Below are 126,230 nucleotides of genomic sequence, written 5' to 3' on the forward strand. Positions count from 1 at the left end.
GTCAATGTCGGATCCCAACTAACGAAACATATCAAATTACTATGTATTTTATGTGTTGTAATTGGTTCGCATGTATTAATTGGGTTTCAATGATAAAATGTCCAAAAGGGGGCGCGTGTGTGTTTAGTTTTCATGCAAATTCCCATATAGTGTCGCGCTTCGGAAAGATAGACGCGACGTAAAAACGGAGAATTTTATTTCAAAACGAATTTCAACACAAAACAAACAAACGGCAAAATAAATTGCAACAATCAAAATCCAAATGCGCAAATGTGATCATGCTGATTCTAATGAATTCGGCATAAGATCATATCCAGCCCAACCACTTACGTGTATTCTTTGTGTGTGTGTGTTTGTAAATTCAATGAGCTTGGCGCTAAACGAATGCCTTTAGAACTTTTCTTAATAGATAAATATCAAATTAATTTATTTCAATCGTTTGATAATCTGGCGAAAGAACGAAATCGCTTCAACTAGTTTCTTGTTTTTGGCATGTGTTTATTAGAAATTAGCATGAATCAAAATTCAATTTGAAAGAAATCTTTCCCTCTGCGTCTCCCATAAAATGATCGTAACATTTATCGTAAACAAAAGGTTGTTCCTTGTGTTCATTCGAGAGTTGTTTTTACAAAAAAAAAGAAGAATTAAATGTTCATTGTTGTGGTTCGTCGACAATGAACAAGACACGCGAACGAGTTTTCAATCACGGGCCTACTTTCCTTTGACTCGAGCAAAAAAAAAAAAAAAAAAAACTTTATTCAACCGATTAGACTGTTAATTCCGCTAATTGATCCATAAACGATTCTCTCATTTCGTTCTAATTCTCATGAAGTCTGTGATTATTTTTATTAAATGTGTTGATTTTTGCAGCTCTCGTTTTCACCGACGACACCAGGATGGTCGCATTTCCGGCTCGTTGCATTGCTGTCAACGATCCTGATCTTGTCCGGCTTTATGTTCATCGTCTGTGTCGGTGTTGGATTTTTCGGCGGACTCAATACATTTGCCTTCATGGCGGCTGAGGTAAGTTTCACTTTGGTGATTTCAAGTTTCGCATTTTAATTGGCTGTGGTATAAATGGAGCTCTCTCTCCTGCTGTGTGCGTATGTGAATATTTTTAGAAAAAAATCAATTTAGTTCTTTGCTATAGGCATTCGATGCGATTGTTGGTTTTTGTTGTAATTCATAAATGGGACAACACGATCTGTGACGCAGATCCATTTGAAAATATCTACTGAAATATCGGATTGCGTGCGATAACAGAGCATAACTGAAATAGAATTTTTTTTTTTGCTGAGCCAATGATACTTCTGCACGCGTTTAAAATATGCCCACCGTTTTAACGATTTTGAATTCACGAAAATTCTTTATAATTCCATTCGCATTTCGATGATTTGACAGAAAAACAAATGTAGTCGAATCTGGGAGAAGGGAAAGAATTATGTTTAAATTCCAGTATATTCGAGGAAAATTTATTTTTCATGTTGTTCCATTCGATGGAGATGCTAAACATCATGTATCTGAGCATAAACAAAAATTTACGCTGGAAATAATGACGAACGAATACAATCTCGACCGGTTTAATTACCTCATTGAAAATGTAGGAAACACAAATGTTTTTTTCTCTTCTTCTTCTTCTTCTTTATTGTACACAAGGTGATCTTTCAAACTATAAACATATTGCCAGTACTTCAAAAATTCGAAGCGTTAAAGACAACAACTTTCAATTGTGTGATAACGCATTTGTTTCCATTCGACATCGTCGTCGTCGACAACCACTGTTGTCACCGTCAACACACTGCAAAAGTAAAGAATGGTTTTAAATTTGAATCACCATGTTTGGAATTGTCTCCTTGTTAGCGATGTCAACGCATACAAAAACGACATGAAAATTCAAATTTCCATTACAAAATCACACATCTGCATGCTTATAATCTGTTTTTGTTTTCGGCCGCTCTGTCCCACAGCATTGCCTATGTATATCATCGGCCTTTTTGAATATATTCTTTTATGCATGCAAGTGAAAAGTACAATGCAATGCTATAATTCAAGGCTGGACAAAATATAAGGCGCACACAATGAAAGACAACAACGGCCGCAGCTAATTATACGGTGAATGGAGTTATCGAGAATGTATTATCCCTAAAAAAATGTTTTTTTTTTCGAGTAGATGAATTCATCGTTCCACTTTTTTTCTTGTCAACTAGTTCAGCAACTGCACTCACATTTTGCTTTGTAAGTCTTCTTCGGGTGCTACTCTGAAAAATGAACACAAAAACACATGAAATTCATACTGATATCCATTTATTTATATATTTTCGGTTTGTTGTTGGTATACCAACTAAAACTATAGTTTTCGTTTCTGAATATCTTTCGAATAAACCGATAAAGCCGTTCCGATCGAACTTTTTTTTCTTCACAATTTTGTCATTGCCCTTTCACAAGATTCACAACATCCAATTAGACCGAATGTCAACAGATTGAAAATAAAAATGGTGTAAACTTGAAAAAAGAAAGAAAAAAACAGATCATTTGTATAAATTCGCTTATCGGAATTTCGGCAACATTGACATTCGTCCAAATAACCTCATTTATTGGTGTCGATCGTCATTTCATAGAGAAATGAAGAAGAAATGTGTAGAAAAAAACCGCTTTCTATTCTTCCATCGTCATCTTCGCGACACTGACAAATGACCAACTGAACTTGTGGCTTCGAAAGTGTGCGATAAATGTGTCGAGAGAGAAAATGAATAGAATAATAAAAAATGAAGAAAAAAAACAACAACAACAACAACAACAAACCGCAGCGTAAAAACGACCAAAGCTATTAAATACAAAATCATATGTTTTATTCTGCAGAAAAAGAGATTTTTTATCGTTTTCTTTCACATTTTCTACTTTCAGTGTGTTATGTTGACTATCAGGACACTGCACGTTCTCATTCGATATGGTATATTTTTGTATGACATGCGCCAAAGTACCGTTTCATCTGAAGGTATGTGTAGTTTTGCTCACATTAATTTCTTATTGACTTTACAGCAATTTATTAAACTGTTCATTTTTTGGTATTTCAATTGTTGATCAGGTGTTTCATGGGATAAACGTGGACCAGTTGCCTATTACGTTGAATTGGGCTTCGAAGTCAGCACATTGCTTATCGATCTCTTGCATCATATCCATATGCTGATTTGGAGCAATATTTTCCTCTCAATGGCCAGCCTAGTAATCGTCATGCAACTACGCTATTTGATCCATGAAATTCAACGTAAAGTGAAAAAGCATCGTAACTATTTGTGGGTGTTGAATCACATGGAAAAGACTTATCCATTGGCAACTGCCGAAGATCTGTCACACAACTCCGATAATTGTGCCATTTGTTGGGAGAAAATGGATACTGCTCGCAAACTTCCATGTTCACATTTATTTCACAAGTAAGTAAAGCCGACGGTCACATCAAACCCTAATCAAATTTCCATAGAATAAATTAACAACGAGATTTCGATTGGTTTTCCAGTTCATGTTTACAATCGTGGTTAGAACAAGACACGAGCTGTCCAACGTGTCGATTGGGATTGAGTGTTCAGAATGCGGCCAGCATCCATCCAGATATTGAGCGGATCATCGACGAACAAGAAAACACAACCAGAGCCAACAACCACTTCTTTCATTTCAATGGTAATTTGCCCGTTCAAAATTCAACCTTTTGAATTATTGCAAGAGAAAAAACTAATTTTTTTCTTCATTTATTTATTTTCGTTGAAGGTTCGCGCTATGTTTCGTGGTTGCCAAATTTCTCCGTTGAGGTCACACACATAAATAACGTGTTGAGAGCAAATCCAGTGATGCCATCAAATGGCATTACCACGCATACATCACAGCTGCGAAATATGGCTCGTCAAGTGCAGCAAATGTTTCCGCGTTACCCATTGTCAACCATTATCTCCGATCTGCAATTGTCGCGATCGATGGAAATTACCATTGACAATATTCTCGAAGGTCGACTCCTTGTGCCAGGCGGTCGATTCGATTTCGAAGAAGACAGTCCATTCGGTGACTTTACAACCACCACAAATGACCAACCACACACCGACGAATTGTCTCGGCATTCATCCGAAACGGATTCAACTAGCAATAATAGTAGTAGTAATAGCACAACAAATTCAATTTCTAGTACGAATAGTTCCTTAAATCTGGCCGACATCGGCTATGAAATAGAACGAAGTACAAATATATTCGGAAATCACAATGATCTTCTGCGAGACGAAAGGTAAGCACATTTTGGAGGAAATATACGTTTCGGAATCAAAAAATAACAACAACCCATTCTTCTCCAGTGGCAATGAGGAATTATCGTTGGGCGATCGATTTTCAAAGAGTCACTCCGAACGTGAGAAAATTCTGCAGCAGCGTAAAGAATCAATGTTAGCTCTAGCTCGAAAAAGGTATGCATTTTTTCGTTCCAATTCAATATGCCTGCAACTCAATCTGAAATGATAATTGTAACCTTATCTCTTTTCTCTCTTTGGTCCACAGATATTTAGAGAAAAACAAAAAGGAACTGAGTGCTGAACCAAGCAATCGAAATGAAAATGTCTTAGCTTAATGAGAGTGATCTTGGGAACATGACGAAAAGCGTATGGGTTTTCATTGGTTTATTCTGTTCACGAATAGAACTGCAATTTTACTGTTGCTCTGTTTGTGGTAAATTAATCAATTGGATCTGGATCAACCAACCAACACATCAATAAATGCGTCATCGGTAGTAAGCAAATAAGCAACTTTACCATGAGCTTTCAAATGGATGACAATCGCTTTGAATGTCAACACATTTTTTTCTAAGAGACTTGAACGAAAGCTACAATTTAAATTTAATTAAATATTTGCACTCAAATGAACTCTAAGGATGGCAAAGACAACAAGAAAAAAAAGAAACATTGAGTCAATGCTGGCCGAATGGCACGGAATTGAACATTTAACGGTGTAATGGTTTCATTCGAATATGCAACGGCACGTTAAATCGATAGATCCATTCATTTATGTAAAAGATATACGAAAACGGAAAATATTATTGATATGTATGTTGAACCAAAATTTGCTATTGGTGATATTTCGATTGAGAACAAGAAAAACAACACGGTGCTACAGACCGAATTGCTGATGTTAGTATACAATTTTATAAAATTGAATGCAGACAACCGATCAAATGTTGCCTAAATGTTTCTGTTCCTACTATTATTATTTTTTCCATCGAATTCTGACTAAACGCGTGCTTCTGTTGTTCACAACAGAACGCACACAGAGCGTCACATTAATTTTAATTTGATAAATCGATGTTAGTCAATGCAACAACAATAATAACGACTATTGCTATGTATAAACGATGACAGACAGGCAAACAAGAATATTGTACTTAAAACAAGAACCAGCCAATTGAGAATTTTACCAATCTTAGAATTTAGTCGTTGTTAATTTGAAAACAAATATGAAACCGTTCTAGTTGCTATTGATCCCATATCCAAAACGGAAAAAAATCTGACTTATTTCATTGAACATCATAATAATCAGAACGTTCATTTGGCATTGATAACTCAATATGTTGCTGAGACGAGTCATATTTGAGTAGATTGAAGCGAAAATGTAATACGGAAAAATTGCGCGGAAAAATGTCAAATGAAAAGGAGATAGCTATATAGTTCATTATAGATTATTATACAGTATACTATATAGATATCCCTTTTCCGCTCATTCATCATCGACATTTTTCCGCGCAACTTTTCTGTATTACATTTTCGCTCCAAACTACTCATTTGGTCGTTGAATTGAAAGAAAGGGGAAATTTAAAAAAAAAAACGAACATCGAATCGTTATGTGATTGAATATTTAATTTTAGTCGAGTAGTAAAAACAATTTCTTCCCCTTTTCTCCTCTCCCCGTCGCACTGCTCGCTTGTAAAGTCACTTTGTTTTTAGTTAAAAAGAGAATATTTTACCTATGACTATATGGGGAAAATAAAATCAGAGATTTGTTTTTGTTCGTTCCAACGACCGATGTCTGCTGAAGATCTTCGAGAAAATCCAATTGATTGATGTATTTTCATTCATATTGTTCACACATATTTATCATTTTGAGATATTTTTATTGTGCATAGCCATTTAAGTGATTATATTTATAAAGTAATTCAATAATTTAAAAAAAAACCTGAAAAATAAACAAACTGAAAAAAAAAAAATCAATAAAAATGTTAGTCAACAAATTGTGATTCTTGGTGGTTTTTTTTCTTTATTTTTGAATTTTCTGTCATCTTTAACGTGAAAAATGGTATACGATCAAAGTGTAACTGTTCGAAAGTGAAGTTCAAAAATTGAATATCACGCAATCTACTACGCGTAGCTGTCAAAAATGAAGAGCTTTGGATGCATACTAATACAGATACAGGCGCTTGTCTTTCATCCATTTTGAAATTTCGGCATTTGCGTCAATGTTTGTGTCTGTACGACGACGACGACGACGTTCATCTCTTTTGTCATGTAAGCCAATGCGTTTTCCATACCATCACATCACATCATTTCCGAAGTCATAGTAAAATTTTCAAAATGCCATGGTAAAATTGGTTTCTCTCTTATAAAATCGAAGACATTTCAGCAGATACGTTAATTTCTGCTTAATTGAATGTGCAACATGTCAAATATCTTCAGAATTCCGGCCGATATCGCACACGATACATAAACTTTTGTTATGAGTACTGAGAGAGCTCGGTAGCGCGATAGCAACAACTCCGTAACATTCGACACAACTGTCATTACGTTTGTGGACGCGTGCATGCGTATTGGTGTATTGGTTTGCGATGCTTCGTTTGCTATACCGTTTCGTACGTTCGTTTGGTTGCCTGCTTTGCTTGCTTGCTTGCTTGTACGCTGCCTGCCTGCCTGCCTGCCTGCCTGCCATGGGTTTGTGTGATAAAAATGATATGTCGTGCGAAGTGCAAGTCTAGACACAATTTTTCTTTTTCACCACAAGACCATAACCGTCAATCAGTCAGTCTTTGAACAATACTCAAAGCGTTCGCACGTTCCCATTTGAAATATCCCTTTTCTTTATCCTGGTTTTTTCGACACTCCAAAAACACACATATATTCATATTACAACACTACATGCGATTCCAATCAAATCCACACACATATATTGCACATCATATAGATATATTTTCTGAAGCCAGTTAAACTGAATTATCATCTTTTCTGTGAATCAATTACTCTATAATCCAATTTAATCCCATTAAAACAGTGTTAATCAGTTTTTTTTTAGTTCTTTGCGATTCGGGTTTGTTTTTGTTTTTGCTGTGCGTTCGTCCTTTAACTCATACATATTTAGAACATAGGTAAATAACAAAACTTTTTTTTTTTGTTAACTCGAACAATTTTTTTTTGACGTGCCAAAATAATCATTTCGACGAAATTTGAAAACAAAACACGACTTTTACATCGAAGCGAAAAAAATTTTCGCTCCTGGCCGTGATTATCCGTTGCGTTGGATGATGAGCTAGTTTTTCTTTTCGTTTGCTTGGATGAACATCATCTTAAAATGTGACAGTGAACAGGAAACATTGTGTGTTTGAAGTGTTAAGTACGCGAGAGAGAAAGAAAGAAAAAGAAAAGATTTCACGATCCTGTTTGTTTCTTTGTCGGCATGTTCATTTTCGATATAAGAAAAAATTGTGTGCTGCTAACCTGGACCGTTTAATTGAGAATTTAAACGAATTGTGAGTTTTTTTGTGCTTTTATTTTTCTTTCGCTCTGTTTTTAATTGTTGCTTCGTGCCGTTCGTTGCTTTTGCTTTGATGTATTCATCGAATATAGGATACAATGCAGCTTTGATTATATATTTGTGGTTTGGGTTTAAATATACAGGACTCGGACTACATGTCATTTCGATTTACATTGTGAGTTGACAACAACAACAACAACAACGACAACAACGACACTGAATCGCACATCTCTAATTTGATTAAAAGAATGCGACAAATCATTTGGACTAAAGAGTGAAAATGTGCCAAAGAATTCAAAATGCAAATAGCTCAAACGAGTAAAAGTAAAGTAGTTGCATAAGGACAGTCATGTATATTCAGTGTTGTTCAGCACCGATTCAGGAGCCAAACGAGATAGAATATATATACGCATCGAACAAAATAAACATACTGCATCAGCTAAAGTGCATATATATTTTTTCTTCTTCTAGAAATGACATCAGCTTCATTTGTTGTAATGTTTGTTGTTCATTTCTTTTGCTCTCTCTCTCTCTTTCTCTGTTCCTCACACAAACATACACACACCGAGTGGCCACTGCGATCAAGAATGTTCTGAGAAATGAGACAAAGTTATCTGAAACAGCAATATCGTAAATGGTGCTCAACAATGACACTAAAAAGCATTTGCATCATTTTGATTGCGGTCGACAACTTTTGAGTGATTTTGCAGCACAGGACTGTAATATAATGTCTGAGTACGTGATTTTTTTTTTCTTAGCTCTGCTCTCGACTCGACTATCCTTCCACATTTCTTTTCTTATCCTCAGACAACGCACATCCATCGGTATATTTAGTCGCTATTCCGTTTGAAGCGTTCGAAGCTAGTGTCGCGTGCGTGTGTATATGATATGTATATAGATTGCTTCTCAATTCCGCATCGTCTCGATGCCCCATTTGACTGAAGAAGTTGAGCGCATTCAGCACAAAAGTTTCGATTTTTGGAATTAACATCACTAGATGTATTGACATAACATGCAGTTCAAGCGATGCTTTCACACTCTTTGCCATTAATACCGCGAACTCTTTACTTTTATTTTTCGTTTTCTTCTCGAGGATATTTTGATCATTTTGCCATCGAAGAAAAAGTTGCTGTGCAAGAGTTTGTTGGTAGCCAAAAAAACCACGTGATGTTTGAACGGAATTAAAATAAATTGCGAACAATGATTCTATTGCAACAATTTTCGGGCGAATATTTTTGATAATACGATTTGTTGCATGCCCGCCTTAAGCAAGAGAATGTATGATTATCCGTCCAAGTGGTAAAATAAAGAGTTAAACTTTCAATAAATCTTTATTTAGAATTTAAGCTGGTCTATCTCATGACCATGTACGTCAAAACTTTGATCCGAATTTATTATCACTTTTTTTGTGTAATCGGGCAACGACGAAATAAAAAGTGTTCTGTATGGAAATGCTAACTGTTTAGTAAACAAAATGTCAAATCATAGTAGGTGTAGTACGTTTGCGGTGTTTGATAATACCAACAAATTCGATGAATTGTCACAAACAAGTTTCCATTCACTAGGTAAATATTTGATGACATTTCATACATGCGCGGAATTCTTTCGAGATAGAAAGAGAGCAAGAGAAAAAAAACATCATTCTATGAACTTTTGTCAGCAAACAAACACCACTGCTCCCCTGGGAATGTGCTAAATGAACAATATTCTAGAATGAACCCGAGAAAAAAAAATAAGTCAGAAAGGAAAGGATCACAAAACGTATTTATTCAAGAACCAAGTCCAGTGCGGTTTTTTGGTCAAATGCAACATGGACATCTGTCAAACAAAGTAGAAAAGCAAATATTATGAAATACTATCTCGCCACCAATAGATTAAATGTAACAACAATTGGCTTGTTGACTTCAAATTTGACACATTCGCGTATATACACAAAATCTAATCGAGTTTTTGCATGTTTTTATTGCACCGAAAAAAAAACCATCACGGGCCGTATTGACTTATTTAGTTTGTGTATAAATTGGGATTTGGAACGCATTTCATTACGTGCAAAATGAATTATTTCGTTAAATTGTTTGCATGTTTATTGGTCAATTATTCATTTTATGGCGGTAGCAACCCGGTTTCCACAAAAGTACCATTCCAACACATTTTATTAATGGAATTGCATGTCTTCTTCGGTTGTTGCTTATTTTCGTTCCTTCAATGTGGAACAGGATTCATAAATAGCTTCCCATGATTTCAAATTAGGGAAATTTGTCTAGGATTTTTTTTTCTCGGTTCGCCCCGTTCTTTGTGTTTTATTTTTTATTTTATTTTCGTAATTCAGTCATAGATACGGTCGGGTTCCCTTGCATTTCTCGTTCTCACCTCCGCGATTGCTCTCACGCATTGTAACGGGAGTGAATGGAACACCAAACAAAACCGAATCGAAAGAAGAAAAAGAAGGAAAAATAAACACAGTTATGTTTTCATCTTTCGGTTGGCGAGATGAGTGTGTGCCCGTTGTTTGTTTTTTGGTTAAATGAACGCTGTTGCGCTGCGCTTTTGTTGCCATTTCTCTCTTACTCACGCTCATTCTCTCTACGCTCGAAAACTGACAACCGTTGTCCTTGTGTGTACGCTGTGGGCTGTATGGTGTTGTAGCGATTTGTTGTATTTTCTTTAATATTAACTTTTTTCCCGGCTTTCATACACATTTTATCTACAAAATATGATAATGCGATAAACAATGTGTTTCGATGCTCTTAAATGAAGGTGTTTTGTATTCAAAAAACAACCATAAAAAAGACGTTTTTGGTCCCTCAAAATAAACTATATAACGTAAAAAACGACATACACGAAACTACAGCATCAACATACCGAATGAGCAGTGCAAAGCAGAGAGCGCACAAGATGAAAAAAAAGCAAGCAAGCAAGAAAGCAAACAGAAGAAAACGACAACGACGACGACAACAGCATGAAGTGAAGAAGAAGAAACACTCATATAGACAACAATGAACGGCAAGTGAGCACCAACACGGAATACCAAAGCAAGCGCGCACGATAACAGCACTGCTGAAAGATCTCAAAATATTCCGGTTACAGCGAACAGCAGCAGCGGCAATGATGGTACAATGAACAAAGCACACAACGAAGGAACAGAGAACATCTACGGCATCACAGAGTATCAGTAGCTTAAGCAAAAATCACATTCTCACATATAAATTTGTGTGTATCAGTTGGCGGTGGTGTTTGGTATGCAGAGAGGTTTTTTTTCCCTCATGCACCCCAACGTGTACAGGTTTAGTACATCCTTGGTTTGATGTCGCAAAATAATAAAAACGACCAAGAACTCTCAATATTACTAAATGCATGGGATTTCGGTCGAACTATGAGATTGCGCTTATTTTCTTCTTCTTCTTCTACGGTCTATACTTCTTTTGTTCCGACGCAAAGCGATTATTTCACTTCGTTTAGCGAAGAAAAAAACGAACGAATCAACACATTGAACGTCTGTAAAAATGCTCGTTTACCTCTTGTTTTGTGTGCTTGTATTGCCCGGCTTGACAATTCCAGCAGCATATTCAACCGCGTGATAAATACCAATTCCAATTGTGTAGAAAACACCCACCACATTCGTTCGATTAAAGTCGAATTGATTCGATTCAGCATTTTGAAATGCAGTATTCCTAAAACATTTGAAGCATTCGACTTCATTCTGGATTGATTATGAAATCCTGCAAGCGGCGGATGTGCATAGAAGAAAATGTGCCGAGAAAGAAAAACCTTCGAGCTGTTCGACTTAATAAATAAATTTATAAAATATAGATGAAAGAAAGAGAGAAAAAAAAAATTCGGCGCACAAAATCATATTAAAAACACATGGCACATGTACAAGCGGATAAATATCTGTGTATATTACACATTCAGCGTGAGTGAGAGTGTTCATCAGAGTTACAGACGCGACATTTGTTGATGTTGTTCTCCTTCTATCAAACACCACACACCACCACCATAACTATATCACGTATGAAGTATGGATGATATCACTGCACCAAAATTCTCTCTATATATCGTACCCAAACTTAGTGTGTCGCAGTGTCTATTTTAATCAGAATCACAACTGCACTCACACAGAATGTGTGCCGAGGTGGGAGATGGAGGCGGCACACAGCTTCCGAAAGATTATCGCAAATGTGTGCACATTGAGCCACCCCATATTGGTGTTGTTATCATGAAAAAAAAAAAAACTCACACACAGGTGCTTCGAGATGTTGTGATTGTGTAAAGCGGCGTGCGGTGGTCCTGTTAAAATAGACACTGTTACCAATATTACAGTTCGAGCACACAATATGATGACAAATTCGAGAAAAGAAATTTCTACATTTTGTAGTACAATCAGGTCGTTCTATCTGCCAATATTTATGATTGAATTTCGGTATTGTATGCCGTATGTTGTCGTGATGCTTGGGTCGGTCGGTCGGTCGGTATGTACTGTACACACACATATGACGATATAAGCTATATATGTCGATTCGAAACAAATATCGAAACTAGCTATTCGGTTTGAAGCGATGAATCGACACAATCAACACAATCGACACCATCCATACATGTTCAGCTTCTTCGTCATCCATATTACATGTGAATTTGGATGTTCAGAGCGTATATATTTTATTCTGCATGTGTCCATATTTTGGCGATATGATTGCGAGCTCAAACTAAAACGGTAACCATATTATGCGCCATAATATCAAAATAATATAAAAAATTTATCAATACACACACACACACACAGTCATGCACACGTATATATGCACATACAATCACGAGTGGATCAGGATCTCTCGTCGTACCGAGAAATGGCAACAAAGAATGAATCGAGAAGCGAGACCATCAGCAATGGCAAGTGGAAGAGAAAAAGGAGCAAAGAAGAAGAAGAAGAAGCACGAGAGAGAGAGAGAGAGAGAGAGAGAGAAAGAATAGAAAAAACTGGAATGCCAAGAAACCAAGAGTGGAAAAATGTTGTTAAGCGAAAGAGCAAAGACGACGAAAATGTCAGTTGGGCAGCATGCTTTTTAATATTCTGCTTACAGACAATTTCGCAATCATTCTGTATTGGTTATCCGTATCATACCGAATTTAATCTTGGCCAACACACAAAGAACATACCAAACAATCGTTTTCGGCGATTCAAGAAGGTGTGTACTTTGTATATATGCACATACAAATGCGAAGCGCATAGCATGAGATGAAAAACAGCAGTGCAAGACATAGCACAATAATAATCAAAAGCCCAACCGAGATGCTAACTATGTAGATAGACGAAAAGAGTGCGAGTGAGTGAGAGAGAGAGAGAGAGTGCGGCATGCGATGTGCGACAAAATCCGAACAGGAGACAATGTAGCAGTGGTTTCAGGACGCGTTGCATTGTTTACCAAAAACAAAAATTCGAATCGTCGTGAATACATATTATACACATCTGTACGAAGCAGTTTTCGGTGCGATTCGATTCAGTTTTGGGATGACATTCGCATTAAATCCAGTCGAGAAAAAAAACGTGTTTGTGTGTGCGCGTTGTCCGTTTCGAAATGAATCTTATTCCAATGATCTACGCGTTCGATATTGCGAACGTGTAGGAAGCAACAGAGAAAAAAAAACACCCGAGCGAATCACATCAAAAATCGACGAAGGAACCATAAGCAAGGATGCTATGCATTAATATGTTTCATCTTGCATGACCCCAATCAAAGTAGAAAATAACAACGGCCTACATGTGCGTAAACACATTAACCGATCAACAACGATGCCAAACTGCTCGAGCACATTGATGAAATAGACAAACTTCTCTACTTGCTCGCTCGCTCGCTCACTCTTCGCCCAGTTACTTCGAATCTTATTAGAGTTTACGACTTAGCGAAAAAAATTCTTTGCGTTTTGTCGCCACCGTTTTCGCCTTTTCCTCCAATTACTGGATTCGGTTGATCCGCTCGGCTCAAATGCCGCATCAGATTTGTTTTGCTGCTTACTGCAACATTTCCATCAGAAAAATCGTTGTTACGGCTGTTGTGTGTGTGTGTGTCGGTTTTTTTCTTCTTCATCATCATCTTCTTCTGCTGCTGCTTGATACTTTTTCAACTTGATACAAGTGCGTTTAAATGAGATTCAAAGTAATGATAGAAGTTTTTCAAGCGAATATCATGCAGCAGTCATTTCACTTCCCTTAACTTCGGTTTTCCGAACAAACTTTTCTTCGGCATGTTTCGCGCGCGCGGCAACCAACATTCGCCCGAAAGTAAATGAACTACGTATTTATGAAATGTATTCGACGGAAAATTGTTGTAATTCAACTGTAATTACTATTTGTTTATGCAGTCGTTGATCACGACATCCAAAGTGGAAACAAATAAATTCTTTTCACCTTTTCAAAGTCTCTAGGGTTTGTTTCCCTCTGTTTCTGGTGTTCGTTACTGTTGTTCATTACTGTTGTTCCTTCTCTTCGTTCTCGCGTTGTCGCGCGTGCAAATAACGCCATCCAGCGCATCTCTGAGTGTAACGGCATCAAAATTTAATCGCGCATCCCAACACCGAATTTTTGATGAGAACGAATCCAAAATTGAAGTATAAGATTGCGAGAAAAAAAGGGGAATTTTTTCAACATAAGCGAATACAAAGATGCGTCGTATTGTGTGAGTAGCTCCTTATGCACATGACTGTGTAACAACGACTAAGTGACAAAGAAGACCAACATTGCATTGTCTCGGCAAACTTGACTATTCGCTACATTTATGCCAATCTGCGTCACTAGTTGATTTTCGTGCGGTTTTTTTTTCTGGAGCAAATAATGTCATTACCTAACGGAAATGCAAAGCGTTGAAATGAAAAGTGTGGCTTGTGCAAAAGTCAACCACAATGCACACACACACACACACTGAATCTCCCAAATTAATATTCAAACACATCAAAATCATCAATCCTTTTCCGCATCCGAATCAAAATGGCAAAATTGTCGGTAGCCGCCTGTCGTCCCCTTTGTCGTCGCACACAAGCCGAAAACCAAATTGAACTTGCAGCTAAGAAGTATTGGAGCAGCAAAAGATGGAAATCAAGATGAAAACTATGTGTTTGAGAGTGTGTATCATTTTCGCCAACAGAAAATGATATAGGATACATAACATTGTAATGCTAAGTTGTGCATTCGTGTTGCGTTCATTGGTATGTGAACCGTGGCTTGCTATTCTTGTCGTGTACGACGACGAGTCTCCCCGGTAGATAAATGCTCACTCTCTCTCTCTCTCTCTCTCTCTCTCTCGCATGTTGTGCCGATTTGAAGCTAGTGCCAGAGTATCAACAGAACAGAAAAAAAAATTCAGGAACGAGACACTCTGAATTCGCATCGCATCGCAAGCGTTGTACTGTGAAGATGATGTAAATACATATAATTTTAATTCGGTTGTACCTCCGTGTCGTTCTCACACTCTCACTAGCTCTCGCTCACTCCGTATATATTTATATATCCGATATGTATATACACATATATCGGGGAGCAAGAAGCAAGTAGAAAGTTTGTCTCTTTTGCTATTGTTGTAGCTGTCGAAGTTTTACGTTTTATTCTATCTTTTATTTGATGTTATTGTTCTTTTTTTTTCTTTTCGGTCTCGAACGTTTCTCTCGATGCCTCGATGCTCTCTGTCTCTCAGTTCGGTGTTTGTTTCACCGTGAATGGTATGTGTGTGTGTGAGTGTGTGTGCGCAATTTCCGAGTTTAGTTATCCTTACAACATATTGTCAGTCGTTGGGTATGCTACGGTCTTTCTCTCACTTCTTCTGGCACCATGATTTTTTTCTCGTTCATTCTAGTCGCCCGTCGATGTTCTCATGTGCGCTTTTTTTATATTCTTCATCGACCAAAAAAAAAGAACGAAGAGTGAGAGCGAGAGAACGGCAGTGGAAAAAAAGGAAGAAGAGAAAAAAAACACCGAAAAGAGCAATGGAAAAAATTGTGTTGCCCAACTAAAACACACATATTCATTTTAACGTAGCGAATGGAATAGTAAGAATTCGTTCTGGCTAACCATGAGCAATATGCAATATGTATAGCCAGCCACATATACGCACACACACACACACACACACACACACACACAAACAGTACAATTGGAAGTGAAATCGCGCGCACGGATGTGTGAAAGAAAATTGCAATAAAACCCAAATGTTACCTTAATATAGAGGAAAAACAACATTCTCTCCATACACTCGTTCCGAGGCGCACACACACAGCATTCACATTCACGCAAAGTGTCTTTTAGCTATTGGAGGGCTCGACTCATTCCACACATCTACGGCAAAACGGGCTATATTTGGCCAACTATAATTTTATAACTGTAAAGAGACAGACACTGTGTGGGAGCAAGCGAGAGAGCGAGAGAGCGAGACACAGAAGCGAGAAAACCGAGCAAAATACAATAAGTGAAGATTCAAAAAGAGCAAACAAAACAAAAGGACCCAGGATCATAGCGCACAGCAAATGGCGGCATATAAATACATTGCTTAAGCTTATGCAAACAGCAGACTCACACTTCTTTGCTTCGTGATCATAAAAAAAAGAAAAAGAGAGCACACAAAAAAAGAGCAGATACAGCAGCAGCAGCAGCAATAGCGGCGCAAAATAGTAGCAATAGGAGTAACATCGGCAACAGCCTTAACAGCATTGCAAGCAACAAAAACGATATAATTTGCTTGCATACATATTTATGTATAAATAAATATTAATATTTCTCCGTGTTTTCTTCATCGCTATTGTTTTTGTTACGGTTTTTCCCATTCATTTGGTTGTGCTCAATGCTCTCTCTCACACTCTGCCGTACTGTTCGTATGCAGGGTTTTCAACTCAATACTGTGTTAGGGTAGGTAGATGTTACTGTTGCTCTTATTGTTGTTGTGTGTTCCGTGTGTGCGCGCCTCATGGTTGTTGCTTATTTTTTCTGTTTGTTTCGTCTTCGATCTCCGTCCAAATTACCAGAAAAATACAGTTATTCCGGTGGTTTTAGTAGCTTTGCCAATCAAAACACAATTCATCTGTTTCTGTCTCTCGTACACACGCTTTCGACTTTCTTATTAGAAAATCCACTTTATGTAGCAACATTCTCGCCACCTATTTCGTACAAGCATTGATATATATATATACATATTTTTCCCTTTTCGACAACTATGAGTGTGCGAACCGAAAAGCGCAACACCTTGCCGGATTTTGGCCTTCCGAAATAAGCGAGAGAATGAGACAGAGAAACAGATCGACAGAGTGAGAGAAGAAAAATTATTCAATGAGCACACTCATTGCTGAACGAAGTGATCCCTTTCATAATGGCATCGCTTCTTACACGCGAGTGAAGAAGAGAAATTTGTATACAAATGAAAAATTTATTGACTTTCGCTAACGAGCATTTCGTTCTTTATATTTTGGCGACCCGTTTCTTTTCAGATTTCGATTTGATCCAACAACACACACTTGACATGCACACATCGATATTCATAAACTTTTTTTTAGCCATACGTGAATTCACTGTTTATTAAGCTCCTGTTTCATGCTATCTTTATGACTAATTCCAGCAAATTGGTAGATACGTTATAAACTGATAAAAAAAAGCAAAACACATTAAATGAAGATAAGATTATTTCGATTGTCAATTTCATTTCACTTTTAATGAATTCGCACAATTCAATCCGAATGAGAAACGAAGTGGCTTTTGATTTCATTTCACAGACGATAGAGAAAATAAAAATCCGTTCAGATTTCTTCCGTTTGGTTTATAACTTAGTTGTCAGCTATATATTGTGCCCTCGTTGATGTTTCATTTACCCAACGAGTACGTATATAGTAGATCAAACATCATTTTTCTTCTTTTTTTTCGTTAATAGGATTACTTTGTACCATCGCAATTGCTTTTGTCAAATGGATGAGGTGTTTCATTTTTCGTTATTGTTGTTGCTGTTGTTGTTATCATATACAAATCGAATCCATTGTTGATGTGAATTTTTTCAACACTGAACAATTACAAACAAATGACAGAAAAGCGCCAAAGTAGAATCATCAAGTGACAAGGCAACACGGGAGGAAACGTGCTGTACTGTATGTGTCAATTGTTCGTGTTTGTCTGTGTTATAATTCGAATTTATGGCATTCGCCACTGTTTCGTGTGCGACACAATATTGACCCAAAGTAAATTAATACTTTGTGCAGTGAACTAAAGTGTTGCGTGTGAATTACGGCAAATACAACTTTAATTACACTTAATTAGTAAATCAATTAAAATTTTGCAATGAAAACTTCTCGATTTATTTTCATTTTGTTTTGACATTCGTTTCGACAGTCTCTCTCTCTCTCTCTCTCTCTCTCTTGCACACACACTCACACAGACGAAACTAGACTTTTATGATGTGAATTATTTACATTTTCTGTTCTGTTCATCTTTTCGTTACAGCCATTTCAACGGAGTGCGGTGAAGAGAATCAAAAGAGAAGAACGAAGAAAATCGTGACGGCAAAAATTGAAACGATGCTTCCAAATATATTTACCAATACATTTGAAACGATGAAATTATGGTAATATTGCCATTTCAGTGACATTATTGCACTCGGAATTGTAGCAACGATAGAGAAGAAGAAGAAGAAGCAGAAAAAAAACAAACAGCACCGAGGAGTATAAAACTTCCTTTTCAGCGAACGAAATAACAACAACAAAATCAAACAAAAAGTCCAAAGTATTTAAGCAATTGGAAAGAAGAGCGTTGCGAGCGCAGCGAACATCGAATTAAGGCAAACGCAAACCAGCAACAATACAAAATGCAAGAGAACAGCATTCCTGCATCGCCGAACGCAAATATTATCGATCAAGCACAGTTTGAAGCCGACAAACGGGCTGTATACAAGTGAGTAAATACAATTTGTTTTATTCGTCTATTCGATTTTCCTTTTGTTTCATTTCCCATTCTTCGACGTTTAAACGAAGTTTTCCCGTTTTTTTGTTGTTGTCAATTTCAAGTGGCATGTAGTTTTGGTTTGTTTTTTCTTTCGGCTGTTTTTCCCCTTTGCTTTATTCGACCGAAACATTCTACAAATGGCAGGTTCTTCTTTCGCTGTTCGCTTTTCCATCAATTGTTTCGTTTTTTATTTTCGGTGTGCGTGGGGATAAATCCGTCATCGTTGCCGTTGCAATTAACATTTTTCGGCAATAAAACTACGGAACCATGGATTATTCGCACATAATGTTATTTATTGCCTAGCGACATTATGTCACATGCTCACAACGATTATATGAATCGAATGATCATTGCATTTTCGGCTTGCCAAACTGCAACATTAGGAATTAAAAATATTTCTCTCTCTCTCTCGTCCGCTCGTTTCCTTTGCTCGTCGGTTGCGGTTTTGTGACAATGATGGCGATATGCAGTTTCTCTCTTGCTTGATCTCCGAAAAAAAATGTAATTGTGTTTCGTTTAATGTGTTCGATGTGACGAACTCCGTTCTATAAAACCATTACAATGTTTGTGGAGAAGAGATTGAACTTTTACGCTTTTCCTTCTCGTTGTCGCTCGCTCGCATTCGAGCAGTCTCACTCCTTTTCGTCGTGCATTCTTGCTTACGCTCTCCTCCTTTTTTTCCTGTTTGTTGTTTTATTTATTTGGTTTGTCTGCCGTTTTCCACATACCATATTCACTCTCACACTCGCACACCGAGCAGCATTCACAAAATATGTATCAATTGTGCATAGCAATAGAAATTTTTGCGCGCTCCGAATTGAATTACAAAACATGAAAATACATAAAAATCATGCAAATATCGCAAACCAAACCAAAATGACAACGCAAAATACGACAACCAAACGACAAAAACATTCCCCACCAGCAACATTCGAAATGGGAAAGTGTTCATTCAGTCTGTCTTTGTTCCGCTCTCGGTCTCTCTCTATCTCTTTCCTTCTCTCCCTTTCTCTCTCTCTCTCCGTTTGATATTTGATGATATTTTCGAGACATGCATGACAAAATTCTACATATTAAACGTGCGTTGGTTTTTCTTCTCCTTGTTTTTTTTGGCGCTATTTTCGTGACGCGTGCACAATAATATTCGCCCCTTTTGTGTGTGTATGTGTGTGTGTGTGTGTGTGTGTGAAAAATATAGTATATTCGAAGCGATGCAAGACTTTGAACGATGGTAAACGAGAGAATTGTGAGGCAAACACACAGAGAAAAAGCGACGAGATTCAGTGCTTTTATGCAAAACTCGGAACCAATAAACAGATGTGAGCGGCTAAAACCGTTTCAAAACAAGCAACCAGAACAACAACAACAATACCACCGACGATAACAACAAAGAGAAAAAGTACGAAAATGCTGCTCGCTTTCAGATCAACGCTAAGCAGCAAGAAAATGTTCTTGTTATTGGCATGATATCTGTGTGCTCGTGTGCAGTGTCAATGGCAACAGCCACAATGGCAGCAACACTCGATGTGGCAAGAGTGAAAATTTATACATAGTTAAATTCACATAAATGCCAAATATATTTCCCGTTTTCGTTTGTTCGATTTCAACGTGCGGTAGAATGAGAGAGAGAGAGAGAGAGAGAGAGAGAGAGAGCGAGAGAGCATCAGCCACACCAAGTATGTGTGTGTGCACACATTTGATAGGGCACGTAAGAGCCCATCGCTCTTTGAAAATTTTATCGTGTCAACCGCATAATTCTCATACATTTTCATTTTTGTGTGCATGGAATGTAAACAAAAGACGTGAACCCGATGAGCATCAGAATAAAAACGATAAAGATTCGAAAGAGACTCATCATCAACTTGGTTCGAAGAAAGTCATTCGAATATGTGTGGACGATGAAATGTGCGAGAGACATCGCATATTGAGGTTGTTCGCATCCATGAAACCACTAGCTCAAATTTATGAGGTGAAATGCCCTCAATTTGTTTTTGCCAGCGAACAACCGAAAGAGTGGGAGAGAGCGAGAGAGAGAGAGAGAGAGAGAGAGAGAGAGAGAGAGAGAGAGAGGAAGAGGACAAAAAATTGGATTCGCACGCCCTTTGAACGGATTTTATCAGTTCGAGTGCTTCTTAATCTTTCCAAATGAATGATTAAAGTCCATATCGAAATCAATTCGTTCGATATCAATTACTTCTTGATTTTTTTTTCAAATTTATAGACGAACATCGACGACAATTCATACACACTCGCACTCTGGCTCCATGTGAGCGAGCACAAATGCATGGAATACCGATAAACAAAAACACCAGAGTGAAAAAATAGGATCTTGTTGACGATTTTTATTGGACGCTTGCGAGCGAAACACAAAACAAATTGAAGGAGAAGAGCACGAAAAAAGCAGCAGCACCAACAACAACAAGATTCTGCAATAAATGACGCGTATGCTATATTATCATTCTGAACGATCCTTATGATTCGTACATCACATATGAGCGCGCAAACATTCACGCATGCACTTGAATGATTTATCCAGCTAATATGCTGCCACATCGCAGTGCACGAGTATGGCACATGTATGTCTTTGCCCAAAGATGATTCAATGAACAACCGATGAAGAAACGAACGGAACGAAGAAAAAAACACTCTCGTCATATCGTTTTAATCACGCATGATGCATAATTCGAATAACATGAGCTTTTCTCGTTCCTTCTCCCTCCCTCTCTCTCTCTCTCTCTCTCTCTCTCTCTCCACTTAAGCTGCGACCGATTATCCCACTGAAAATATGCGACACAAGAGCGCAAAAAAGCGGCAGGCACAAACATACATGCACGATGTATGTAATAAATATGCTACATATGCATGGGCCACCACACATTGGATACGGGATATTCTTGAGTGGAAGAAAGCCGATGTTGTTATTGATATTTAAGCAGGAGAATGCGAATTCATATGCATTGAATGGCCCAAAATGAAATGAACAGAAAAAGCACACCAGCTAAACGAAAGAGGAAAAAAAGAAGCATTTGAAGCATGTGAATTAATGGCAATCACACAATGTTCGGCGTGTTAGAGCCATGCACAAGGAAAAATTCGTGATGAAATATAAAATTGGGAGTCATATCTTTGTGCGTTCCTTCGAACGATGCACATACAACATCGGTTGTGCGATGCAGCGAGAGCAGGCAAGCAAGCGGAGCACACAAGTGGTCCAAACGTTTATTAAATGAATGACTGTAAATCATATGGAATCCCATTAAGTGAAGTTTGTGGCCATCAGTTTTGTGTGAGTGTGAGAAAATTAACTGAGTTCATTACGCGCGCGTTTGCATCGACAAACAAGCATATGATGTTCGTGTGTGATGCTGTATGTTGACAGTAATGCTTTATTCACGACAGCATTGAATGTAATCGGGTCGCTTCTGGATGGAATGAGTTTGGAACGCAGCATTGCATTCGATTTTCTCTCTTTCTCTCTCTCGGTGTCTCTACATATATAAATGGATAACCCTCTCGTCTTTCATTCTCTGACTTTCTATGTGGCCGACGATCGAATGGGATTTTGTGTCTCATTTGTTTGAGTTTTTTTCTTCTGCTTCGTCGTGCTAGAGATTCAAATGCTACATAATTTTTTTGTGTATTTTCAAAAACGATTTTCGATGAAAACCTAAGAATGTGTGTTTGTGTGTGTTTTTTTCTTTTTTTCTGCACATGTTGCGACGATCGATGGACTATGCATCTATCTAAAATCATCGATGTGGCGCAAACACACAGACACACACAGGACACATATTCGAACATTCGAAACAATGTTTGCCAATAAAAATAAATGGTTCGATATGCATCCATATCCTTTTCAAATTCGAACAAAGAACATCGTCGAATGGCTTATTCCCTATTTGACGACTACTTCTGTTCGTTCGTTCGTATGGTTCCATCGCCACAATATTTTGCGCTCCCATACTTAGTTTTATTTATTTGATTTTTTTTTTTTTTCCCTGTTCGTTCGGTGTTTTCTTCATTTCTGATGGTTTTTACTTGTTTATTTTCGTTGTTGTTATGTCGTTTTGTTAGGCATCCGCTATTTTCTCTACTGGCATTGATGCTTGAGAAATGTGAACAAGCCACGCAAGGCTACATTCCAAAGGCGTCGTCGACGACATCTTCATCGAGCCCAAATGGAACATCAAATGGTGAATCGGATTCGTTTACGAAAGACATTCAAGCATTTATCCAAATGCTGGAGAAAGAAAATCGGCCACTCTTAACAAATAATGCTGAACTCGATGGATTGGTGAGTGTTAGGCAATGCTATGCGCTTTGCCCTCTATTCCTTCTTCTCTCTCTCTCTCTCTCTCTCTCTCTCTCTCTCTCTCTCTCTCGCGCTATGTTCTCGTCAAATTAATTAAGAACGAACTGCGCACAACTAAATACGCTGAATAATTAATGGGAATGCCTTTTTCCTCGTTTATTATATTTTTAAGATGATAAAAGCATTACAAGTGCTTCGAATCCATTTGCTCGAACTTGAAAAGGTTTGTACATAGGCATAGACTATCAAGTTGATTTTTCGTTTTCCCATCGACACATTTTTTCGACTGTATTTACATTTTATATCTTTTTATGTCGCTTGTTTTGTGCCCATCATCGTCTCGTCGCCGTTGTCGAAATGGTAAAACACACGCTTTCAACAATAACAAAAATGCATTGATAACAACAACAAAAAAAGGTTCAAGAATTATGCCGAGATTTCTGCACTCGATATATAGCGTGCTTAAGAGGAAAAATGCAATCGGAAAATCTGCTGCGATCTGACTATCCACTTGAGCACAACAATAATTTGTCAAATTCAAACAGCCCCGTCAACACTCCAGATCACGTAAGCGCTTGTAACTCGCAACACTTCACCCATACTCGCACATCATTTTACATTCAATTCCAAATGCCAAATGCCAAATGTTCAATCATCGTACGGTTTTTGTACTTTTTTCTGTTTTCAGGAGAGTTTAAGCGGACAGCAATCGAATTTTTTTGGAACGAATGATTTTTTAGGTGGAAGTAAACTAAATGACTTTAGCAGTATTCAAGGTAAGCGATAAGTTTGCCAATTCAAGCGTCAACGGCGCTGTGCATCCCAAATGCATTGCATTCAATCATTGTTGTTTGCTTTCGTTTTAATCTATCTCTCTCTGTCTCACTACCGAATAGGATTTTTACCGTCTCATGCGAATAATTCGATTACAACCGATCACAATACATTTACCAATGAATTAAACAATATGTCAAATGCTACAATTCCTACATCGTTAGTTGGCAATATGAATGCTGACGGTGGACACTCACCAAATCACAATTCGATGATTTCATCACAGATACTAGGCTCAACACCGCTCAGTCAAATCGGATGTCCATTGCCAATAGATCCATATGCAAGTAAGTGGAATTTATTTGTGCCGTTGCTTCCTTCTTTTCTGCTTTCGTCTGTGCCCGTGTCGATTTTTCTCGACACGTGCTTTTTCGCCTGTTTTTTTTTTGCTCCATCGTCTCGCAAATGCTACAGCGTAAACCATTTTGATGTTTATTGTCGTTTAGCAGACCAATTGTCACCGTGCAATAGCTCCGACGAAGGCGACTCGGAAATTGATTCGATTAACGATGATCTGAGTTCAAATGTTTCCAATACATCGGGCTCAAAGCGACAAAAGCGTGGAATTTTGCCAAAGCAAGCGACCAGCGTCATGAGAGCTTGGCTCTTTCAACATTTAGTGGTAAGATCTTATTCAGCGACTTTGATTGTTTGTCTTTTCCCTTTCTCCGTGTTCATTCTTTCATGGGTTTTTAAGCTACTTTGTATTTCTTTCCATGTTCTATTCTTTTTTCGTCGTCTTGATATGTGTTTTCTGGCAAACAGCACCCGTATCCAACCGAAGACGAGAAACGAGCTATCGCCGCTCAAACGAATCTGACATTGTTGCAGGTTTGATACCGGTTCATTCACATTACCATTCCGTTGTGCATTAAAACAAAACCATTCCAATTTCTTTTCTCGTCCACATTTACAGGTTAACAATTGGTTCATAAATGCCCGGCGAAGGATTTTGCAGCCGATGCTCGAGCATGCCAACGATTCAAATCAACACAATCCAGGTACGCCAATTCAACTCGAAAGTTAAACACTGTGGTTACAATTTTGCCTGTTTCTGTTCTTTTTCGCTAAATTTTTATTACGCAAATTTTGTAATAAAACAAAATGTTATGCAACATAAATAACGAACAAAAAAAAACCACAACCACCACTACCATCATCACCATCAAAACTTTGTGAATTACCCTACTGAATCACATCGATGCGCTTCGATCGAAAAAAAAACGCAAACACACAATCAATAGAGGCGAACTCGGGTAATGAGACACAGAAAAAATCAACATCACCATATTCGTCGGCAGCAAACAACACAACAACGACACAATCATTAAACGATCGTGGTACCGAAAATACGAATCCAAACATGCTGTGCACCGACAATGAACGGCTTTTAATGCTACAAAGATTCGCAAGCAACAATTACTGCAGCAGTGATGAGAGCGAAGATAGTTTTGGCACGGAAAGCAAGCAAAATCAATGAAGTGGCCAAAAGCAGTGAACCAAAAACGGCGCATATAACATTTAATATGATTTCATTTTCGGTTCTCCTTTATTTCGTTATTTTCCATTGAAAGTACAGATAAATCCCGTGTATCATCTCCACTTGTATTGTTTTTTACATTGAAGGGCGTTGCACGCACCTCAACATTCACAATACAAACTCAATGCGAGTGGAGACGCCTTATGAAAAATGGCACAGATTGCTAGTGCTAAGGTTTATCTGTACTTTGTGTTTTTCATAGAACAGCAAAAGCATCTAGGTTTATTTCACTCTGCAGTTAGGAATGATTGTTTTCTTTTTATCCATGGTGTTATTCAATTGTTCAATTGATTGTTTAAGGCTCATTAATTTGATGACTTTGCTTGCCCATTCATTCCAAAATGTAATTTTTCAGTGGTGCCATATTTGAATCAGGAATTTAAATAAGAATTTTTTTCTTTGTTCAATTCTGTTCTGTATTTTTTCTTAAATTTGAACGAAATCAGGTTAACTATAGTACTAAAAATTCCTACTTACATAAATACTCGTATTTAGTTTGGAAATGGTGGAAAAAAAACACAAACAAATTTATCTTTTGGTTCTCTCAAAGACAAAAAAAATAGAATTAAACAATGAAAAGAAAAGAGATTAACATAGAAAAATGTGCCAGAACTATGAAACTACTGATATGTATACAGTAAGTCTTAAGTGAAACAGTCAGAAATATGGAGAAAAAAATCCACGTCGAATGGGATAGTAAAGAAACTTTGTGAAGCAACAAAAAAAAGACATTGATAATGAAAGTATACTAAAAAAGCAAGTCCTCGATTCGAGATGAACTGAAATTTGCCAAGTTCAGCCGGACACAACTGTACATATTTTGCACTTAATTCTTTTCTAGAGATAAAAATTCACTCATGTATACCAAGTTTATTAACTTTACAAGTCAAAATAGTTTTATCTCTTCCTCGCAAATAAACAAAACAAAACAACAACAACAAGAAAAAACTTTGCTTTTTTTACTCTGGTGCCAAATAAATTATAAATAACGTTGTCGTTAGTTAAGCTAAAAATACAAAGATAAACTATGTCATTGACATGATAATTCAACTAAACTAAAACTTGATATACTAATACCTTTTTTAGTACAATTTCGTCGACAAGTTCCAATCGATTCCAATTGTGACCAGTCAAACCATGTATACGTAAATGATACCTCATTTTTTTCTTTCTGTTTTACCAATTTTTTTGAGACAAAAAAACAGATTTGTTTCACAAAGACAAATCAAAATGTACTTGCAAGTTTCACAGAAAAATGTGAAAAACTACCATTGTTCCCATTTGAAAATGTTGCTAGAATAAGGAAATTACCTTTTATTGTCCCAATCAAACAAGTTTTCTTAAATCTACAACGCTCAAATAGCTGGCAAACCGAATTGAAATTGATTCAATTCAAATTTCAGACAAAAGAAAATCTTACAAGCAAAAAACCATTCTAAACATATTTAAAATGAAAAGAGAAAAGAAGAAGATTCAATGTGAATAAAAATGCTTTGATATTGCGATTCAACTCAACTTGAGCTATCATCACATGATGATGCGAAAAGAAAGAAAAAATATATACGTAAATTATTCCATCCCATCTTTATATGAAATCATATATCAATGTATATTATTTTAATTAAAATTACCTATATTTTATATTTAAGAGCCCCATTAATTAAGAGGAGGTCGAATTAATTCGTAGGCTATCATGAAACTATGAAAAAACACAAAAATTTCTAAAACCGAAAGGAAATTATGTGAACTGTGTGTGTGTGTGAACAACTGGAAATGAAACCATTCAAACAACTAAGAGAAGAGATGTGAACAAAAGCCGAGCAAAAAATAAAATAAAATAAAACAAAACGCAAACCAATGTATACGTATTCGAGTAAACCATTTTTATGACAAGAAAACAAGGAAAAAAAAGATGAGAATATTTTAGACCGTTAAAATGTTACCTATTTCATAATTTAACCGCTACTTTAAATAAAGGCAAACAAATAATGGCTGATCCAGTTGCATTGTATACGCAATAAAACTCCTTTTTTTATTTAAATCCTGTGTATTTGAACGTAGATTCTTAAGTTAAAACCACATGCTGATATATCATAGATACCCGATGGTCGTTGAATATAAGATTTTGGCCATTTTTTTAAAGAAGAAAAAGAAGAATAAAAAATGTATTCCCATTGCTATTTGAAGAAGAAGAAAAAAAAATCGTCGTATCAATATTGATCAATTTATCAAGAGATCGAATCAAAATCGATTTTGAACCATAAAACTCCGAATTAAACTACCAAAATTGTTAAACGAGTAAACCCGATTCGGGATAATGATATTTTACTTGCATAATTCGATGATTGTTCATCATGAATGATGACAAAACAAGCAGGAATTGTTTCTTCCAAAAATGTTCTCCGCACCTTTTATCAATACAGACGACCGACGACACAAGCACATTAACAGCAATACATTTTAATCAAGCAAAAGTATTTTATATGCGGAAATATTTTAAACAAAAAAACACAGCATAATTTAGATTAGCCAGAGATGATTGGATTGGATACTATATTCAAAACAGCTACACTATCCGATTCGAATGACTTATGATAGACGCCCCCTTATGATGATGATGATGATGATGAAAATATCGATCATAAATCGACAAAAGAAAGACAAGAGAAAATAAAATCGATTTAAGACACTTAGCTGGAAGTGGCACAACTACTAATTAGAAAATAGAAAGCGACAAACATAAGAAACAAAACTACCGCATCTCATCTCTATCGATTATGTTTATGCATATGGCCTGTGATAGTAGATTTTATTTCATTTGTAATGTTTAAACGTAAAATGTACTTTTATTTTGTATCTGTCTTCAGAAACGATGACGTTCGTGAACAAATTCAACCCAGAAAACAAAATACTATATCTCAAATGTACACATTTCTGTGTAATAAAACACTTACTTTCGCTTCCCCTGTAAATACGTATACAACTACTATCTTCAGTGAGAGACTATTCAAGCACTTAACACATCCCAAAAATGAATTCTGCATCGCTTCACAAATCAGTTGAATCCTTTTTTATTTTTCATTTTTTCTTCCAATAAATTTTGTGCTTTCCTTTCAAAGAAAATGAACAAAAAATATATAAATGTCTTTCTAAACTAAATGCTGTTCCTGTCCATAAAATAATTTAAGTTAATGCTTCTTCATCTTTCTCTCTCTCCCTGAATTCCAACATTACTTATCAACATGATTTCATTGTGAATTATTACACTATTTTTGTAACGTCAATGCATCGATTTCAAGCTTGAAATGAGAGCATCAGCTATTTTGTTTAAGTTAACGGAATTACCGAAACAAATTATTATTATTGATGATGATGATACTGACAAGGAAAAGAAACAGAAAAGAAAATACAGATGATAAATAAGAAGATAACTAAACATTTTACAATTCATATGCCAAATGTCTGCAACTATTGTAACAGAGAATAATGTTCTTTTTTCGTTTCGTTTTGTTTTTATTTTACTTTGGATGATGATTCGATTACGATTATATGCAGTAAGCACAAAATGAAAGTATACTATTTACCGAATAAATTCTACATCTAAACATTCTATAAATAAAGAAAAAGGAAAACTCATTTAACGGAAAACAAAACAACAAGTGTCTTCGTTATTTCGTTTATTTTCTTGCTTTTTCTTTTCATTTTTCTGTCTTCATTCATTTTCAGTTTCGGTTTTGTTGATTGAATTTTGGTCGACTGTCCGCATTGAATCTGGTTTGAGATTCGCTATGAATGCTCTGCTTTTCAATTGATGAGTTTCTTCTTTGATTTCGGTGTGGAAATTGTACGCAATTGAACGCGGCGCGGAGTTTTCGAGTTTTTCGTATCGGGAGTGCTGCTTTGTTCATTGGACGATGATGATGTGGATGATGGTTCAGGAGCTGGAGTATTTGTTATCGCCTTGCCGGGTGTGTCGGTTTGCTTTGTTATTGATTCGCTAATCGTTTCGGTTTTGATCAACGTCAATTCACTTTCACCCTCATACACCAAGTGCATATCTTCGGTTTCATCTTCGATCACGATTGGTGCATCGTCTTTCTTGGGTTTTTGTTTCGACTCTTTTTCTTCCGTGGTTTTTACGGTGTCAATTGGAATTGGCCAAGCGTCCAAAGCTTCGTCTTGATCGGCCGCTGATTTCTCTACAACCGCTGGCGAGGATGGCAAAATGTTACGTGGTTGCCGTCGAATTGCAATCAATTTTGGCTTCTTTGCACTGAGCGCTGCCGATTCAGTGTCGGATGATTTTGGCGTTGCAGTGGCGGACGATGGTGTTGATGGATTAGTACGTGGCGCACGTCGTATGGCAATTGGTGTCGCTTGTTTCTCCTTATACTCTGGCGATTCAAATGTTTCGGCCGAAGCAATGATCGTCTCTGGAATTTGGATTTTCGGCTTTACGATCAATTGCGCATTTTCTTTCGTTGAGATCGATGTCGTGGGTGTTGATGCTTCTGTTTTGTCGGACTTTTGCATTTTTGGTGATGTTTTATTCTTGCCATCATTGCTGGTGCGCTTTCTCTTCGTTTGATTCTCTTTGTCGTCGGTATCGACCAGATTGATCGATTTCTCGTATACCTCACCCAGTTCACCGTCTTCGAAGGAAATCAATGTACAAAATCCATCAAAACTGGACGCGATCAAAATTCGACCATCGTTCGACCATGTGACATCGGTCAACCTGGCGTAATGAATATCCGAAATCGATCCGAACGGTATCCGTTGCTGTGTGTCATACAGATAGACGGAATCTTTCGAAACGACTGCGTAAATCATTCTGTAGGGTAAATCGATCATCGGTGGATTGTTCTCATTGTGTGGCCGCAATTTGAATATGGTCGGACAGAATCGAACCGCTAGTGTGAAGTGTTTCTTCGATGGTATAATAACGGCCGGCTCTTTTGAATATCGAGTAAAAATGTAAGTTACGTTCTGCAGCTTGTTTTGTTTGTCGGCTTTCTCGGGTTTCTCGGGCTTTTCCGGTTTTTCAACCGCTTCATCTTTTCCATTGGAAGCATCCTCTTTGTTCTCATTTTGTTTTTCTGCTTCCTCTTTGTTTTCAGTACTCGAAGTAATTATGTCCGTACAACCAGACGGCACAACCCTATGGATAAATGTTTTGAAAATTAGTGCTCATTGTTTTGTGTTCGTTGATAAACAAACATACAGTAAGTTGCCATCGGGTGAGTAGCACAATCGTCGATAGAATGTTGGAAGTGTGTCGTCATGGAAGAGCCGAATGTTTTTATTGAACAGCGGTGATGACGGACCGACTGGATATGTTGCCTTATTTATGCGACGAAGAACTTTACCGGTTTTCGAGTCAAAAAACCGCAATGTTCTGAAATAAAAATTCATCTCATAAATGATCATCAAATATTTCGAGAATTGTAAACAAACTACACACCGATCTGATGAAATCGTTGCTAAATACTTGTCCTTTGGATCCCAAGCGACGCCCTGCACAAAGTTTTTGTGTTCGTTCAAAAGGAGTTTACTTTTTCCTTTCATCACATCCCACACCATGGCCGTGCAACCAACTTCTCCCGATGCCAAATACAATGAGTCCAATGACCAAGACAAATCAAGAACGTCATCCAAATGGCCACGCAACGTTTTGAAAATGTTCCATGTTTCTCTGTTTGCTTCACTGCTGTCATCTTTTCAATCACAATGAACAAATGAATCGGTTTCAATCACTTTTTGGAACAAACAACACTCAGACCACTAAACTTTTTCTTGTTATGAATACTCACCGAACAGACCGGGATCATTTTCACCTTTCAATTTCCAAATGAAAATTGCTTCTTCATCCGCTGACGCCAAATATTGTCCAGACGGTGACCAGCGCACAGCCATCACCGATTTCTGATGTCTTGCCAAATCAGATGCCAGTTCCAATTTTGGCAAACCTTCGTCATTCTCGGAAATGTACCAAATCTATTGGATTCAATTATGTTTTTTTGATGAATTATATTCGAAACACTCTCCCGTCCGGAGCTAAAGTTATTGTATCTAGCTAATGATGCGTCAATTTAGTACAAACCAAAACATGTGTGTCCAAACCACCAGATGCCAAACGAATCTTATTATCACCTTCCAATACTTTCGGTTGAATATCTACACTCAACACTGGATCACGATTATGCCAGGAAATTTCTGGTATCACGCACTTCATGGTCAAGAATATATATATTTTAATAACAAACAAAATTCAATTGCAAAATTCAACTCTTTCTCTTCTCGTTTTTCTGTTTCCAACCAAGCAGTCAACGAAGTACAGCCAAATTATAATATATAAAAACGTCTAAATCGCGCCAAAACAAAATGTCAAATCAACTTGATTCGCCCGACACACAACTTACGCGTGGCGCCCTCTGCTCTCATGGGAACATCGCAAAATACTACACATGCATTCACATGCGAATAAATGTAGAGGGAAACAAGTAATTCAAATCGATGTAAAACGTTATGAAATTCAATTTATTAAGGAATGAAGAAAAAAACCTGGTTTTTTGTTGTCAATTGATTTATTTAATTTTAAAATAGACTTTTGTGAATGAAATGAGCACTTAAACTATTACTTTTATTACATAAGATGATTGTGTTTTGTTGGATGATGTGATAAGGAGATTTTAAGGTCTCGATTCGAAAGTTTCCGTAGTTCAATAGCTGAGTGTTTTAATTGAATGCCACAATCTGGACTGGCATTTTGAGGTAACAATGCTTCTCGCTCAAATAACGTTGAAAGCGCGTCCAACAGTTCAACAAATCCCAATGAAAGTGCCGCTCTTCTGATGCAGTTGAGCTCCTACAAAAATGTTCGAAATGTTGGCATTTTAATCAAATATTGAGTCAATCTCTTCATGATTTGAAAATTAATTTGAATTATTTCTGATTTTCACAACTAATTTCATTGAAAATTTCTCTATAGAATAGGTTTGATGGGAAATTGGGAATTTTCTCCCGGTAACGCTCCGTTAGCCGTGGCAAAGAATCGAAAGTCGCTCAACCATGGGATATTGTCGTTGCCTACGAAAACATGATTTCATTACCAAGAGTGAGCGTTTTTCATTCAACTTAAAAACAACGTGTCTGGCAGACACTAACTGCTGTTTACCTGGTGGTAAAATCGTTAAGATGATATTTGATTTTCGTTTGCTGTCTGAATATGAGTGCAGAAAACCAAACCAGTCATCGTTGAGAACAACAACTGCCGCTAGATTTTCAAATTTCAAGGCACCGTGTAGCAGCACACAAGCAGACTCATCGGTGGATTTATTATGGTCGGATCGGTCATCCTCTTCTGATTTTGAATAAAACGACTTGATGTCGTTCTCCAATTTTTCGGCATCGGTCGTTCCTTGTGGCCGAGCTGTGGTTAAATTCTCATTCGGCAGTATTAGATGACGACTCACCGACATTGGCGAACCAATATCGGCTAAATTGAGAAACCCACACACGGTTATAGTTCGTGATATCATTTTTGGTGGTTCTCTCTCATCATCGTACGGCTGGAATGTGACAAAGAAAGTCGTTTACTTGATATTCGCCATATCTTTCATTGAAATTTGTTGGAAAAAAAATTCCGTCGAATTTTCAAGTAAAGCTTACCATTGGCGATGGCCAAATGACAATTGGTGATTCGAGCTTATGGTATTCGCCACAATTCAGAATGGCTTCAAATGGTTTATAGTTAATTTCGCACATTTCGTCAATGAGCCGCGTGATAATTTCATTCTTCCATTGTGATGTGGTTGGAAAGGCTGCTGCGTCTCCATTGTATGTACTCTTAATGACTTTACTGGCTTCGGATTCAACGTGAGCAACAAACAGTTGTCCCTTCTGACCGCTTACATCCAGAAGCTGCTGGTACAGTTCGATTGCCGTTTGAAAGTATGGCTCAGCTGTTGAGCCCAGACAAATGAAGCTCAATTTGCTCAGACCTGAAAATGGAATCCAACTCTCGCTGGACGTTTCGTTTTGCAGAAACTGTGGCTTTGGCATATTGGTCGATGATGTCGGCGCCGCTTTTGATGCATTCTGCGCTATCAATGTGGATATTGTGCTATGCAGAGATGTCGTTCCAAGGCCAACGCCACAATGTGTGAATGCCACTATCTTTTGAGAAGAAAAATGGACATGGATTTTCGACGAAATTTAGTTTTTCAGAGCTATTCCAACATACCTGATTATAGTTCTGGGAGCCCCAACTCGATAGAAGCATAGCACCAGCTGATCGAAGCATATTTTCGAGGCACACCTTGTCGTAGTGCTCAACATTGAACAAAGCCTGTCGGATTGCATCGTAGTCTCGTGTGAAATCAACCAGAACGTCGTACTTCGATGAAAAAACCACCTGAACGGAAGAGGAAAATGCCATTCAATTATAATTCAACAACACTGCGTCGATATAAATCGATTAAAGAGGGACAAAGAATCAGAAATAAAAACACATAGAAGAATTTCTAACACAAAACAAGTTGTTGTTTTTTTTTTCTTGTATTTTATTCAAAATATTCAGTTAAATTGATTTGTTTTCGTTTGATTTTGTTTAAATACATTGGCGCTAGTTTAGATGTTAAGAGAATTGAAAACGGTTTTATATTTTAAAATTTTCTGTTGTTGTTTTGCTTTTTGTTGTTTTTTTTTATTTAAATTGAGAAACAATTTATTTTTAAAGAAATTCGACTAAGGATCGCAATTGGTTGACACTATTTGGCAGCTTGTTGTGCTTCACGTTTTGCGTTAACCAGATCAACGAGTTCTTTGACACGTCGTAGGCAATCCTTTTTCGATCGATTTGGTATGCATTCAGCGATACGATCCCAACGATCCGGTGTTGACACGGGATATGTTTTCATAGCCTGCTCAAGCAGTGCTTGTTCGTCTTTGCCCCATGCGGTTGTATTGGCTGCTGTTGGGGCTGGAGCCGATGTTGGAGCTGGTGCTGGTGTTCCGTTTGATGTGGCTGGCTTTTCACTCTTCTCATTCTTTTCGCTCTTCTCAGCGTGACCGTTCAGCTTTGTTGTGTCGGCTGGTTTCTTTGATGTTGTGCCATTGGTTTCCGGTTTCTTACCTTTTTTAGTCACACCAGCATCATTCTCATTGTTTACACTGATTTCAGCATTGTCAACGATTTTCAGCTCTTTCTTCGTCTTCTCAAATGATTCGAATGCGTTATTGTTTGCTTGCGTTTTGAGACTATTGTGTGCGAAATCGCTACTCTGCAAATCCTTGGCTTTATTCAGGACATCACGTGCGGCAAATTTTCGATTCGATAAATTGGTGCAGTGTTGATTCAAATAGTTGGCAATGACTTCCCATCGTTGCACCGTTCCAGCCGGAAATAGATTTACGGCTTTAATAAGAACTTGCATATTCTCCGGGCTCCACATTGCACTTTTATCAACCGCCTTTACGGCCGTATTCTGTTTCGCTTGTTGGGCTTGTTGTGCGGCTGCAACTGTTTTACTAGCCCCAAATACGGCTAGCCGTTCTTCCTCCAATTTCTCTTCGGTTTGTTTCAACATTTTGATGAAACAATTCCGGCCGCCACTTGTCAATTCTTTATTGAAACTTTGCAATTCTAGATGTTTTAGCATTTCGCATATCTTTTCCACGCCTTCCATGTTTTTGATTCGTTCTTTGTCACTAGTTGAATAATAATTGTTTTCTTTGGCCATGTCGCGCAAACTTTTTCGCTCTTTCTTCAATGCACGCTTTTGTTGTTCCTTTTCCAAACGAATCTGTTCGATACGCTTTTGTTCGACCTGTTCGGCTTTCTCTTTGGCCAATTGTGCCTCTTTGAGAATGCGTTCCTCTTCGGCCTTTTGTGCCTGTACCGCGCTCATGCGTGCACGTTTTGCCGCCTGTTTCTTCTCTTTCTCCTCATTTTTAATACGAACGATGCGAGGATCATTGTTATAGGCTAAATCGACTAATGCTCGAATACGTGACATTTCCTCCTTTTTTCGCTTAATTCGAACGGCCTTGTTTTGCTTATCGATCCAACGACGCTCTTCACGATCTTGCCCCTTGTCCTTGTCTTCTTCATCCAAGTAGCTATACTCACGCCACGATTCAAAACTATACCAGAAATTATAAAAGTTGTCCACATGTTGTCTATTGGCATTTTCATCTCCTAAACAAAGGCAAAGCAATAAATGAAGAAAACATTTGTTAAAAACTGAAACAATCCAAGTGGTCTGTCTTCAAATTTTTCACCTATTTCTGGAACTTTCTTCTTTTCGCTCCATCGTGCATTTAGGCCGAAATACTTGGAAAAAGTCTCGAAGAAATTCTTATTAATTTCACTTTGTGTTGGCAATGAGTCATCAAACAATGGATCGACCGAATCGTATGAACGTCTTTTGGTTGGATTTCCTTATGAACGAAAGAAAAGAGTTGAAAATAAAAATGAATGTTTTAATTGAAATGATCGCCCGTTCGTTTGGCATTTAGCACATTTGGGGTTGAGCACGTATTTCTCTTAGCACTGTTGATATTTACCTAGAGTCTCATATGCTTTTGTTATACATGTGAAGTAATCGCTGTCGCTGTTCACGTTTTCGCCTTGTGCTTTTCTTTTGTCGGGATGATGTTTCAGAACGATTTTCCTATAGGCTCGCTTGATATCGTCATCACTGGCATTGTATCTGAAAGAAGGTATCATACAATTGCCGCATGAAATAAAGTACTGGTTGATTGGCAAAATTCATTACAATGCTGTTGATTAAACACAAGTCAATTTATTTTAATCGCGCCGAGAACATACCTTAGATTTTTCAATCCTAATACGTGATAGTGATCTTGATCCTTCCATTCCTTTGGATCCAAGCTTTTCAAGTAGTCAACATCGATTTCGAATTCGGTTTCGTTGGCCGAAATTTCGTCTGTGGAACTGGCGCTCGATAGGATCCCATCGACACCGTGTCGAATTTTGTGTATATATTTCATAAAATGTGGTCCAGCGCATTGGATTCGTTGTTGATTTAATGGTCGGCATATTGCCACTGTGTATGTTGGATTTTCGGAGCTCATTTTTGTTTCATTCGCACTTTTTGTGTGTTTGACTATATCGAAATTGTTTCGCAAAACGTTTTTCTGTTCCGTGTAAACTCGGTCGAATTTATTGCAATTTTCACAATTTTTTTTAGCTCACTGACGCACTTCCTATCTATTTTACACTGTTACGGGATTGTCTCAGGTACGAATATCGTGTAAATTTCGTTTGTCGTCTTTTTCTTTATTTTTTCGATTTCGTTTTGCGATCGAGAGAGCTACAGCTGTCTTTTAATTATAATCAATTTCAGTATTGCAATGACACTACGCTGCTAAGCTAACCTCAAACACGTGGTATAGCTCAACATGAATGTATTACTCCTATACCGAACACACAATGCGATGTGTGTGCCAAAAAAAGTGTATTTGACAATATAGCGAAAATCGATGGAATTTTTGCGATTTGAATGCTACTTCGGGTATTTCGTGTAGGTTCGCACACTCTTCGTTTTTTGCACTTTGTAATTGCAAATAATTGGTTGATAAATGGTTTTGCAGCAGATAATATAAAACCGTTAAACATAAAAAAATATATCACATAATTTATTTTTTCTATTTCTTTCTACAATCGAATGGCAATCGTACACGAACAATACCGTAGCCAAAATAGCGCGCGGGTTCTATGCGCTTTTGTTACATTGATTTCGACAAAATGACTGAATAAAGCACACACTTGACACTATAACCATTCAATTTATCAAACGTTTGTGTATCGCCATCTATCGGACTTCTTAACATTTACACTCAATTGACATAGAATTGAGATTTAGTTTAGGATTATAATTATATCAATATATTTTGCACTTTTGTTCTTAAAAAACAAAAATTAATGATTTTCATGATTTAAATCGATTGATCGATCAATTTAGATCAATTTTTCAACGGAGTTACGTCCATTTGTTCTTGCAATGATTTAGACAAATCATCAGAAACAGTGTACATAACATTATGTCAACACTTTGAAAGAATTTCCAATGTAAACATAATGAAATGCATATATTTTATAGAATAATACACTTTTCAGCTGAACTTTCTGGTACTTTTGTTCCATAATCACGGAGAAAAAGACCGTAAATCGCTTATGTTATTGTTAAGAATGTTGCGGTTTTATGGATAAGAACCTCATATTGGTGACTGACTAGCTGTATTACAGCGATACTTACCAAAGCGACATGCTCCAGTTTGGAATTCTTTGTGAGATAATTCAAAAATTCATTAATTCCCTGGACGGCCAATTGATTATACGTAATGTGTTCATCGTTTGTGCCATTTGTACCATTTGTTGTAACCGGTAAAGTCCTTGTCATCGACAATGATACGTCCAATGCAATGATTGTCGGCATTTTCCCGTTCTCTCACTCGAACCAAAAACAAAATCTCACGTTATTTGTCAAATGCTGCAACCACCGATCGATTCAATAAATTCAACGAGAAAATAAAAATCCAATCACAATTCGCGATTCGAAACAAAAACAAAATTCTATCGGCTTTTTCAAGTGTACATCAATGCCACACACAACATACAAAATAACTTTCGAACAAACACGAATATTGACGCAAAGCGAAATGTCATGTCAATGCTTTCGGTTTGTTTTTTTGTGATAGTTGTATTTGCGGTACGGATTAGACAATCGGCCTCGACAACTGCTACCACCCGAAAAACTTGCAATTTATTCTTATCTGAAGGGTTGGCATACAAATAAAGTTGTTCCATTGAGAGATAGATATATATCGAGAGAGTGTACAACAGCTGTCAATTGTCGTAGGGATTTTCGTCGAATGTTGTTTTTGATTGCGCTTTGCAATCAACACGCATAGAAATTCCGACAAAATTGCACTCGCGTTTGCTGTGTGGCTAAACTTCAATTCGAATTGCAAGACAACGAGTGAATTTGATTGTGGTTTAAATGTGTGATTGAAAATCGGTGTAGCCAGCAAAAATGTGGGATTCATCAATGTTTCTTAGCACATTAACACCGAAATTTTATGTTGCCCTCACCGGAACTTCTAGTCTTATATCTGGTTTGATACTCATATTTGAATGGTGGTATTTTAGGAAGTATGGCACCTCATTTATCGGTAAGTTAATCAATTTTTCAATTGGATGGAGTGCGATGTGTATATATGACATTGTTATGTCTTTGCAGAACAAGTGTCATTGAATCACATCAGCCCCTGGTTCAATGGCGACACTGATGATGAAACAAGCACAACAAATAATCAACCCGTGCCCGAGTGCAAGGTATGGCGAAATCCATTGAATCTCTTTCGTGGATCGGAGTATCAGCGCTTTTATTGGGCAGCTGCGAAAGAACCGCTCACCTATTACGATATGAATTTGAGTGCACAAGATCATCAGACATTTTTTACATGCGAATGTGATGCTGGCAAAGCCGAGTATGAACTCATGCAAACCGCTTGGCGTGAACGAAATCCAGTGGTACGGATCAAAACTGCACGCGATGGTAAGATCAATCGAAATGTTTCCATTCCGAGGCAAGGATTAAATTAAAAGTGAATTGTTTTCTTTCCCATTGCAGCGCTGAAAATCAATCCAGAGTGTGGACCTGCGTATATTTTATTAGCAGAAGAGGAAGCAGTAACAATAGCCGACGCTGAAAAGTATTTGCGACACGCACTGAGGGTGGCCGAATTGAATTATCGAAAATCCCAAGCGTTGCAGCATCAAGGACCACTTGCCGAAGCGGCACATCGTCGCGATACAAACGTACTGATTTACATAAAACGTCGACTGGCCATGTGCGCCAGAAAGTTGGGCCGTCTCAAAGAGGCGGTAAAAATGTTCCGTGATTTAACAAAAGAAATACCACCGATAATGAACGTACTGAATATCCATGAGAATCTCATTGAAGCTCTCTTAGAAATGCAAGCGTACGCCGATTGTCAGGCCGTGCTGGCAAAATACGATGACATCTCATTACCAAAATCGGCAACCATCTGTTATACGGCCGCTCTGCTGAAAGCAAGAGCTGTCAGCGACAAATTCTCACCGGATATTGCATCGAAAAAGGGTTTGAGTGCGGCCGAAATGAGTGCGGTTGATGCGATACACAGAGCTGTCGAATTTAATCCACACGTTCCTAAGTACCTACTGGAAATGAAGTCATTAATCTTTCCACCCGAACATATTTTGAAGCGTGGCGATTCGGAAGCCGTTTCCTATGCATTTTGTCACTTGGCCCATTGGAAGAATGTCGAAGGAGCACTGAATTTGTTGCATTGCACATGGGAAGGAACATTTCGAATGCTTCCGTATCCATTGGAACGCGGACACCTATTTTATCCATATCCAACGTGCACCGAATGCGCCGATCGCGAACTCTTGCCATCATTTCATGAAGTATCCGTGTACCCGAAGAAAGAGCTACCATTTTTCATCATTTTCACCGCCGGTCTCTGCTCATTCACCGCATTGTTGGCGTTGCTCACACATCAATATCCTGAATCGATGGGCAATATGGCACAAACTCTACTTAATTGGCTTGCGTTACCGTTTTACTTTGTAAAAGAGATGTGGCCGTGCAGTTTATTGCAGCAAATATATCGAATCTGAATTTTATTTATTTTTTAACTGGTCACGAATTCACAACCATTAAAAAAAAAACAAAACAAAACAAAGGAAACAAACATACACAAATAAATCATCATAAATGATTGATTGAAATGAACAAGTAAAACAAACAAACTAAAAACTAAGTTTGAATTTCTGTATTGATATTATGCACTGTATTTCTGTATCTCAGTAATAAAACTAAATTATTGAAAATTTATGAAATCATTTTGATACTGAACTGTTTCTTACTCATGTTTCAGATGGCACCACTTGATTCTAGTGACTTTTCTTCGGTAAATGCCAACCAGATTCAAATTTCAACGAATTCTTATGTTTCGAATGTGTGCATGAACTGCAGCAGTTCAGTCGGTTTTCAGCTGCAGTGAATCACAAACATGAATTGTGAAAGAATAGTATTTTATCGAAGTTTGTTGGATATTTTCCGCCAGGAAATCCAACTGACTCTTAACAATTATGTCACAAATGTGTCAGCTTATGTGCCAAACTCATTGGAAGCACCCTTGATCATCCGATTTGATTTGAACTACCAGCAACTAGCAATGGCTGAGGAGATGAAGTCGATTTTAAGCGAGATCCTGGACGAGCCACTGCAATCGGTGAAAGATATGCGAGAGGCGGCCTGGGTTTACATTTTCAATCTCCTGGTTGAAAAGTACCCAGAATCAAGCATTGGCCTGCAATTGCAACAAATCCATTGTGTCATTCGATTCTCGGATCTGCCATTGAACGAGCATTTTGAATTCGTCCCGTTTCGGCATCCCGTTCGACTTTCACTCAGTGTGATGAAGTGTGTGCTTCACAGTTTCGGCGACCGATATCAGTGTGTGCGACAATCAATTTGGTATTGTCCCAAGAAATGCTCCAACAATCAGAACCACATCTTGGCTGGTGAACATGCGTGCAAACACAATTGTTCCGAATGCAATGGCAATCTCAGCGAATATGAGGTAAGAATCATTCGATAAATATGAAGTTTTGTGTAAGATTTGAATGCTTTATGAAGAAAATCAAACGAAAAAAACCAAAAGTCCCACAACGAATCGTCATAGAGAAATATGAAACAGTGTTTGTATTCTTTTCATTCTGTTTAGCATCGTCGATCCACGTACAACTGCCGTATGGTGCGAGTGTTCAATGCCAAATGTTTGGAGACACCAATTCGATACGGGGAAATTAGCCGTAACGTTCAAGTGAAACTGTCCGATGAGTTGTGCGACGCAGAAATGGTGTTGGGTCAAATTTACGTTCTCATTGGCACATATGACATTTTAAACCAAACCTACGTTGCGTGGCAATTCCAACGAATCAATGAATAAAGAGCAAGATACTCGATAATGCAACAGTCAAACCAGCAACACATTCGATTTTGATCTTGCTTAAAAAATGTTTATTCTTTTATAATTTTAATTTACAATATTTTATATAATAAATCTTAAAAATTATCTAATGGAATTCGCACTTTTATTCCCTTGTTTTAGATTAAATCAAAGACTTTTAGTAGTATATGAACTGTTTGGTTGAAATTGATTCACTTTTACAAACAATGCAGAATAATAGCACTGTGCAAATAAGTACCATGACATAGCATTGATAAAGAATGACGTCGTGTATTATTTAACCATAAAGATTGCAAAAAACAAAAGCCCCGATGAATTAGATTCCATTGTCTTCTGTTTGTAAACTGCAAAAGAGAGATGGAGAGAGAAAACACACAAATTTAGTCATACACAATATTATAAGTGCAAATTAGTGCGAAATCAATGCGATTATCAACCTACTTTTTGAAAGCCCATCGTTGTGCCGTTGTCAAACACCCGCAAAAATACACCGCTTACATCATTCTTGCCATTCGGTGTTGTCATTCATTATTCAATTTGTTGTTGATGTTCTGAAAATGATAAAACAAACGTTTGTAAATAAACGATTCCTTTTACAATGCCGCTCATTTGGTGTCAATGATTCAGTTTGAATGCAATCAATACTCACCGATTCTAGATGATACATTTGACAGCTACGAAACCATGTGTTGTTCGAATCCTTTTTACAGTTGGCGGCTGTATTTTCGCTGTTGTTTGTTGTAGTATTTGGCAAAGAGTTTTTGTATGCGTCATGCTTTGATGAAGAAGACAGTCACTAAAGTTGAGATGAAACGACCTGATGATTCATTGTTGATTCGATTGTGTTGATCATGTTTGCGAATACAAACAATATCGCTTCGGCGATTGATTGGCTTTGATTTGGCAACAATTATCTCTAAATAATACACAAGGTCTAAGGATGCTTTGATCTTAATCCCAAATCTTTTGGCAATTTGCATTTTGCAATTATTCCGCATTGTTCATGAAACTGTATCATTTCGGCAATATTTATTCTGATTTTTTTTTTGACATTTTATATGTAACCTATCGAGAAATTCGATAATCGGCCTGTCTTGTCTTGAGGATAGTGTTGAATAATATGTATATTATACTTTTCATTCATAGAAAAATCAGTTTGGAATTCTTAGTTAAAAGCAGACAGTTTTTTGTTTTGAAAGAAAAAAGCCATCAAATATAAAGGCAACTCACATTAATAAACCACATGACTGCCAGCTGTCAATGGCTAAATATGTTCAGTGAATCTTTCGGGTTTTCATCTCTATGCAACACACAATCCCAGAAGAGTAGGCTCAGGTACATACAAAATGCACCGTTCTTTAGTTTCTTGTTGTTGTCATTGTGTAATTTACAGAAAGCCTTAATTATAATTGCCATATTTTTTGTGGAATATGCAAAAATCGAAATGAAAAAAAAAATTTAAATAAAAAAATTGAAAATAAATCGTTTTTTCTTTGCATCGAGTATAATTCTTTAAAATTAAAAAAAAAAACATCTGACTAACTCATCGTTATTTTTTTCTTTTCATTGTTATCCAGCTTGTAAATTCGTCTTGTTTATCATCATATTTCTTGTGTTACATTCAGGAGGCGTGAAACATACGGCTATATATATATTCGACCGATCGAAAAATCGCATCTCAACGTCTTTGTTTCCCTAATAAAAAAAAAACTTCCATCGGTTTTCTTCTTTTTTTTTTTGTTATTTTCGACTAGCGCCAAAGAGGGTTAGAATTCCAACTTCGTTTACTTGATTTTTTGTTTTGTTTTAATTAACGTCAGTTTCTTGATTTGAGTTCTTGTCACTTTCTAGATTGCTCTATACGTTCGAACTGAAGTGAAATTGCATTTATTAATCAGTCTTTGTTAAATACAACACATAAAATTAGTTCAATTTTATTTTGCCGGTATTTTTTGTTTTTGTATATATATTTTTTTCATCGCGCCTCTTTTTGGTTACATTTTGATCCTTTTTGTTTAGCAATTGTTCCACAACGATATCATTGTTCGTCGAAAAATGTTTGTATATGCTGTCGCTCTCTAACACATCCGTAGATGAATCGAAAAAAAAGTGTTGTGTTCTCGATATGGATGAATCGTAAGAAAAAACAAAAAAACGAAAACAAAAAATAATAACTAAACACGAAATGGATTTTGCGATGCTAATAAATTAGATTACAGCAGGTTTAGATGGCAATAGAGAAAAATAAATGTATAAGGCAACAATCAATTTTTTTCCCATCATAATATTTTCGTTTGATTCTTTTTTGTGTTTTGTTGTGGTATTCGTTAAAAATACTAATTTTATAATTTCGATTTGTGTTTATCTCTTCTCAAATTTTTGCGTTTTCTTTTCACTTTAAATTGGTTTACTAATTATTCACATGCGATTAAGCTTGGATTGATTGGTTTAGCTATTATTTTTTTTCTTTTGTTTTACCATTTATTATAACAATTAGTTTAATATGTATTTATTTACAATGTGACATGCTTTTTTTATTTAAATCAATTATTATTATTAGAGAACTTTTAATAAATTTTCTAACGATTTTTTTTCCCATTTCTAAACGTTTATATCAATTTAAATATTGAGTTGAAACTGGAAAATAAAACATTAAAGCCAATTCGAGTTGCCTTTAAAAAATAGGTAGATTCCTTTAAATTTTTTAATTTTATTCTGTTTTTTTTTGGTACAAACACTTTTTTTTAAGCTGCGTAGTTTTTTTTCTTAACGAATAACAAGAATGAATCAATAATGTTGATTGGCTGTATGATGTCTGGTTTAAACATGCGCACCGGTTTAAATTTTCTGTTCCTTTCTGTTTTTATTTTCCTTTTGAAACTCGTTTTTCCAATTTCATTTACTTTTCAATAGGTCATATTGCTATCGGTTTTCCTTATAGTTTATGCTGTTTGAATTAATTCAATAATTATTTGTTGTTTGAGTATTTCATTCCCATAAGTTTAAATGTGTTTTTTTTTCTTGTTTAATTCCCATTGATGAGTTGGATTAGTTTATTACTGATTGTTAAAAAGGAGTCATTTGAAGGATATTTTATACGCGTACAAAACGTACATGCTTAACCGTACAAATCACAAATCACAATATTAGGGTGTGTGTGTGTGTGTTTAATGGTGTAAAAAGGTATTCTTTTTTAAATCCTGACGATATCTCTTTGTTTCTTTTTTTTATTCAATTATCGTTTGTTTTTCATATTTGACCGTATTCTAACATTTGCGTCATATTCGAATTTAAAATTGTTCTTCTGTATGATTTAAAAGTTATTTATCGTCGATAAAATATCGATATGAAAATTTCGCAAAATTTTCATTCCATCATTGTCCAAATAGTATGGTTTCAATCGTTTCTTTTTATTGGCTTAAATTTCAGTTATCAAAAGGATCGATTCTTTTTTTAGATGGTTTTTCATACTCATACGTATTTTTGTTTCCTATTAGATTGGACTCGATTTTCTGTCTATCATGACAAGTCTTTGGAAAATTTGGATCACACTTAAAACAAAGGACTGTGTTAAGGCGCAGTTCTTACACTTTTCTGCTGTATGTGTGTGTATCTTGTGTTTTTTGTTTGCTTCTCCAAAAAAGATGCAATTATGATTCAGTTCGTGGTTATGAAACGGGCAACATTTGTCCAGCCGTGGTAAACAATATTTCAAGAATAATGTATGTCTATTTTTCTCTTATCTCACTTTCATTTATTTTTTGACATTCTGCCACTGAGTTCAGTATTATCTCTATTTTGTAGTTTGTGATCATCTTAGTTCGTTTTGTTGTTCTTTGCTATGGGGAGCTCTTGTTTTGATTGATTCGGTTAAGTAAGTTTGGTTGTTGTAGTTTTATTTTCATTTGGTCCATATGAATAGGTGTATTTCTTGTCATTTAATTAATATTGATTGATAATGCTTTTGTTCATTTTGTATTTTATCGTTTGGAATTTAATTGTTGTTTGTATTTTGTTTCTTTTCTCTTTGAACAGTTTGGTTTGTTTTTTTGTTTCGATATGTTAAGCAAGCTACCTTCTTATTGCTACATCGGGCATGCACACGCAAACAGAACCATTGCAACCCCTTCCATACACACACACAGTTCTCATTGTACAATATTTAATTTACGAAGCTAATCACCGTGTTATTAATTTCATCTCATTTTTTTCTCGGTTTCTCATACATGTAATGTTTAAATCTTCATGAAAAATCGTTCTCACAAAATTCCATTCGTTAAATATTGGTACCCATCGTATAGTTTGGTTGAGAGTGAATTTAGTGAATCTTGCACTAATTGATCCAATTTCTTTTCCAGCTCCTGTTCAGTTAAATTCATATGAAAGCGATTTCGTAAGTTGCGAATGGTTCCGGCGCAACCATTTTTGAAACACGGCAATTGCGCACCTAGAAAAAGCAATTACAAAATTGATGGACGTGTGTGTCCGGTTAGTCATGTCCATTTCTATATTGTGTGCTAATGCGGCAAAATGGAATTAGAATCATATAATACTCACTGCTTCGCATTATTTCAACGATGTTTATGACTCGGTCCATGTGCTTTCGTGCAGCCATCAAACCTTTGAGTAATAAGTGCTGGAATTCAGTCCATAGCGGCGATTCTAGTCCGCCGATTACATCAACAAACTCTGGTGTCAGTTTAAAAGGCGATTGCTCAAAACCTATATAAAACAATAAAAATTTTTATTGGATTAGATGTTTTGCGCGTTGCAATGACGTACGAGTTGACTCACCTAAATTCTTTGGCGAAATGCTCAGGATAAATCCGAAATCGATGTGTATTAAATGGCCATCGGAATGTAATAAAATGTTGCCGTTATGTCTGTAAATTACGTGCAAAAAAATTCCCATTAATTTAGATCAACAATGATAAGATGGGGGAAAATAAGCCTTGACTTACCGGTCTTTGACTTGCAATAAGTATGAAATCAAACAATAAGCGGCACAACTTTGCATAAAATTGTATTGCGCCATTTTAAAACTTTCCGTTTCCACGCTGCCATACTCATCGATAAAATAGTCTCGTAGGCTTTTGTTCGAATTTTTCTTGATTTGATGCAAGGACACGGTATTTAGAATGGGCTCAATGAGTCCACTGTCATTCGATAAGCAAACGATTTTGTACGGCCGTACCCATAGGTTGACATCCTCCTCTTGCCAAATCAATTTGAAAATCTAAAATATTTTACAACCGACCGATTGGATTAGGACAAAACGCTCCACGAATTGAATGGACCATCAATGATGGTGTTTCTTTGTCTGGATGATGTTATGTTACCTCCAATAGTTGTGTAGCCATTAATTCCTGCCGAAGATCGTCTCCGCACTTGACAATTGCTGAAAGTAGTCTCCAGTTGGACAAATGGCCGTAGGGTGATGATTCGCGAATTTGCCGTTCTTTCTCATGCCAAGGCTCCTAGAAAATCAATACAATACCGTTAGAATATGTGAATGTCATAACATGAGTCATAACAATCTTACTTTCAATGCAGCAGCCGATGGATCTTCCGGATCCCCGAAGAATGGTTTTGTATTCTCAATATTCAAATTGTTTGTATGCCTCGTCCGCACATCACCAATATTGAATACAACCGGACCCGATACGCCTAAGCAAAAAAAAAAAAGAAGAAGAAAAACCGGAATTGAGACTTTAATTTCGAAACCTGCCCACTCTTCCGCCGGAGCATTTACGCTGCAATATATTACACTTACTCTGTTCTCGTGAATCAATGGAATCAAGCGACATTTGGGACACTGAATCTCGGTCAGCAATTTTGTGCATGTTCAAATATTGAGCGGTAATTTCATCATCTTCCGGCAACCACGCATCATCATCGCTGATACCATACTCTTGCCAGTATTTGTTTACATCTAAATTGGTGTGCGATGTTTTCAGTGTGTTGCCGTTGCCGTTGCTGTTCTCTTTCGACGATAAATCGCTTTGGATCGGCGACACACTCATATTCGAGTCAAGATGCTCTTCACTCTTCGTATGCCTCAGCGATGGCATAAGTTTTGGAATCACTGGTGATGTATAAATATCACTAACCTCAACCACTTCGACATAGATGATGTAGGGAGTTTTATCTTTTGAATTGAGTACTGCGGTTTTTTCCTCTTTAATCCGAACGATGTGATGTGGAATATCGGAGTTGAGTGGAAGCCATACACGAGCCGGTAGATTTTTATTAATTAAATTCAGCCGCATGCGAAGAATGCTCGTTTTCTCCGTTTTCGATGGTAAATGGGTTAAATTACGGCCGATATCGATGAGCGATTTAACAAATTCACGTTGAGCCGCCAACTTTGGTGCACCGCATGTACAAATGGTTTTGTTGCCCAACAGATCGTTGACCGTGCCGCGCACAGACTCAAAACACGTACAACCATTATCGAATGCTCGCCCGGTTGATAGATCGCCCAAACACAGTCGTACCGGTGTTTGGAACAGTTTTGGTGTTAGTGTCAGCAAACCAGTTGCGTCTGATTGAGATCGATGATGAGTTTTCTTGATGGGTGAATGCAAATCTTTCAATTCTTTGACATCCGATTTTTCGGTTGAATCGTCCGCACGCAACTGCTTTCGATCACGTTTCGGATACAGTTCTTTGATTAAACTGAGATGGGACTTTTTATCGCTCGAACGCTGCGATGGAAACGAATCGAAGCTGTAATTGTATGCTTCTAACAACCATGAGCATTTTAGTGAAAAATCGGCTGCCTTCCGGCATCGATACACTAAGTAGGGGTCGAGAGCCTCGGCCAAATCGTCCATTTGAATGTACATCAGTATGAGTTGCGGAATGTACAGATCCACATCTTGATCTTTGAAACTGAAAATCTTATTTCCGATGAAACTGAGCACGCCCGGCTCCTTCGAATAGAACAAATAGTGAATGCCGAAATGAATGTTGAAAATGGGCGATTCGAAAAATCTCAGTAGCCCGTTGTGACCGTTTTCAATTTTCGGAAGCGATATGGTAGATTGTTCCATTTCTTTGTTTGACTTGATGAAACATTTAACGACTCCAGGCACCTTCACTTTTTCCTTATCTTTGGCGGTGAATGTCAACGCTGAAACGGATTTTGGCAATTGTACGGTTTCGCTTTCGGGCGTTGTTTCAGCGGATGTCGTGACCATTGTTGCTGCTGCTGCCGCTGACTTATTTTTGGAGCATGGTTTAAGTGTGAAAAAATCCTTTTTCTTCGACAATTCACCCGATTGCTTTGTTTGATTTTGTTCATCCGATTCGCTTTTATTATTCTTTTGTGCGTTTTTCTTTTCATGATTTTCGATTATACTTTGCGCCGTGCGAAAAATTGCATTTTTTGTAGCACCGAAAATGTTCTTGAAAATCACTTGATCATTTTTAATGTGCTCCGATTTGACTGGATCGCTTGACTCATTGTCGGCTTTCGGTGATTTTGCACCCTTTGCACTAGTTTCGGATTTTTGTGCTGGCTGCTCAGATGATGGCGTCGACACTTGGTCACTGGCCGACGGTGTGGAAGCTGTATTGGGATTCGTTTCGATAATATCATCCTCAAATTCGATTGGAACGAAGATTTTTTGGCTACGCTTTTCCATAAATTTGGCTAGATGACTCATATTTTGCTCTCTGTACTTGCACTTATCGTCGATGGTTGTGTCGTTGGTCATCGTCATCGTCATCGTTGTCGCCATCGCGTGGCCAGCACTTTTGCTTTGTTTATTCAATTTTAATGCTTGTTTGTCATCATCGGAAGCGGCATAAAATGCTAAATCGGACTGCAGCGTTTTGTATTCCTCGTCCATGGACGTGGTCTCCAAAATTTCGATGCACTCTTCTTCGGGATCCATTTCGCCCGAGTCAAGACTTTCTCGCGATCGTCGCATTCTCGTCAACGAGGCTTGATCCGTTTCTGAACTACAAATTATACCCGAATCATCGGATCCTAAACTCGTCAAATCTTCTCGTTTCTTTGTATTACTATCGCCACTACTTGTAACATCACACTTGACTTTATCCACACTATTCGCGTTCGCGGAATTGTTGCTCCTTGTTGGACATGAACCTGCATCAATCATGAATCGAAAATAGCATTGAATAAAAATAAATTTCATGTCATTTTTAAAAACGAACTTCTGAGGAAATTTTCCTTCGGAGATAACACGTAATACGTACCGATAACGCTGACTTTACTGCACACAGCTATTGGCGTATTATTTGGATTGGTTGAAGATGATGGTGCGACTTTGCTACACATTGTCGTGCCCAATATCGAATTTGTGCACAGAATATTCTCAGATTCAGCATTCGGGGATGAAACTTCGACCTATCCGATCAACAACAGAGGCACAAAACAACACAATTTAATATGACTTCGCCAAAACGACCGGTGATACGAATGTTATATTTACCTCTGGGATTCTCTGAAGTGCACTGTCAAGGCTGCGATTTCGATGATGTTGCGTTAAATTGATTCTTGTGTTTGTTACTTGCGAAACTGGCGGCAATAATATGCCCATAGACCTGAAACAAAAACCAAACCAACATTAAAATTTTAGCCGATTCTGTTTGATAAAATTGAATGATTTTTGATTTAAAATCGAAACGAAGAAGAAACCAAAAAATTAATTGCTATTTATGATTAATGAGCACTAATTAAAGCCGTAAATCTTTTGTGCTTTGTTTCGTCGTAGAGCCTCATTTCGCGCCGTGAATCCGATTGCATAAATGAATTGATATTTCTCGCGTCTACGCATAATTGAATTAAAACATTTTACATTTTTGTGATGTGGCGATAGTTCCAGCGTGCGCCCGCATACATGAAACGCATTCGTAATCTGAGATGCATGAAACGTATCGAAGCCACACAAAACTTCAAATTCACTCATTAAATTTTTTCATTATATTTTTTTTTTTCGTTTCGCAGCCTACAAAGTCGAAATCAGTTTGAAATTGTAAGGGCATAGAGAAATAAGTACAACAATGCTGCAGCAGCAGTCGATAAACGGGCCGCTTGTATAATATATAAACAAACCATATGATATTGATAGATGGATAGAAAACGAGCGTATAACAAAGAGGCACGATAAAAGCGCAGCAGAGAAAAAAAATTAAGCGAGGAGAAATAGTGTTAATTATCTTAATGAGCCGATTATTAACCATTGAGTGATCACAGCACGTTCGAGCATTTTCAACAGATCGCATTTCTCTCTGTGTCTCTGTCTGTGTTTGTGTTTCTCTGTCGCTCCTGCTCGGCTTCTATTTGTTGGATTTTCGAGAAGCGACTTTTCAGATTCCCAATTGCAAGTACACCTATTTGTGAAACGATCATATAACGATGACTTTTCTCAAACGTGCTCAGTTTACTGTTTTATCTTTGAAAAAGAAAAAAATGATAATTTTGTATTTAAAGGTGAAGCAATGGCCAGTAATCGGTGCACATAAGCACTACTGATAAAACATAAGTGCAGCATCTAATGAATACGATGAACAAAGAGAGCGCCGATAGTAATAATGAAAAAGGATTGCTCCAGATTGACACAAACATACATATCTCGAATGTTCGCTGCGAATTTCACTTTCACTTATTCAAATTGGTTTGCGTACAACGGCAACATCAACAACGAAAAAAAAAACACTTTTGAGCCAACCAAGTTTCGCATTCCTAAGCAAATATGTTGTAATAATGAATTGACGCGAAGCAAACGAGATCGGACGTACGTACGTATATCTGTGTAATGCCTCGTGAACACACACACACAAATCATACCAATCAGTCAGTCAAATGATGCACACGTTTAGAGAGAACAAGAGAAGAAAAAAAAAACGCTAACGCAAGCAAATAAAAACAATAACAAAACAAAATAAATATAAACAGCGCGAGGCAAATTAAGTTCAAAACAAAACGGGCTACTGTAATTTGGTTTTTTGCCGTCTGATAAAGTCTTTGACTCGATCGTGTGTCGGTCGGTTCGTTCGTTGAGTTCATTTGTTTAGTGCGAGGGAGAGAGAGAGAGAGAGATTTTGTGAGCCAGTTCACTTCTTCGTATTCGCTGTGCATGCCACATTCAATACTTAATCATGGCCTTTAAATGCAATGTGCACACACAAACACTTAATATTCATTATTATTTATCAGTATCATTCAAAGAAAATGAGAGATTTCATTCACATCGTTCGCTTAATTGCCTTATCAGCCGAAACGAAATGCACGGCTTGTGAGAGGGAGGGAAAAAGAAAGACTGGATGTGAAATGCATATCATTTACCAGAAAATTAATCTTTGAAACACATACACACGGGAGAGAGCGGGAGAGAGAGCGAGAAATATGAGCGAATGAACGAATGTAAACGCTCGATAACTTATGTAAGGCTGTATAATGAGGCAATTTATATTTGAATACGCGAATCATGAGTGCGGGCTCAAGTGCGTATACGTTTTTAACGTAATCGGCGTCCCAGTACTGATGAACGTTAATGTGCTCCTTTTCATCTATCCATATTATAAACATCTATGATTATTTATTTAGCGATTTTTTGAATAGACAAAATAATCGCATGCTTCGGACATTGTCCGACCAAATGATTAAATAGGAGTGGATTGTGCGAAATCAACTGTTTTTTTTGTCTACTTACCTAAAGTCCAGACTAAGATTTCGTTGATGTGTCGATATTCTGGTACGTTTTGTCTCACCGGAACCACAATTGCCATTGCCGTTGTTTTGTGAATTGGATGTGGATCGGCCATGAACCGATGGCAATGGATTACTACTTATACCGCTGAGACTAAGGCGTTTATAAAACCGATTACTACTAGTACTTTTCGCCGATGCTGCGGTTGGAGCAGTCGATACATTGTGCCTATTATTCAGTTTCTTATTTGATGCAGCCGATAAAATCGGTGTGTGCTTCTCATTGCTGATGGTGTTGTTGCTGCCGCCGCTCATCATTTGAACGACCGTGGTATAAGTGCTGTGCACATGATGTTTGCCTGAAATGTCCGTACCATTGGACACAATCGTTGATGAGTCGTTAAGACACGCTAAATCGGACGTATTTTTGGACGGGTTGGTTATGTCGGTGTTCTCTTTATTTTCGCTATCTCTCAAACTATGATCTGCGATACCATCCGTTACCTGTGTGCCATTTGACGGAATGTTGCTTTGCATGTAGCTGGCTACTGACTGGGAATTTATTGGAATTGCTGATGAGGCGTGTTGGTGCTCGTGTACGATGACCGTTGTTGTGTCATTTGTCGTTAAAACGATACCTTTGTCAATATTTACACGACTTGATTCGGAGTGAGCACTCCTCGTGTTGATGTTGCTGCTGCTGCTGTCGCAGTCATTTTGGTGTGTTGTATTTGTTTTGATTGTTGATTGTGGAATGATTTGTTCCATTGACGATGACGATGTCGACGATGTGGATGGCGATGAGGGCGTTGATGATGTTGTGGTCGCAACTGCCGACGACGACGATTGCAGTGTTGTACATTTGGTTAGCCGCAAATTCGGAGCGATTTCATCGTCATCATCATTGTGGCCAACAAATGAGCTCATCTTTACACTAGAACCAATTTCACGTATATGCCTTAGATTTGCATAGCTACTACTGTTGACCGGACCACCACCACCGAGCGGTTTTTTCCCCTTATTTGATTGTATGCTGCCGTCGGATTTGCTACTTTTAAATGCCGAAAATACGGAATTCATTTTTACTACAGAAATTTCCTCCTCTACGATGATAATTGATCGTTATGGTTGTCCAATGAAAACTAAACCAATTATATGAAGACCTCATATTCATGCGTCAAGTATCAGTATTCGGTCGCCCACACTCAATTGGCTTACTTAAATCATAGCTTACTCGTCACACCTGAAACAAAACAGAAAAACGCACAACGAATTAGATTTGCTTGTTTTTGTTATTATTTTTTTCTTCTTCTTCTTCTTCATTATTTTCAATAGGCAATTGGTAATTGGCAAATTGGCGAAAAATAACATTGAAACCAACTGTGTGTTTATTTTCAATACGTATCAGAAGTAAACCAATGTAAACATATGGTTAAAAATAATATACTACTGTGCACAGCAGCGAGAAAAAAACAAAATAGAATGCGGTTTTCTTATGATTACGATTATTCGCTTAGATTTTTTTTCAGCCTCAACAAAATGAATGAAGAGAGAACGTACAGAAAAAGTGATACGCGAGCTGCAACGTCATAATACATTGGAAACTGTTTCTTCTTTTTGGCAAACAAGCGAAATATTGGATTCCAAACACGAATCTCACACACTCATTCACTCACTCCACATAAATAGAGGCAATTTGAAACATTTTAGTCGTTGACAACTACTTATTACCACCGCTTGAAATAACTGTAGCCCCTCCAACACATCGACCACATTCTTATGTATGTGTTTTTGTTTGTAGTGTGTTTTGTGTCTTTGTTTTTGTCTATGTCTCGATTTTTTCTACTTCTTCTTTTCTCTTCTATTTGATTGTTCGTCTTGAGCCAATGCTGTTGAAGGTCGATTAAGGTGGTAGAGGTGATCGAAAATAATAGCCTCAAAAATGCGAGAAAAAAAAATTATTTAACACAAACAAACGATACTCGGTTTTTGGGTTAAAATCATTTCTCTCTACCTCTTTCATTCAAATCAAGCAACGGCCAATTAAATAGAGACGAGAAAATTTCCGAGACGATCACATTGTTGAACTGCAAATTATGCGGCGAAATGAAAAATCGCTGATTTATAGACGGTAATTACAAATATGAGAAGAAAAAAAGCATAAACATTGAGTTTTCCCACGGAACGAACAGAAGAAAAACAAAATAATGAAAATAAAATGGCACGAAAACAACAATTGGAAGAACCGAATCACGAAAGTCAACCGTTCCTTCCTGTGTTCATTGTATAGGTGTGTTGAAGCTGATAAAAAAAATACCTTCGTGTGTACAACGAATAACACGGTCAACGTCCACGCAAAATTGTTCAACACACTCACGGTGTATTGCACCATGGCATGGTCATTGGCTCGAATCATGACACTTGCCCACCATTCATCGAGACTGAATGGTATGAGATACTGTGCATAATTAGCGACTAAACACATTCATGTGAATTTTAATGAAAGTGATCGAAAAGTATGCGCCGTGTATTTTTCTTTCGCTGTCTATTCACTCGATACGATCGATATGGGAATTTTCACTGGGCAAATAGAGAAAAAAACACGGCAAAAATCTTCACCAACCATCGGCCAGATCAAAGCTAGTGATTAGATGAATGTTGCGATTGATTAAAATAAAATGACATTTAAAATCGTTTGAAAATCACATTGAACCAGTTATTCGGTCCTAAATAGCTCGATTCCAACCAATTAGATTCATTCAAAGCAATTCGACATGTATTGGGAAACCAATAAGTCAAATAGAGATATTAACTTTTTAAGATCTAATGATAAATTGGTCATTTACGGCTTGAATGAGCGAGAAAGAAGAGAAGACAACAACAATCTCTTGCGGTAAATGTCACTTCGATCAAATTTGGCAGTAAAATGGTGTAGAAAAGGCCAATTTACTCTTTTTAGCGATTGGATCGCAAAGAAACACCAATAAATTTTTCACTCTTAGTTTCATTTTATCATGGCTTAAAAACGGAGTTTCTTAATCATTCCGGGAATAATCTGTTTGCATTTCAAACCTGAGTGCATTAATTTCGTACTGAAAGTGCACATGTACCCAAAATCGATGGCAGCAGAAACAAAGCGAAACGAATCGAAATGACGTGAACAGAGCCAAGACTCGATCGTAACTTTTCAGTTTACAATCACTTCAGGAACAGGCAAAACTGAATCGAGTTAAGGTCATTAAAAACAATACGTAATGGATGCTGTTGATATAGAGAGTAACGAGCAAGAGAAACATAAAATCGGTCTGTATCGACCCTGGCTTTGGTTCGAAAGTCACATATGGACAAATAAATTCATCATTCAGAACTAATAAAATGCAGCTGATTTTCGCTGTTGCCGTTGGTGTTGTTATTGTTTCGCGAATCGTTGGCATATCGAAGAAGAAAAGCCACACAGAATCAGCGTTTCATTCAACACAACGTGGCATAACTGTAATTTTTTTTTATATTAAAATGGGTTATAGAAACTAGATGTTATCGGTTGACCTTGAATGAACTATTATAGCAAGAACAACTCGCAACGAGAGATGAAAGAATAATTTTCTGTTCAAGTGAATGAGAGAGAGAGAGAGAGAGAGAGAGAGAGAGAGATGTTGAGAACACAGCAAACGTCTGCTGCAGGTACTGTGCATATAATAAAACCGCGATTTCATCAAAAACTACACAAGTTTATGACAAATAATGTTTGCACGCGTTGGCAGCGATTTATTTTGAATTGTTTTTTTTCGTTTTTTGTTTCTTTATCGCATTATGAGTCATTTCTGTGAAATTCTCCAAAATGGAATTATGACATTCGTATATTTTGATTTTTTATTAGCTCAGCAAATTTGGACTTTTGCAGCAAGTTGTTGTTTTCATTCGTCCACACATATGATCACGTTGTTCACCTTTGAGACGATGCATCATCAACGCATGCGGTAGCGGTAACAAACAAAAAACCGTCACAAATGTTCGGCTCCTTTATGATTATTATCAATTTAATAAATTGCTTTTGAGATCGTGGCGGTCCTTTTTTTCCAATGTCCATTTTTCAGAATGTGAAAAACCGCTTTGCAGCTTTCCGAAATGACGTTGGCAGCAGCAAGAATGTGTTCTAAAGCTTTGGACACCTGATGTAACTTGTGCGTGTTCATTAATACTTCTTGACAGTGCATGCACATTTCTCTAATTTTTTTTCTCTCTCTCCCTCGTTCGTTTGCTCGCTTTCCTCCAAATCCTATTACGAGATTGTATTTGAAACGTGTTCATTTTGAAATTCAATGTGGCTCGTCATTTATTTCCTAGAAATTGAATGTTCAGCCGAGTGAAAGAACACAACGGAAAATCAATGGCAATAGAGAAAAAAAAGTGAAGAAATGCCATAAATACCTTTACATAAATGATTATATGACAGTAATGCCGAAGACCGAACCGAACAAAACTTGCTATTGTTTTAGTTTTAGTTTTAGTTCTCTATGCGTGTTCTTCTTCTTCTTCTTCTGCGCTGCAGGTATGATATCAAACAAATAGCGATGTAATATATCATATAGTTAGTTGCAGATAAGAGAGAACATTGCAAGCGGCAAAGATTACTAAAACGTGACACACACAATGAGAAATGAGTCTCTGTGTCGAGAGCATGCCGATAGAAAAAAAAACATCCATTGTAAAATTGTGAACATTAAAAAAATAAAACAGAAGAAATTTGTTGGATGTGTTGTTGTTGTTTTTTGCAGTTAGTTAACTTGTCATTGTCTAGGATAGTAAAAAAAAATAGGATGATTATCACAAGAAAAGAGGCGATTTTCTTTTCTTCTATTTTGTTCCGTCATAAAAGAGTTTAAATGTTATTTGTGTTTTCTAGCGAAGTGAGAGAGTAATTAGTTAGAACCCATACATTTGGCAGATATTTACATTCGAGTATTTTTGACAATAATAAAACGACGGGTTGTTTGGTCAGGGAAAAAAAAGTAATAATGGGAAAAGAATTGCCAAAAATACAAGCAAAGCCATAAAAAAAAACACAAACGCCCATTAGAAAGTGCCATAAAAGTTGTGAAAATGCTGCTTGTCACAAAATTGTCACGATATACACACCGGCCAACAGTTGTCGTTTATTTGTTTCTCTACCTCTGTATGTAGAAATAAATAATAAATAAAAATGTACTGCTGCTGCAGCTTAAAATAGATCGAACAACTCGAAAATTGAGTCTCAGTTACAGGCAAAAATTTAAACTATTTGCTCTTCGAGCATAAATATTTACCGGAATAGCATTAATTTAACTACTGTTTTATTTGATGTTTATAAAAATCTAGTTGCTCGATAGAAATGGAGTAATTGTGCTCCATCCAAGAGAAGTGGCAAAACCAACGACAAATGAGAACCGTTAAATGTTCATTTAAAAATTGTTTTTTTTAATCGTTGTCAAAAGCGAACAAGAAGCAGCCGTAAACACTCAGAGCACTAGCATCAACATCATGCGATTGTTACACACAATTTCACGCATTCGGTAAATTGCACATGTGCGATTGTTTCGCGCATCTGGGGGCTTTCATTTGTTTGTTTTTGTTTTTTTTTCCATTGTCATGATGATTTTTTAAAGCAGCGGCAATTTATTAGCGTTTATTTATGTTACCATGCGCTGCTTGTTTGCAAGCCAACAGTTGAAATTTGTTCAAAATTGAATTTAAAGCGAACGAATTGACGAGCGCGTGAGTGAACGCGCTGGAATGGGAGCGATATGTTGAACGAAATAAGAAGAAGAATCAGAAAAAATGCAATAAAATTATAGTAATTTATTTGCTCTTGAAACTGCTGCGCTTCTGTGTATGCCGTTGTATTGGACTATGGTTTCAGCGAAAAAAAATCAACCCGAAGCACTCAACAGTGAATGATGCAGAAGAATGTTAAAGTACTTGAAGCGATGCATTCATTTGTGTAACTTGTGATTTCTGTTCATTGTCAATGCGCTTGTCTCTCCCGAAATCGCGATACCACACAGACACAATACAAACAGAGAAAGAGAGAGTCAGAAGTGAACGATTCTGATTTAAATCTTGTGAAATGTTCCATTCATCTATGACATGCACAACCACATACACACGAAATATTTATGAATTTTCGTGTGTCTTTATGTGTGTGTGAAAACAGAACAAATTAAGGACAATAGGATTATGATTTCTTCTCAGACACCAGGCGTGAAACTTAAAATAAAGCTACACCGATTAACATTTCTTTTCTCTTGTTTCCTTTTTGTATGCGAGTGCGTGATTTATTTTAAAAGGAATCTGAAACGTTTCTAGATTCAGAATATGTGATAACATACATACAGCAGCGGCAGTAGACACCGCATATAACACTAGCACTGTATCATATGTTCACGCGTTTAATTCCTGGTATTCGTGATTCAGTGAAGTAACAACAACAACGAAAAAAAAATCAACTAAAAAATAGAGCAAGTCAAATTAATGGAACCATTTTTAGGTTCTTTTTTCTCTCTTTCCGTTGTTGTTGTTGCCGTAATACGCATCAAAATTCCACAGCATTTTTTATGGCCGATGAAAAATGTAAACTAATCAACAGTGAACATTCCACTGAACGAAAGCAAATGTGGAATCTGTGATGTGCAATTTGTTATGTTTTAGTTCAACTAAAACTATTATCGGTTTATGGCTATTGCTGATGCTGCTGATGTTGCTGGATGCCGTTTTTTGACACAACGAACGGAAGAAATGCAAAAAATGCAACACAGAACCGACGAAGACAGATGAACGGCACAGAACGGCGATGATGCACATGGGGAAAAATGCATTTTCTATGAGAATGAGACAGAAACACCAGAACGAACGAACGAATGGAACGAAAAACTATTAAACGGATGGAACACGGAATGATATTGAATCACGTTGTTTGCTTGCTTGCTTTGCAGACGGAAAAATCACTTGAGTCATCAATTGACACACTGGTGTGCAGAGCAGAGCAGAGCATTGAAAGAGCGTTTCAACGATGCAGCCATCAACACTTCATATTTTATAACGACGTATATTCAAAGCGTCCCCAACAGGAAAATGACGAGGAAAAGCTGCCAAGCCAACATGATATCAACACGAGTGAATGATATATAAATGAATAGTGCTGCTGTTGCTGCTGCTGCATGAATATGTGAGAGAGTTTTGAATTCAATCACATTCCAAGATAGAAAGAAACAAAGTTGAAGCAAAAACAATGTGTTACAATCGTTCAGTCAGATCAGGCAGCCGGAATATGGACGATGTTGTGCATGACAAAAATACGACGTAATATTTTCAAAACAAGAAGCTAATGCATTAAAATTTTACACGCATTCCATCCATCGCGGTCGGAATAGTCTATATATGGAACGAGTACAACAACAACAACAGCCATAGCCACATAAGAACTAGCATAAGAAGAGGAGAAAAAAAACGGCAACGACAATAATATCAACCAAACTGACTTATTTATAAAATCATCTAGATTAATTTTACAACTAAAAAAAGAAGAAACCGAGGGGAAGCACGCACAACCCACGAAAGATATTGCATGTTTGTGTGTGTGTGTGTGTGGCCAAACGGAATGGAAGGAACACCATTCATTGATCATTTTACGTTTATGTACTGGATGTAATGCGATAGTAAGATACGCGTTCGCCATATACAAACGCGTCAGCAGAATGCAGAATGGATAGACGTAGAAGACCGACAAGAGAAAAAAAAAAATATTGTAAACATCATCATGTCACTCATTATATGTCGAGTGTATACAAATTTTTAGACGTTTTTCATTACATTTTCAAGCATCGAAAATTAGTACTCTACATTTATTATGTGACTGTGATAGGATGCGATGCGATGCGCGATCCAAATATGCATGCAAACGGATCGCATTCTCGCCATGTCTACATATACATATATATATCTGAAATATATTGTATTATTTGTACAAAACATATTTCCTGCTTCACTTCAATTTATATTTTAGTTTTTTTCTGCGTCTTCTTTTGTATTCATCTATTACAACTGCTTATTTCTATTTCGACAGTTTCTGTTGTTTGTTGCGCGAACAACCAGACTATGCTTGAACATTTAGCGAATGATTGCCGGCCGTCGTCGTTGTCGTTGGCGTACTTAGCGTCTACCATTCAATTCGTTTTGGTCGATTTTGTGTACACCTTTGAAACGCCTCATTGCTGCCTAAGTGATACTCTATGCATCTGTGCATGTGCTTTGTTTTGAGTTTTCAGTTGATGCGTCGACTTGCTTGACTCTTGATCAATATAAACACATTTATAGATTTAAAGTAATAAAATAGAGAGAGAGAGAGAGAGAGAGAGAGAGAGAGAGAGAGAGAAAAAAGGGATTGTATTGGGTGTTTTCTTTCGCTGCACCATTTTATTACAGTTCCCCGATACATGAATATTATTTAGTGAAACTATACGTAAATGTACGCGCACATACTACACATATTATCACATGTTATTTTCTTTATTGATGGATAAATAGGTGGTAGGCATATCAAGCAATTACGTATGCGTATCTACAGATACCGTCCTTTTTCTATCGTGATCAGGCAACCAGATACACACAATTCGACCTCTTATTGCTCGTTCTGCCTTATTATTCTTGGTACTCATGTACTCAAATTGACATCGACGACGACGACTAAGATTTCTGACTTTTGGGCTTGATTGTTATTTGTTGTTTATGTTGTTATTTTTATTTTGTGGGGTAATGCTTTTCAGTCATCTCTTGATCCGAATCTTTCAACTTATTTTTTTTATTCAATGGGCACGTTATAGAAATTATGAAACTCTTGAGCGCATAGCGCAGCACTTATTTATAACCATTCGAATGGTTGTGTGCTTGTGTATTCGTATGAATGTTGTATTATAGACAGAGTTTAACAGTGGAATTCAATTTGGTCGAATATATGTCTGCAATGATGAAGACTACGACGTCGACGACGACGACGAAGCAGAAGAAGCGAATGGAAAAAAAATATGATCAGTAAATGGAATGTATCAAACATTACGTACTCGCATGCCATTCGTACATACGAAATGAATACGCATTTAATTAGATCGGCGAAAGAGAAGAATTCCAACAAAACAAACAATCATATTATTACTACATTGATGCTTTTATTTATACCTAGAGGGAGAGAGAGACAATGCACTGACTCTATTTGTTAGTCGTCTTCATAACTCAATGATTTCGCTCGATGCAATTTCATATCGTTTTTTTTTTCGTTCATTTAACGACCTCTTTCTCTCTTTATTTTAGTGTGCTGCGCTTTTTTTCTGCTCTGCTGTGCGTCTTTCTTCTGCTTTGATTTCTTGAAATGATGATCGTAGTATGCGCGTTTTTTTCTCTTCACTTACTTAGCGCGAAATAACACAGCCAATGATCGCAAAAAATGAAAACACAATGCAAAATCAATAAAACAAAAGCCGATAAAAATGTGAGCGATAAATACTTGTCGCATCAAACATACATCGACTTTCTAATGGGTTTTGACATTCGCACCATTTACTAGCGTTTTATGATTTGTTTTTTTTTTGTTGTTGCTTGACTTTTTTATAGTCGCGCCAAACGTGTACAGAGCAAAAAGGCGATTTCACAAAGAGAACCACAACGAAACACCAAAATGCTCGGAATCGTACAAAGAGCAACTAAATTATCAAAGGTTTCGATGAACCAATAAGACACAATTTACACAAGTGACTGAAAGAGATTCGTTTTCGTTTTGTTTATTTAAATTGCCAATTCAATTATTTGCTATTGTAATCATCACATTCCATTCCATCGTTTTGCGCGCATTTTTTTTTCTTCGCTCCTCTCACTCGTTCTCTTGCCTAACATCTATTCAATCTATTTAGACTTATTGAGTTATAAATGCTTAAACATATTCATTCAAATTAATTTTGATGTCACCGAAGTGCGGCTGACTTCAATACGCCGCGGAAGTATAACCGAGAGTCATGCACAACTTGCAACATTTATGCAAATACAAAAAGATCTGTTATTATCTAATAGATAGCGAGATGTGTCGTTGCGAATATAATGTACTCGGTCGTAGTCGATTGAAATAATCAAATGAAATAAATGACAAGTATCGTTTAATTACGACCGTCACAAAATCATATAATCTTCATGGTTATCACTTGCATTGAAATATTTATATCAATGATATCGTAGCGCTTGTGTCGTCTAGGAACAAAAAATAAATTTGTTACGTATGTATATGCGATGAATGGCCCACATTCAAAAAGAATGACGACAACGACGACTACGATGAACACACGAAAAATAAAAGTGAATGTGTGCCGATATTAATCGATTTGATTTGCATTTCGGCACTGTCGGCTCGATGCCACATCGCTTTGCTACATTTTTTTGTTTAATGCGATTTTTTTGTCATTGTTGTCATTCCGTAAACAGGAACAGCTCGAAAGGCGAATACGAAGATATCGCAACGTTTTTATTTTTCAATGTTCGTTTTTATTTTAATTGAATATCTCTCGCCGTTCATCGGTAACCAACGTAATTGAATTATTTTTCCGTGGAGAGCCATTATATTCTATTATAAGGTCGCATTTAATGGCTTTGGTTTTTGTTGTGGTTCTCTTTTTATTATTAGTATTATAAAGGAAACTGTATCGAGCATGAATGAAGGATGCGGACGATAAATAAATGCAAGCATTGAAGGTGTTCCGTTTGTTTGTTGGGCCGTAATTTCTTGCTCCACGATGACCATATCACGTCAAAACAGTTTTAATCTCTCAAATCACACACAATCGCACACACGAAACAAAAACATAGCGTTTGGTGGCAAAAATATGCCCGTAAATGCCCCACACAAATATTTATATACCACAAATTAATATTTTAAACGACAGGAAAAAGAAACTATTCAATTAAGATAATTCACGCTGCTGCTGCTGCTGCTGCTAGGTTGACTGTTTTTTTTTGTTACGTACCCGAACTCAAACAATATTGCGACCATTTCACTCTCTTTGGACTTCTTGTTGCTCCAAAATTGTGTATTCAATGCAGTTTAATGCACACTTTATGAAACATCACAATCACACACTTATGAAAGATGCAGTCGCAGTAAAACCACAGAATAGAATAATAATAATTCTTTCGAATGAAAAAAACAAAAATTGTCCATTCAGTATTCGTTCGTACAGGATATCTGCGTCTCCGTGGTTTGTATATCGTCGTTGGGTAATGACAATCGAAACAACACACAAATAAAAACAGAATGAAGAATTTTTTTTTTATAGATTCTGAATATTTTAATTCACCATACACTACTCTATCGCGCGCGCGTTTGTTACACGACTCGCATACGTATCGGGATAATGAACGTTTTCACTCTGTCTCTAGTTATGGGTGCCACAGTCAAAAATCTGTATAGAGGATTTTTTGGTCTAGGGTGTGACTCAATATTTATTTTTTTCGCCCGTTCCTTGCTTTTCGCACTCAACCAACAATTGGATATATATTTATGTATGAATCGTATACGACTGGCAACCTCTTCACCCTTGTGTATACTATCTCTGCAAAGACTGTTGCGAAGAGTTGCTCACACAGCACACCGAAGCACATCGCTCTGATTTCGTTCGAATGACATACATAACATCCATCGCAATAAGTGAACGTATGTGTGCGCTTGTGTGAGTGGCAATGTACGTAAAACTCGACATTTCAAACGAAGCGTCGGACTGCTCGCCCTCAGCCGGACCTCTCATGAAATAACACCATTGTTTTTAACATCGAATTGTGATTATTCACAAAATTAAGGAAAGAGAACTTCACCATTTGAATCATTTTTTTTTTTGAGAACGCATGAAAATGCATTTTCAGCTGAAAATTGACAAACATATTAGATTCGGTCGATGAGTGAGAGGGGCCAGTGATGTTGCTTCAACACATACACGACACTTAAATACATACAAACACACACACACTCACACATACACATTCACACACATTCGTTCGTGCACTCGGTTCAATTGAACATTCGTACGAAGAGTGCTGGCTGACTGGATGGCGAGCGCATACGACAATCACCAAGTCACGAGCCATTAAAACGCTCTTTCGCTTCACACATTAAGCCAAATATGTCAGATTCACGCATATTCATACTGTGTGTATACGAATCACACACCCAAATTCGATTTATATCTTGGTAACATGCTGTAGTAAAACATGCTTTCTCAAAACTCTGGTCGCGTACGAAGTGTACGACAAACAGTACACTATTGAGTCCTTATATATGCAGGCATATGCGAACGAACGAACGAGCGAGCAATGAATGTTTTTGTTAATGCTTACCATTGAAGAATTTCAATTGACTTCTTTTTTTTATATCCAAATTGATACGAGAAAGAAAGTGATCGGCTCTGTTATGATGATGATGATGATGCGGGGCTACTCTGTTATTTTTTATTCGCTCTACTGTTTTGGGACTTGTTCGAGCACACTGCGTGTTCACTGTATTTATATATTTCTGGTTTGATGACTTTTTTCTACTTCTTCTTCTTCTTCAATTCGATAACAATAACAATTGTATTCGCGTCGAATTTTTTTTTCTCTTTTATTTTGTCATTACTGCTTCTGTTGAGCGGTTTTGTATTCACTTAATCTCCTATCTTGAGTATGTATGTTATAAATCGGCGAGCCGACGAAATTAATGAGCGTTTGTTTGTATCTATCTATCAATCTATCTATCTAACATTCGCCTTTGAAATCAAATTTTCACATATGATTGATCTTTTGTTTATTTTTTTTTCTTGCTCAATTTCACTTATGATTCCGACGAATTTATGCACGAGCATTCCTTTTTTTGTCATTCATTTGCTTAAAATTAGATTGAAAATTTTGTATATGTTTGTTTTGAGCACATAGAAGTGCATCATTTGTTTTGAGCGTACACAACACAATCGAAGTTTTGGATAGATTTATTTTTACAACTGCATGTGTTTTTTCCCTCACGTTTCAACACTATTTATTCCAAAACAAACAAACAAACAAACACAAATTGAAACAGTTCACACACCGTTGATTTTGATTGCAGCTACTGGTACTGTTACTGTTGTTGTTATTGTTGTTGTTGTTGCTTTTTTCTATTGCTATTGGACTTGTCGCCAAAAAAAAAATTAAAAGTATTTTGGAACACAGATTTTCAATACAAAATGAATATAAAGAGAATTATTTCACTAAACACTGGACATGTCACCGATTGCTTTTGCAATCTATATAAATGGATAGTATTTTTGGCACAATCAAATATTTTGATCGAATCGTCGCTGGATCTCCGATTATTTTGATGTTTATTTGTTATTATTGTTTTAGCTGGATGGCCTTTAAAACATTTTTTTATACTAGAGAGTCCGCCATATTTGAAACCAATTTTTCTCTCTCTCTCTCTTTTTTGCATTTAGGTCCATTTACTTTGTACATGGATCGATAGAGGGCGTATCACATCATTGAGTATCATTTTGTCAAACTTACTATGTTTTTACAGTTAAAAAATGTTTTGGCGCCAATTTCAATAACTGTTTTATTGAAAATTAGAAAAATAAACTTTATCTTATACTTTTGAAACGATGCAATATTTTCTATTCAATCAACGGAGACATTGGGAATATATCCAATTGTCCATTATTCACATTTCGCATTCAAACTTCGCTTCAACACTTTTCCCTGACGAGTTATTTGTTCTAAACCACTTCAATGAATCCGTTTAGAAGGCAATAACATGAATGTTGTTTATACATTTTTCGGATTTGTTGAACATAAACAAATCGATTTGATTGAGGTTTTTTCACAGTCAAATTCAAGGCAGGCATCCAGTTCAAATTGAGAATATTTCAGCATCTTTTCAACTTCATTTAACATTTTCCGTAAGGATAATGCTCTCTGTCTCTTTTTTACTCTTTCATTGATATGCACAGATTTGTTTATCGTTGAGCCGATAGATGGCATTTAATATCAATAAGGGTTAATTCCGTAGAGAACTTCCACTCAATATTTTGGCGCCAATTTTTATGAATAAATCTAAAACCAAATTTTATGCTGCCACTTTAATACATTTCGCTTTAATTTGAATTTTATCATTCTTAAAATTTAAACATTCAGAAACAGATACATTTCAATAGAGCCAGTTATGTGTAAAATTCGAAATGTGCTTTTCGATATACAGGAATGAGAACAGTGCTATACGGAATGGATGACCTTGCGCATAAAATGATATATACTTTTATGAAACGCAGTTGAAATTGGCCTGAAAAAGAACAGAAATTTTCGTTTTAAAACGATGAATGAATCAAGAATCCATAAGTGTAAACTTACTGATATTCCAAGTTGCCAGCCGGTGCCGCTTTGATTTTTTGGTGTGACGCCACTTCGTCGAGAGATAAAATTACTACTTGACACAGCCCAAACATCCGTATCAGTGACTGAAATGGATTTGAATCCAACTTTGCCCTCCTCATGCGGTGGGTCGTTCGGAACGTTTTGTAAAATTTTCCAATGTGAACCTTCTGGAAATGAATCGCATACCTCACGGCGTACTAAGCACTCACCTTGAGAATCGATGGCCCAAATGCCCATCGGACCGACTGATATTTGTTTCAAATTGACGCCCTTGGGTGCATCTTCAATGACCTTCCAATACGTGCCCCATTCATTCTCACACGAAAATCCACACCGACGATATGCCGATCCTGGGTATATAAAACAATTTAATGATTCATGCTCGTTTTTTGAATGTTTTTTTTTTGTGAATATACCATTCCGTCCAATCGCCCAAACACCCGTCGCTTTGCTTAAGCTAATCGAAACCAATGGTTGATTATTGGCGACGATGTGTTCCCATGATGTACCACTTGGATTTGATTTGGTTACTCCACGCCGATATAAAGCGTCACCGTTACTTGCTATCGCCCACACTTTGAACGAATCGGTGTTTTCATCGTAGAGCAGGCTCACATCAATCAGTTTCGTGTTGCCGATTTCGTGCCATGGACCGCTGGTCGTGAGACGACATTTTCGAAACCTTTTTGAGTGAGATCAATAGTCAGTTATCATGAATTATGCAATTGAATAAGAGTGTACCAACCATCGTCGACGGCGCACATAGTCGGTGAATTGCTTTTTAGCATGGTACGAAGCGGGGAAGTCCACGGCATACTGCCAACCATCTCGATCCACACCACCTGGTGTATGAAAGTCCACTAGCCAATCTGAGATCTGCAAAAATTCTTGGGTTACATTCTGAAAATGGTGTGTGGTTGTTTGTGATTTACCCAGTGCCAACGAGATGACAACAATTTTGAGTTTTCCTTGCTTCGTTTCTGTTTGCCCGTTGCATCACTCCACATATGTCTATCGGTAGGCAAACCATGGCTAGTGTACCCTATATTAAATCATTTCAATATTAATCGTTGCCGAATCGCTGATCAAGAGACTTCGGATATTACCTGTAAGTGGATTCCATCTTTGATTTTCATAAATGAAGTAGTTTTGTGTGTCAGTCATTGCATTGATTTCGCCTCCTGAATTTAAGCCCTTCAGAAATGCACCACCCCATCCGTTTGTATAGTAATATGCGGTGTTGTCATAGCTAATTGCCCACACAATGCCACATCGACTGGAAACTATCTTTCGAAAATGACCGCCGATCTGACGCCAAAACATGTCACGCAACTGGATAATCACCTTCAAATGTGTGCATACAATAAAAAATGAGGTTAATGCTATTTATCCTCGCTATTTTCGTGCAAATCAATGAATGACTTACCCTTGGGCTATTATACTTCACATTGTAGATTTTAACTCGGCCACTAATGTACAAGCTGTTTACTGATTCAGGAGGCAATCGGTGCTCGAAAAATATAAATTCCAAATTGTCAACGAAAAACCGCAAACCCTTTGCTTCGCACCTATGAATTTGATTAGAAATGAGAATTGTCCGTGCAAAAATTCTAAATTGAATATGAAAACAAAAGAGAATTCGGTCGAAAGCAGTGTTTACCTTATTTCCAGTTTAAATTCGGTGCCGGGTGAAAAGACCATTTTATCAGTTCGTAGTTCAGTTTGCCATTCGGAATTTTCCATTGTATTGAGTACAATGATCTTTTCATTGAACCTTGGATTCAAATGGCATGCAACATGCCGCATTTTTTCGATGATAAATCGTGTCTTTAACGTTGAATGGCATTGTAAATCGAAACGAATTTGACTAGCGTCATCAAAAATGCAACCGTTTATTTCGACAATACTTCCGATGGCCATTCCATTTGGAAGCGGTGTGATGTATGGCGTTTCGGCACCAAGCATATTGATTTCTTTCTCATACAATTTGCTAGCTGCTTTGTATTGTGCGGATTTAAGATTGATGGGGTCAGAGCAGAACACATCGCCCAAACCGGTTGTTATCCAACGCGAATCATCGGCGGGTCGTCCATGAACTTCGTTCAGTTCACAACACACTGATGTCAAATGCGATAGCCAGTCCTCCATTTCATCGTCATTTGAAAATTGTAATTTTAGCGTTGACGATTCGACTGATAGTCGTGGAGCGTATAGAGCCAGACGTGGGCTACCCGGTTCACTGCAACACATCACACACGTTATTTCATTTAACGATAGCTGCATTTTGGTCGATACTCCATCCAAATTGAGGATTGTCAATGTGCCCGCACCTGTGGTAGCGGATGTTAACCATTCCAATTCAATGAGGCAATCTTCGAATGTGTCATTTTTCGCCACTTTTGCCTCGACACTTTTAACCCACGAAGACATTTCCACCGCCTTTTCATAAGCACTTGCATCAAAGCCATTCAATCGTTTCTTAAGAATTTCAATCATTTTCACGCGCCATTCTTTGTTCAGATCAGCCGATGATTCAGAAAGTGAGACGGTGTCCTTGAACCAATTCGGCAATTGGTTTGGTTCGACTAGAGCTGCACCGGCTGTGCAATTCGTCCAGGTCGCCTCCGATTCACTCCAATACTGTGTACCATACTGATCGTCATCTTCGCTAAAAATGCATGAGCCACGATTTGAATCAGTTTCAAAAACCGTTGAATCGCTCTCTGGATGTGCTTCTGTGCCAACCATCGAGCCAACACTTCGGACTGGACTCCAAGCTCGTGGATGCTTTGATGAACGCTCGTAGTACTTTCCCGATATCTCGGATACATGTTCGGTTGGTGCACTCGACGCTGTGTTCTCCATCATTCTAACTTTGTAACGATTATCGACTTTTTCATTTAAGCTGCCTGGTGGCGAATTCAAATACTTGGGCTTTTGTCGAAAATTTGGCGCTGAATGTGCTGCATCTTCGTCGATGGCAATATTTTCTATGATTGCTGACGTTTCAACGCGGGCCCTTTCTTTGTACAGCGTGTTAATACTGCGATGGCTTTGAATCGGCGATTCGGAGCCGCTTCGTCTTGAATTTAACGACAATGTGCTAGATGAGCAACTCGTGTACTGCAGCGGACACTGTATTTTAACCCATCTCTTGCCAGTCAAGTCACTGGATGAAACACCCCAACGGAAGTAAAGATATCTACAACAACCAAGGAAATAAATATTTTTTTCGTATTGACAAAGAGAAAAAACCGATTATGACTCATTTCAAATCAATCCCTACCTATCATCATCAGCGCCAATTGCAAAAACCTGATCGTTTGCTGCGACCGACACTTGCGAAATATTTCCAACCATTTCCACCCAAGTGTTTCCAATAGCTGCCTCTTCACTAATACCACATATATCACCTTTGATGCCACGTCGAAACCACACATGATTATCATTTGTCACGCACCATACCGCATTAGTGCCCACTGAAACTTGCATGATTTTCACATTTTCACCTGGTGGATAGACCTCAACCCATTTGTCACCGATCAAATTATCACTTCGTATTCCTGTGCGTACCAAAGCTCGTCCACTGTATAAGACCGCCCACACCAAACCCGTTGCACCTGTGAACAGATCAATTTTCAATGTGAGTATTAAATTATGGTTTAAACTTAGTTGTCGTCATCATCATACCAACGCTTATATTCAAAATTTCTCCCGTTGGTGTTGGAATAGCTGTCCATCGTTGTCCTTCTGGTGACGTCATACTTACACCAGCTCGATGCATGACTCTTCCATGCGCTGAGACGGCCCAAACACTTAAGATTGTGTTCTGTGATTCGGATCCAACGCAACCGATTGCCACGTCTACGAATGGCTCTTGTGTGGCGTCTTTGTGTAGCGGAGCAATAGCACACCATGAATTCAACGCATTGTATCGTCGAGTTCGAACCCATTTTCGTCGTCTCACACATGAATTCCACGATTTCTTTGGATAAAACTTGGCTGGAAAGTCGATGGCATAGGTCCATCCATCGTGATCCAATGGTTCGCCATTTAACGATAACTCTAGCTGCCAATCACCTGTTTAAACCACATACGTGTTAGAAAAATGATTTTTGTTTTGTTGTCACGTTGAATTTATAATTCATACCCTCCCATATCCAGCAGGCAGACGGGAGGCGAATCAATTCAATGGCCCGATTATCGGTGCCATCCTCAGTGGAGAATTTGTGTCGATCGGTGGGCAGCAATCGATTTGCGAATCCTTCGATTGGAAACCATCGTTCATTTTCATAAGTCACTTCTTTGACTCGTATTGGTATGTCTAAGCCAAAAACGAGCACGTATACCTGCCGATCACCGCCAATCGCATAAATGATATTTTGTACCGATGAAACTTTTTTAAACTCTAGCCCGGAATACTGAAACTCTTTCCACATCGAGCTGCCCGTGGATAGTGTATAGATGCGTCCCTCATTATTTGTTGCAAATAATAAAGTATTTGGCATTGTGATGATAGTGATTTCGTCTGAATCACTCGTTTGAAATTATCAATTGGGCTTGAAATCAATGAACAATGCATTTGTTATTTTTTCTTCACTATTTTAACTGAGATGCGCTCGACATATACATGTATTTAGCTATCCATATAACTGAGATTGTCTTTATGTGTGTACGTTGATCAACTTAAAAACTACATCGAGTCGACAAATTGGACTCTAGTTTGAGTTTGTTTGCCTTTTCGTGACAAATTCAGATCTGTTGAAATAAAAATCAATATTGCCATAAACAATATGTTTTTGCATCTGGTGCTGGAATGTCAAATTTCCGTATAAATGAACGGAATGGTTCTATAAGCAAAAACACTTCAAGCGTCATAAGTTGAGAGAGTGACAGAAAACGTCAAACGAACGTCGTTGCCATCGTTGTTGTCGTTAAACGTTCACTTTGACCGCAACTATCTTGATAAAACAGTCCAGCTGTTCGACACTGGCATCGTTCCGTGTTTATTTTCAGTTCGGAGTTCATTGATAGTGCAAAAGTATGTCTCTTTAACTAACTATAAAATTATAATTATTACCGTGTTTTCGTACACGCACAACCAATTTAACGGAAGCATTTTATTTTCAATCTATTGTCAAACAAATGCTGGTCCGAAAATAGATTTGATCGTTTTTCGTTTTGTTTTTATTTGTAAACATTCAAATCTATTGAACGTAGCGCCAGACGACCACATGCTTCAAACACTAAAAATAGAACAAGTTTCAGATTCAAGATTTATTTGATAAGAATTGTCATAATTTGTTTACAATCTTATAATATTCTATTTTGTTGTATTTCGTTCCGTTGTTGCATGTTTACATTTCAAATAATTATTTTGTTGCTGATTAATGCAACAACAACAACAACTTAAAAGTTAAGATATACATAGAGAACCAATAGCTTTCGCATTTTTAATCAATTATCAAACGGAATTGATAATGGGCGAGGTGATTATGTATGGGCGTAAATGGAAATGAATTGAAATCAAATGCAATTGAATTGCCCGTAATCAGTCGACGAAGCCGGTCGAAGTACACACCGTTTTAAAACTTGGAATTTTTGTCTTGTTTTGCGTTTATTTCAGAAAATGGACAAAATTGTTAAAAGAATCATCGCTACCAAAACAGCACCGGAGCCAATAGGCCCATATAGCCAAGCGGTTGTTGCCGACAAAACCGTTTATGTTTCGGGTTGCCTTGGCGTGTCTCTGGAAACGGGAAAATTGGTTGATGGCGGTGCAAAGGAACAAGCTGAAACGGCTTTAACTCACTTGAAGAATGTACTCCGTGCATCTGGATCAAACATGAACAATGTGGTCAAAACAACTGTATTTCTCCAAGACTTCAATGACTTTCCAACTGTGAATCAAGTCTATAAAGAAGGTGAGATATTTAGAAGAAATTGTGAAAATGATCCGTGGTTTCAGTGAATATGTTTTATTTTTGCAGCGTTCGTGCGCAATTTTCCAGCCAGATCTTGTGTTCAAGTGGCCAAATTGCCAATGGGAGCGCTTGTCGAAATCGAAGCCATCGCTGTTGCGGGAGAAGTAAAAATCGAGTTCATTGAATCTGTTCCAAACACTTTACAAACAAACAGTAAACTTTGAAAGAGAAATTAACTCTGACGAAAAGTTTTTGGAATAATATTTCAAATTGAATTTTTCCAAAATGGAAAATTATCTCGAAAAAATCAAACAGAAATTTTAGCAACAATAAAAACAGATGTATGTGATTCATTCCATTTTCTTTTTCATTTTCAATTTCAGAATTGAACCGGTTCTCTGTACGATTTAGAGGTTGACACATCGTATGACGTTCATTCACAAATGTCAAAGCCTACAAAAACAGTATAATAAAGTGTATTTTTGCGAACGTTGTACCACAGCTTTGTGCTTAGTTTTATTTATTTTGTTCAGTTGCGTTATGACTTGAAAATGCAAATATTTTTCTTCTCTTTAATTGTGTTTGTTTCAAAATTTGGAGTAATTACTCCATCAAATCAGTATTGTAGTCAACATTTAGCTAGTTTTGCTGGTAGTTTTGAGCAATGCAAACCCAATGATTTTTGTTTAGCTTCGGATGCGGACCGAGTTCACATTAAATTATTTTCAACGAAAACTGCATACCAGACAGAAAAGTCACATGACGAATCTAAATTGAGAGATTTTCACGTCGAAGGTAAGAGAAGATACAATGTGAATTGTATTCTATAATTAATTTTTTTGCTATGATTCCTAGATTGTACACCGTCAAAGGTTTGGCTATTGATTCGACATGGAACGAGACTTCCAACTGCCAGTGGAATCGAAAGGTTCGGTGAAATGGAAAAGGTATGAATACATCATAGTATCCAATATTGAATAAAATCTTCAGCTAAAATCGTTTCTAAATCCATCATAGTTGCGAGACAGAATTGTTGAGAATATGGAAAAACTCCAAAAACCGGCCTTATGCCCGGATGACTTAAACATGCTGAAGAATTGGAAGTGGAACGATAGTATTACAGTGAATCAAGCAAATTATCTCGTGGAACAGGGTTATAAAGAGCTTAGTGCCATAGCGCATAATTATAAACAATATTTGCCAAATCTATTCCAAAGGCCATATGACGTCAATCATTTCCATTTTCGGCATACAAACACTGAACGAACTCGTTCCAGTTTTCGAGCATTTGTCAATGAACTATTCGGAGAATCAGCATACAAGCAAATCTATGCAGAAACGCCACCGAATCGGCCAGATCTGCTGCTTAAAGCATACGCCAATTGCCCGTTATGGAGAGATCAGAAAAAGAAATTAAAACGAACCGATTCTGAAGTGAGGAAATTCGAACAATCAAGCACATTTCAGAAGCTTATCGCCGATGTTAACTCTAGATTTGGATTCAATGGAACACTTGAAGCGAAAGAGATTAAAGACATTTATGGCATGTGTCGTTATGAGTCTGCTTGGCATACAGACCAAACGAGCGTATGGTGTTCGGTGAGAAAATGAAATTGCTTTTATTTTTGACTCTTATCTTATTTCTATAATCTTTATCTCTTCGTTCACAGTTGCTAACACTGTCTCAAGTGCACATATTTGAATACCAAGAAGACCTGAACTATTTCTACAAATCGAGCCACGGGTCAGAACTCAATAAAAATGTCAAGTGTTTCGCAATGCAAGATATGCTAAATCGCTTATCGATCGACGATGGACCTGCGGCTACTGTCTATTTCAGCCATTCAGCCGCTGTGCAACTATTTCTTACATCGCTAGGGGCATTAAAAGATGATATTGATTTGAAAGCAGAGAATTTCGCACAAATGGCATCCATTCGAAAGTGGAAAACAAGCCAAATCAGCCCATTCGCTGCCAATATTGGTATCGTCCGTTACAAATGCTCATCGAATGACAAAGTCAAATTTCTCTTGAACGAAAAAGTACTACAATTTGATTGGTGCACACCGAACGGTGTATGCGATTGGCGAGATTTCAAACAAAAATATGCATTCTTTGCAAACGAAGACTGTGATCGCGTCTTCTGTCGTCGTTAAAAAAAAAGACTGTGATTTAACACATCGGTCAATAAGTCCCGAGCCTAACCACCAAGTGGCAACACTAATGTCAAACCCATATCATTTTCGAAAACTACAACCTTTTTTAGGAATCCAGTCAAAATTTGAGCCAAATCCGACCATCAGTTCGCTAATTACAGCACTTTAAATGAAGCAATTTTCCAATTTTCCAAAATCATGGAAAAACTGCATTTCTCCTCTCGATTTGACACATGTATTCCAGAAGAAAAACGAGCAGGAGTACCAAACCCATACTATGATTAGTTTATGGCATCCTTAGGCTTTCGAAATCAATCATTAGATATGGAAGAATTGAATTTATGCATAGCCATAAGAGCGATTTTGTCGATAAGCCTCCAAATTGTTCAAAATATGTGGTTTTGGAAGAAATCATTGCCAAAATCCGTTAAGTGATATCGGAATTCTCAAATGTGATAGTTCATAGATTTGCTAAGGCCATAGGGCAACTAACTCAAGCTATAGTTACAACTTTGCATGGATATATGCATATGAAATACTCAATCGAAAAAGCCTTGCCGCGTTTTTGGATATGGAGTAGATAGAACAGTTTTTTGGGGATTCGAAGCCCGTTTGGAGCTGTATAAGTAAAATTTGAATAGGGTTTTGCCTTTATATATTAGAATTAATGTATTTTGAGTTCATTTGAATAGATTCGATCTATAAATTGCGGGTAGAAATCGCCAAAAACGGTTTGTAGCGACCAAGGTCGCAAAATATGAGTTCGGGCATTATTAGTGGATTTAGGTATAGAAAAATATTCGCGAACCAGTGGGAAAGATATAAAACAACATGAAAAGTCACTTATGCATCATTTTAGACCTATCCGAATGTCAAATCTTGATAAAACATAGCAAATTTGGCGAAGAAAACTATGTTGTTCAAATGCGAGTTTCATCCAGGTCAAAGAACTGTTTATATGGTGATATAATTGAACGAAATTGGTTTCAAACTGCTTCACTAACCATTGTATTTTTTAGGTCTGGTCATTCTCTGAACTCTCCACATGAATATACTTGAATACAATGCATCAGAAGAAAGTTATACCGTTTTAACGGCAAAATTGAAGCATTTTCGGGAGTCTTTCTCTCGTATAGCTGTAACTAGCAAACTGATGGTCGGATTTGGCTCAAATTTTGACTGGATTCCTAAAAAAGGTTGTAGTTTTCGAAAATGATATGGGTTTGACATTAGTGTTGCCACTTGGTGGTTAGGCTCGGGACTTATTGACCGATGTGTTATTGAAAACTAAAAGTTCAAGTTCAGGGAATTTTTTAATAAAAAAAGACGATCTGTTGTTGTTTTTTATTAATCAAGAAAAGCTTTAATAAATTTCAATTTTAAGTAAAAATATGTTGTTTTTCAATATTTGCATGTTAATGGAAATGATTCTAATAAGCTTCACACTTATTTACAATGCATGATATATGTTATTAGTTGGCAAGAGCTTTGTAACATTCTTCCTAATTTTTTCTTTTTCATCATTATAAGGAAATACTATCAATATTCATAAGAATTCATATACTATATAACTTGGAGCGGAAAAATATCATCAACTTGGATGAATTATTGTAAGTGTGTGTTGTGTGTGTGTGTGCCATTTTCCCAAAGTGTCACTACGGTTGTGTGTGTGTATGATGTGTGTAGAAAGTGATGCACAAATAATTCAATTGGCGTACACCAAAAACAAAACATAACAATGATCGAACTAATTTTGCCCACGCATATGTCTATCAAGTGATGAATAAGCTCTATAATTATTTCTAATCATGCTATTCCATTTCAATTGAAATTAAATTGTGTGTTTTTTGTTTTTGCTTCAAATTTGCTGATTAATTTTTCTTTTATCTCTATTTCAAGCAATTAAAATAGTATTTTCTTTAGAAACATTCATTGCTAATTGATTTACAATGGAGGCATTTTAACATTGAAATTTCATTTTCAATTACTTTACTCATTTAAACAACAATTCAGATTCTCTGATTTAAGAGAAAAAAAAAACGGAAAATTTATCAACAAAATGAAATAATTGTAAGTTGCATTATACCATTAATTCGAAGAACATTCAACTCAGTCGATGAGTTTTGATGGTTATTTTTTTATTTTCAGAAAAGAATATGTTTGTTTAGCAATATTATCAGATCGTTTAGAAGCTAGTTTATTCAATTATCGTCGTTATTATCAACGTATTTAGTTAATTTACAAAAAAAAAACTGGAAAATATATTTTTTTGAATTTATCTCCATAAGCCGCACATTACGAATATCGCCTAGATTGTTTATTCCGTGTCATATTCTAATATTCGTATTTCGTTTTCATATCGTTATTTGATAGTTTGTAATGCATATAAATTAGGGAGCTTAGTTGTTATTCGAGTAAAAATATTGTCAGTTGATGTTATTCTCTCATTTGTTTATTTTAGTTTTTAATTTTCTCAAATCTATTTGTTTTTAAAATCGAATTAAACGTGCATTAATCCGTTTTAAAAGTAGCTGCTTGATTTTTATAAATTCATTTTTTGTCATTCGGCCGCCAGTTCATCGATGCGACATCGAACTGCGTGTTCAACCACCTCCAAACTCGGATAGTCTAACTCTTTCACTAGACACAATGTTGCCGATAGTAAGTTGGAACTCTAGGTTAAGAGAAAAAGAAATTATTTTTAGAAATATGCCAAAAGATGAAAAAAAAGGTTATGTCTTACTCTGTTCACGGGCCTTCTGTGATAGCTGGCATAATGATTGATAACTGCATTCGATACAACGCTGGCGGTGTCGCTGAATCGGCCATCAGATCGTCTGAAAATTATGTGTAGATTTTTAATTAGGAAATTTAAACAAGTGTACATTTATTTTTCATCGTGACATTTTCACAAAAAAAATTATTTTTCATAGAAGAAATTGCTTTCTTTACCTCGGTCGGCCGCGTTCATTCTCATCCCATTCCTCTTTTTCACGTGAACCATTTCGGTATGGATATTGTGCATCACGTTCGGTTTGGCCACCGCTGCGACGCTGCTGTGGCGTACTATGATTTGGCTCATCCCATTCCGTTAAATCGCTTTGACTATGGCGGTAATGGGCTGGAGTGGGTCGGTCTGATTGATAATATTCCTGTGAGCATAGAATAAAAAAATCATTTAATTCAAACGATTTACAGAGAGATGGAGACAGATCAAATTCATACCTTCATCGAATGAGTTGACATACTCGGCACGATATGTGGACGTTCACGATATCCGCTAGAGTTCTGAATTTCATCTGAACCCGGCGATCTCTGAAAATGATTGGAAATATGGATATGAAAAAGAAAACTTTACTAATTTTTTTGACAATTTATTTCTCTTTGGAAGAATTTTTTTTTCAAATTTCAAATCGACATACGACCTCGATTTCCTGACATTTACTGTGAAACCTACATCGTATGATTGTTGATGATATGAAGATCGGAGGTCACGTTGTTTTGGTGACGATGGGTGGCTTGGCTCAGCGGGAGAATATTCCTGGTTCGGTGGTGTTTTCTAAATGAGAACAATTCGAATTATACAGTAAATCAAGTAATGAGTTTTTCTGACCTGAATAATCGAAATTGAAAATATAAGCATACAAATCATAAAAATGATTCACGTCTTATTAGAAAATGAAAGAGTTATTGAATTTAATTTGCTTTGCTTTGCACTTGGGATCAGCTGTTGTCCTTCTCGCGAGTCGCGAAAGCAAATTGTGAGAATAAGCCAGATGAATCTTATTAATTGAATTTTCTATAGTTGAACTCAAACAGACACGAACAACAAACAAACTACTTCTACTACAGAGGTTATTGAAATTTCATTTCAGGGGAATTGTATCGAATGCCAAGGAAAAAATAAACAAAATGCAACATAAAAACGGTTTTAATTGAAGCAGATACAGAGAATAATGCTATGCAAAATTGATGAGCGGCTAAATAAATTGCGATTGCGAGAGAAAGAGATTATTTGGAATGTACCTGTTGGGGTGAAGAAGGTACGGACACTCGGTCATGGGATTCGTTTTGATTATCGTCGCTATTCTCGGGATTTTGATGATGATGATGATTTGACTATGTATTAGTCATATTTGAGATCGTTTGCATTGACGATTATTATCAACAGATTATTAGAATGGTTTTTTTTTAATCAAGTGAAAAGTTGTCGTGTTAAGATTTATGGGTTTCGACTCGAGTAAATTTTCACAACAATGGGCAATTATGAAAATAGCAAGGGGACAATGAAACTTACTTCTCGAACTGGGCTTTGCTGGCGAAATGGTTGCTGCTGCTGCTGTTGTAGTTGCTGTTGTTGGGCTTGCTGTTGACCGGCCCCATTCGAGTAAGCATCTTCGTACACTTCTTCCTGGCTTTGTACCGCATGACCGACTTTCATAGCATCCGACAATTCCTCCGGTGTAACGCTCACATTATCCAACATCTCCAGATTTGGCAGCGCACGCAACACAATCAATCGGTAGCTAATTTTTAATTAAAAATTGTTTCAGTTTATTCTAGCACAAAAATGAGCCTTATGCTACTGTCTTAATACTTACTGTGGGCCGGCTTGTTCTACGCATGGATTCTCTTCGAGCCATAGTTTCTTCAAATGTGGCAGTCCCTAAAATGGCGTTTTTTTGTTATCAATTGGCCAGTTAAAATGTCGTGAGCTAAATTAATAATTTTATTCTTATCTAAATATTAAAACGTACTGACTAAAAGCCTAAAGGCTAGCCGTTTGTTTTATGTACACAAAATTCACAAAAATGGGTGCTGTGCCGTCGGTATGCTGGCTAATATCAAAATTCCAGCAAAGTAATTGATTTTATCTCGCTTAATGTTCAACTTCAAATAGCTAGTTGTGGTGAATAGCGTTCATATCGTTGTTTGTATTTGGTATTTTTTTTTTTTTTGGTATGCTACGATGAGATCACAGTTACATATACATACAAACGCACACGTATTACACTAACACTTCATGCCAATTTGAAGCGTGCACACGTGTATGTGCGTGTGTATTTGTGTTTGTATCGTATTGTATTGTTGTTCAAGTCAAATTGAAAACATCAGATGAAACTTGTTGACAAGCATGAACACAGTCGGGTTTCACATTGACTTCACTGTTGATATGTACTTTCAATACGCCTTACGCTTATTTTTAACATTAAATAATTTCCAAAAAATATGAACGAACCCAATAAATCAAAAGGTGAGTAAGATTTTGTAATAGTCATTTTGAAAAAAATGCATTGTCAATATTGATTTGATGTTTTGTGTTATTATTTTAGCGCCCATAACAGATCAACCGCGATATAATGCGGACAGTGCAAGAGATACAGTGGATTCTAATGACAGAGGTCTAAGTCAAGCAGACGATTCTTGTTATGTGGATTGTTGTGTTTGCTGTGCTCAAACATGCAACCAATGCAATGATAGTATGGTCAGCTGGCTGTGAGTCATCTCTTTTTTTTGGTTTTTACAGATTTTTTTTACATTGAGGTGAAATGTTAAAATTATGATTCATTTCAGATTTTGCATCGATTTCTGGCAAATTTTTTGCAATGTCGATTGCTGTGTACCGTGCTGTGATGCACTCTGTGCGTGTTGTCATCCAGACTGTTGTGCCGCCCTTTGACATCTCGGATGTGTTGTTCAGTATAGCAACGCTCAAAATTATGCACATTCAAATATGAGACATATGACTAAGGGTCTCAGATAAGAAAATCTGAGCGGTTATGATGTTGACTATTGGAGAAATGAAAGCCTTGCATAGGACATATTCTCACAACAACTTAAACACATTTCAACCCACAAAAATGCATTAAGCATCTTCCTATCGTTCCATTGTTGAGTGATATTTTTTATATTACCAATCGTTTGTACAAAAATAAAAGATAAATCTTTTTTTTTCTAAATACGTGAATTTATTAATCATACCTGTAAGTACACCAGATCGTTGATGTCTTTTATGTTATTTTTCCTGAGATACAGTTCCTGGAGTTTGTGGCAGTCTTCAAAATCGGCTAAGCTGGAGATTTTGTTTACACTGTAACGAACGATAGTAGGAGCAAAGAATTCAACATGAGAGGAGAAGAAGAAAAGAACATTTTCTGTAAAATTGTTGAGCAAAATTCGTATTAATTCTAAAAGATGAGTTCATTGAGTACATCGCCAATACTTTGTGTTTGCTACCTTCGTGTACATGCGAATAACGCACTTAGTCGGCAAACGTGTACTAGTGCACAGTGTGAATCGTATGAATGTAAACAGTTTCTTGGCAGCAGCATACAGTGGAAAAACCATATACACTCGTTCGCTCATTCGCTCATTCGTTCGTTAGTTCATTCATTCATAGCGAAGCGAAGCCGTAACCGTAGCACAATGAATGGTTTTGCGGTGTCGGCTTCGTTTCAAGCAACACGTATAGCTGTTGCGCTGTATGTTGCGTGTAGTCAGGATGGCCGAGCGGTCTAAGGCGCCAGATTTAAGAAAAATGAATTCTCTGGTTCACTCTGTGAGCGTGGGTTCGAATCCCACTTCTGACAAACATTTTTTTTTCTCAAATTTTCTCCAAAATGTAACATCGTTGATCATTTCCTAGCATTTCATATATAATTTTTTAGTCGAAATTTTTTTTTTACCCATCGAAAAATGAAAATCGAACAATAACCTAGTGTGTCAACGAACTTCATCATGACTTCGCCATTTTCAACGGGTGCAATTATTTTTTTTCTTCATTTCTTTTTCATTTCGGTTGATAAATTTGTGGTGTTTCATAGTAATGTCAACGAACAACATTTCGCACAATTTTTTTTCCCTGAATTTCGACCAGACAATTGTTTTGGGTACATTTCGAACAAAAATTTGTTTCAAACGAACAACAGTTCGAATAAGTGTTTGGAAATTATTTTTGTTTGAAATTGTTCGAAACAATTTTCTGGTCGAAATTCATTGAAAAAATTAGATGAAAATTTAAATCTTGGAAGATGTGCCGAACTGTTTTCGGATCGAGGTCGTTTTCAATTGTAGAACTCATGTAGATTAATGTAAAGTAATAGAAAATTTCTTCTGTAGTAATCGGTCATCGAAATACTGAATCGGATGACTGATTTGATTTTTACATTTTATCTTCGATTCTATGGAACCATTCTTCATTTGGAAAAAAATGCGATTTGTGGAAAATACGTTTTTTTTTTTTTTACCAAGATTTCAGTTTTTCCATTTAATAGCAGTTTATCGATAGCAGATTACTCAAAAAAATCCGATATAAAAAAAGTAAACATACTACATTAATCTAAATTAAATCTACAATTCGACCTATCCGAAGTCATTTCGGTACATCTTCCAAGATTTAAATATTCACCAAAAAAATTGTGCGAATTTTTTTTTCGTTGACATTACTATGTTTACATTATGTTGTTTGTTCATTTACTGATATGAAAGCCGATATTTTGCAATATCGAATGAAAATGATAAAAAAAAATGCATTGGATCGATATTGTTGAATACCAAATGATGAAAGGGCACCGGCATATGTACACAATCACATTATATTGAAATTTGAATTGAGTGTGGCATCGACTGTAAATACATAATACGCATGTGATACCGTTCATTGGCATTTTGTTCATGATATTGAACACAAACTTTATTTTGGATCAACGACTTTAATCGGTTCTACTGATTCTCCCGCTTTGTGCAATGACTCTTGTGAATGGAATGTCAAATATTCGATGAAGTTTGTTTTTCTTTCAGAAAAAAACCTTCTAATTCACTTGATACTGAAAAACTACATTAAAAAGTGAAAAGAGAATCGTCCGAGTCATAGATTGTGCCCATTAACTGAAATCATCTCTATTAGCGGTATGTTTTGTTTTTGAATACAACATTAATTGAATTCGTTGTTTAGTCTTTGATGTTGTGTTTTTTTTCCTTTCAAGATTGTGTTTTTTGTTGAAATAAATAAATTCAAAAACAACCTACACTCCAGTTGCGTTGTCGTCGACCATCGGAATAGAAATACACTGGAGACTCGGTGTGTGTGTTGATCGGAATGGAGGCGAAAGGTATATACACACAGGACTATTCGATGTAGTTGTAAAGTGTTGTGTTTTCATACCTGCTGGTGCGATGCGGTGCTGTTGCCGCTCATTCTTCTATTTCTTCCATTAATGGGACATCTGTTACTATCTACGTGCGACAGACATAGCATTAGCTCAAACGACCGAAACCGACACACGAATTCTTTTTAGCAAATGACATCATCAAATTGCTTTACATTCATAATTTTTTTTCTTTTTCGTTTCTTCGGTGTCCTGCTATTTTCCCCGTTATTAATTACATGGAAAATGGAGTTTGGTCAAAAGGGAACATGAATAAAAACCACACACACACACACACACCAGCGGCTCTCCATGCTGTGATATATGCGAAGAATTAAGCGGATTGGTTATGGCTATTTACGGTCACACATTAGTATATTGTATTATTGCCGAATTTGACATATAAATAGTTATATTTGATGGCAATCAGAATCGGAATTTGTTCCGAATCAATTTGATTGTGCCAAAAATAACATTTCAGTTGCTTTTGATTTGTGTAGCAGCAGAGGCAAGCGAGAGCAGCAACGACCGCATTTGGAGTCGTGGCAAGAACTTGCCCGAAATTGCATACATGAAATTGGGACTGAACGAACGCGAAACTAAAGAGGTTAATGATGGTGTAGTGAAAGTACGCATAAGCGAACATTTCTAGACTTTGAAAAAGAGACAACAGCCACACACACGGAGAGAGAGAGAGAGAACATATGTATATGCAAATATTCACGATGTGCAAGAAAGCCGCATATCGATCGAACTTGAAAATGCACAAACAACAACAAAATCAATAGCGTAACGCAAACGGAGCATTGATTTTTATCATTAATTTCGTTGTCGATTCTTTTCATTCGGTTTTGGCTGCAGTTTGAGTGTTCTTCTTTTTCTTCGTTGATTTCGTTAAATGGGAACTGGATTTATTTTCGTATTTCACAACGACGACGACATCACATAAACCGCAAAATTTCGAATATAATCTCATTCAAGAGAGAAAGAGAGAGAGTCGAGTTGACATTCAAGCCCATTTTCATACCATTGAATTTGATGTGTAGCCAAAGCATTGGCGTAAAATTTTGCCTAGAAAATTTTGTTAGTGAAACGTTTATTACGCTGTTGGTCGGGTTACTGCGCCGTGCCGGTGTAGAAAGCAACATCACAATGTAATCGTTATAATCTAACGGTTTTTGATTTTATGTAAAAAAAAAACACACAGAAAGAGAAGAAAATGAATGAAATAGATAAATAGCGAACGTTGTGCTTTTTTAGCATGGCCCCATCGACGCAGAGCGATAGATATAGTTGGCTGTATTATAATTTTTTTTTATTCACTTTACATTGTAAATGTGAAATTTATTCGTGGCATCAATTTTGTACACAATGTGAAGCTTTCGAGTCGATAGTGAACATTTTATTTGTCTTCTGCTTCTTCTTTTTCTTTTCAAAATAAAATTTTATTGTTTCATCTTTGTGGAGTTTGTTCAGCGCGATTAATAATCGCATACTCATCATCAGAGTTGAAAAGAGGAAATTTAATTTACACATATTACAAATAAATTAAGCATCAAACCTCGCACGACTGGTCGTCAATTGAATCTTACTTATCGTGTGCATCAGGCGAAAAAACAATGCTTCATTCGACGCAGATCAGTTTGTTTTTTTTTTCTTCGCTTCTATTAAAATTCATTCGAGGAAAAAATGAATTTTAGATATATGTGTGTGTGTGTGTGTGTGTGTGTGTGTGTGTGTGTGTGTGTGTGCTGATGGTAAAATTTCTTCTTCAATTCATCGGATCCATTTCAATTGCGTTTCTATTCTGAATGAATAGAAAATGCTTGTGACAATTGTGACATTCACCCATTAACATGACTGTGTGTGAACTTGAATTATTCGTTTTTCCAATAAAAACTTATGCTTTTCAACACAAAACGTGCATGTTTTATTTTCTCATTAAGCGGCTCCTACATACGTAGTTCGTTGTTTCATGTTGTGTTGCTCGTATAGAACTCAATGCAAAGTTTTTTTTTTCGTTGTTGTTGATTTCATTCGTTAACATCGCCGTCGCCGTCGACATAATAATGAACAAGTGCGAAACATACGAAGTTCCAGCCAGTCGCCCATATATGGACCTCGATGGGCAAGGTCATTCGGTTTTGTTTTTATATTGGACATCCAAAAAGAAATCGGAACAAAATATGATGCGCTGACACTGTTCCAACGCTTTTTCTGCAGTTTTCGTTTTTTTCTCGTTTTTTTTTGCTTTTGTGAACACATAATGTCTTGAATGTTGCGGTTTTTACTTTTTATGTTTTGTGCATTCAAGACACACATTACGGTCGTTTTTTTCTGCTTTGTTTCGTTCCTCTACATGACTGCGTTCGCCGTTTTTAATTTGTTCGTTCTGACGTTATAAGTATAAAATACGATCTCATTCATTCAACTTACAAAAACAACAACAAAAAACGAACATCGGTGATGAAGTCGAAGAAGTAATTTTGATTCTGACCGCTTCGTTTCTCTCTCTCTCTCTCTCTCTCTCTCTCTCTCTCTCTCTCTCTCTCTTATAGAAATAGAAGCATTTTGCTACACATTTTAAGCTCATTGCATAATGTTTCTGGCTACTACGGTTAGCACCCGCATAAATTTCGTTTTTGTTCCCTCCATTACTATCTTTATGTGCCTCCTCCATTAATAAAGCATGGCTCACAATGATTGAAATTACTTTTGTTTTTGTTTTCGTTGTGGTCGTTGTCCATTTTAGAATTTAAAGCATGCAGGGCCATTAAATGCACACATATATATGGATGGTATTCAATAATAGTGAATGTGCCGGTCGCTGGACGATGTTGATGACTACAACAAAACCGCACAAGGGACATACAATTGCGCGATTATATGCACTTAAGCGTGTGTAAAAACACCGTTATGGAACTGAATAATTCATTAGAAAGTAAAAATAAACCAACGATTTATTGACAATTGTAATTGCTTCGTATGTCGGTAATGAAATGTCAATGTGTGTAACCAAATCAAGAAGCAAGCGCAAGCGTAAAAAAGAGTGTTTACACTGTGTCGTGTATCTTCTTCAGTTTCAGCTGACATAGTCCAGTATATGCGATTGTCTGTCTTTTTCGCACTTGGTAAAGGCAGTTTGCTCAACAAATTACTCAGTAAACATGATGATGATCGCCATATAATCTAACCACGGCTAATGTGTTCAATCTATATATGACAAACTCTGTCTGTTCCGTTCAACCAGATATTGCATAAACGAACAAAGCGACTATACGTTTCACGATCAATAAAATCCAGGAAGGTCTGCAACGGAATATCGGCTGTTTATCGTGTCGTTGCTCTTTTTTTTTCTTTCATTTTACTGACTCAACTTGTTGCACATTTTACAACCTAAATTGCCTGAAGAGTGCATGCAGCACTCTACATCAACCGACAGTTGTCGCTCCAATTTAATAACTTTGCCCGACTTTACGATTTTTCGAAGCTTTTGCATAAAATAAAACGATGAATACCAAGTTCTTATCATAAAAAAGTAAATTGCAAATCAATGGAATTCGATTATTTATTCATATGCACATCTGTGTACGTGCATTCGTTTCGGCTTATTGTGCATTATCATGCTATCGTTCCACAATGTGATTGTTCTTTTTTATTCTTCACTTTACAATTTTGCTGCTGCTGCCACTGCTGTCGCTGTTGTTGTTGCGCTTATGCCATTATATATTGAACTACTGAACGTGCTGAATGTATGTAGATCAATGCAATAACAGCCAATATGGAAATATATTCATCTCTATTTTAGTTAACTTACCTCAATGCTAGCACCTCCACACCACGCATTCGCCTAATAATCGTTACGTCGCTGAGTTCGCTGCCCCTGGTGATGTTCAATCGAAGTAAACGCAAAGAAACAAAAAAAAAATCAGACGAAAATAGTTTAATTTCAACTTGAATATGGTTGCCAAAATAGAAAATTAATCCAACGGGTAGGTTTACCGAGTGAGTCAGCTAACGAGCGAAATGTCCAAACGAAAAGACAAGAATAAAACACAAAATTAAACACATTGAAAGCCAACGCTAAGGCTAAAATTGAACAAAAAAAGCAATCGTCGATGGATGCTGTTCTGCCGCGAATACATGACAAGCTGCTAAAAATTCGTCGCTATTTATCGGATGAAATTCATAGTGGATGTGGCATATGTAAAAGTGTGACACTTGTTGAAAATCATCGGGTAGGAGGCTAAATGACGACATTTTTCGCTCCGTCGCTGCGCATTTTATGGCCATAAATGGGTATAGAGCGAGCAAACAATCTTTTTTTTTCGTTCGTATTCAACAATAAAATACACTAAAGCGTCGGTTATATGTATGCATTTTTTTTTAATTTTTTTTTTTTTTTAGATCTGATGACATGTTTGGTCTTTGCGTAAACAAATTAGCCTGGATATTTCATCCTTAAAGCATATTTCGAAATTTCAAAGAATCTGTTTCATCAATAGTAGTGGGCTAAAATAAAAACTGAATCAAAATATCGCAACAATATGGCCTACTGAAATCGATCGCGTTGCGTAAAGCAAATGTAGAATGGAAGAACGACTGAAGTGGCGGCTTTCTTCAGTTCATCGATCAAATAAAATGCTGATTAATTCAAATCGAAATGAATTTCACTACATGAATAATAAGAATCATTTTTTCAATAGCAACTCAAGTGGCTTTCGACGAGTGCTTGCGCCCGAAAGGCTTTTGTTTCAAGCAGCGTAATGCCACCACGTGCACGCAACATCGTTTAACAATCGTTTGATTCAGATTATGCGAATACAAAAATGGAATCGAACAAAAACAACATGAACCGAGTATTTCCATATAAATGGTGGCTCGCGCACATACACACACACACACACACACAGTCGATAGGTCTGGTAATTGGATATTTGTGGGTAATTGTATACAAATTCTGTCGAAAATGGTTACACACGCTTGAAAGGGTTTTTCCTCGACACTTTTCCACTTGAGTTTTTTTTTTGCTCGTCGTTTGTCGCTGTTTTATTATTATTTTTCGCGGAAAATTAGTAGAACTATCTTCATGGATGGCAAGATTTCCCCTTGAATGAGGTTAATTGTATCGATTTCGAATGGGACGTTTGATCATTGATTCCAATGAAACCATATCAATGCGTGCATATGTGCTTTTGCTTTCGATTTGCGTGTTTTGTTTTTCGTTCAAATCAAAATTGCACATAAAATTCAATGGTCAATACTAAAACGATTCGAAAATGTTCCATGTCCGACCGATAACCAAACCAAAGTAATAATATGTACATTCATTTGGCTGTACAGTGATGAATAATATAGTTCAATCACAATTAATAAATTACTAGGTGTCAAACGTATGTTAGAATTGCATTTGTTGACACCAATTTTCCAAGAATACTTCGTTTGATATATATCACATTGATCGATCATAACTGTGTTTTGAATTAATTATGGCACAGAAACTATGCCTAGATTCCTGTGCGTGCTTCCTGCACGAAGAAATGAAATAAAAAAGAATACCATTTAATTGGCGACTTACAGGTTGCTAAGCCGGAAAAAAGCATGTGCTTCAGGTATTTTTGGGCTGGCATTTAACGTCAAAATGTGTATAGGCCACCGAAAAAATCCCTACATCATTTTCATTTCGATGTGAAACCGAAAAGAAAAAAACGGTTTTCGACGATTTTTGGTTTGAATTATGTTTTGGGGCAGAAAACGAGGTCAGGTCAACGTCGTAAACAAGAGAACATTGTTTTGGAGCATTTACATTTTCAAGGGGTTTACACAGCGCACAGCGACGCAAACAGGACAAAGGATTCAATGGGATAAGTTAAGGTGCGTGCTAAATATGTCATCGTGAAATGCAAATCAAAGTGTATGTAGGGTGTGTTTTTGCCATCGTAACGCGATTTTTTTTCTGCGTTGCCTCATTTCAAATCAAACATACACACAAATGAGAGCGCACAATTGCCCGTTCATCGGCCGCCCGAATTCGGAAGAAGATGTTGGTTACACGGGCGAAAGAGTGCAGCATAAAATTGGCTCGTACCATATAATTTACAACGGATCGAGTGGATGTAACGAAAGAGTTTAAGGTAATATAAACGCAAAAATAACGAAAAAAAAAACACATGATCATCATCATCACTATCGCACATTCAGTGAGTGTATACACGATCTCTTATTCTTATGAGATGGTCTCTCTCTCTCTCTCTCTCTCTCTCTCAAGAGAGGAACTCTTTATATCTCGATGAGAACGTTGCGTGCAAAGAATCGGGCAACGGCGAAAATTGTTCTACTCATCATTTTTACGGCTGTTGATTGTTGCGTTTGCTGTTTTTTTTTGTTAGCTCAACATCCCGCGTGTGTAAGTGCGCCATGCATTGAATTGGGCCTCTTGTTGTGCGTCAATGTTTCCCGCTCCATCGGCTTGTTTTACCGTTTTCATATTGTAACTGTACCCGGGATAGTCAATGTACTCAGATTTTTCATTCTTCCCATTTCACTTGAAGAACAGCATCATGCTTTTCTTCTTATTTCTTCTTTCGTTCATCGTTCGCAAAGCAATAACGCGCAAACAATCGCTTTGATGAGAAAAAAAGATGAACGAACACAAAAAAAAACTCACGCAGCCAACTGTTAGATTGTGTTTTGATTGCGGAAAAGAACACACAGGAATTGCAAACATGCTTACAATATTTGCGATCGCGCGACGATTCTTTTGTTTAACAACGGTGTGTGTGTGTGTGTGTGTGTTGTTGTTGTTGTTTTTTTTTGTCGTTGCACTCGTCCTCGATTCACCCGAACCCGTGATTAATTCTCTTCGTATTGCATTAAACCCAACTTCATATTTCATGTATGTTTATTCTGTGTGACATTTTCACGTCTCTTTCTATTTGCATTTACTATATGTGTACATTCATCTTACCAGCAATTGAGTTTTTTGATTGAGCCAAGATCTGATTGCCTGGATCGTGCGATTACCATTTCCTCTGTAAGTCGCGTCATTGTTGTTGACTGAACCGAACACAATTCCAATTAAAATACAACAAAAACAAAAACGAAGGAGAAAATCTTTTGCACACACAAAGATTCTCGAAGTTGCCTCACAAAACTAAAACAATCGATACACTATGGGTAGGTGTTGATTTTTTTTTCTCTTCTCTTCTTTCTTTTAATTTGTTTGTTTATTTGCGCTTTATGGATTTTGGCGTCTCTGTTTTCAATACGTCTGCCGCACTGCTTCTTCGTTACAAAATGGTTAAAATAAAAAAAAAAATAATAATGAAGTAAGAAAAAACAAAAACACAAACACTCAATGCAATACAATCAATTAGCTTAGATCTCTCACGTATATTCGAATCATTTAATCGAAACGTAATGCATGCCTATTGCCGTAGCGAGTGATTCCTTATCACACTCAACCGTCTGTGACTACAAACTATTAAATTGCACTTTGTTGGCGCACCTTTTAGCTGCAGTTTTGAGCAATGCACTCAAATGTTCGCCGATTCAAATTTTCTCATATAAATCTCGGCTTTTGATATATTCCATTCCAATGCGTTGTTGCGATAGAAAAAAAAGTAGTTTCGGTTTCCGAATAATAGCACAATTCAAACCAAATTTTTTTTTTCAGAAAAAAAGCAGCGAATAAAACGATGAATGATTTAATTTAAATTCAAACAAAAAAAAGAAAGATACACAATAAATTGTGTTCGTTTTTTTAAATGTTCAAAATGGAATAGAAAACAAGAATCAACAGTAGAAGCAATTTGTATCACAGGTGTTCGGCAATGCAAGGCTTTTTAAAATACACACATTTTTCCGTACATTTTCATTTGAGAGACACACTGCACACAATAGACAGACACACTACTATTTATAGTTGTTATGTGGTAAAATTGGTTGTTTTCTCTGAAGACACACGAAAAGACAATACAAAAAAGAATCGCCAAATGCGTGAATTAAAAAAAACATCCGCCATAAAGGAACTACAGCAATGAAGTGAATGTAAATATGAAATACATCTAGTTGGAAATCGAATGTGAGTGTTTTGATGACAAGATTCAAGTCGTATAGTGTGTATCGATACTTGTCTATGTGTCTTCTTTTGGCCGAGAGCACACACAACTGAGTCTGTGGCAGCGCGCGGCGGCGGTGTACACGATGCGGTATAATAATATTACCAAAACATACACACATTCATTCTCGGCTATGACTAAGATTTTTGTAAACGTTGTGTGACGAAAGAAAAACACACATACTCACAATCGCACACAGTCAGCCAGCCAGTCAGTCAGTCAGTCAGTCCATCGTGAGTACACGCGAATCAGTGCTCGGGCATGCAACACTCAGCCATCGTCATCGTCGTCGCCGTCGTCGTGGTTGTCGTGTACACACGCATGGAATGTGCGTGTTTGTTTGTAGTGGTTTTTGACACTTGCGATAGCTATATTCCTTGGTTTTCAATACATGTAGTTACCCGATTCCATGTTCGAATTTCATTTCGAACAATGAATTTGAATTGTTTCTGCGATGCGCCGAACTCGAAATGTATGAACGAATCTGAATAGGCGCTGTTTCAAAATGTTGTCAGGAATTTTTTTCGCATCGAGAAATACGTTACACACCGAAATCATAGTCACATACCGAATTTTTTTTTTTTTAAACGCATCCACCACGACGCATTTTTTGCTCTTGAACACTTTTTATTGATCTAACAAAAAAAAAGCAAATTGCCGGCAAAAGCACGCGATCCAACAATTATATCGATTTGTTGATTTTTGGTACACAGATGAACATTGTTACCTAAGCAACGTTGCAAACAAACAGTCGTTTTTTATTTCGCGGCGAAAACAGACACAATCCGCATATCGCAAAGTGCATACAGAATAACAAGGTGCTAATTTATGAAGAGACAGTCTGGTGACCAACGCACAGTATTTTCAGCAAGGAAAAAGTATGTCAGCGTCATCGATTGAAATCAAAGGAATAGCCAAAAGTGACTGGTAAGTGAGTTGTGAAGGGATTTTTGTTCTTTGATGTGTTAATTTGAATAAATCATGTTTTAAATTGAGAAAATTGCATTTTAAATGGGAATCCAACAGTTCCAGTTCATCGTCAAAGAAAAATGAAAGTGTATATTCTGCAGCGAGTTTAAATTCAAAGACTCGGATGTTGCAACGCAAAACGCAGACACGCCAAGCGGGATTTATAACCAATGGGCCGGCCAGTGGTTTGAATTCGGAAATTCGGCAACGTGTTTTGTCGGCACGTCAGCATCGTTATAGGGGGTTACAAAATCAATTGAATATGGCACTACAGCAAAATGCGGTACACATCAATTATTTAACCATATTTTAATTGGTGAAAAAACACAATACATTTTCCCATTATTATTTCATTAGGAATTGATCAACGAAAATCGTTTATTGAAAACGTTGCAAAAGCGTCAAGACAATGCTCTCATCAAATATGAGAGTTCAACGAGTGAATTACCGCAGTTGATTAAATCTCATACGGAAGAGTTGCGTGTTTGGCAAACCAAGTACCGTGCTTTGAGCCTCCAGAATCGAGAGCTCACCAAAAAGCTTCAGCAAAAGGACAAAATAATGTTGCAAAATAACGATCGTATGAAATATTTGACCAATTTAACCAGCGAAAGGTAGAGTAGACACACTTTATTTATTCATGTTATTTTATTGATTGTTCACATTTGTTCCTATTTCGATCAAGAAATTTGGAGGAAAGAGAAACGCTCCAGATAAAAGTGGAGTCACTGGAGCAAAAACTAAATGAAAAAGAGGAAGAGATAAAAATGCTCAGCCGAAGAAATACAATAGAGGCCAAAAATTTTAAAATGCAACTCGCCAACGAACGAAAGAAGTACAAAGAATTGTGTCAAAAGCAAAATGGGGACAAGCAAAACGGTTCGTCAGTCGATTCGGACTACAGCAGTGCCAAAGATGTGAAAGATGTAAAAGCGGTTCGCTTATGATAGCCCCATTTGAAAAAAAATATTTTAATTATTGTGCATTTCAGGCGAAGCATATCAATGGCCTTTTACTCAGTGCATCATCAGCTATTAGCGAAGAAACCCCACCGTTGGATTTGAATGTCGACATTGATGATGATGACGATTTGGTAAAATGGAATATTTTGTACAATTTTTGAACGAAAAATTATTTTTCCACTTTTATTTCAATTAATTTCTTTAGGTTATCAAGCAACTTATCGACAAAGACACATGCATCATTCGCAATGATGATTCGGACCGGCAAATCGCTCGACAATTGGCTGACATCAATTTTTTTGCCAACGAAGGTGCACAAAGCATTCATGCTATTCATCAGAAGATACAAAATGATATCGAAAAAAATGAAGCCATATTGGATTTACATTGCGATGAAATCAGTCATGATATCACCTTTAATCTACCAAAGGACTCGTCTTTGTTTGATGTTGAGAGATCAAGTGAAATTGGCACGCTGAAGCCAATCAATAACTTGTTACTCTATAAAGGTGATAAACCAAATGGAATCCAAGTACCGCTGCCAATAAATGCTAAACCGAGGATGAATTCTTGTTTGCCACGTTTTAACATCAATTTGGCCGGTAAACCGCTAAAACGCACTCCCATCGATCCGCAAAAGAAGAGCAGACTTTTGGCACAACTCAAATCTATTGAATCTGGCAATGGATGCCTTTAAACCTCAATTTTTTTGCAACACAAACAAAGCAACATATTTCGATAAGAATTTACAAAATAAAATCGATTTTATTTCATCAACATTAATTAAAAGTAATATTGTTCAACTTCTAGATTTCCTTATGAAATAAATGAAGTGGGTCAGCAGTTTGTTTCGACTTATTTTTTGAAGTGTTTTCGTTTTCCTCCGCCGCCGCCGCCACCACTACCTCCATCTTTGCCCGCTGCTTTCGACGACTCCATTTTGCTAATCGTTCGGCAAATCTTTTTACGCAGCTCTTTCTGTCGCTTCAGACGACGCATTTCTTCGGCTACCTTGGCCTCTTTGAATTTTTTAACACGTATTTCGGTCTCTTTCTTAGTCTTTTCTTTCTTCGCATCAAAGTTGGTTTTGATCATCTTCATCATGTTGGCCACACGTTGCTCGTGTGGTGAATGAATCACTGCAATACGATTACTATCGATAGGCTTCTTTGGATTGGCTGGACCCAATTTCGGTCGATCCTTGTATGGCAGTGTCTTCTGTAACGCTCTTGGAATATGCAACGGATAGAATTGCTTCGGTGGACGAACAATTTTCTGTGGAGAAAAAAATTGAGAAAATGTTTAAATTTAGCACTAATTTGAACCGTTCGTCATTTTCTACCATATAAGCTATGTACGTACCGTGTATAAGCTATCGGAATTTGGTTTGGCTCTGACATTTCGTTCACGCTTCAATTCGCCAGTCGTTTTCATTCCAATCCATTGGTTCTTTTTGCTCGGTGGCAACAGCATATTCGTCACGGGTGCATAGAATTTCGGTACATCAACCTTAAACCAGGTCCGACAGAAGACAATATCGCTCAATAGAATCTTATCTTCGAATGTAGCACGAAATGATCCTTCGGGCGTTTGATTTGCTTTTTTAATTTGACCACGTATACCAGATACGGTCTTAATTTTGGCACCCTCAAATTTGGCCACTTCCAAATTACTGTTGAACATGCCCTTGATGAATGCAGACTTTTTGAATATTTTATACGGTGTTCCGACCAATTTTAATTTCTTCATAATTTGTGTGGATTTGTCTATTTCGGTGACACAGCCAGTGGCAGCAATGCGAAAACCGAGCCGTCGCATTTGCTCGGTATTCTGTTGAATGGTCTGAACAGCCAAGAATCCAGTGTTTTGTGGTGTGATTGGCCCGTAAAAAGTCATGCTACATGTTACATGGTTCGGTGTGTATTTGAGATACCGATGTTTCATGTCATCTTCGACTTTGGCAAATATCGGCATCGTTTGGAAACGTCGCCAACCCAATGACAAGATCAATGGATCTGTGGTTTTCAATAGTTTTTTGTACCAACGATGTTTCTTCACTTTACAATTTACATAGCCGATATTCTCTTCAGACATATTAAGGCCACCAATCAAAATTGGATAGGTTGCATCAAAGTTTTTGGAAAATTCGCAGGGAACATTTTTGAATGCTAAACGAACGTACAGTCCAGAACGGAAGCCTTCGATTTGAAGACGTAAATCGTCGTCCAGATTCTCGAATTCTTTCTTGTTCAACTCTGATTGACGATTGGCCGCTGCTTTCATTTCTTCATAATATTGATGGTCGCCCTTGATGCGGCCATCATCTTTGTTATCGTAGTCGGCATCGAATTGAGCCTTCAATTTCATCTTTTTTGCCATTAGTTCGGTTTTCGTTAGATTCGACTCTTCGACACGAGTCATTTTACGTTTGCGTGACTGCTCATTTTCCGCGGTATTGTTCTCTTCATCGCCAGACTCATCATGACCATCATCGGCTTCGGGTGCAATACTTTTCTTGCCTTTGTGCTTTTCACCCGTTTCCAAGTCTTCGAAATCACCGTAGATTTCACTATCGTCATCACTCAAATCGTCCAGACGTAGCAACTCTTGTGCATCTTCCGATTCTCTCCATTTACCCGTTACAAAACAGTCTTTGATAAGGCCCCTATTCTCTTCGATACTCCAATCTCTGGTGTCCGCACCGTATTCTTCGAAGAAACACGATTCGAATGCATCTCGATATTCTTTGTCACTATGCAAAGTGGCCTGTTTGCTGGCGATCACGTTGAACATTCCACCGATTTTGTCATCTTCATCCGACTCACTATCCTCGTTCTGTTCACGCTCTCTCCGCTTTTCCTGTATCAAAATTAGTTTACAAACGGTTTTTATTTGCTTATTCTCGACAAATTCGATTCGATTCCCAATATCTATTCGATTGGATTTGAAAAAAGGTAGAATATTTACCGCATTTATGGCACCATAAACAATCTTCATAAGATTTTGTGTATTCGATTGTCGTTCCAAGTAGGCGGCACGAGCCTTTTGCGCCAAATTGTCTCTCCAGTTCAAACCATTCTCCATGGCATCCATCTGTTCGTCATCGTCGCCATCTTCATCGTTGTCACTTCCATTTTCCGAGCCTTTCTCCACATTTCCGGACAGTTGATACTCATCATCGTCTGAACTTGCATCTGATCAATGGGAAATTTTTGTTAAATTCCAACCGTTTGATATTCAAGTCAACACTTCTTTTTTTTCTTATCGTTCTCTTACCATTTTCATTTGGGTCATCTTCACCATCGCTATCGCCTTTCCATCCCAAGCCATTCTGTTCGCCATCGCTATCCTCCTCATCCACTCCAGAATCATCGTCACTCTCTTGCTCGCTTTCTGATTCATCATCATCATCGGACTCTGGTCTGAAGTCGTCTTGAAATTCCTTGGATTTTATAACAGCACCATCACTGAACAGACGGAATTCTTGGCTTTCGATTTGCGTATCGAACGTTTCTTTCTTTCCAATCAAGTCCTGAACAATTTCCTCTTGTTCGGTGTTAACTTCTTTTTTATGACTGTGTGATCCCTGCAGTTCAATGTAAACGGCATCTTTGTCGTAGACAATGCCTCCAACGCCAGACATTGGAGCGTACAACAAACGTTCCTTTTCCATTAGGTTTCGTTTCTTTTCACCGGTTGGTAGTGGACATGGATCTGGCAATGTGCTCATCTCATGCACCCGCATATCACCCAAACCAGCAATGTGAACCATATTTTCTTTCACCATTGGCACACCACGAACATATCCATAGAGAATAATTTCTCGATTGCATTTTGGATTCAAACGGATCTCTTCCGTATTGGTGATGTCTTCCATCCGATCGGCCAAAATGTAACTGTGTGTTCCGCGCCAAGTGAGCGGTCTGAATTTCATTACCGATATAAATCGGCTGAGGTTTTTCACTTCATTCCGCAAATATTCACCATGCAATATGCCCGATAGATAAAACAATTTAGCGCCATCAAATACTTCGGTCCAAAAACGATGTTTCAATTCTTTCTTGCGTCGTTTCAATGATTTTGCATTCTTTATTGCATCCAAATGTGTTAAAATACCCATAATTTTTGGCATTCCATGCACTTGGCAAATGTTCAAAAATTCGAAGATTTCCATCTCAAAACCGAACGAAGCATCAATCATCAGCAGCACCAGATCGGCACATTTGGCGATATCAATCATGGCGTTTATGTCGTTTTTACATTCAATCAATGTGATGCGACGTTTTTTCGACGTTACAATCGTAATCGGGCCTTCAATGTTTGTCACATTTGTACGGGTAAAGCTGCGAATCAAGTTGTTGATCAATGTGGTTTTGCCCACTTTTGGTGGACCAACAACGGCAATCAAAATTGGCGGTACATCATTGGACGTTTTATCGACTATCGGTATGTGCTGCTTTTTGGCTGTTAAATCTTCACCGCGCCGAAAATTACGCTCAGCTCGAACCACTGATTGGATGGCAAACGCCTTTGGATTTCGTTGTCGAGCGCTGAGCGTATCATCCTTTTGTTTCGTTTTTGCTTTCTTCTTGTCAGCACTCACACCTACAATGAAAACAGTTTCGAAATTCACATTATTCCTACACGGGGAGCAATTTTTTTTCTATTAAAATTTTAAACAAAATACTAACCGGATTGCTTTTTTCGGTGCTCCTTCTTTTTATCGCTTTCAATATCGGCCATAATTGACACTGATTATGTATAAACTAATTTTTATTATTCTTTTCGCTCAGTCAATGTTGTGTGTAGCAGTTTCATGGGTTTTCAACACGGCAAAAACACATTTTAACGTTGAACGGAATGGAATCAACAATCCACATGTTCGAAATGTCAAAACCACACACACGTTTACGGCGAACAGTGGTACTACTGGCGCTGTTGTCATTTTCGAAATGCGGTTGGTAAAGCGTGTGACAGCTTTCGAACATTAGTTTGTGTTATGACGTTCTGAGTCTTGGTTCGCTGTGAAAGAGAGTAAATTTTTTTGGATATTTAGCGGAAAAAAACAGTCGAAAAGCTGAAAAAAACTTTATTAAATCCAGTTGTTAATTGATTTTACTTGAACCATGGATGACGGTGATTATGATAACGATGAGTAAGTAAACGATTTTGTGATTGAAAACCTGGAAAAATTACATTTGATTGGTTCTAACCTCAACGGAGTCAGGTTTTGGCAACATGATGAAATTAACAAAAAAATGCCTCATTTAATCCGAACATTGACTATTTCTACCAACTTCTAACACAAATACATGATACAGCAGAGTTTGTTCCACCGAAGTTGAATGAAATTAGATCATGGGGATAGTATTAAAAAAAATTGCCATAAATTGTGTGCTACTGAAAAGGCCGACTGTGAACCATTCATTGATAACCAAATGTATTTTTCTCGAATATTCTCTGCAGTGTTGGTGGTGATGATTTCGATGATGTTGAAGACGACGATAACATTGATGACTTGAATCAGGAAGAAGAAGCGGAAAACTTTGAAATCATCGCACCCGGACAACAAGGCGGCGGTGTACCAAAAAACAAACGCATTACCACACGATACATGACCAAGTAAGTTTAACACTTCTACCTTTGCATCGATTTGACATTAGCATACTATTTCAATGGTTTTTTGCTTTCATTCAATTTAGATACGAACGAGCTCGTGTGTTGGGAACGCGTGCTCTACAAATTGCCATGTGTGCACCAATCATGGTTGAACTGGAAAACGAAACCGATCCACTCCAAATCGCAATGAAAGAACTGAAACAACGTAAAATTCCAATCATCATTCGTCGATACTTGCCCGATCACTCGTACGAAGATTGGAGCATTGATGAACTTATTATTATTGATACCTAAACGTAAATTTTAATTCTTATTTTCTAAATAAACGAAACAAAACATACAAACTTTTGTTGAGATTCCGAAATGGATTGTTCTTTATTGGCGGTAATATGTGGTAGTATCGGTGAGACGTAAAACAAAGTGAGTCAACTGTTCTAAACTTCCTATCAATGGAGTGAAGTTTGTTTGATTGCAATCAATAATTTTAAATGCAATGTATGTTTATTTTTTGTGGGGCATCGAAATTTTTAGTGTTTCTCCAAATTGATAAAAGCTAACGAATTGGTACAAACTTGTGTGAAGTTATTTGAATAGAGGTCTTCTACAACTTTACTCCAGATAATTAATCTTATTGAACTTGGCGATATTTACCACTGCACGGAGCTCGGCGTCACTATCGATCAAAATGTTTGAGCCATCAAATACTGTAGAAGAAAAAAGCAAACAATTTGAGACTTTATAAAATGCAACATTTGAATGTTGAGATGTGTGTTGGAATAAAGTTGAGAATTACTTTTTTCGAAGATCCAGAATTCAGATGTGGTTTTAAATTGTTTCTCGATAATGCGTTGGATTTCGTTCAAACTGGTCAATGCACTAAGTTCGCATCAAATAGACAAATATTGCCCGTCTGGCATTAGGCCTCCAACAGAAATCAAAATTAGGTTGTCATCGAGTGTAGCGCACGTCAAAATAATGAGTGTAATCACGAGTAGTTTTGAAAAATGGATCATCTTTAGACTCTTTTATTTATTTCAACAATATAAAGTTATCAGGATGCGAACCAATATAATTTTTGGTGATGATACTGCTTCTTCTTCTCATGAGAAGTGCCACCAACATTTTAAAAACAATTTAATATAAAGGCTAGTGCGTTCAATGAAACATGCGCATTCGTTGTATTAAGTAAATGTGTCCTTCAAAATCCTTCCTACTAAGTTTGGGTAAAAACTTGTTTTGAAATTTTTTTATAAATGTACAGTGCTACAAATTGGCATGTGTGCACCGATCATGGTTGAACTGGAAAACGAAACCGATCCAATCCAGATCGCAATAAAAGAACTGAAACAAGGCAAAATTTCAATCATCATCTGTCGATATTTGCCCTATCACTCGTACGAAGATTGGAGGATTGATGAACTTATTATTATTATTGATACCTAAAATTTTAATTCTGATTTTCTAAAAAAAATGAAACAAAAAACACAGACTTTTGTTCAGATTCTGAACTTGATTGTTCCTTATTGACGGTAAATTACCGTCGGTAATGTGTATCTATTGATGAGACATGGAACAAAGTAAGTCAACTGTTCAACTTCGTTCTTTGCAACTAATAATATTTTAAAAAAAACGAATGTTTATTTTTCGTGCGGCATCACTATTGACCCTACCCGAATGTAGCAATCATATATATCGAAGCTGCATAAATCCTATCCACCTTGTCGTTGTTTAGCACTATGGGGAGCCCAGTATCGCTATGGATCAAAACGTTGGTGCCATCGTCTTCTGCCCAAAAAAAGCAAACAATTTGAAACTTTGCAAAATGCAACATTTGAATGTTTGGATTTGTGTTGGAATAACGGTGAGAAATTTACCTTTATGGAAGAACCAGAATCTGTATTTGACATCAAATTTTGAGTGGATAATTCGTTGGGTTTCATTCAAACTGGTCAATGCACTGCGTTCGCATCGAATAGACAAATATTGCAAATTGTCTGGCAACATTCTTCCAACAGAAATGAAAATTTCGTCTTGATTGAGTGTAGCGCACTTCGAAATAATGTGTGCAATCACGAGGAACTTTAACAAATGGATCATCTTTAGTCTCTTTTATTTATTTTAACAATATGAAATTATCGGGATGCGATTGAATTTTTGTTTATGATACTGCTTCTTCCTTTGTTTCATAACAAGTGCTTTGCATTGAAAAAGCTAATATAAATGATAGTGCGTTCAATGAAACGTGCGCATTTGTTGTATCAAGTAAATGTGTCCTTCAAAGTCCTTTATGGTTGAATCAACTAAGCTGATCAATGATTGAAAAAATTATTTTGTTGAAAATTAAAAAATGATAGAGCATCCCTCGAAATATTAAAAAAAAAATCTCCTTTTTTTTCAATCAACCAATTTTTATGGGCATTTCCACGGAGTTTATAAGTCGAAAAGAACCATTTTTGCCGGGAGACTATAACTACAAAACAGTTGGAAATCTAGGTGGAAATTTTTAAAAAATGTTTTCAGGAAAGTTGTAGATCTTGTTCAAATGACAGAATCTTGTCGTTCGGATCTAAAATATATGTCAAAAATGAAAGTTGAAAAAAAAAAACATTAATAATCCTTCGTTGAACAAGCTCAAGCAAGTTCAAGCACACAAATGTATATAAAGTAGTCCGACAATCGTTTCAGTATTTACCGACAATCGTTTCAGAATCATATAGATATTTCTGTCATCTCTTGTGACAAAATATGAAAACTGGCCGGATCATTCATATGAACACTGCAATTTTGATAAACTCATCATAAATGACATCTATAGCTATAGGGAGGGACCATTTAATTGGCGATTTCGGTTTTTATTTTGCAAAAAAAAATACATGAGTCAAATCGTTTCTTCATTTTTTCACACTTCTCAGTCGTTCATTTATTGAAACTTTGTTTTTCGATTGTGATTTAAAATAACATTTGAAGAAAATAAATTATTTATTATTGATAAAACTTATGAAGAAATTGGGAAGCTAAAACAATGTGTAAATTATGATGATGGTAACATAAGCAATGTGCTATTTTTTCTCGGACCAAATATAGCCACCAGATTCTTTGTCGAAGTACATCCGCTCAATGGTACGAACGGCATCGTTGCCGATACGACATAATGATTCAAGCAAACATGGTGGTAGACCACAATCAGACAAATTCTCTCGACCAAACACCGTTTCGGCGGTCACTTCTTTGTTCTCCTTGTTCAGATCTATGGATTTGAAAAAAAAATTAATTCAATTTAATCCTCATAGATTTTCAGAACAGAAAAAAAAATCTCAACTGAAGATATCAATTGATACGAAAAAAGTGGAGTATTTACCATCGATAATTTTTTGTGCCGCTTTGCTGAGCGCATTTGTACTGGAAAAATTGACTGTGGTCATACTGAATTGGTCCTTTGACTCTTTCATCAAATTGCACAGGTATTGCAATGTGTGCGGCAAAATGACACCTTTGATCTCCATACTGTGAAAATCAATGTTCTGTTCACGCACAATACTGGCACGGATTTGGTTGTTTCGTAGCGTCGCACCGGGAAATGCGACGGGTGCAATAAGCGTCGGTGGGATGCCAGCCAATCGGCCCACTTTTGTTGTTGTACTTTTAGCATTCAGAAGAAAATTAAATAATGCCTGACACTCCACACCTTCGATCAATAAAATCGATTGATCGGTCGAATCTTCGGCACATTCTTCATTATGCACGCGTCTAGCATGTGTGGTACGAATCTTTTTGATTTCCGATTTATCCACGCCCATACTTTCCAACCACTTTTCCTCGTCTTCCTCTTCATCACTGTTATCGGCTTCAAGGCCTTCGTCATTGTTGCCGCTTGTGTTTATTGCATCGGTCGATGTTTCAGCCCCATTTTCCTCCGACAAATTGGAAAAACTGTTACTTTGCGTATCGTTGCCGGAATCTAATGATTTGTTCTGTGCATCGGATGATGTTTTCTTCAATGGCATCGTGAACTCAATGTCTTCCTCTTTGAGAGCCGATCGCAAACCACGTGACGTTGGCGTTAGCAATGCATGTGTTTCAACTTTACCACCAATGCCGGCAGCCCGAAACAGCACCGTAAATAAATTTGCACAAACATAGAAGTATGGACATTGTAGTGAACGGACCAGCTAAAGAGACACAAATAAAATTCAGTTTCCGTTTTGAAATATTTCCATTGACATAGTGGGAGGTGTGTTTTAATGTTGAATATTACCTGAAACAATGCACGAAAACTATCACCCCAATCTTGAGCCAGAGCCTTGCGTTCTGCTTCACCGATCGTACAGCCAATGTTTGCTTTTGACATCCGGGGAAATAAAGTGAGCCACGGTAAGTGCGGATGCTGCCAGTACATTGTGCTCTGGTGAAACCGGGCTGCCGGTGAAATATCTAAACCAGTCGTCTCGGATGACTTTAAGTCGGCACAGCGCACAAACCTGTCGAGCATTAAACGCAAATTCACTTCAATGCCTTCATATTCAAATGAAAGATGCCATTATTACACTTACCCTGTAATTCCACTTGCTTCTTCGTTACACTTTAGCCGACTTCCTGGAATCGGATTTTTGCTCAAAAGTCGCAATTTGGTTTTAAGGCTCCAATCAATTGGAACATGACTAGTTGGCTTTTCTTCGTCTGTCTGTTCGACTGGATCTGCGTCGAATTCATCTGTTTGATTGATGAGATTTGCGAAGGAATTCAGTTCTTTCTTATTCAGTGGCGCTTTGGACGTAGTCGCAACAATTTCGTTGGCATTTGCCAATAAGTTAAATACTGAGTCTTCCGACACATATTCGGTGGTGTCTGGTAGACTGTGACGTGGTTTTTTCTTATTCGAAGCAAATCGTTCACTAAAATTAACCCAAAAATAAACATTCAATTTCAGTCAGAAAAACTAGTCCATGTTAATGTACTTACTCAAGGAATGGATTCTTTCGTTTTTCGCTGGGTGCGATTTTAAATTTGGATGGTGAATTTCTAGTATTGTAAGCCGGTCGCTCGAGTCGTGCTTGTAATGCTTTTTGTTTTTGCTTAAGTCGTTGCAAGCGGATAATCTTTATTTTGGAAAAAGAAAAACATAACAAAAATGGATTAAAAACACTATTTCAAAATAATTCCGAAATTCCAGCACAAATTAAAACAATTGTAAACAACAAAAAATTAACCTCATTTGGTGTTTTCCATGCGTTATCGTCAGACTTCTTGGCGTTGGACATCCTAAATTTGGTTTCAACGTTGAAAATTCCAAATTGTTTTTGTTGCAATTTTAATAAATAAAATACACAAAATTTGCATGGAATTTTTCTTTTGCCAAAAGTGCAGAAACTCTATTCAATTTCACCAAACAAACAAAAAGTGGTCGTAGAATTTATTGTTTGGGCGCAGCTGTCATTTCGATTTTGGTGCGCTACACACTTAACTGAGCACTCTTGTATTTATTTATGTCATGCCTACGATTTGTTTGGTTTGTTGTATAACGCATACACAAACGTTTATCACGCACACCACCATATCGTCACTGTTCGTGCCATCGGTGTGTATCGAAATCACAGACTACCGTGTGCCATGATATGTTTTGATATCGAATCGAACATGTTCAGTTACCATAACACTATGCAATCGAAATTTTATTCGTTAGATTATTTGCGTTAATTATTCATCGGGCAATAAAGAGCAATACATTTAACACAAATTTTATATCATTTGAATATTTCATTCAATTTTGTGGCACAAAATAAAATCGATATTTATCTATGACCCAGAATTGATTATCGAAATCGATTATACATTGAAATCTGGTTGCAATTGAAAAATGCATAACCATCATGAAATTTATATTTCTTTTTCTTCCCATCGTTTAGAATATTATCTAAAAAATGTTAGCTTTAACTCGACTCACGACTGAAAGCTTGAACAATCATTGGTGCGCCATCTGGCGTAAGAAAAACCGCGTGGACTTGACCTATTACAAGTTCAAACCGCAATTATTCTATCTTTTTACCAACGAAATAGACTGAGCGTATTGTTTTGACTTACCATCCAACCATCCAACCATCGTGGTCTAGGCTAATGTGCCGATCTAGTGATGTCTTGACTGAAGACTTTTGAAGCGAAATTCGAAATGTTCTGAATTTTTCTATTTATTCGATGAAAATAATTGATTTTCAGTATCTGCCATTGATAACACTTCATCAACACATATCATTCGAACTTTCTTGGAATTTTCAATAAAAAAATGTTATAATTTACTTCCATCGAAATGAAAAGAATCCAGCAATAATAGAGGCAAGTTCACAGTGTTCGTGTGTGTCATCTTTAATTATTCAAATAAAATTCAGATCCTCTTTTGTTCGTGAAGAGGCTTTTGCTACTTTGCATTCACATAAGCACAAGCATCGAAGCGGCTTTGCTGAAGAAAGAGCCTTATCGCCTTTATTTGCAGGTGACAAATGTGCATGCAGATCCGATAGCATGAAAACTTCATGGGCATTGCACCTCAAAAACACTCTTTCGAACATCTGAACACAGCGACTCTCTTTTTTTCATTCACTTTAATCTATTGTGCTCTAGTCAGAAGAAGTGTTGATCCTATTTCGTTGGGGAATATAAATGCGACAAATGTATGTGTACAAATAACGTACGTGTGTTGTACTTGCATCTCTACATTTGGTGTTAAGGGATTGAAATTTGCATATGAACTTTTTTTGCCGGTTCAATTCGGAGGTAGATGAAAATGCGATCATTGACTCACAATTTCAGCCCAAAAAGCGAAATGTCTTGCAGATATCGATAAGTTCAAATGCAATGCGAAGACAATTTTTGTTTTGTTTTCCAACATATTTTTTGACATAAAATTCAAGATAAATTATTCGAAGCAACAACAATTTCTAACGATGAAAATTTGAAAAACGAAACTTAAACCATCACACAGTCAAAACTTGGGTCATATTTGAAATTCTTGTTCAAAATACAAATGCAGAAATGGAAAAAGGTGGAATATTTAAATTTCCCGTCGATTTTTTGTCCACAGTTTTTTCTGTTTATTTTCAACATCTTCTCAATTGATGTCCAGGCACATATGAAGAATCTCGCACATTAACTCGGGCGCATTTTCACGTACATGTATTTTGTATGAATATAATTATATTTTTAATACATAAATAAAAACTAATTAGACATTGGTTTTGGTAACTGTAACCGACATCAAAAAGTGCACATTCAAGGGGTTTTTGAATAAATTTTATAAATATATATTTTTCATGCGGTTGTAAATTTTACGATTATTTCGTATAACATTTGCGATGTGATAGCTTTTTGTTTAGCAAACCACGAGATTCTCTCTGTCTCTCTCACGCTCGCACACATGGCAAAATCCGTGCAGGCATTTTATATTTTACATTAAAATAAAAGAGATTGAAAAATGTGGAAAAGAGTTCGGATGGAGAGTCAGAGAGTGCAGACCGTGGCATAAATCACCATCGCTCGAACTTCCATTAGTATATTAATAAAATGTGTGTTAACTTATTTAAATTCGGGATCTGTCGAGTGCACGAGCAAATTGAACGAAGTGGAACCGACCGACGAGAGAGAAAAAAAAACGAGATAGAAAAACAACAACACATCAAACCGAACCGAGAGAAATTCGCATGCATCTTTTTCATTGGCCTCGGAGATATGGGGGAAAATGCCCTTTGCTTTCGCACTCTTACTTTGGCACAGGAATGAGTTTTCGGTAATCTAAAAATAATTTTAATAAAATTGTACACATAGAAAAGCGAAATGCAATGCAATCTCGATTGAAATTCAGTGGTGTAAAGGAGGTACAAGCGACCAAACACAGGTCACCACCACTGCTGCTACCACCAACATCATCACATCAACCAGTCGCTGTTTTCTCTCGCTCTCGCTCTTTGCACGCCTGAGTGTTCTTCATATTTGAACTTTGCATTTCAATGAGCTTACTTTAAACCAAAATTATACTGATTTTAAAGTCAGTAGTTTCCATCATCATGACGAAATGAACTTCATACGGAAATAGATGATATTACATCAGTAATATGGAGACGCCGAGAGTGATAGAGAGAGAGAGAGAGAGAGCGTGTTGTTCAACCTGCCACATCAAATTCATCTCATGCCACGGAAAAAAGTTTGACTTGCAACGAATTTTTGGTTTTTAGAAAAGTTGGATGTGATATTCGCACATGATCTTTATTGCATTAAAAACAGAAATAGCGCCATTTTTTTGTGGCGATACAATTCCCAAAACTCAAACATGGACGTCGACAAATTATTAAGTGCTGCAGTCATGACTGCACTGTTGAATTTCTTTTTATCCTTTTGCCAAATGAGGCTGTGAGAATGAAAATGGCAATACAGGAATAAACATTCTGAAGCGCATCAAGAAAAAAAAATTCGCAATAGTGAATCATGAGTTCTGAATAAGCAAAAGTGAACCATGAACCTCCTATGCTGCCCATGTAAATTCATGTTTCACTTTTGCATATTCAGAACTCATGATTCATTTTTGCGAATTTTTTTTTCTTGATGCGTTTCAGAATGTTTATTCCTGTATTGCTAGGCTGCCCCAAAAAAAAAAGTTGTCCCTCATCCAAAAGGCCCGGGCAGTTTCGAAAAATATACCTCAAAAAAATAGGTTTTGTCCAAAAAAATCATATGGGTACCATATAAAAACCCATGGCAAGCCCCATATCAAAATTTTCATGACAGCGATTTCGGAAGCCAATTCATATCGCAACATTTCGACCTAAATCATTTTTCCAGCCAATTCTCGGCAAAAACTGATGATGAGGTTTTGTTTGGCTTGTCAATATCTACAACTTTCACCAAGACATCAGGCCTTGAAAAGGCATTCTGGGCCAGTTACAGTGTAAAATGACCAAAAAAATGGCAAATTTTCGGCATTTTTTGCATTTTTCGCTCTACTGGTCACCCAGGTGGTAGACTTTGGTTCAGTTTTCGACTTGTGTCATGTAGTAAAAACCTGTACAAAAATTTTGGTACTTGACAGATTGCAATTTGGATGAAATTTGGTGTTAATTGATTCAGATATGACAAATTTCAGGTCAAAAGGAGCAAATCACAAACATGAGCTTCGATTTGACAGATAAAAGCAAACGATTTCTACCTCTTCTGCCTTTGAACATCTAGTATGGTCCTTTACGAACATTTTAAGTACCAATACGACCAAATCGAGTGATGTTTTCACATATTTCTAGCCTCATATTCGATTTCAACTCCCAAAAAATCGACTTTCGACCGAAAAATCCCTAAATATAGGCTTTTTAGGGATGGTGTCTTGACGCAAAGTTATTTTTTCTCAAAAATAAGGGGAGTCTTCCCAGACAAAAACTCTTAAAATTGGCTTTTTGCGGTACCTCCCGAACAAAAGTTACGTTTTTCATGCATTTTGCTATGAAAATATAAATTTTTGTTCGGGAGGTACCTCAAAAATACACTTTTTAGATGAGTTTCTTGGTAAAAAGTTATTTTTCCGAGAAATATTGGAAATCTTTTCATACAGAAGCTCAGATACAGATACAGGTATTGCCATTTTCATTCTCACAGCCTCAAATGTCATTCATACAAAATTGAACAGTTCATTTCCACCTGAAATCTCTTCGACCTTCGTTTACTCCGACCTATTCAAAACCTTCGTTGCCTTTAATTCAACACAACCCCAACATTCATCCATCAGATAATCTTCACGAACATCCTCACTCTACCTTCTAATTGATCGCCGAAAACATTGAACACTAGCTCTTTCAATCGAAGTATGGTTATGGTAGGAAAAAAAATATTTTCGGATTCGTGTAAATAATATTTGGATTTTGTATGAAAAAGGCGGAGGCATGACGCTCGCTTTTATAGATATATTCAAAACACCTTCCGTTTAATGAGAGTTTAATATACTTTTTGCCATAGATGACTTTGCAAAGCATCTGCGATGTGTGCGTATCTTTCGGAATTTTCCACTGGATGAAGAAGAAGCTTAATCAGTTTCTCGCGTATTCAAAAAATGGAACACTGTTCCTGTCGTTGTTATTATTATTTTTGTAACGGTTGTTTTTGCTGTTTTTATGGAATAACAAAATGTAATTTTCATGCGTTTTCTGCGTTTCCGAAAAACGCCTGTTTCGCGTGAGGTGATTTATGGCGGTGGTTTTTGTTTCTTCACTTCATTTTACCGAGTTCATTTGCAGTGAAATTCTGAACGCAGCTACACCAGGGCACATCGGAAATTCACATTTATTCAGGAAAACTGACAGAATGTCTGAATTTCCACGCTCGCTGTCGAAATGGCGCATGCAAAACGGCGAACAAGTGAAACCGTTGCAATAGATCATATTGATGAGTCGATGTGCGGGAAAACACACACACACACCCGAACCGCACTGCATAATCATAACAAAAATCAAAATTGTTCCAAAAAGAAACAGCCAAGCATAACAAATTGTTACTTCGGGAGCCAATTATTTATTGAAGTGTAACAATATTTGTGTTTATTTTAATTCCCGCGGTGAAATTCGTTTTTTTTTTGTGTTGTGTGCTGTATTTTGTGAAAAGTGCGCACATCGGCAAAAAAAAATGGCACGGTTCAGTTTGGCTCTCGACTGCGGGGCAATAGGGAGTGAAAATGAATGACTGATAGAGGTTAATGAGAGTGAAGTGTACAATGCATCGAGTTTATGATGATAGCAACAGCCACAATTGTTGTTTTCACAGATAATAATAATTCAGTCGTTGGCGTTGCTCGAGTTCGAAATCGAAACGCGACGAGAAATTATTTTGCTAGTTAGGCAGCGAGCGCGTCGATAGACGATAAACAATTTTCGAACAAATAAACGAGCAAATTTATTGCTTTTTTTCTTTCGCTCGTTGCCCTTTTTCGCTGTCTCGTTGACTTTTCGAAAAATTCGAGCCGTATGCTGATCATGATGATGTGGTGTCCTGTTTGCCAAAACTCTTCATTTTGATTTCAAATATGTTGTCTGCAGCTTTATTTGAAATTTGGTTTACATTGTCGATGCGAATCATTACATTTTCCAACTGATTTGTTTGTCGAGGGAGGATTAAAAGGCCAAAAATGTTGACTAAACGTTGAACAAACTGTTGTTTGAAACTTTGGCGCGTAGGAACGACAACGACGAGAGAGCGAGCACGCAAAAAAAAAAATCAAAGCTAAAAACAATCGTCGAACACGTTTTTAGCGGTTGTCTCGTTTTTTGTTTTTAATTCACTACATTTAACGACCACAAATCCCCGTAAATGAAGTACACAGTTCGGTCTTGCATAACGCACTCTTGTGATTGGTGGATGTGGTAGTCGTCGTTGTCGTCATCATCAATGTGCTTCATTGTTAACTTGAGGAACGTAGAAATTGCATACTTGATTTCAACATCAATGACTTAAATTTTTTTTAATGAATCGGTTTTCAATTTCACGGTGAAAAAAAGGGAGCTCGATCAGTGTAATTCCATTGTTTTTTTTCTATTCTCGCTCATCAAACGTTCACATTTTTTTGTCCCGTTTTCATTATGAGCCGTATCGGAAATCGTCGTCACTTTCTTTTGATTTTTCCATTTTCAATTTTGTGCGTGCTTTTTCTGTTGATTCGGGTACGAGTTGGTTCTTTTTTCTCGTCTCATTCCGTGTGGCTGTTCGCCGGCACAATTTGTCGCTACTTGTGTTCGCGAGTCACATGTTGTTTGTTGTTGATTTAAATGGCTTTCTAGCGGTGTTCGATGCCATTAATAAGACACAACTTTGGCGATGTGACGCATTTTCTCGATATTTTATTTAGCCGAATTCCTTTTCTAGCGAATGCAAAAGAAAGTAAAAAAAAAATAAACTAACAAAGGAACACGCCGTGGATTGACAGAGATGGCGAAAAAAAGTTCGAGCGAGCGAGTGAACAAGGCTGACTGAGGCGTGCACGAGCACCGAAAATCGGGAGGAATGAAAAAAAATAACACCGAAAGAATCAGTGAAAAAGATGAGGGTCGTTACTGGAACGATGTAAAGATAAAGAGACAGATTTGCATAAAATTTACATATTAGTTGATCCCCGATTGCTTTTTGCCTTCGCTCGTCTTTAAATCTTTTTATTCTCAACGTCAACACAACATCAAATGATAACAATAATAATCCGAAATAACAAGTGGATCCAATAAATTTATTGCTTGCTTTTGGTTTGATATTTGTTTGCTGGCTATGCGCCGAGTCGAGTTGAGCGAGCCGAGCTGAGCCATGCCGTTTCCCATACCACCATCACCAACACCGCCAACAACAACAACTTGGAAAAACCGTCATGTGTTTTTGTTCGTAAAATACTTCTATTTTTTTCGCTTCTTATTTATTTCCTTTGGCTTGGCTTGGCTTGCCTTGCCTTGCCTGATCTGGCTATGTCATTTTTCGAAAAGCGAGTCCCAATCCTCGTTCGAATGAAAGCCGCATGTGTACATTTTAAATCCTTCAATCACAATTTCGCATTTCACAAATCTTAACTCTTTCAGCACAAACTGGCTGACAGCAAACTGCCACCCGTAACGATGTGATGCGACTGAATTTCCAATGTCTAAATTTAATTCGGAGTGGCGTGTTGCTTACGACACAATTTTCAAATTATTCCGATTAAACACAGCAAAGTGTTTTGCATCAATTAAGTTTGGCTTAACAACCGAAATTGTCACATTTCTTGAACCGATAATCATGTGAAAATTTGACAATTTTGCCTCTGAATGAATCGACCGAAAGATTTTCATTTTTCAGCTTTTTTTCTTTGTCGCGACGATGTACGGCCGTTGTACCGTTTACATTTCCGTCCATTGCACTTTTGACTATTCGATTCGATTGAGTTTTATGCATTATGTAATAAATAGTGTTATTGATTCAAATTTATTTTTATTGAAGTTAAAAACTGCCCCCAAGACGCACTTAAGGCAAGCATAAACACTTTCACATATTTTCATCGGACGAAAAAATGAATAATAATCGAGGCGAGCGATGGAGAGACAGAGAAAAGTGTATGCATAAAAATATGCGTGCATTGAAATGGGAGAAGAAGAAAAAAAAAACGGAGCAATTCCGAACATTGAACTGACCGCTATAAAATGACTGGTTATATCTACTATCCCCAGAAAGTGGCGGGCATTTTATTGACGCATTTGAATTGCGGCAATTTGCGTTCCATTTGACTGCAAACCGAATATCAAAAAGAGTAGCAAATGCAAGTTAACCACAATACTAAAGGATGAAAACAGAAGAGAAAGAAACGACGATGAAATGAAGAATAATCACACATCATGAATTCATATCGTTTATCTTCCTTACTGTAGACTCAAGACCATTTTCAAATTGACTATCAAATTTAATTCTATTACTTTATTTAGACGAGAAAAAGAAAAAGAGAATCAAATGGAAAAGCGATGCGAACGGTGGCAACCGGCAAACATATCGGCAGAGGAGAGCGGAGAGAATAAGAAACGGCTGAAACAACCAACACAAAATCGAAAAAATATGGTAACGAAGCATTGAGCATTGCTGTTTTCCCAATAAAAATATCGAATCAAATATTTCAACCGTATTACTTGGTATTATAGTTATTTTATTGTTCAATTTCTGTTGGGTTGCTCGTTTTTTTTCTTCTCCTTCTTTTTTCAACCTTATTTCGCATGCCGTTCACTTTCCGTTTGTCTGTATTCTTCTTCTTTTAATTCCATTGAATATAGGCAAGCACACACACACACACGGTGGGTGCATTTCCCGAGGAATGTTAGGTGTTTGAGAATGTAATTTATCGAAACATTCATGTCTATTCTATGTTGTGATAACCAACTGGCAAGAATGTTGTTATAAATTTTCGGACAAAACAAACTGTAAGTATGTTTGACTCGCAGCCCAAAATTCCAACCATGCTAAGCACCAATAGAATGAATAAAGTGAAAGAACGGGGCCATTAAAAACGAATGCGTAATTGTTGTGGTTTTTGGAACATTTTTCATGATCTTTACATATCCCATTAAAAAGTGTCCCATTGCAATTGGGCGATAAAATGAAAAATCGCTTTACAACTAATAAAATACAAGACGAAGGCGAAAAAGTTTTAAAATGAGAATTATATTTGGAATGGAAAATGGTTATTTTAATGCGGCCAATACCTGTCTGCATTCGATTGCCAATTGCAGCACTAGTTTTATTTGAGTTGGGACAACCCCACCCCGTATCAATTCCATATATTTTTTACAGAGCAAACATCAAAACAATGATCATTTGGCTATTTTTCGAAGGGCACAAAGAAAAACAGTTTCAATTCAAGTGGTCCATTCGACCGTTATCTGCAGAACCAGAAAGAGGAGGAAAAATAAAATAAACAGAAAACAAAATAAAAATGCAAGAAATAACAAATGGAGAACATGAAACAGCATCTTCCAAAGTATCCGAATGAAAAACCATCGAGAGCGATTGGCGAAAAAGGTCAAGAAAGTCAACCGACAAAGAAGATAAACGTGATATGTAAAATGTGTGTATGGAAACAAAACCGAGAGAGATGAAGACAAAAATATCTCCCCGAACGGAAAAAAAAACACTAAAAGAATACGAAAACAAACTATTAAAACCACTCCCTGCTGTTTCCAGTTCAATCATCATTCTGGGGTGGAGTGTTATGGCTGAAGTGGTCACACACGAGAAAAAAAAAAGAAGAAAAGAAAAACATCGCAGAAAATTCGCATGGAAAAGCGCAGTGGACGATTGAAAGAGCGAGAGAAGTTGTGTGGAAATTCTTGGACCCGGACTCTCTCGTTATGAAATGATGCCACACATCAAGATAAGAAATGCGAGAGTAAATAGAAAATAAAACGCCACATAGACAATAGACGATAAAAACAACAATAACGACGACGACGACGACGACTACGATGACAATGGCGAACGGTTTTGTTGTACATGGTTTTAATAGGCATCGCATCCCTTCGGCAAAAGCGTAAAAGAAAATGCGCGCCACATAATTTATACGAGTCTATAAAATAATATGAAACGAACGAATAAAAACAACAAAGCCCTGAGATTGAGATTGAGTGAGAGAGAGAGCGAGCGTATGTGAAGAGCATAAATGAAAAGCGCCAACTTGGTGGCGTTGCCATACACTTTAGTGCGTGAATGAGTGTGTGTGCAAAGAGCATTGATGTATTTGTCTGTTGCCTGTATTTAATATAAGGCGATATTTTTTGCGACAAAACCGTAAACGTTACTGTATCTGATCACATTATCAGCGATGTTATTGGTGCAAGACGAAAATTATGCGTGCGCTCCTTGAAATTGCTTTGCTTGGTTTGGTTTTGGATTCGGATTCGGTTTTTGTTCGCCGCCACTTTTGTGGAACAAGCAATGGCGCGCTCGCGCACACTTATTTCGGATCATATGTGAACATCTTTCACCATCTTCACTTATTACACTTATACGTTCTGCTTCTGAAATCTCAGCACATAACAATTTAATTTATGACATTTTTACAGTTCGTTTATTTTATTGCCAATTTGATTCAGATCAAATCTCGCGCACACAATCCAAACATGCGAGCTATGGCACATGCTGAAGTCACGGCTAATGGACCATGTTTCGCTTTTCTTTAATTCGCATTGTCCCAAACTGTTCCATTGCCCGTGTTGTTCTCATGATAAGAGAACATGAAGAAAAAAACTCGCATTTCTCACGCAGAGAGATTCAACATGGCTAAGTGATAAAAGAAACCATGCGAATACTCAAGATCACACAAATATCTCTGAGAGAGACTTGCAGAACGACCACTCTGACTGAATGAGAGCCCTTTCATTTACATCTTTATGTTCTTTGTTGCAAAGACAGAATTCGCGATTGTTATTCTTTTTAATCTGAAATAGTGCAAATGCTTCTTTTTATCATCTCTCTCTCTCTCTCTCTCTCGCTGGTCGCAAAGCCAGTTCAAATGGACATTTGGTCCGAGTGAATATACTCAGAATCGAAAGACGAACCGAATGTGCGATTGTGTCTGCTAGGCCAAAATAAAAGCCAAAAGCAAATTGGAAAACTAACAAAAATGGTCGCATAAAGCATGACTCAAATGACTGTGACTTTTGGACACTGAGCACCAATTCACCATCCATTACCACCCGAGTGGAATTATTTTGACTCGACATGTTCTTAATTAATGGAATGACAATTTGAGAATGCAGAGAACATAAAAAAGCGTATAAATTAGGGTTTCTCCACAATAAATGAGATGGACACTTCACTTTGCTAAATGAGATTTTCGGCTGGCAGACTCTGTCGATGTTACGTCTTTGCTCGTTAACCATTCGGCCGGCTCACATACACGCACAGGCATACGCACACATGTTGTTTATTAAATTGAATGCGTAAAATGTGAGATTTCATTCAATTGTTTCAACTCATTCAAGCAAATTTATGTGCTGTAAATTGTTTGATAATTTTGTTTTTAATTTCATCCCTTTTTTTTCAGTCACTCAAAGGAGTGACTTTTATTATTAAAGAATAATGACACGAAAAAAAACACATTGTTTCGCATTTGGGAAAAAGCCAGTCGTTTTGCAACGCCCAGAAAAATCAATGTTCGAAAAAAAATGTAATAACAAAGGAAGAAAGAAAGAAATTACGCGTTCGGTTGAGCATAATCTTGGCAATAATAAAGCATCTGTTCCAATTGATTTAGATTTAAATGGGTAAAACATAATTACAGTTAACTCTTTTAAATTGGAACATCAAAGCGGCTATAAAAACAATCTGAGATGAGGATATTTTGCTGTGATTTCGAAAAAATACTGGAGAAAATATGAATTTATAATTTCAAATGGAAAAAGAAAAAAAAATCGCCACACTTTCATTGAACAGACGAAGGAAGAAAAAAAAAACTTCGTGTCGCACAAAATGAATGAGGCATGAAAATTGGAATTTTATTCATTTCTTAATGTGTTAAATCTCCTTGTGATTATTTCCTCTCATATCTCGACAACGCGAGAGAATGCGGCACAACAAAAATTGTTTGTCTATTGAAGCGCCAACGAAGCCAGCACCGAGAGCAAATTTATTCGTTTTTTTTTCTTCTTTCTTTTTATTTATACATAATTTGTTTTTATGTTTTCAAAATCACCAGAAACGCGAAAAGAAGTGAGAAAAAAAAGTACAGCGAAGAAAATATCACGGCTATAACGTTGTTAATGTGGAATATAAGCCGGAAAAATAATAACATGGACTAGAAGAGGAAAAAAATCGCACAAATGTAACAAATGGAAAAGGGTTCATTTTAACGTACTTATCGCATTTAAATGACGACTGTTGTTATTTCACTCTCCGCCGTGTGATTTTTTTCCCTATTCTCGAGATGAGTCCATTCGAAATGATTTCATATTTAATGATGCATTAATTACAATGGCTAACTTTTTTTATCACAGGATTTCGCTTCTTTTTCCTTGGTGTTACTCAGGCGCACATTTTCGCCTTTTGTGCGAATAAAAATAAACAGTATGCAATTCCAAGTTTTATTAATTCCTTAATAATTTTGTAGAAATGGAAAAATAATCTCGTTTCGATTCAAATGGATTGGGGTTCAAAGATGTGTCTACCGAATCGATCAATTTATCAAAGGCGTTTTAAACATCATTTTGACACACACACGCATTGCAAATTTTCTCAGCTAAAACATCCTCACATTGTGCACAGGCGATGAATGGCCTCACAAACGGTCACCGTTCGACAAAAAAAAAACTAATGACAATTCGTTCGATTTTGTGGTTTCGAATGTGACAGGAGAAGAGGAAAAAAATGGGACACGTTCGGAATAAAAAAAAGAAGAAGTAGACAATCACATGGACACTGACAATTGGCAACACCAATAAAAAAACATCAATCATCATCCATCACATATTTGCTATTCCAATCGCTTTTCTCTCGATCGAATCGCTCAGACAATTCTTGCTCAATTCAACTGCAATTTGCCCGCTACAAATGCTCCATCCAATTATTTGGGCTTATGTCGATGTGTGTGTGTGTGTGAGATGACACGTCTCCTATTACGAGCTAAACAATTCAAAATTGGGTGCAAATTGATGATACATTTGAAGGTGATTTATTTACGGATTGCAAGCGATTTCAACAATAAAATGCCCAATTCAAACGACATCCCTCTAAATTCGAATACAAAGCCGTACGTAAGTTTACATCCTAATTAATCCCTTACTTAGATCATTTTGAATGTGTTAACAATTTCTGCATAGACGAAAAGCATTTTCAGTCGGCTTTTTAGAAAATTAGCCACATAACGATGGGCACATTCACTGTAAAACAAAATTTGATAATCAAAAACATAAGAGCAAAAGAAGTAATGGAAAAAGTCTGAATTAACTGAATTCAGATTTATTTTGCCTCTGCTTAGAGGCCATTTTCATAAATATACGAAATTTGGTCAAAGAACTAAAATTTATTGACTACCAAAACTGAAATTCAGTTACTGAATAAATGGAGTGAATTTCCACTAAAAATCATCTCTTTCCAAAAATGTATACGTGAAAAAAATGCCGTCTATTTAAATGTATCACCCTCTTTACGCCTGGCAATAGCGGTTGATCGGACCTTTTTGTTTGGTGTCGGTGAGTTCAAGCGTTTGTAAATTGTATTCTATAGCGAGCGACAGAGAGAGAGAGAGAGAGAGAGAGAGAGAGAGAGAGAGAGAGAGAGGGAGCGAGGAAGAGTGAATAAAGAATCGGTTCGGGACACCGCAATCGGGACTGAAATGTGAACTTGGTCTGATGGATTCGTTGTATCAGTTTCGGTTGTAATATGTAAATGTGCGTGTGATATATGTGTGAAACGGTAATATAATATCGAAATGAATATGCACGTCAGAATCGTCAACATCGTTTCATCATCATGATGATTTTGGGCAGATTTGCGTGTGCATGTGCCCCGTTTGATTTGTACTCACTCTTTTTCGCTTGATCCATATGTGCCATTTCATTGCCGAACCTGTCCACAATTTCATTTCTCTCTCTCTCTGTATTTATTTTTCAGTCTCACTTTCGTCGTCAGCATGTGGTATTGTCACTCACACTCCTCGCTTTTCGTCATGTTTGAACCCCTCGAAATTTTAAGATTTAAATCGAGCGCACAGTTGCGACGAGTGAGCGGTATGAGCGCGTAAAATGTCAGCGCGACACATGCAAACTGTGTGATTCTCTGGCGAGCAAACAACGAGATAAAACACAACATTATTAAAAGACCGCTTTGTGTTACGCATGTGGAATACGTTTATGTGTCACTGATTTTCCGGAACTGATGGGTTAAAAACGCCGGGAAAAATTTTTTGAAGCGAAAATAAGTCGAGTAGATGAGTTAATTTGGGGTGCAAGCGGCTTTGAAATATTTTGGAGGTGCAAGGGAGATGTGTTGGCTGGTAATCATCTGCTTAGCAACAATGACGTTTAAATTATGGTCATTTATTGAGCGGCATTTGCTATTTTTCGATTCACCTCTTTTTTGCTACTAATTGAATGCACCTGAATGAAATGGCGAATTTTCATCTAAATTACTTTTTAATCGCTGCAAAAACGGGTTTAAAATTTTAACAACAAAAGAGTAATCAATTTAGATTAGCCACATCTACAGGTGTCATTTTGTGAATGTATCCTTTCTGCCTGCAGCTAAATCGTTACCACACTTAATTCAACCAACTCTTGTCGAATTAACAGTTTATAACGCAGATAATCTTTGAATGACGGTATTGCCGTTGGCAAAAATATAATTCCAATTTGCGATATGACTTTTTAAACGAATCAAACACGAATTCATACTCAATTTTCATGCATTTGTTGCATGTTTTTGCTTGAATTTAAAGAAATCGCATTCGTTTTCATTTTGATGATGCTTAAGAACAAGCAGACAGTTCGTTAATCTTTCGAGTGTTCTGAATGTATTGGATGACAAGCACACTGAAGATGTCCTCTTGAAGCCCAGCGAGAGAGAGAGAGAGAGAGAGAGAGAGAGAGAACAATCAAAGGGACAATTCAAACGAAGTCATCTCATTTCAGCAAATCGTGTGTATGCAAACAAGATAAAGTGGCTGAATATCGAACTGTGTTGACAATAAATAACAAAGGTCGACTATAGTATAATTTATGTGATTATGATTTTTGTGCGAGTGGTGTTGCAAACGATTGTTTATGATGCTTGACATGCCTATTATTTTATATATATTTTTTCCGTTGTTGTCCCTGAAACCGAGAAGCCATTTTGAAAGAAAATGAGAGAATCATTGAATTGGAGTGAAAACAATGCGCTCAATTGTTGAGCGAAAAAATGCAAACGTACACGGAACTAATATCAACGTAATGTCATTATAAGCAGAGAGCGAGCAAGCGAGCGCGCAAGAGAGAGCACAAGGCGTTCAAAATCGCTGGAATCCAAAACCGAAAATTGAACGCGGTCGGGTACTTGAAACGATTGTCGTTATGCTTCATTACGATCATAAACCATTTCCATGTAGTTCCCATTCAATAATTTGTGTGTTCGTCATATCTTGTTTCACTTCATTGTTTCCCCATTGCATCATCAATGCTCAAAACACCGAATTGATTTCTCAAGTTTTATCATTTCCTCCATTCCAACCAATACTCACACAAAATCCTCTACTGAAAATTACGTTTTCATCATTTCATTTCCAACGGAAAATGTCTTTAGTCAAAACTTTGGAACATTCAAATTAATCATAATCATTTGTAAAATTGATTTAATTTGATGCATAAAATGTTATTTTGGTACGACTTTTCTGTTTATTTTCCATGAAAATTCTATTCCGGTTGTTGTCTCGTCTATCATCGTCATTATTCGCCGCATTTTACAACCGCGTTTTTCTTCAACCGAATTTTGAATTGTGTTGGTTGTGGCGCGAGTAGCGAGTGCGCGCGTTTGCATTGGCATTGTTGAGCATTTATCAATTTTTCAATGGAAAATTTATTCAATGAGCTTCAATTCTTTCTCTATTTTTTTTTTTTATTGCAAGCATCGAATTTCTTCCACACGTGTAACGCCATTGTAACGAGTGAGGTCACGTGCTCATTACACTGTATTTATATGACTTTTGTTTATTATTTATCTGTGTGTCGGCGTCGTTGTTGTTGTTCGCTCATTTCTCCCCATCGTCGTATATCGTGCCAGAATCACGCCCAATATTATCGTTTTATTATTTCCTTGCGCCGTTTGATTCGACGAATTTCAAAATGAAATTGCAAACAAAACGAATAATAATAATAACAACAACGACAATAAAAGATGATAGAAATCAGCGTCAGCAGCGTTCGTTCTCTTGGTTTGAATAGAAATAGCACACCAGCAGTAGAATGTGTACGGTGACTTGATGCTGGGCTATTTGTCAGTACTAATTAATTAGTTCAATTGGGTAAATATTTATGTTGATTTAAATTGAAAGACGGGGTTGAAATAAATTTTAAAACGTGGCGAGTGGGTATGCCATTCACTGAATGGCATTCAGATTCCATTTGGCTTCATCAAGGATTTCTTCGAATTGGAGAGAGACAGAGTGATGGAAAAAAAATAAAGAAGCGATGTGAAATTCAGAATGTGTGCAACAAACGAAAATTCCACTGGTTTTTATTTCTTGGTAACCGTTTTCTTTTGCACGCACATTGATTGTGCAGTTCGATTCGCTTCAGTTGAACTTTTTTCTGTTCGCAACAATCATAAAATATCATAATAATAAGCTGAAAGAGAGAAAAAGCAGAATTAAATGCGATTGAATTCGGACTAATCAAAAGTTATTAAATAAGTCCCCATAGGCGCGTCGATAAATAAATTCCATAAAAAAGAGAGCGAACAATAAAAAGAGCAACAACGATGACGAAAGGAAAAACTGGTTCACAAGTCGAACGAAAAAAAAACAAGCATGAACAACTGGACTTGAAGTCGTAATTCATAAATATTAGAGATCATCGAAACACAAAAGATTTTCACTCTATTTCATCGTGTCCCGTTGTTGGCATCAACGGCTTTATATGCTTCCATTCAATTGTCGTTTATGTTCATCTTTTATCTACTTGAGAGTCTTGTTATAGCAAAACTTTGCCAATAAAAAATCATTTACTCACTGACTTGTGAATGAAATCAACCATCAACTACACACGCACTTAGACCAAATCGAGGAAAGAAAAAAAAATATCGTCATTTGGCTGCCGGAGATCGTCAAAATTGTATATATATATATATATAATACACTGGAGTGTTTTGTGTGCAAAAGCGATCAACGAAATGACATAACGACATGGCAAGAGAGTGAGAGAGGGTGAGAGAGAGGAAAAAATTGTGATAAAGCACAAGTGAAGAAGTGAATTGTTGGTTTATGCCACAACAGTTCGTCATAGGGAGTCACGGTGTCGATGAAGACAGATGACATTGGTTATGCTCTTTTTGTGACTTTGTGGTTGTTGGATTTTTTTTGTCATGATTTGTTGGACGAAAAGTCTACTAAAAAAGAAATGAGTAAGAGGGAGAGAGAGAGAGAGAGAGAGAGAGAGAGAGAAGAAGAAAGGAAAAAAAACACGTCTAAACCAAATAAATAGAAAAATTACATTTTACGTAGGCGACTTCTCTTTATTTTGTTATTAAATGCACCCATAAATGTGGCTACGGCCGAACACACACGCATCACACATATAGACAAGAAGATGATTGCAACCACCATCACAATCACCACCGCAGAGGGAAAAAAATGATGTGAAGTGAAATAAAACTTCGAACATATATATCGGAAAGCCCTAGCACGAAAATCAGAGCACGATAATGATGAGAGTTTTCGTTAGTCTGTCACTGTCTGCATATTTCGGCAATGATGAGATAGTACGAGATAGAACGATACCAAGAGAGAGTGAGAATGGTGAAATTGAGTGCGTGTATCTGATGTCCCATTGATATCCATTGATAAAGCGATATGAATGCGTTTGTGTCAGATGCGATTTATTATTACGGACAATGATACAGAAGTCATAATTTTTGTAATGCTTTCTCGCACAAACGAGGCGATGACAAACCGCCAGCAAAAACGATACAAACGACCATCGAGCACAACAGTAACAACATGAAAACGATGAGGAAAAAAAACAGACAATCTCAACGGGAAGATGATACTAAAGAAATAGGATTGGAATATTTGCGAATGCGAAAAAAAAGATCTCGTGATGATGATGATGATCTCAGACCGAAACGTTTGTTTGGCTTAAGCCAACGAGAGAGAGAGAGAGAGAGAGAAAAGAGACAGTATGAGCTATGGTCGAAAAAGACATGACGAGATAGATGAAGAAGAGGAAAAAGACGACGACACATCAATATAAGTACGATATATAAAACATTCGATATAATATAGGTTATTACCGAATTCGCTAGAGGGTGGTCAAATCATAATAAGATAATAATGATACAAAATAAGCTGCACAACAAACGGGCAAGGTTATCGGACCAATAACATATTTTAGACGCTGTTTTACTTGAATAATCGAAATATAATGACACCGAATTACGTTGCAACTTTTTTTTCGATTCGTTTTCTTTCCGTTTTGTTTGATTTTGCATTGAGTGTGTGTGTGTGTGTGTATGTGGTGCATGAAGCGTTTACAATGTCCGAATGCGAAATGCTAGACATTCGTTTGCTTTTTTAAAAATCAATATGGGGCAATTTAATGATGCGTGTCAAATACGTACACAAGAAGATTGTCCGTATTTGGGCAATTGGCATCACTAAATAATGCGTCTCATCTCATTTGAATATTGACAGATATCGGGCAATCATCTTAATGTGTTTCGGCAATGATCGATCATCACATTTCGGCAGAAAAAATATATCCGTTAACACTTCAAACACTGTCGTTTCAACTGTTATTATTACTCATTAGACGCCTCGCAAAATTGTGAACTATGAAATAGACACAAAAGAAATGGACTTGGTTAACGGAAACACTTCCAAATAATGAAAACAAAAACGTATTCGTTCGCCTTTCTACGTTTGACATAAATCAAATCCGTACGTTTTTACTGCATGCAGTAGAACTCTTTCTCACTTTGCATTTTGCAGTTGTGAATAAAGAGAGAGAGAGAAAAAAACAACAACACATAGAAGCGGACAGAAAGAGAAAAAGAAACATTCGGAAGTGTAGTGGAAAAAACAAACGAAGTGTCCTATAAATTACATCCAGCACATTATCAGTCTTTCGTTTTTGCGCTAAGCTCTAGTTTTTTTTTCTTCAATTCATTCCTGGCGTATGTCTTTCTTTATATTTCTGTTTGAGTCGTCTTTAAGCCGCTCGCTCGATTCAGATTCGCGCATTTTGCGCTTTTTTGTCTTTGTAACTCGCACATGTGCCAAATGTTTGGTGTGACGACGGTGAGTACTGAGTATCTAGCGAATTTGTTACTTTACTTTGATGCATTATTATGATATGCAATGAAAGAAAATATAGTGTAGAAAAAGCCCAGCAAATGGCAATGGCAAATAGATGAAAGGAAGCACGACACACACACTCACACAAGAAGAGAAAGAACAAAAAAAACGCAGCGAGAATAATGAATTCGGGGTAATGGAGACAAAAAAGTAAATATTTATCAGTCAAGAACATTACACTTTGGCATTTATTATGGAAGCGACACAGCGGAATTTCATTGGCAGTATACAAAGTAACAGAACAACGCAAAATAACACGATGAACACATCATTTCAACCAAACAGCACATAATTTCAAACATCGAATGGAAAGAAAGAAAACACAATGCATGAACCACGCACCAACTCTTGTGACAAAACGACAAGAACCATATATTCTTGGAATGAGTCTCTCTATCTATCGAGATAGAGAGGGAGGGAGACAGCATGAAACTGTTTCAAACAACACAATAAGTGCTGCTGTATTGTTTTTGATGAATGTGCTTGATACAGAAAATTGAAAATGTACTTTGTGCCAGACTGCAAACGCAACACAAGTTCTAGATCTTCTTGTTTCAATTCTCGGTCGCAATTGTCATCTTTGGTGTATTGCGTCTCATGCTCTCTCACTCTGAAAAGTGTTGCGTACCATCGTGAGCCAAGTTTCTTTGCGAAGAATTGGTAGAAGTTTCGTGAGCGGTTGGCTGGATTGTACGCTTTGATGTGTTTGCTACATGTGTTTTGGCATATATAGTTAAAAAGTGAATTGTAATTGAATGTCGCCAACGGAAGCGTACAATGACATAAGCAAACAGGAAATATTGCTTGGTATTAGCACTTCCGTTCGATATGCATATCTTACACACACACACACACACACACACATATTCCTTGCCTTTGAACATACACGCTGTGCAAAATGCTGCTTTTGTCTGTTTGGCTGCTGGCCACACACTGGATTTGATCATCGTCGAATGCATTCGATTTGGAAAACGCCATTTTGTTCTTTATTTTCGCTTCCGGCTTCAAAAGACTTTTGCCAAAGAGACACACACTCGCTCACTCGTGCGACACACTCACACACACGACACGCCAAATGCTGTATGCATCGCAAAGGCGCCAAATGATATATGGCTTACGGAAAACCTGCTTCCATTGATTTAGTTTTCGTTTTGGCTTTGGCTTTGGCTTTTGTTTCGAGCAGTCAGGTGGGCAGCGCCAATGCTTCATATTCAATGCAGCAAATTGCATCATAACATGACAATCAATTTTGGTGTTGCTGCTCCACAACTCCGATGAATTGGTCGCCGCATATGCTAAAAATCAAATAGCGTGTAGACAAACGGGACAATGGGAACGATGACGACAACCACAACCGGTAAGTCGCACGATGAATGACACAGGAGTTTTGGTTAAAAAAAGAGACCATAGACAAACGAACAAACGCATACCCACACACACACATACGAGATTTGCCCAAGTAATTCCCACAAACGCCAGAAGACAAGTTGCTTTGGAAAGAGTTTAACACGGCTATTAGCACATCGTAATGTCTTTTTGCATAAATTTGCGTCTTTTGTTCTTCGTCTATATTCTATATCCAAAGTGGCTGGATTGTGTAAGACTTTCTTAACATTTCCTCTTTCTTAATTATGCACCGTTTTTCGGTGGCCATCGGAAATATGTTTATTTAAATTTGAACACATTTCATTTACGGTGTGTGTGTGTGTGTGGCACTGGAAACATTTCCGAAATTCTTTTGAAAACGTCACTTCTTTTGACGCATTCAAATCGATCCCACAAATGATAAATAGATGGACAAAAAGCAAAGTGAATTCGCACAAAAACAAGATAAATGATGCCCGAACAACATTTTTTTTCCCTCTTTTCGACCACAAACCTTACGGAATAAAGAAAAAAAGGCCCAGGATAAAAGAAAAAACTGGAACAAAAAATCAGCAAATATTTTATAGAAAAGCGATCGGTGCTATCGTTTGTGTGTCTCTCTCTGTGAATGCAATGTAAATCACGATAAAACATTTGCTAAAATGTTTTGGATAAAATCGGGTTTGTTTTCAATCTACTTGAAATGCAACCATTTCTATCGGATTCAATGAATTGAAACCGTTTATATTCGGTTACACTGAATCACCCCAAGAAAAACCGTTGGAAATGTCAATGCGAACAAATGAATAGTGTTGAATGAATCGACCACTAAAAACTAGCCGAATTGTAACAGGGGAAAACTCTGATGGGCATTCGATGGAATGACATGCCATATTTATTGAGTGGTTTTCAGTTAACATTTAGAACAATTTGTAATGTGTGTGTGTGTGCATCATGAAATTGCGAGGGTTGACCACCGAAGAACACATATTTACAACCAAAAAAAAGGTAACGACAACACTTCCAAACTAAATTGGTCAAGTTAACCATTAAATCGGCTTGTTAATTTCATGAAACTATTTGATGGACGCTGCAAAACTGCACGCAATAATTCCATTAATGCACACACAATTGCTAAACAATAGTTGTTTTGAGTGAAATTAAATTTGGCCGAGAATTTGTCTAAAACGGAAATCAGCGTGAAGCAGACCCAACACAAAAGAAATAGAACAGAAAAGCGTGTTAAGTGAGTGTGTGAGTGTGTGTGTGTGTGTGTGGGGTCGATAATATCGAGTCACACTCTCGAGTCAATTCATTGATTTAACAATCAAAATAATTTATTACAAATCACAACATTACAAAAACACTTAAAACTATCCATAAAATGCCCATTGTGTTCCGTACTAAAAATGCAATTACTTAATTTCGTAAAGTAATTAAATTGGATTGCTACAATGTATTCCGCAGTTAATTTATTGACTTTAACATGCGTAAAATGTCGGCGGCTTTAAATTATATTGATGAACGGTCGATGAGAAGCGGTCAATTCAATTATGTTTTTGTGGCTTGCCAACATTCGATGGTTATAAATGCGGTGCATGCTCTGTCGCTGTTTGGGTTGGCAATGTGTTTTGAAGGGGCAATAAATAAGAAGTAGTTGTAGTTTGCGCTCGTAACTTTGGTTGAATTGATCAATGGGCTGGAAACCATTTCCATTTTGTGACGCTTATCAGTGAGATGGGCAAATGCGATTTTTCCGGACCCAATACAAAATTACCGTTGTCTCTCTCTCTCTCTCTCTCTCTCTCTCTCTCTCTCTCTCTCTCTCT

At 37.0% G+C, this 126,230-nt stretch overlaps 16 protein-coding genes, 1 long non-coding RNA gene and 1 other non-coding gene across 51 annotated transcripts in view; 10 read left to right on the plus strand and 8 right to left on the minus strand.

Annotated features, from left to right (window-relative positions):
• The window catches only part of LOC129578214 (E3 ubiquitin-protein ligase AMFR-like), a 28,470-nt gene extending 22,211 nt beyond the window's left edge, over window positions 1–6,259 (plus strand). For all 5 annotated transcript variants that reach the window (XM_055466431.1, XM_055466433.1, XM_055466432.1 and 2 more), the window contains 7 exons: window positions 871–1,023; window positions 2,905–2,995; window positions 3,086–3,431; window positions 3,515–3,675; window positions 3,763–4,267; window positions 4,335–4,442; window positions 4,534–6,259. In XM_055466431.1, the coding sequence (XP_055322406.1) occupies window positions 871–1,023; window positions 2,905–2,995; window positions 3,086–3,431; window positions 3,515–3,675; window positions 3,763–4,267; window positions 4,335–4,442; window positions 4,534–4,603 (1,434 nt within the window). In that variant the 3' untranslated portion in view covers window positions 4,604–6,259. The remainder of the gene's footprint in view (window positions 1–870; window positions 1,024–2,904; window positions 2,996–3,085; window positions 3,432–3,514; window positions 3,676–3,762; window positions 4,268–4,334; window positions 4,443–4,533) is intronic.
• Window positions 6,260–6,484: 225 nt separating this feature from the next.
• On the plus strand, window positions 6,485–26,358 carry LOC129578216 (homeobox protein PKNOX1-like). 9 transcript variants are annotated; one of them, XR_008689081.1, is made up of 12 exons: window positions 6,994–7,759; window positions 18,227–18,673; window positions 22,799–23,018; window positions 23,209–23,259; window positions 23,454–23,603; window positions 23,725–23,812; window positions 23,933–24,157; window positions 24,317–24,492; window positions 24,636–24,701; window positions 24,787–24,871; window positions 25,115–25,443; window positions 25,597–26,358. XR_008689081.1 is itself a non-coding variant. In XM_055466444.1 (12 exons), exons 3-12 carry the CDS (start codon window positions 18,588–18,590, stop codon window positions 25,348–25,350), a joined length of 1,380 nt encoding a protein of 459 aa, XP_055322419.1. In that variant the 5' UTR covers window positions 7,027–7,378; window positions 7,488–7,759; window positions 18,227–18,587; the 3' UTR covers window positions 25,351–26,358. The 9 variants fall into 9 exon arrangements, 8 of the variants coding, with proteins under 8 accessions (XP_055322417.1, XP_055322413.1, XP_055322419.1 ...); XM_055466444.1 differs by having other exon boundaries at window positions 7,027–7,378; window positions 7,488–7,759; window positions 24,320–24,492; window positions 25,115–26,358; XM_055466437.1 differs by having other exon boundaries at window positions 7,029–7,378; window positions 7,488–7,759; window positions 25,115–26,358.
• A 2,107-nt stretch (window positions 26,359–28,465) lies between these two features.
• Window positions 28,466–31,804, minus strand: LOC129578215 (chromatin assembly factor 1 subunit B). The gene is made up of 5 exons (XM_055466436.1): window positions 31,514–31,804; window positions 31,224–31,407; window positions 30,875–31,127; window positions 30,635–30,808; window positions 28,466–30,571 (listed from the first exon to the last, which is right to left on the minus strand). Exons 1-5 carry the CDS (start codon window positions 31,643–31,645, stop codon window positions 29,215–29,217), a joined length of 2,100 nt encoding a protein of 699 aa, XP_055322411.1. The 5' UTR covers window positions 31,646–31,804; the 3' UTR covers window positions 28,466–29,214.
• Window positions 31,805–32,395: 591 nt separating this feature from the next.
• LOC129579482 (integrator complex subunit 14-like) lies at window positions 32,396–38,084 on the minus strand. The gene is made up of 5 exons (XM_055469592.1): window positions 37,695–38,084; window positions 33,656–33,826; window positions 33,082–33,588; window positions 32,588–32,981; window positions 32,396–32,499 (listed from the first exon to the last, which is right to left on the minus strand). The coding sequence occupies exons 1-5, from the start codon at window positions 37,872–37,874 to the stop codon at window positions 32,396–32,398; spliced, it is 1,356 nt and encodes a 451-aa protein (XP_055325567.1). The 5' UTR covers window positions 37,875–38,084.
• LOC129578221 (dnaJ homolog subfamily C member 2) lies at window positions 34,068–37,699 on the minus strand. The gene is made up of 4 exons (XM_055466454.1): window positions 36,245–37,699; window positions 35,980–36,125; window positions 35,695–35,853; window positions 34,068–35,611 (listed from the first exon to the last, which is right to left on the minus strand). The coding sequence occupies exons 1-4, from the start codon at window positions 36,508–36,510 to the stop codon at window positions 34,182–34,184; spliced, it is 2,001 nt and encodes a 666-aa protein (XP_055322429.1). The 5' UTR covers window positions 36,511–37,699; the 3' UTR covers window positions 34,068–34,181.
• A 50-nt stretch (window positions 38,085–38,134) lies between the features above and the next one.
• LOC129578222 (protein ST7 homolog) lies at window positions 38,135–40,322 on the plus strand. The gene is made up of 3 exons (XM_055466455.1): window positions 38,135–38,610; window positions 38,679–38,996; window positions 39,072–40,322. Exons 1-3 carry the CDS (start codon window positions 38,472–38,474, stop codon window positions 40,103–40,105), a joined length of 1,491 nt encoding a protein of 496 aa, XP_055322430.1. The 5' UTR covers window positions 38,135–38,471; the 3' UTR covers window positions 40,106–40,322.
• Window positions 40,323–40,438: 116 nt separating this feature from the next.
• On the plus strand, window positions 40,439–41,650 carry LOC129578226 (uncharacterized). The gene is made up of 2 exons (XM_055466479.1): window positions 40,439–41,073; window positions 41,218–41,650. Exons 1-2 carry the CDS (start codon window positions 40,501–40,503, stop codon window positions 41,440–41,442), a joined length of 798 nt encoding a protein of 265 aa, XP_055322454.1. The 5' UTR covers window positions 40,439–40,500; the 3' UTR covers window positions 41,443–41,650.
• A 3,784-nt stretch (window positions 41,651–45,434) lies between these two features.
• Window positions 45,435–65,636, minus strand: LOC129578218 (phosphatidylinositol 4-kinase beta). Of its 4 annotated transcripts, none has more exons than XM_055466450.1 (12): window positions 65,268–65,636; window positions 64,544–64,860; window positions 52,149–53,387; window positions 49,926–50,037; window positions 49,690–49,840; window positions 47,237–49,579; window positions 47,006–47,130; window positions 46,803–46,940; window positions 46,425–46,699; window positions 46,258–46,346; window positions 46,021–46,185; window positions 45,435–45,910 (listed from the first exon to the last, which is right to left on the minus strand). In XM_055466450.1, exons 3-12 carry the CDS (start codon window positions 53,222–53,224, stop codon window positions 45,723–45,725), a joined length of 4,662 nt encoding a protein of 1,553 aa, XP_055322425.1. In that variant the 5' UTR covers window positions 53,225–53,387; window positions 64,544–64,860; window positions 65,268–65,636; the 3' UTR covers window positions 45,435–45,722. The 4 variants fall into 4 exon arrangements, with proteins under 4 accessions (XP_055322425.1, XP_055322423.1, XP_055322422.1 ...); XM_055466448.1 differs by having other exon boundaries at window positions 64,544–65,068; window positions 65,268–65,634; XM_055466447.1 differs by lacking the exons at window positions 64,544–64,860; window positions 65,268–65,636 and adding an exon at window positions 63,181–64,287.
• Window positions 65,637–66,279: 643 nt separating this feature from the next.
• Window positions 66,280–71,519, minus strand: LOC129578219 (tectonin beta-propeller repeat-containing protein). Its single transcript, XM_055466452.1, has 11 exons — window positions 70,737–71,519; window positions 70,277–70,666; window positions 69,873–70,206; window positions 68,247–69,788; window positions 68,013–68,154; window positions 67,693–67,930; window positions 67,519–67,628; window positions 67,332–67,462; window positions 67,003–67,268; window positions 66,563–66,936; window positions 66,280–66,494 (listed from the first exon to the last, which is right to left on the minus strand). Exons 1-11 carry the CDS (start codon window positions 71,092–71,094, stop codon window positions 66,471–66,473), a joined length of 3,909 nt encoding a protein of 1,302 aa, XP_055322427.1. The 5' UTR covers window positions 71,095–71,519; the 3' UTR covers window positions 66,280–66,470.
• Window positions 71,484–73,011, plus strand: LOC129578228 (rutC family protein UK114). Of its 2 annotated transcripts, none has more exons than XM_055466481.1 (4): window positions 71,484–71,627; window positions 72,213–72,510; window positions 72,577–72,674; window positions 72,894–73,011. In XM_055466481.1, exons 2-4 carry the CDS (start codon window positions 72,216–72,218, stop codon window positions 72,897–72,899), a joined length of 399 nt encoding a protein of 132 aa, XP_055322456.1. In that variant the 5' UTR covers window positions 71,484–71,627; window positions 72,213–72,215; the 3' UTR covers window positions 72,900–73,011. The 2 variants fall into 2 exon arrangements, with proteins under 2 accessions (XP_055322456.1, XP_055322455.1); XM_055466480.1 differs by lacking the exon at window positions 71,484–71,627 and adding an exon at window positions 71,916–72,075.
• LOC129578223 (multiple inositol polyphosphate phosphatase 1-like) lies at window positions 73,011–75,284 on the plus strand. The gene is made up of 4 exons (XM_055466456.1): window positions 73,011–73,305; window positions 73,366–73,457; window positions 73,528–74,109; window positions 74,181–75,284. The coding sequence occupies exons 1-4, from the start codon at window positions 73,062–73,064 to the stop codon at window positions 74,664–74,666; spliced, it is 1,404 nt and encodes a 467-aa protein (XP_055322431.1). The 5' UTR covers window positions 73,011–73,061; the 3' UTR covers window positions 74,667–75,284.
• Window positions 75,285–76,006: 722 nt separating this feature from the next.
• On the minus strand, window positions 76,007–91,228 carry LOC129578225 (uncharacterized protein F09G8.5). Of its 17 annotated transcripts, none has more exons than XM_055466470.1 (12): window positions 90,878–90,971; window positions 89,781–90,097; window positions 86,631–86,696; window positions 80,649–80,757; window positions 79,268–79,332; window positions 78,964–79,192; window positions 78,693–78,785; window positions 78,124–78,225; window positions 77,892–77,981; window positions 77,619–77,818; window positions 77,410–77,503; window positions 76,007–77,340 (listed from the first exon to the last, which is right to left on the minus strand). In XM_055466470.1, exons 2-12 carry the CDS (start codon window positions 89,858–89,860, stop codon window positions 77,227–77,229), a joined length of 1,242 nt encoding a protein of 413 aa, XP_055322445.1. In that variant the 5' UTR covers window positions 89,861–90,097; window positions 90,878–90,971; the 3' UTR covers window positions 76,007–77,226. The 17 variants fall into 17 exon arrangements, with proteins under 17 accessions (XP_055322445.1, XP_055322444.1, XP_055322441.1 ...); XM_055466469.1 differs by having other exon boundaries at window positions 90,321–90,888; XM_055466466.1 differs by lacking the exon at window positions 90,878–90,971 and adding an exon at window positions 90,683–90,858 and having other exon boundaries at window positions 89,781–90,091.
• Window positions 79,535–80,626, plus strand: LOC129578230 (uncharacterized). The gene is made up of 3 exons (XR_008689082.1): window positions 79,535–79,920; window positions 80,000–80,162; window positions 80,241–80,626. It is a non-coding gene; the product is annotated as an uncharacterized LOC129578230 (long non-coding RNA).
• Window positions 81,163–81,256, plus strand: Trnal-uaa (transfer RNA leucine (anticodon UAA)). The gene is given in 2 exon segments: window positions 81,163–81,200; window positions 81,212–81,256. It is a non-coding gene; the product is annotated as a tRNA-Leu (tRNA).
• Window positions 90,916–93,722, plus strand: LOC129578224 (uncharacterized). 2 transcript variants are annotated; one of them, XM_055466458.1, is made up of 7 exons: window positions 90,916–91,023; window positions 91,331–91,860; window positions 91,960–92,185; window positions 92,260–92,516; window positions 92,588–92,837; window positions 92,894–92,995; window positions 93,070–93,722. In XM_055466458.1, exons 2-7 carry the CDS (start codon window positions 91,814–91,816, stop codon window positions 93,559–93,561), a joined length of 1,374 nt encoding a protein of 457 aa, XP_055322433.1. In that variant the 5' UTR covers window positions 90,916–91,023; window positions 91,331–91,813; the 3' UTR covers window positions 93,562–93,722. The 2 variants fall into 2 exon arrangements, with proteins under 2 accessions (XP_055322433.1, XP_055322434.1); XM_055466459.1 differs by lacking the exon at window positions 90,916–91,023 and having other exon boundaries at window positions 91,278–91,860; window positions 92,588–92,828.
• Window positions 93,598–97,793, minus strand: LOC129578220 (ribosome biogenesis protein BMS1 homolog). The gene is made up of 5 exons (XM_055466453.1): window positions 97,556–97,793; window positions 96,141–97,469; window positions 95,832–96,058; window positions 94,227–95,723; window positions 93,598–94,139 (listed from the first exon to the last, which is right to left on the minus strand). The coding sequence occupies exons 1-5, from the start codon at window positions 97,605–97,607 to the stop codon at window positions 93,720–93,722; spliced, it is 3,525 nt and encodes a 1,174-aa protein (XP_055322428.1). The 5' UTR covers window positions 97,608–97,793; the 3' UTR covers window positions 93,598–93,719.
• A 49-nt stretch (window positions 97,794–97,842) lies between these two features.
• On the plus strand, window positions 97,843–98,827 carry LOC129578229 (DNA-directed RNA polymerases I, II, and III subunit RPABC2). The gene is made up of 3 exons (XM_055466482.1): window positions 97,843–98,019; window positions 98,331–98,486; window positions 98,567–98,827. The coding sequence occupies exons 1-3, from the start codon at window positions 97,991–97,993 to the stop codon at window positions 98,775–98,777; spliced, it is 396 nt and encodes a 131-aa protein (XP_055322457.1). The 5' UTR covers window positions 97,843–97,990; the 3' UTR covers window positions 98,778–98,827.
• Window positions 98,828–101,369: 2,542 nt separating this feature from the next.
• Window positions 101,370–104,040, minus strand: LOC129578231 (protein downstream neighbor of son homolog). The gene is made up of 6 exons (XM_055466483.1): window positions 103,691–104,040; window positions 103,443–103,579; window positions 103,034–103,375; window positions 102,739–102,961; window positions 101,842–102,652; window positions 101,370–101,730 (listed from the first exon to the last, which is right to left on the minus strand). Exons 1-6 carry the CDS (start codon window positions 103,739–103,741, stop codon window positions 101,543–101,545), a joined length of 1,752 nt encoding a protein of 583 aa, XP_055322458.1. The 5' UTR covers window positions 103,742–104,040; the 3' UTR covers window positions 101,370–101,542.
• Window positions 104,041–126,230: the final 22,190 nt, after the last annotated feature.

This window comes from Sitodiplosis mosellana, unplaced genomic scaffold, assembly GCF_009176505.1.
Source record: "Sitodiplosis mosellana isolate CC-2019 unplaced genomic scaffold, AAFC_SMos_1.0 Smas_scaffold_6226, whole genome shotgun sequence".
Taxonomy (NCBI): domain Eukaryota; kingdom Metazoa; phylum Arthropoda; class Insecta; order Diptera; family Cecidomyiidae; genus Sitodiplosis; species Sitodiplosis mosellana.

What these genes read in the sequence shown, in the direction of transcription:
- LOC129578216 (XM_055466442.1), top strand. Translation starts at nt 18,588, where the DNA reads ATGCAAGAGAACAGCATTCCTGCATCGCCGAACGCAAATATTATCGAT. An exon ending in GACAAACGGGCTGTATACAA is followed by an intron (nt 18,674 to 22,798) that starts GTGAGTAAATAC and finishes TCGTTTTGTTAG; the next exon opens with GCATCCGCTATTTTCTCTAC. An exon ending in ATGCTGAACTCGATGGATTG is followed by an intron (nt 23,019 to 23,208) that starts GTGAGTGTTAGG and finishes TATATTTTTAAG; the next exon opens with ATGATAAAAGCATTACAAGT.
- LOC129578215 (XM_055466436.1), bottom strand. Translation starts at nt 31,645, where the DNA reads ATGAAGTGCGTGATACCAGAAATTTCCTGGCATAATCGTGATCCAGTG. An exon ending in AAATGATCCCGGTCTGTTCG is followed by an intron (nt 31,128 to 31,223) that starts GTGAGTATTCAT and finishes GTGATTGAAAAG; the next exon opens with ATGACAGCAGTGAAGCAAAC. An exon ending in TCACCCGATGGCAACTTACT is followed by an intron (nt 30,572 to 30,634) that starts GTATGTTTGTTT and finishes ATTTATCCATAG; the next exon opens with GGTTGTGCCGTCTGGTTGTA.
- LOC129578221 (XM_055466454.1), bottom strand. Translation starts at nt 36,510, where the DNA reads ATGAGCTCCGAAAATCCAACATACACAGTGGCAATATGCCGACCATTA. An exon ending in TTAGGATTGAAAAATCTAAG is followed by an intron (nt 36,126 to 36,244) that starts GTATGTTCTCGG and finishes ACCTTCTTTCAG; the next exon opens with ATACAATGCCAGTGATGACG. An exon ending in GAAGAAAGTTCCAGAAATAG is followed by an intron (nt 35,612 to 35,694) that starts GTGAAAAATTTG and finishes GCCTTTGTTTAG; the next exon opens with GAGATGAAAATGCCAATAGA.
- LOC129579482 (XM_055469592.1), bottom strand. Translation starts at nt 37,874, where the DNA reads ATGCCGACAATCATTGCATTGGACGTATCATTGTCGATGACAAGGACT. An exon ending in AACTGGAGCATGTCGCTTTG is followed by an intron (nt 33,827 to 37,694) that starts GTAAGTATCGCT and finishes TCTTCCGTTCAG; the next exon opens with GTGGTTTTTTCATCGAAGTA. An exon ending in GCTCCCAGAACTATAATCAG is followed by an intron (nt 33,589 to 33,655) that starts GTATGTTGGAAT and finishes TCTTCTCAAAAG; the next exon opens with ATAGTGGCATTCACACATTG.
- LOC129578222 (XM_055466455.1), top strand. Translation starts at nt 38,472, where the DNA reads ATGTGGGATTCATCAATGTTTCTTAGCACATTAACACCGAAATTTTAT. An exon ending in GTATGGCACCTCATTTATCG is followed by an intron (nt 38,611 to 38,678) that starts GTAAGTTAATCA and finishes ATGTCTTTGCAG; the next exon opens with AACAAGTGTCATTGAATCAC. An exon ending in GATCAAAACTGCACGCGATG is followed by an intron (nt 38,997 to 39,071) that starts GTAAGATCAATC and finishes TTCCCATTGCAG; the next exon opens with CGCTGAAAATCAATCCAGAG.
- LOC129578226 (XM_055466479.1), top strand. Translation starts at nt 40,501, where the DNA reads ATGAATTGTGAAAGAATAGTATTTTATCGAAGTTTGTTGGATATTTTC. An exon ending in GCAATCTCAGCGAATATGAG is followed by an intron (nt 41,074 to 41,217) that starts GTAAGAATCATT and finishes CATTCTGTTTAG; the next exon opens with CATCGTCGATCCACGTACAA.
- LOC129578218 (XM_055466450.1), bottom strand. Translation starts at nt 53,224, where the DNA reads ATGAATTCCGTATTTTCGGCATTTAAAAGTAGCAAATCCGACGGCAGC. An exon ending in AATCTTAGTCTGGACTTTAG is followed by an intron (nt 50,038 to 52,148) that starts GTAAGTAGACAA and finishes TTTTTGTTTCAG; the next exon opens with GTCTATGGGCATATTATTGC. An exon ending in CACTTCAGAGAATCCCAGAG is followed by an intron (nt 49,841 to 49,925) that starts GTAAATATAACA and finishes TTGATCGGATAG; the next exon opens with GTCGAAGTTTCATCCCCGAA.
- LOC129578219 (XM_055466452.1), bottom strand. Translation starts at nt 71,094, where the DNA reads ATGCCAAATACTTTATTATTTGCAACAAATAATGAGGGACGCATCTAT. An exon ending in TGAAGTATAATAGCCCAAGG is followed by an intron (nt 67,931 to 68,012) that starts GTAAGTCATTCA and finishes ACACATTTGAAG; the next exon opens with GTGATTATCCAGTTGCGTGA. An exon ending in GCTGGCAACTTGGAATATCA is followed by an intron (nt 66,495 to 66,562) that starts GTAAGTTTACAC and finishes GTTCTTTTTCAG; the next exon opens with GCCAATTTCAACTGCGTTTC.
- LOC129578228 (XM_055466480.1), top strand. An exon ending in GAATCAAGTCTATAAAGAAG is followed by an intron (nt 72,511 to 72,576) that starts GTGAGATATTTA and finishes TTATTTTTGCAG; the next exon opens with CGTTCGTGCGCAATTTTCCA.
- LOC129578223 (XM_055466456.1), top strand. Translation starts at nt 73,062, where the DNA reads ATGCAAATATTTTTCTTCTCTTTAATTGTGTTTGTTTCAAAATTTGGA. An exon ending in GGTTCGGTGAAATGGAAAAG is followed by an intron (nt 73,458 to 73,527) that starts GTATGAATACAT and finishes AATCCATCATAG; the next exon opens with TTGCGAGACAGAATTGTTGA. An exon ending in AAACGAGCGTATGGTGTTCG is followed by an intron (nt 74,110 to 74,180) that starts GTGAGAAAATGA and finishes CTTCGTTCACAG; the next exon opens with TTGCTAACACTGTCTCAAGT.
- LOC129578225 (XM_055466470.1), bottom strand. Translation starts at nt 89,860, where the DNA reads ATGACGCGACTTACAGAGGAAATGGTAATCGCACGATCCAGGCAATCA. An exon ending in GTGGAGGTGCTAGCATTGAG is followed by an intron (nt 80,758 to 86,630) that starts GTAAGTTAACTA and finishes CGTTCGTTACAG; the next exon opens with TGTAAACAAAATCTCCAGCT. An exon ending in ATCATCAACAATCATACGAT is followed by an intron (nt 77,982 to 78,123) that starts GTAGGTTTCACA and finishes AATCATTTTCAG; the next exon opens with AGATCGCCGGGTTCAGATGA.
- LOC129578224 (XM_055466458.1), top strand. Translation starts at nt 91,814, where the DNA reads ATGTCAGCGTCATCGATTGAAATCAAAGGAATAGCCAAAAGTGACTG. An exon ending in GGAATAGCCAAAAGTGACTG is followed by an intron (nt 91,861 to 91,959) that starts GTAAGTGAGTTG and finishes GGAATCCAACAG; the next exon opens with TTCCAGTTCATCGTCAAAGA. An exon ending in ACCAATTTAACCAGCGAAAG is followed by an intron (nt 92,517 to 92,587) that starts GTAGAGTAGACA and finishes ATTTCGATCAAG; the next exon opens with AAATTTGGAGGAAAGAGAAA.
- LOC129578220 (XM_055466453.1), bottom strand. Translation starts at nt 97,607, where the DNA reads ATGGCCGATATTGAAAGCGATAAAAAGAAGGAGCACCGAAAAAAGCAA. An exon ending in GCACCGAAAAAAGCAATCCG is followed by an intron (nt 97,470 to 97,555) that starts GTTAGTATTTTG and finishes TTTTCATTGTAG; the next exon opens with GTGTGAGTGCTGACAAGAAG. An exon ending in ATTCCGATAGCTTATACACG is followed by an intron (nt 94,140 to 94,226) that starts GTACGTACATAG and finishes TTTTCTCCACAG; the next exon opens with AAAATTGTTCGTCCACCGAA.
- LOC129578229 (XM_055466482.1), top strand. Translation starts at nt 97,991, where the DNA reads ATGGATGACGGTGATTATGATAACGATGA. An exon ending in GGTGATTATGATAACGATGA is followed by an intron (nt 98,020 to 98,330) that starts GTAAGTAAACGA and finishes TATTCTCTGCAG; the next exon opens with TGTTGGTGGTGATGATTTCG. An exon ending in ACCACACGATACATGACCAA is followed by an intron (nt 98,487 to 98,566) that starts GTAAGTTTAACA and finishes CATTCAATTTAG; the next exon opens with ATACGAACGAGCTCGTGTGT.
- LOC129578231 (XM_055466483.1), bottom strand. Translation starts at nt 103,741, where the DNA reads ATGTCCAACGCCAAGAAGTCTGACGATAACGCATGGAAAACACCAAAT. An exon ending in CGAAAGAATCCATTCCTTGA is followed by an intron (nt 103,376 to 103,442) that starts GTAAGTACATTA and finishes GGTTAATTTTAG; the next exon opens with TGAACGATTTGCTTCGAATA. An exon ending in GTTTTCGTGCATTGTTTCAG is followed by an intron (nt 102,653 to 102,738) that starts GTAATATTCAAC and finishes GTGTCTCTTTAG; the next exon opens with CTGGTCCGTTCACTACAATG.